Source organism: Mobula birostris, chromosome 25 (assembly GCF_030028105.1).
Source record: "Mobula birostris isolate sMobBir1 chromosome 25, sMobBir1.hap1, whole genome shotgun sequence".
In the NCBI taxonomy this organism is placed as follows: domain Eukaryota; kingdom Metazoa; phylum Chordata; class Chondrichthyes; order Myliobatiformes; family Myliobatidae; genus Mobula; species Mobula birostris.
Window position 1 is genome coordinate 50,425,364 of NC_092394.1, and position 121,896 is coordinate 50,547,259.

General features: G+C 42.4%; 2 protein-coding genes across 4 annotated transcripts; one reads left to right on the plus strand and one right to left on the minus strand.

Moving 5' to 3' along the window:
* Positions 1-34,813: 34,813 nt before the first annotated feature.
* mdh2 (malate dehydrogenase 2, NAD (mitochondrial)) lies at positions 34,814-63,122 on the minus strand. 2 transcript variants are annotated; one of them, XM_072243079.1, is made up of 10 exons: positions 62,984-63,122; positions 49,031-49,199; positions 46,246-46,329; positions 44,956-44,979; positions 44,444-44,553; positions 43,153-43,278; positions 40,574-40,651; positions 38,026-38,125; positions 36,512-36,663; positions 34,814-35,283 (listed from the first exon to the last, which is right to left on the minus strand). In XM_072243079.1, exons 1-10 carry the CDS (start codon positions 63,053-63,055, stop codon positions 35,152-35,154), a joined length of 1,047 nt encoding a protein of 348 aa, XP_072099180.1. In that variant the 5' UTR covers positions 63,056-63,122; the 3' UTR covers positions 34,814-35,151. The 2 variants fall into 2 exon arrangements, with proteins under 2 accessions (XP_072099180.1, XP_072099181.1); XM_072243080.1 differs by lacking the exon at positions 44,956-44,979.
* Positions 63,123-63,434: 312 nt separating this feature from the next.
* On the plus strand, positions 63,435-109,626 carry styxl1 (serine/threonine/tyrosine interacting-like 1). 2 transcript variants are annotated; one of them, XM_072243160.1, is made up of 8 exons: positions 63,435-63,641; positions 74,280-74,341; positions 80,277-80,376; positions 96,014-96,147; positions 105,235-105,380; positions 106,743-106,837; positions 108,132-108,241; positions 109,397-109,626. In XM_072243160.1, exons 1-8 carry the CDS (start codon positions 63,539-63,541, stop codon positions 109,526-109,528), a joined length of 882 nt encoding a protein of 293 aa, XP_072099261.1. In that variant the 5' UTR covers positions 63,435-63,538; the 3' UTR covers positions 109,529-109,626. The 2 variants fall into 2 exon arrangements, with proteins under 2 accessions (XP_072099261.1, XP_072099262.1); XM_072243161.1 differs by lacking the exon at positions 74,280-74,341 and having other exon boundaries at positions 63,553-63,641.
* Positions 109,627-121,896: the final 12,270 nt, after the last annotated feature.

Genomic DNA, 121,896 nt, shown 5'->3' on the forward strand with positions numbered 1-121,896 from the left:
TTGAAAGTATCAAATGTTGCTAGGTAGACTGGATGTGAAGAGAATCTTTCCTTGGGCGGGGGAAGTGTAGGACCACAGGGCACAGCCTCAAAATAGAGGGACGTCCATTTACAGCAGAGATGAGGAAGAATTTTTTTTAGCCATAGGGCGATGAATATTTGGAATTCATTGCCACAAGTGCCTGTGGAAGCCGAGTCACTGGATGCATTTAAGGTGGAGGTTGGTAGGCTCCTGATTAGTCAGGGTGTGAAAGATTATAGGAAGAAGGCAGGAAAATGGGGTTGAGAGGGAAAATAGATCAGCCAGCCATGATGAAATGGTAGAGCAGACTCGATGGGTCCTATGCCTTATTGTCTCTTGTTTTAAAAGCAGTTCTTCCTCATCCTTGTTCTAAATCTCATCTCCGTAATCTTGAGACTATGTCCCCTGGTTCTAGTCTCACCTACCAGTGGAAACAACTTTACTACCTCCAATTTATCTATCCCTTTCATAATATTATGTTTCTTTAAGATCCCCTCTCTATATAACTCGAGCATAACTTACCTACTTTTTTATTTATTTCTCCATATAATAAATGATAACTTCCTGTTAGCTTAGCTGCTATGCTGCATCAAAGCCTTTTGTGGATCACACATCAGGTTCCCCCCCATTCCTCTGCAACTCACAATTCTGCAAATTCTCACCAATTAGATAATTTGCTTCTTTTTTTAAAATTATTCTTAGCCAAGTCAAGGATATTGCCATGTGCACAAGTATGTGTGCCACGGTTAGGTAGCGATTAGCACAACACTATTACGGCTCGGGACATTTCGGAGTTCAATTCCTCAGAGATATTAACACCCACGAACTTGAAATTGCTCACTCTCTCTACTTTTGATCCCTCTGCAAGGACTGGTGCGTGTTCCCACACCTTACGCTTTCTAAGTCCACAATCAGCTGACACTGAGCACAAGGTTCTTGCTGCAATACCACCCAACTAGATGGTATATCTCGCTCCTGTATGCCCTCTTGCCACCCTCTGAGATTCTACCAACAATGGTTGTATCACCACCAGTCTTCTAGATGGCATTTCAGCTGTGCCTAGCCGCACAGTCGTGGCTATAGAGAGAGTAGAGCAGAGGGCTAAGCACACATCCCTGAGGTGCACCAGTGTTGATTGTCAGCGAGGTGCAGATGTTATTTCCACTGCGCACAGACTCTGGCCTTCTGGGTAGTACGAGGAGGATCCAGTTGCAGAGGGAGGTACAGGGGCCCAGGTTCTGTAGCTTTTCAATCTAGACTCTAGGAATGATGGTGTTGAACACTGAGCAGTAGTCAATAAACAGCATTCTAACATAGGTATTTGTTTTGACAAGGTGATCCAAGTCCACGTGCAGAGCCAATGCCATCAGGTTTATGTGCAATAACTAATGTATTTATCAAATGCCTTCTGGAAATCTCGGTATACCACATCTGCCAGTGTATTGATGTATCTGCTCTTTAGCATATGTAACTTATTTAAAGAATCCAAAAAAGTAGTCAAGCATGACTTCTCTATCACAAAAGCATGTTGACATTGCCAATTACCATTAATATTTTGAAGTGCTTTACCATAATAGCATTAGAATAGATTAAAGATGTTAGACTAATGACCTGTAATTTCCTGCTGCATGTCTCCTTGTCTTGGATAATGCTGTGCTTTCGCTTTCCTGAACATCTTTCTGGACTTTCTACAGTACTGACCTCTATTAAAGCTTCTGTGTGTCATTAGTTATCCTGCATGCTCCTTAATATTTAGAGGACTTGAGATTTAATCAACCATCCTTTATCTGAAAATCAAAAAAACCGCGAATGCTGCAAATATGAAATGAAGACAGAAAATGTTGGCAAAACTCAGCAGGTCAGGCAGCATCTGTGTGAAAGTAGAAACAGTTAACATCATAGATCCAGGACCATTTGAACTTTTTTTAAAAATTATCGTTTATTCAGATACAGCATGGAATAGGACCTTCTGGCCTTTTGAGCCACGCAGCCCAGCGATCTCCTGATTTATTCCCAGCCTAATCACAGGACAATTTACAGTGACCAAGTAACCCACAAGCTGGTACTTCTTTGGACTCTGGGTGGAGACCTGCACCAGGGAGAGCGTACCAACTCCTGACAGGCAGTGGCTGTTGCCATGGTTATTGGGTACTGTCCTTGTTGATTTTCTTGTTAAAACACATTTATTTGTATATTGTGAAGGAATCACTCATTGTCTGCCGCTGCTTTTCAGCTAATTCATCCCTCAACTTAATTTGCAAGTTCACCTGAACTCACTGTCTTTCATACCTCAAATCTCACTTTGACTGACGAAACATGGAGACACCTTTGCGAACTTCCACAAACCCCGATGACCCTATGAGGCCGATGTGAGAGCATCCTACAGGAGGGTGAACCCACGGAAAGCACTGGGTCCAAACAGTGTACCTGGTCAAGTACTGAAGACCTGTGTTAATCAACAGGCTCGACTGTTCACTGATATCTTTAACCTCTGAGGTACCCACCTGCTTCAAGTTGGCTTCAATCAAACCCAAGAAGAACACAGTAACCTGTCTCAATGACTATCACCCAATAGCACTTATATGCACTGTGATGAAATGTTTGGAGAGGTTAGTGATCAGCCTCTGCCTAAGGAGCAACTTAGATCCATTCCAATTTGCCTGTCGTCACAACAGATCAACAGCAGATACTATTTCCTTGGCTCTTCACTCAACCACAGATCGGACATCTGGACTGTGAAGATGCATACATCAGGATGCTCTTCATTGACTACAGCTCTGCATTCAACACTATCATACCCTCAAAACTAATCAATAATCTCCAGATATTGGCCTCAATACCTCCTTGTGCAACTGGATATTCAATTGCAGACCCCAGTCATTTCAGATTGGCAACAGGGTCACCACAATCTCCATCAGCACAGTTGCACCACAGGGCTGTGTGCTTAGCCCCTTGCTCTACTCACTTTACACTTATGACTGGGAGGCTAAGTATAGTTCCAATGCCATATTTAAGTTTGCTGACAACACTGTTGTCGCAGGCCAAATCAAAGTTGGTGAGGAATCAGCATATTGGAGGGAGCTTAGACATCTAGCTGAATGTTACTGCAACAACAGCCTGTCACTAAACTTCAGCAAAACCACGGGAGGAGGGAGGAGGAACCCAGAGGTCCACAAGCCAGTCCTTATCAGGGGATCAGAGCTGGAGAAGGTTAGCAACTTTAAATTCTACGAGACTAGATTAGGCATCGCGGTAGCATAGCAGCTATTACAGCTCGGGGCATTCGGAAGTTTAGAGTTCAATTCTGGTGCCATTCCGTAAGGAGTCTCTGTATGTCCTCTCCATGGAATGCAAGGGTTTCTCCCGGGTGCTCTGGTTTCCCCCACACAGTCTAAAGGTGTACCAGGTAGGTTGATTGGTTATTGTAAATTGTCCTGTGATTAGGTGAGGGTTAATTGGGTTTGTCAGGGGTTGCTGGGGTGTCGTGCTCAAAGGGCTGCAAGGGCCTATTCCATGCTGTATTGGTAAATAAATAAATAGATTTGGCTATTCAGCCCATCGCAGCTGCCCCACTCTCCTGCCTTCACCCCGTAACCTTCGACACCCTGCTTAATCAAGAACCTATCACCCCCGGCCCTGAATATACACAGTGACTTGGTCTGCACAGTCATCTGCAGATTCGTCACCCTCTGGCTAAAGAAATTTTTCCTCATCTCTGATTCAAGTGGATGCCCCTCACAATACTCCATATGCAGTGTGACCAATGCTTTATAACGTCTCAGCATTACATCCTTGCTCTTACATTCAAGTGCTCTCAAAATGAATACTAACATTGCATTGCATAACTTCCTTACCACCAACTCAACCTGCAACTTAACCTTTAGGGAAACCTGCCCAAGGACTTCCAAGTCCTCTGCACCTCTGATTTTTTAGGTTTTCTCCCCATTTAGAAAACAGTCCACACCTTTTCCATGGACTACCATGCACTTCCGTTCACTACATTCCATTCTTTGCCCATTCCCCCAAAATGGTCCAAGTCCTTCTGTAGCCAACCTGCTTCCTCAACACTGCCCCTCCACCTATCTTCATATCGTCTGCAAACTTGGCTACAGAGCCATCAATCCCTTCATTGACATATAACATGAAAAGATGTGGTCCCAACACCAACTCCTGCGTACACCACTAGTCACTGGGAGCCACACAGAAGAGGCCCCCTTTATTCCTATTCTTTGCCTCTGTCCAGTCAACAAATCTATCCAGCTAGTACCTTTCCTGTAATACCATGGGCTCCTATCTGCAGAAGGTTGTAAATCTAGTCAACTCCATCCTGAGCACTAGCCCACAAAGTACCCAGGATATCTTCAGGGAGCGGTGTCTCAGAAAGGCAGTTTCCATTATTAAGGACCTCCAGCACCCAGGGCGTGCCCTTTTCTCATTATTACCATCAGATAGGAGGTACAGAAGCCTGAAGGCACACACTCAGTGATTCAGGAACAGCTTCTTCCCCTCTGCCATCCGATTCCTAAATGGACATTGAACCCATGAACACTATCTCACTTTTTTAAAATATACAGTATTTGTTTTTGCACATTTTTAATAATCTATTCAATATACATAATTGATTTACTTGTTTATTATTATGTTTCATTTTATTTATTATTTTTTCTCTCTCTGCTAGATTATGTATTGCATTGAACTGCTGCTGCTAAGTTAACAAATTTCACATCACATGCCAATGATAATCAACCTGATTCTGATTGTTAAGCAGCCTTATGTGCAGCACCTTGTCAAAGACCTTCTGAAAATCCAAATAAACAATATCCGCTCACTCCCCTTTGTCTATCTTCCCTGTTATTTCCTCAAAGAATTCCAACAGATTTGTCAGACAAGATTTCCCCTTTAGAAAACCATGCTGACTTTGGCCTATTTTATCATGTGCCTTCAAGTACCCTGAAACCTCATCTGGATGTCCAACATCTTTCCAATCACTGAAGGTAGGTTAACTGGCCTATAATCTCCTTTCTTCTGCCTCTTCCCCTTCTTGAAGAGTGGAGTTTCATTTGCAAATTTCCAGTCCTCGGGAACCATTCCAGAATCTAGTGATTCTTGCAAGAGCATTACTAATGCCTCTACAATCTCTTCAGCTACTTCTTTCAGAACTTTGGGGTGTAGTCCATCAGGGCCAGGTGACTAATCTACCTTCATACTTTTGCACTTCCCAAGCACCTTTTGCTCAGTAATAGTAACTGCACTCCCTTCTGCCCCCTGACACTTGAATTTCTGGCAAACTGCTAGTGGCTTCCACAGTGAAGACTGAAGCAAAATACTTAGTAAGTTCATCCGCCATTTCTTTGTTCCCATTATCATTTCAGAGGATTTGTCCTGGATCCAGCACATAATTGCCATTACAAAGAAGGCACAGCAGTTCCTTTACTTTCTTATAAGTTTGTGAAGACTAGAAATGTCATCTAAAACTTTGACAAACTTTTATAAATGTATGGTGGAGAGTATACTGACTGCTTGCATTATGGCATGGCATGGAAGCACCAATGTCCTTGAATGGAAAAGCCTACAAAAAGTAGTGGACAATTCATCACAGGTAAAGCCCTCCCTACCATTGAGCACATCTACACGGAGCATTGTTGCAGGAAACCAGCATCCATCGTCAAGGACCCCCACCACCCAGGCCATGCTCTCTTCTCGCTGCGCTGAAAAGAGGTCAGGAGCCTCAGGTCCCACACCACCAAGTTCAGGAGCAGTTATTCCCCATCAACAGTCAGGCTCTTAAACCACAATGGATAATTTCACTCACGCTGAACTGATTCCACAATCCGTGGACTTGCTTTCAAGGACTCTGCAACTTATGTTCGCAATATTTATCTTATATATGATGTGCAAAAGACAACAAAAATTTTAAAAAAAAATATATATATATAGCACATTTCTTGTTTGCCTTTGTTGTATGCAGTTTTTTGGGGGGGATTCTATTGTGTTTCTTTATACTTACTGTGAATGCCTGCACAAAATGAACCTCAAGGTATGATATGGTGCCATATATGTACTTTGATAATAAATTACTTTGAACTTTTGAACTTTGAATTTACCTTCACTTAAGTTTACTAGTCTCAGACAGGTAACTCTCTCCTTGAAACTGAACATAAAACTTAATTATGATTTTTGCTGTTTAATGGGCACTTATACTGTGAGATCATTATTTATAATCCTATCTCTTAGCATAATATCAGATCTAGTCTATTTGCATTCTGATTGACTCTGGGTAGTGCTTTTATCAGAAACTCTCCTGAAAAATCTGTGAGCTCATCAATCAAGATTTCCTTTGTTCATTTGATTTTTCCAATCTACATGTAATTTTAAAATCTCCAATGATTATTGCCATATCTTACATCCACTTTTTCTTCCATTTTTACTGGTTAGTGTCTTATATACCACATCTATTAATGATGTTTTGTCTTTGTTATTCCTTGTCTTCACTCAAAACATTTCTACATCCTGGTTGCCTGAACTTAGTACAGTACGTCCTTCCCCATTGTGTTATAAGAGCATAAGACATAGGAGCCAAATTAGGCCATTTGGCCCATCGAGTCTGTTCTGCCATTTCATCATGGCTGATCTATTTTTCCTCTCAGTCTCAATCTCCTGCCTTCTCCACATATCCTTTCATGCCCTGAGCAATCAACAATCTGTCAACCTCTGCCTTAAACATTCATACAGACTTGGCCTCCACAGCTGCCTGTGCCAACAAATTCCACAGATTCACCACTCTCTGACTAAAGAAATTCCTTCTCACCTCTGTTCTAAAAGAACACCCCGCTATTCTGAGGCTGTGTCCTCTGGTCTTAGACTCTCCCATCATAGGACAATTCCTCTCGACATCCACACTATCAAGGCCTTTTACCATTTGATATGTTTCAATAAGGTCACCCCTCATTCTTCTGAATTCCAGTGAATACAGGCCTAGAATCATCAGATGCTATTCATATACCAAGCCATTCAATCCTGGAATCATCTTTGTGAACCTCCTTTGAACCTTCTCCAGTTTCAGCACGTCCTTTCTAAGTTAAGGGGCCCAAAATTGCTCACAATACTCCAAGTGAGACCTCGCCAGTGCTTTATAAAGTCTCAACATTACCTCCTTACATTTATATTCTGGTGCTCTTGAAATGAATGCTAACATCACATTTGCCTTCCTCACCACAGACTCAACCTGCAAATTAACCTTTTAGGAAATGCTGCACAAGTACTTCCAAGACCCTGTGCACCTCAGTTTTGTTTTGTATTTTCTCTCCATGTAGAAAATAGGCAACCCTTTCAATTTTTCTACCAGTTTGCATGACCATACACTTCTCAACACTGTATTCCATCTGCCATTTCTTTATTCATTCTCCTAATCAGTCCAAATCCTCCTGTAGCCTCTCTACTTTCAAAGCTACCTGCTCCTCCACTTGTCTTCATATTGTCCGCAAACTTTGCAACAAAGCCATCAATTCCGTCATCTAAGTCATTAACATGTAATGTAAAAAGAATCAGTCCCAACACAGACCCCTGTGGAACACCCATTAGTCACCGGCAGCCAACCAGAAAAGGCTCCCTTTATTCCCACTCTTTGCCTCCTGCCAGTCAGCCACTGCTTTATCCATCCTAGAATCTTACCTGTAATACCATGGGGTTGTAGCTTGTTCAGCTGCCTTATGTGTGGCACCTTGTCAAAAGCCTTCTGAAAATCCAAATACACAGCATCAACTGATTCTCCTTTGTCTATCCTGTTTGTTATTTCTTCAAAGAATTCCAACAGATCTGTCAGGCAAGATTTTCCTGAGGAAACCATGCTGACTGCAGCCTATTTTATCATGTGCCTTCAAGTACCCTGAGACCTCATCCTTTATAATCGACTCCAGCATCTGCCCAACCACTCAGGTCAGACTAACTGGCCTATAGTTTGCTTTTTTCAGCCTCTCTCCCTTCTTGAAGTGTGGAGTGACATTTTCAATTTTCCATTCTTCCAGAATCTAGTGATTCTTGAAAGGTTATTGCTCATCATCGTAGCTTGTCACAGCAGACAGCCAGCCACTCTAGTGTTGTTTGGTTGATGCTGAGCAGGTCAGTGTCAGATAAATCAGGTGAGAGTGGGCAGTTGCACAGAACGTGCTCAATGTTCTGCACCCTTTCGCCACACTCACAGGATTCGCTGGTCTTTAAACCCCACTTCACCATATTGTCTCCCGTCCTACAAACTCCCACTCTCGCTCTGTTGAGAGTGCACCACTTTTGTCTGTCAAGCAGTGCCCCGTCTGGCAACATTTCTGTGGGGTCTTGCACTGTGTTGTTTGGTGGGGTTCAGGCTTCTGTTTGTCGCCAGAGGTCAATCCTGTGTGTTTGGGGGGATGTTCCGTGCAGTAGTTCCTCCACTGTAGCAAAGCTTTTCCTCGATTTTCGGCGGTTGGAAACTGGCACATGATGGTGTAGTGGTTGCTGTGGATCTGAGTTCTGTTTACCTTTTTCAATTTTTGTTGTAGTGTGTCTTCGGATCTCTGGGGGTCTGGTGTGACAAGCTATGATGATGATCTAGGGGAGCAGTGCCTGCAAGTCTGTAAATGATGTTAGTGGGTGTGGGGTGCAGTGTGTCCGTGATTATTCGGCAGGCTTCGTTAAGCAACGGGTCTATTTTCTTTGCATGGGTTGATCTGCCCCACACAGGTGCACAGTATTCTGCAGGTGCATAGCAGAGTGCTAGGGCAATTGATCTAAGTGTGTGGGCATTAGCTCCCCGTTTCATGCCTGCTAATTTTTTCAAGAGAGAATTGCGAGAGCCAACTTTCCCTCAGAGTTTTTGGATGTGGGTGGCAAATGAGAGCGTCCTATCCAGTGTCACACCCAGGTAAATTGGAGTCGGATGGTGTTTGAGCTCCCTCCTACACCAGAAGATCTTGAGTTTCCGAGCTGCTTCTCAATTCCTCAGGTGGAATGCACACACTTGAGTTTTTGAAGGATTTGGGTTCAGAGACCATTTTTCATAATACTGCTTCATTGCCTCGAAGACTGCTGTAAGTCGTACTTCAACTTCTTGGAAGGAGTTAGCTTGTATTGCTACACGTAGGTCATCTGCCTGAATAAACCTGCGTGTGTTAGGAAAGGTTGGTTGGTCATTTGTGTAAACATTAAATAGGAGAAGTGCCAGGAGGATAAAAAAATTATTACTAATACCTCCACAATCTCTTCTGCCACCTCTTTCAGAACCCTGGTGCGTACACCATCTGGTGCAGGTGACTTATCTACTTTCAGACCTTTCGGTTTCCCAAGAATCTTCTTTCTAATAATGAGAGAACTTCACACACACTTCATGACCCCTGACACCTAGAACTTTCACCATACTGCTAGTGTCTGCCATTGTGAAGACTGATGCAAAATACATATTCAGTTCATCTGCTGTTTCCTTGTCCCCATTACTACCTTTCCAGTATTGTTTTCCAGCGGTTCAATATCCACTCTCGCCTCTCCTTTATACGTTATGTACGTGAAGAAACTTTTGGTTTCTTCAAATATCCTCTTTAATATAATTGGCTCGTTTTCTTTCATATTCCACCTTTACCGTAATGACTTTTTTAGTTGCCTTCTGCTGGTATATGAAAGCTTCCAATCCTCTAACTTCCCATTAATTTTTGCTCCACTATATGTCCCCTCTTTGGCTTTCATGCTGGCATTGACTTCTCTGTCAGCCACAGTTGTGTCATCTTGCCTTTAGAATATTTCTTCCTCTTAGGGATGTATACATCTTGTGCTTTCTGAACTGCTTCCAGAAATTCCAGCCATTGCTGCTCTACCGTCATCCCTGCCAGTGTTCTTTTCTGTGTCAATTCTGGCCAACTCCTCTCTAGTTATGGCCATCATTAATTAACAGAGTCACTCCTTACCCTTTCCCCAGCTTCCCATTCTCGGACCCATAAGTGATCAGGTCTGAATATATGTCTCTGTAATTGCTATTAGATCAGAGCTATTGATTTCGACTTGCACTCTTAGCCTTATTTCCAAAGGCATGTGTGTTCTGATATTGACCTCGGTTCATCTATTATTATTATTAAGGGATCCAGTCTTAACTCTTCATTTATTCCTTGATTTCTATTCATTACCATTTCCCATGTTAATACCTTTCTCCCCAGCCTCATCTTTGCTCTTTGATTTTGCTGCCTTGCCCCCACTATTTCAGTTTGATTCTGCATTACAAAGGCAGCAAGATACCAAGAGGGGAACTACCCATTATCGAAGTCACTGTGGGGGCCATCATGTGGCACAACTAAAAAGCTGAGGGCAAAACACCAGGCCAGCCCATGATGAAATGTTGATGTTGTGAAGTAAAGGGTAGTCCATTTTAGTCATCATCAGTAAAGCCCAAGGAGTCCTCACCTTCCATTCACACTAATCCCCCCTCCCAACAACCCCCCTTCAGTTTCTGCCACTCACCTACACACTCGGGGAAGTCAAAAGTGGCCAAATAACTTGCCAATCAGCATGCAAATGGGAGGAAGCCAGAGAAAACTCACACGATCACAGGGAGAACGTGCAAACTCCACACAGACAGTACCGGGGGTCAGGATCGAACCTTGATACTGGAGCCATGAGGCAGTTTGCATTCAGACTGATGCATTGAAGGTGAGTTGCCATACTTGGAGGGTGGCAATCCTCTAAAACAGGGGTTCCCAACCTTTTTTTTATGCCGTGGACCCTACCATTAACCAAGGGGTCAGTGGGCCCCAGGTTGGGAGCTGCTGCTCTAAAGCAAGTAGTTCAGAGAGGTGGGGGTGTGGTGGGGGCAGCTAGTTGACTGGAATGTAAACAATGGCTGCAGCATTGCAGGGATTCCCAGATAAAGTGTAAGGTGATAAGCTCAATACTGAGTTAATTTCTTACATCCTTCACGTATGTGAGGAGTAAAAATGCCTCCGTCTGAATGTGCAATGTGCAAATTATAGTAATTTGTAATAAAGAGTATATACAACAGAAGTCAATATAGCATAGAAGTACAATTGTGTCAGTGTGAATTAATCAGTCTGATGGCCTGGCGGAAGAAGCTGTCCCGGAGCCTGTTGGTCCTGGCTTTAAAGCTGTGGTACTGTTTCCCGGATGGTAGTGGCTGGAACAGATTGTGGTTGGGGTGACTGGGGTCCCCAGTGATCCTTCGGGTCCTTTTTACACACCTGTTTCTGTAAATGTCACATTTAATGGAAATTCACATCTACAGATGCACTAGGCTGTCTGCACAGCTCACTGCAGAGTCCTGCGATTGAAGGGAGTACAGTTCCCATACCAGGCAGTGATGCAGCCGGTCAGGATGCTCTCAATTGTGCCCCTATAGAAAGTTCTTAGAATTTAGGGGCCCATACCAAACTTCTTCAACTGTCTGAGGTGAAAGAGGTGCTGTTGTGCCTTTTTCACCACACAGCCAGTATGTATAGACCACGTGACATCCTCAGTGATGTTTATGCCGAAGAACTTGAGCTGATCCTCTCAACCCCAGACCCACTGATGTGAATAGGGCTAGCCTGTCTCCATTCCTCCTGTAGTCCACAACCACTTCCTTTGTTTTTGCAACAGTGAGGGAGATGTTGTTTTCCTGACACCACTGTGTCAGGGTGATTACTTCTCTGTAGGCCACCTCGTATTGTTTGAGATTAGATCAATCAATGTTGTATCGTCAGCAAATTTAATTAGCAGATTGGGCCTGTGGGTGGCGACACAGTCATGGGTGTACAGAGAGTAAAGGAGGGGGCTTAGTACACAGCCCTGAGGGGTAAAGGTGAGGGAGCTCACTCTTACCACCTGCCGGCGATCTGACAGGAAGTCCAGGATCCAGCTACACAGGCAGGGTGTAGGTCGAGGTCTGAGGGCTTCTTGTCAAGCCGGGAAGAAATTATGGTCTTAAGTGCAAACTGTAGTCCAAGAACAACATTCTCACATGAGCATCCCTCTCCTCCAGATGTGTGTGTAGAGCAGTGGCTATTGCAGCGGCTGTCGATCGGTTGTGTCGGTAGGCGAATTGTACAGGGTCCCGTGTGGGTGGTAACGTGCTGCAGATGTAGTCCCTGACCAGCCTCTCAAAGCATTTGCTTATTATCGAGGTGAGTGCGACAGGGCACCAGTCATTCAGACATGTTACCTTGGTCTTTTTAGGCACAGGGATAATGGTGGATGTTTTGAAGCAGGAGGGCACACTACACTGGGAGAGGGAGAGATTAAAAATGTCTGCAAACACTCTGGCCAGTTGTGCCACGCACATCCTGAGTACCCACCCTGGGATGCCGTCCGGTCCCGCAGCCTTGTGACTCTCCGCTCGTTGGAAATACCTGCGTACTTCAGCCTCAGAGATCACCAAGGAGCAGGTCGCATCGGCAGCACTCCTCAGGGGCTCAGTGTTGGCGACATCAAACCGAGTGTAAAAAAGATTTAGCACATCTAGGAGAGAGGCAGCGATGGTGGCAACACCACTGCGCTTAGCTTTGAAGTCTGTGATGGTGTGCGGACCTTGCCATAAGCTGTGTGCGTTGGGTTTCCTGCCACCGTCTTCTTTTGAAGGTAGTCAACATTAAATTCACAAAAAATGCTTTATCCAATGTAATTTTGGTAATGCAAAACAGCAGTTACAATGTAGTGTAATGTAATTGTTGGAAATATACAGAATTCACAACCACTGACATTGGGTTGGGGTTTACTTTAAGAGGCCGGTCTGACATGATAACGCAATTATGTAAAGGACTTTTTACCGCACTGTGTTCAGTAAATGAGTTGCTATGGTTTTTTTTAAACAAAATACCTCCACCATTTTATTTGTGAAAACTTACAACACTGGCCCCCACTGCTTTATTTTCACCATGGATGTCCAGTCCCTATATACCTCCATCCCCCACCAGGAAGGTCTCAAAGCTCTCCACTTCTTTTTGGATTCCGGACCTAACCAGTTCCCCTCTACCACCACTCTGCTCCGTCTAGCGGAATTAGTCCTTACTCTTAATAATTTCTCCTTTGGCTCCTCCCACTTCCTCCAAACTAAAGGTGTAGCCATGGGCACCTGTATGGGTCCCAGCTATACCTGCCTTTTCATTGGCTTTGTGGAACAATCCATGTTCCAAGCCTATACTGCTATCTGACCCCTCTTTTCCTTCGCTACATCGACGACTGCATTGGCGCTGCTTCCTGCACGCATGCTGAGCTCGTTGACTTCATTAACTATACCTCCAACTTTCACCCTGCCCTCAAGTTTACCTGGTCCATTTCCGACACCTCCCTCCCCTTTCTTGATCTTTCTGTCTCTTTCTCTGGAGACAGCTTATCTGCTGGTGTCTACTATAAGCCTACGGACTCTCACAGCTACCTGGTCTATTCCTCTTCCCACCCTGTCTCTTGCAAAAATGCCATCCCCTTCTCGCAATTCCTCCGTCTCCGCCGCATCGGCTCTCAGGTTGAGGCTTTTCATTCCAGGACGAAGGAGATGTCTTCCTTTTTTAAAGAAAGAGGCTTCCCTTCATCCACCATCAACTCTGCTCTCAAACTCATCTCTCCCATTTCACGTACATCTGCTCTCACTCCATCCTCCCGCCACCCCACTAGAAATAGGGTTCCTCTTGTCCTAACCTACCACCCCACCAGCGTCTGGGTCCAACATATAATTCTCTGTAACTTCTGCCACCTCCAACGGGATCTCACCACCAAGCACATCTTTCCCTTCCCCCTCTTTCTGCTTTCCGCAGGGATCGATCCCGATGCGACTCCCTTGTCCATTCGTCCCATTCATTCCCCACGTCCCTCCCCACTGATCTCCCTCCCGGCACTTATCCATGTAAGCGGAACAAGTGCTACACATGCCCTTACACTTCCTGCCTCACCACCATTCAGGGCCCCAGACAGTCCTTCCAGGTGAGGCAACACTTCACCTGTGAGTCGGCTGGGGTGATATACTGCCTCCGGTGCTCCCGATGTGGCCTTCTATATATTGGCAAGACCCGACGCAGACTGGGAGACCGTTCGCTGAACACCTACGCTCTGTCCCCCAGAGAAAGCAGGATCTCCCAGTGGCCACACATTTTAATTCCACATCCCATTCCCATTCTGATATGTCTATCCACAGCCTCCTCTACTGTAAAGATGAAGCCACACTCAGGTTGGAGGAACAACACCTTATATTCCATCTGGGTAGCCTCCAACCTGATGGCATGAACATTGACTTCTCTAACTTCCGTTAATCCCCACCTCCCCTTCACACCCATCCCTTATATATTTATTTAATATATTTTTTATATATTCCCCTCCTTTTTTCTCTCTCTCTTTTTTCTCCCTCTATCCCTCTCAGTATAACTCCTTGCCAGCTCTCCACCCTCCGGGCTCCCCTCCCCACCCTTTCTTTCTCCCCAGGCTTCTTGTTCCATGATCCTCTCCCTTCTCCAGCTCTTAGATCCACCCCTCCCTTCCTGTCTTCTCCTATCATTTTTGGTCTCCCCCGTCCCCTCCCACTGTCAAATCTTTTGCTATCTCTTATTTCAGTTAGCCCTGACGAAGGGTCCCAGCCTGAAACGTCGACTGTACCTCTTCCTAGAGATGCTGCCTGGCCTGCTGCGTTCACCAGCAACTTTGATGTGTGTTGCTTGAATTTCCAGCATCTGCAGATTTCCTCGTGTCTGTCCTACAGACTGTGAGTCTGCTTGTATAAAACTTATTTGAAGAAGTATCTATATACTGCAGGGATATTGAATTTAAGTTATTGGACAGAATTTATAATTAAAATAATTAAATAAGTAAGTAAAGTTAATGCTTAAATTTCTCTATACTATATATTTATAAATGTCTTCCAGTAGATACTGGAACAACTATAGGACCCTGGTCAGACCCCACTTGGAGTACTGTGCTCAGTTCTGGTCACCTCACTACAGGAGGACATAGAAAGGGTGCAGAGGAGATTTACAAGGATGTTGCCTGGATTGGGGAACATGCCTTATGAGAATAGGTTGAGCGAACTCGGCCTTTTCTCCTTGGAGCGACGGAAGATGAGCGGTGACCTGATACAGCTGTACAAGATAATGAGAGGCATCGATCGTGTGGATAGTCAGAGGCTTTTTCCCAGGGCTGAAATGGCTAGCATGAGAGGGCACAGTTTTACGGTGCTTGGAAGTAGGTACAGAGGAGATTTCAGGAGTAGATTTTTTACGCAGAGAGTGGTGAGTGCGTGGAATGGGCTGCCGGCGACGGTGGTGGAGGCGGATACGATAGGATCTTTTCAAAGATTCCTGGATGGATACATGAAGCTTAGAAAAATAGAGGACAGTGGGTAAGCCTAGGTAGTTCTAAGGTAAGGACATGTTCGGCACAGCTTTGTGGTCCGAGGGGCCTGTATTGTGCTGTAGGTTTTCTATGTTTCTAACTACAGTATGGAAATACTGTAGTTAATTGTTGATCTAATGTAATCTATGTAGCTAATTGATGATCTACATGGGTTTGTTATTTCACCTAGAGCTGACATTCTGGGTGTGCCTTTAAGAATTGTGGGTACCAAGTAGTTTAACTTTAGTCATACTGTTGTACTAGTCACTGCTGTTAGTTGAATTTTAATAAAAGTATTTCTTTGGCAGCTATATTCTTCTTACTTTCCTTAGTAAATCAGCAACACAACAGAGCAAGTGGAGACTACAAACATTAAACAGAAATCCAAATAGATGCCCCAGACTAAGGCTGTGGCTCTAAGAGCTGGTCAAAGGCTGGGTATGTTTCAGCAGCGGAGACACCTCCTGACATCCCACACCTGTTTCCTTGTCCGCAAAGATGCATGATGGGAGGGGTACAGAACACTCTTCGCTGTGTGGGTGTAGCTAGAACAAGGATTCCCAACCTGTCTTATGCCTTACCATTAACCGAGGGGTCCATGGAGCCCAGGTTGGGATTTACTACGCTAGAAGCTCGTCAGCCTCCACAAGCATCAACCTATTTCCTCCATCTCTGACGTGCCATGATGGCAGTCTGCATCTTCCATAAGAACCACTGCAGCAGGAGGAGAAGATGGCGGCGCGACGTAGCGCACATAGCCTCTCCGGTGAAATGATGTTGTATATAATAGGGGCCATGCACAATTCTGATTTGATGGAGACAGCCGTGAGAGCACAGAGGAACATCTGGAGTAACTTCTGAAATGCCCGGTTCGCTGCCGCTGCTACCGTGCGATTGAGAATCTCCAGAGGGAAGGCCCCAAAATCCTCGGCTTTGCCTGCTGCTGGCAGCCGGGGCTGGGGTTGAAGCGTTCGGCAGAGATGGTGCTGGGTGCTCGGTGTCGGAGGGCTGGTCGGAGCTCAAAGTTTTCGGACGACTCAGAGTTGGACTGTGGTCGGGTATGGCAAGGAGAGTTTTCTTCCTTCTCCCATCTGTGTGAGATGTGGGGCTTTAGAGAGACTTTGAACTTTTTACTGTTCTAAATGGCCTGTTCTTCATCCAGTTACAGTATTGCTTGCACTGTTGTAACTATATGTTATAGTTATGTGGTTTTTGTCAGTTTTTCAGTCTTGGTCTGTCCTGTGTTTCTGTGATATCACACCGGAGGAATATTGTATCATTTCTTAATGCATGCATTACTAAATGACAATAAAAGAGGACTGCATGTCCTCATAATCTAATCTAATCTAAGCTTCTTGTTCGGGCTCCTCTGACAACACTTGATTGTGATCTCTACAATCAAGAAAGACAAGGACAACAAGCACTCAGCCAACAAGTTCCTCTCCAAATTACTCACTCCTCTACTTGGAAATAAATCACCCTCCCTTCATTAGGGATATACCCTTGAATTAACCTGCAGAATTGGCAAAGCATCTTCAAATAATGCAGTTCACCACCAACTTCTCTAAGCCAATCAGTCATGAAGCAACACATAGATCTTAAAATAATTTCAGTTCTTGTAAACAACTGTTAGAGTGCACTTTGAATTTCTCCTCAAATGAGTGATTTTGTCCCAGCAAAGACTGCACCACAACTAGTCTTCTGTTTCCTTGATATCCTACCATATTTCAGTCTGCAAATGGTAGAATCATACAATTCCATTCAAGATCCTTGCAGGCATGTATTCATTCCTATTTAACTACTTCTTCTAATTTAAAATTCTTAACCTTATGTTTAAGGCTCTGTTGAATTTTTCTCTTCCGTTTTGAGCAAGACATCACCAGCAGCTCTCCAGACTCTGATACAGTCATGTAGCCAGAGAAGATTGAAATATGGTCAGGGTGTTATGATTCTCTTTTTTAATCCATTTTGAAAGATTTTAAAAAGCAGGGCCTCAAGGGTAGTAATCCTTGGATTACTGCCAGTGAGGGGAAGAACATGATAATTTGGCAGATGAATGTGCCGCTGAAGAATTGGTGCAGGGGGCAGGGTTTCAGATTTGTGGATCATTAGGATCTCTTCTGGGGAGGGTATGACCTGTACATAAAGAGATGGTTACACTTGAACTTGAAGGGGAACCAATATCCTTGTGGGCAGGGTTGGAAAGGGTTTAAACTAGTTTGGCTTGGGGATTGAAACCAGAGTGGTAGGTCAGATGATGGAGCAGTGGTGTAAAGGGAGATGCAGCGTATAAAGAAACTAAAGGATAGGCAAGGAATAAGGCATAAATGTAGTCATTTCGATGGTTTGGAATGTGTTAACTTCAATACAAAGAGTGTCAGGTAGAAGGGTGATGAACTTAGAGCATGAGTTAGTACATGGAACTACAACGTTGTGCCCATTAGAGAGACTTGGCTGTCACAAGGGCCAGAATGACTGCTGGATGTTTTGGGGTTTAGATGTTCCAAAAGGGACCAGAAGGGTGGTAAGAGAGGTGGGGAGCAGAATTGCTAATCATGGATAGTATCACAGCTGCAGAAAGGGAGGACTGCATGGAGGGATTGTCTACTCAGTGTGGGTAGAAGTCAAACAGGAAGGGACAGCCACTCCATTGGGAGAATTCTATAAATGCCCAATAGCAGCAGAGATACTAAGGAGCAGATCGAGAGGCATTATTTGAAAATAACGCATTTGTTGCTGTGGGGGACTTCAACTTCACTAATAATTGATTGGCATCTCCATAGTGCAAAAGGTTTAGTTGGGGCAGAATTTATTAGGTATGTCCAGGAAGGATTCCCGACACAATATGTGGACTGGCCGACTAGTTTTGGGAACTGCTCTTTGTGATTTTTATGAATGACTTGGATGAGGAAGTGGAAGGATAAGTAAGTTTGCAGATGACATGAAAGTTGGTGATGGTGTGGATAGGTGACAACGGGACTTTGACAGGATGCAGAGCTCGGCTGGGAAATGGCAAGTGGAGCTCAATCCAGAAAAGCGTGAAGTAATCCACTTTGAAAAGTCAAACTAGAAGGCAGGGTTAATAGCAGGATTCTTAGCAATGTGGGGGAACAGATGGATCTTAAGTTCCATATCCATAGATCTCTCATGGTGGTTAAGAAGACATGCTGGCCTTTATTAGTTGGGTGATTGAGTTCAAGAGCCATGAGGTAATGTTACAGCTTTATAAAGCTCTGGTCAGACCACATTTGTAGTATTGCATTCAGTTCTGGTCACCTCATAGGAAGAATGTAGAAGCTTCAGAGAGGGTGCAAAGGAGATTTACAAGGATGCTGCCTGAATTAGAGAGCACATCTTATGAAGGAAGGTTGAGTGAGCTAGGAATTTTCTCTTTGGAGCGAAGGAGGATGAGAGGTGACTTGATAGAGGTGTATATGATGAGGCATTAATAGAGTGGACAGCCATCGCCATTTTCCCGGGATGGAAGTGGTTAGTACGAGAGGGTGTAATTTTAGGGGGATTGGAAGAAAGTACAGGGAGGATGTCAGATCTAGGTTCTTTTTTCCCCACAGAGAGTGGTGGGTTTTTTGGAACATGCTGCCAGGGGTGGTGGTAGAGGGGGATCTGTTAAACAAATCTCCACAACCTCCCTCTGACTCCTTCAACCAAACCAATTTTGTATGTAGATGGCTAGCTCAACTTAGTTCCCATGTGACCTCACCCTCTCTGCTATCATGTAGGTTGTCAAAAACTAGGTTAATGGTCACATGGACAAATCTTTCTGCCTTGACCTCATCAATTCTCTTAGTCACCTCTTCAACAAAAAGCACAACATTAGCAACCCTCCAGTCTTCCATTACTTCATCGCTAGCTAAGGAAGATACAAAAATCTCTTCCAAGGCACCAGCAATTTCTTCCTTTGTTCCCATATCATCCTAGAATACACTTAAGAATTGATGTTTTTGCACCTCAAGACCATCAACACCTCCACTTTCCTAAGATCAATGTTTCAAAAAGAATGACTGTGATAAGTCTAGTTGAAATGGCATAATGGGGGAGTGGGTAGTTACCAGTACATTAAAATTATTGAAATTAAAATATGTTATTAATGGGAAGCAACCACTTTGCTTTCCTAAGACAAGAGATGAAAGACACTTGTCAATGAGGATGCAGAAGTAAATGGACCTCTGAGTCCCAAGCAAAAAGCAAACAATTCTAAATTGCTCCATTTGTTGTCATTCAGTTTGTAATTTGCATAATTCACTGCAGGTGTTCATTTTAGTGGAGATGTATCATTCGCTCCACAAGTTGAACAGGATAAGGAAGCTGTATACAGTTTGAGGAAGATGTCTTCAGTTCCTCTTGCTACTGTTGCTACTGTGGTGAGAACCATAAGATTAAGTTTAATTTTATTATCTTACCTTAAAATGCTACAGGAATGTTAGGGTGCTTAAAAATTAGGTTAATTGGTCACATGGGTGCAACAGAGAGGCACAGACTCATTGGGCCAGAAGGGTTAGTTACCTTGCTGCATCTCTAAATAGAAAATAACAGTAATAAGCCAATTTACCAAACACAGCAATTGTGGAGGGACAGAAGTGATGACCTTCACTGTCAACTCGTTGTACAAGAACAATTCCAACCTATACCATATAGCCTACTGTATATTATGGGACTACCTTATGTTGTAGTAACACGTCGTTGCATGTGCTATTACGCGCGTATTGATCTGTATGTGTGTGTTCAGTTCGGTTTCAGTCAGTAAAGAACGCTGTTAACTTAGCTCCCATCTCCAGAGTTTTTATTTGTAGCTTTGTTGTGTAAGTCGGCCACATACACAACACAACCAAACTGTTAGCAGACATTTAATGGTGGTGTTACTTGCATTTATTTGAATCTTGGTTCACTTTTTCAATCATTTCAAAAAGAAATCTGAACAGAAAAGTCTACACTTACTTTTCACCAGAATATTACATTCTTTTCCTCATGTTATTTGCTCAGGAGGAGGAGAAGATGGCGATGTGACGCAGCTTGCAGTGGCCACTCCAGTGGTGATGTCTGTTATTTGTCAAGTAGGGTGCCGTGCACAATCCTGATTTGAAGGAGACAGACGTGAGAGCACGGAGGAACATCTGGAGAAACTTCTGAAATGCCCGTGTCACTGCCACTGCTACTGTGTGATCCAGAATCTCCGGTGGGGAAGGCCCCGAGTCCTCGGCTTTGCTTGTTGCTTGGCGGCCAGGGCAGAGCCAAAGCGCGCGGCAGAGATGGTGCTTGGTGCTCGGTGTCGGAGGGCTAGTCGGAGGCTCGAAGCTTTTGGATGGAGTCAGAGTCGGCTGTGGTCGGGTGCTTCCAATGCATCGGCAAGTTTGCGGCGCTTGGAGTTCATGGCAGGGAGAGTTTCTCCCTTCTACCGTCTACGTGAGATGATGGGCTGTCGGGACTTGAGACTTTTTTTTTACCATGCTCATGCTCTGTTCTTTAAAAAATTATGGTATTGCTTTGCACTGTTGTAACTATATGTTATAATTATGTGGTTTTGTCAGTTTTAGTCTTGGTTTGTCCTGTGTTTCTGTGATATCATACTGGAGGAATATTGTATCATTTTTTAATACATGCATTTCTAAATGACAATAAATGAGGACTGAATGTCCTCATAATCTAATCTAATCTGATGTTATATATCTCAAACTACTGTGTTCTTTAAATTCCTCATTATTCATAGGGTGTGAAAATCATTGTCTAGGCCTGGCTTTACTTTAATCACAAATTGTCCCTGAACTAATTATGCATTTAAGAGTCACATTGTTGGATCTGTTATCATTTGAAAACCAATTTGATAAACATGAGATTTTCTCTGAAAGTCTTCAATGGACCAAATGTATTTTAAAATGATAGTCTGGTAGTTTCACGATTTCCCTTTCTGATAATCACTTTTTATTTGTGTAAATTATTTACTTACTTGAATTTACTTAGCCAGCTTGTTGGCATTTGAACTCCAATCACTGGATCAGTGAACCAAGTCTAGAGAAATCATTTTGCAGCCTTGCTCAGATGCAAACTAAATATTTTTGATTTGAAAACTCTTTAGCCAAACTACACAGTTTATTGATAGTCTTCATCTTCATCTTCTATCTTCAGCTTCATAAATCTTCATAAATGAAGATACATCTTCATAAATGAACAGGTGAACATTACAAATGTATGCCACAGGTACTTTAGCACTTAGTTCACTGTGTGAATGTGGATTTTGTTGGAAAAGTTGGGGTTTAAGACCGGTATCTTTGTAGCCCATTAATAGGTTGTGGTGAACCATCCAGAATGAAAAACAGGACTACTGGAAGAACTCAGCATGCCAAGCAGCATCTTGCAGGCAAAATAAGGTCGATCAATGTTTCAAGTTGAGACCCTGCATCAAGTTTGAGAGAGAAGAGGAGAAATTGCAAGTTCATAGCAATACAAGGGAGGGGTATGGACAGTTGAGGGGGATGGTTAATAGAACCAGATGGGGAAGGGTGAGGGGAGGAGAGGGATGGGAAATGAGAGAACAGGTGGATGGGTAAGTGTGTGTGTGGGAGAAGGACACCAGCGGTGTGAGATTGGCCGATTCTGTGTGGACAACATCGGGTATACCCAGGGGAGGTGGAGTTCAGTGACAGAGTTCTCTTGGTGTTCATCTTTCACCCCACCAGACTCTGTGTCCATCAAATCATCCCTTGCAATTTCTGCCAGGTCCAATGTAATTCCACCACGGAATATATTTTCCCCTCTCCCACTCTTTCAGCTTTCTACTGTGATCACTGTTTGTGGCTTCAATCCTACCTACCTTTCCCCTGCCATCGTAAGAGGTATAACACCTGTCCCGGAACCTCGTTCCTCACCACCAACCCACCACCTAAACAGCCTTCCAGGTGAGGCAGAGGTTTACCTGCACCTCTGCCAACCTGGTAGCTGCATTTGGTGCTCACAATGTGGCTTTCTCTACATTTAAGAAACCGAGCACAGTCTGGGTGATCCTTTTGCAGAGCAATGAAACTCTGTGCCCCACAAGCATCTTAAGCTTCAAATTAACTTTCCTTCCCACTCACCTGACCTGTTTGCCCTCAACCTTCTCCATTGCAGTAGAGAAGCCAAATGTAAATTGGAAGAACGATATCTCATATTCAGCTTGGATAACTTACAACACATTGGTATAAAGACTGAACTTCCCAACTTCAGGCTTAGGCAACCCACAGCCCCAGTGTTCTCCTCCCACATACTCAACTGTCTGTCTTTTTTTTCTTCTTTTGTTCACTTTTCCTATCCCCTCCCTTGCATTGCCCATCTTCCTTCTTCCCCCTCAGTCCTGATGCAGGGTCTCAACCCAAAATGTTGACCTACACATACTGCCACCACGGATGCTGGCTGACCTACAGAGTTCTTCCACTGTTCTGATATTTGTTCCAGGTTCCAGCATCTGCAGTCTCTCTTGTCTTAAATCTTCATTGCCACCTTTGTGTTGTAGGGTTTCCCAGTTTGTCGTCGGTCAGAATTTCCAGAAGTATAAACCAACAATGAAAGAACAGCACTATATTTCCAAGACAGCTAGGTGTTTGTTTCTTGGAGTAATAGTAGACTCAAGATCCAGCTGGCCGTCCTTGTCAAGGTGCTGGAGTTTAGATGCTTGGGACCAAAAGTTGAAGGACTCCTGGGGAAGTTGTTCCAGTCTATCATAGTACATAGAACAGTACAGCACAGGAACAAGACCTTCAGCCCATGTCTATGCTGAATACAATGCCATTTTAAACTAAGTGTATTTTGCCTCCACATAGAATCACAAAGTTGTATAGCATGTAAACAGATCCTTTGACCCAAATCATCCTTGCCAACTATGATGTCTATCTACACAAATCCCATTTTCCTGCATTTGACCCAGGTCCCTTTATTCCTTTTCTATCCATTTCCCATCCAAATGCTTTTGTAAACTCTGCAATAGCACCTGCCTCTATCGCCTCTTTTGAAAATTCATTTCATATCTCTTCTACCCTCTGCGTGGCAAATTCTCTTCAGATCACACTTAAGTTTTCTCTTTCACTTTTAACCCTTGACCTCTAGCTTTACGCACCCCTGTCCTTGTAAAAGGGCTGTGACTATCCTATCTCTGCCCTTCATAACTTTATAAACCTCGACAAGTTTACCTTCTCAGCCCATCTGATCTCACTTTGTGAATATGGCTGTCCATTCCAGGCCACATCCTGGTAAATCTCTCCCGCAGGCTTTCTAGCAATATTTCAACCTGTCTTGTGTACATGAACTGTGTACAAGTGTGGCCAAACTAGTAAAGCGGAACTGACTAACTTGATTGACAGCATCCAGTTAACAAACTCATCAAGACCAGTTGAAACAAAGATTCCTCCCTCTGTTTAATGTAAGATCAACAGATAGCAAGGACATTGACATGTTTAACTCATCAGATCTGTATTAAGTTAACAAACCCAATTGAATCTGCCTCTACTGCCTGTATATACATTCACATGTCTATCTACAAGCCTTCAAAATGCCACTATTATGTCTGAGTTTGTGCTCATGTGCTGACAGAAAGATGTCTGATATTCTGAGATTTATGTGATTATTGGACTGTGCTTTATGTTAGTCTCCTTCAGTTTTTTGGTGTTTTCTTTCTTGTGGCCAGTTGGTGGGTGGGTGATCTGATAATTTTTTGTGTGTCAATGTGTTGTGGGCTTTGATGCCAGCATCACTGTCCGTATCCGCAAGTGAGGGGGTCACGGATTATTATTGTCACTTTTTTCCTGTGGGGGAGAGGGCGGGATTTGATGCTATTGTAGGTGTTTTTTCCTGCGGGAATTGGGTGGGACATTTGGTGATATTGTAGCTGTTTTTTCCTGCGGGAATGGGGTGGGGCATTTGATGCTATTGTGGCTGTTTTTTCGGTGGAGGAGGGGACTTTGGGGTTTGTGAGTTTTGTTTTTTTTTCTCTTTTTCATGCCAGAGGTTGGGGAAGAGTTGATGTCCTCTCTTTCAACAACTGCTATGGTCTTTCTGTATTTCATGGCTGGAGTTTCTGGGAGCAATTTTGAAGCTGCAGGGTAGATACATCTTACAGAAGTAGTATTCTAAAGGAAGGATGAGTCAACTGTGACTGAAGGGGAAAGTCAAAGCAGCATATAAGCAGCTGAGCCTCTTATATTTTTCCTCTTATATTTAATTTCTCAAAGTACAATACCTCACACTTCAGATTCTGATTTAATAATCACATGTACATCAAAACAAAGTGTAATGTGTTGTTTGTATTAACAACCAAGATAAATAACAATATGCTGGGGGCAGTCCACAAATAGTGCCACCTTGCCTGCATTAAACCCCATTTGCCATGTGTCTGTTAATATCTGTAACTACGCTGTATTGCATTGTATCTTTTGACAGTTGCTGTGTACATCAGGTCCCAACACTGATCTTTTCAGAAAAGCACATCGCTGGTCAAAGCTTGCAGGCAGAATAACACCTTTCTAGCGCTACCTTCAATCTTCTATGTAGCCAATTCTGAATATACATTACTAAGTTATTGTGAATCTTGTGCATCTTAATCTGAATCAGTTTACCATAAGAGATCTTGCCTATGTAGACTTTAGCAGGCACATCCCAACATCTGCAATACTATCCTCAATAATCATCAACTCAAAAAAAACTTGCCCCAGTCCTCCAGGACCTTGTTTGTCACTAGTGAGGAAACAAAGATCTTCAAAGTGCCAGTAATCTCTTGCCTTGTTCAATAACCTGGATATATTCTAACAGGCCCAAGAGACTCAGCACTACATCATTGTTTAAATTATCCCAGCACACTAGACTGCCCCACTAAACTCTCTGTCCTGCTCCTTGGTAAATACCTCACCTGCATCTTTAGACTCCAAGCATAAATTTCCTCTTATTCTTGACTGGTCCTACCCGCTCCCTAGTTATCTTCTTACTTTTCATCCAACAACAAATACTTTGGGATTTTATTTAACCCTACCTGTCAAGATCATTTCATGGCCCTTTTTAAGCCCCATTGATCTCCTGCTTGAATTCTTTCCTGTTAATCTCTTGCTTGAAGATGAAGTTTTATGGTGAGGTGCAGAGCAAATGGGATACTTTATACTGCTACACTTGAGCATTTTAATTTTTATTTTTTAATTTTAAATTTAAATTTTAATTTTTAAGATTTATTCACACAAAATAATTCTAGGTATATGGCTGGCAATCCATGCAAGGCAGGTTTGAATTTAGTTGCAATGAGTTTACAAACATTTGCTAACAGAACAAAAACATGCCAATTAATTCAGTTCATTTTTGCAAAACTTTTAACTTTTCCTTTCACTTGTGTTTCAGGAAGCTCTTAAAAAAATCACATTTGTGACATGTGCATTAACTCCACACAATAAGAATTTGGAACTCTTAGATAAGAACAGTTTTCCTGAATTCTTTGTGGATTGGTGACCATCTTATTTATGACACCATACTTTGCCATTGCTCACAAACAGAAATATTTCTTATGAACTTAGATAGTCATCTCCCCCAAGGTGATAGGCCAATAGTGGATTCCAGTTAATTGGGACATATCAGGGTCAGTACATTTTGCCCCAATTAAGCAGCTGTCCCGATTAGCTGAAGTTTCCTAGAAATAGTTAAAGGTATAAAAAAAAAGGTAAACTATGTTTAACTGAGTAACAAATTAGGTATTTAAATGAAACAGGAACAAGTTAGACTACTATTACGGTACTATAAAACTGTACTAGTTCCAATAGTCATCAGTCTAGTGTTCACTACCTTTTATACTGAAAAAAAATAATCAGTGCAGGTAATGGACTGCCTTCAGCAGGGGCTTGGACCTGGTGGAAAAGTGTTGAACAATAACATCTATCTTGGAATGTTCTGTGGCAGATGGAACCGCTCCGCATTTCTTTTCTATGCGGAGCAGCGTACGATCTGCTCCCAACACCTGCCAATCTCAGCACCTGGTATGAAGATAAGACAGACAGGTGTGCTGCTTGTGGCGAGAAGGGAACACTTCAGCATATTTTGAGTGCACGCAGAGTCAATCTTTCCAGTGCATGTACACTTGGAGAGATAACAACGTTCTCAAAGTTGTAACAGAAGCGGTTGAGCAGAGAGTACTGCAGCACAACTTATCTCATGCCCCATGCTGCACAGAACATCGCATATCATTTGTGAAAGAAGGCTCCAAGTCAAGGGTGTACAGCACAGGCTCACGATCAAGCATACTTTCTTCAGCCAGTGATTGGTGTGTCAAGGCCGACCTGGACGGGAAAGACCGTTTCCCGGAGCAAATAGCTTTCACCACATTGTGTCCAGATATAATCATATGGTCTGACACCAGTAGAGAAGTGGTTATTGGTGAACTCACAGTCCTCTGGGAAGACAACATCGATGAAGCCCATGAGCACAAGTTAACCAAGTACGCAGAATTAAGATCAGAGTGCAGTGACAGAGGGTGGAAGGTCTCATACTATCCATTCGAAGTAGGCTGTCGTGGGTTTATTGTGTTCACTTTCCAGAAGTGGCTGCCTGACCTTGGCTTCAACAGAAGAGAGATCAAGTCAACCAGCAGGGCTGTAGCTGAGGCAGCAGAGAAAGGATCAGCATGGGTATGGACCAAGTATGTCCAGAGGAGCAGATAGTCGGACAGTGTATACATATCTTGCAAACCCTTCAGTAGTTGCATAGACACCTGAAGAGCAGACTATCTGTTGGATGGAAGTGACCAACAACTCTGATAGAGGCAGATGCCAAGTTTTTAAGCTCACCAGTGGGAGGTGGTGCTTTAGCACTGCTGGCTCACCACCTTGAGGGAGTCTTATACTTTATAGTTCGAGTCTTGATCATAAGTGGGCCGAAACTTCTGGAGACAGGTGGCAGATCAACTGATGATTCCACTGGTGATAGCACAGGGCAGTTAACATCTTAGTCCACATATATTTTTTAACTCATACTGAAAAAAACAATCAGTGCAGGTAATGGACTGCCTTCATAGAATGCTTTCGACAACTGCATCCTCCGTTGTAACATTCCAGATGATTGTCAATACCTTCAAATTCCTTGTAGTTCCTAACTTGAAGTAACAAAGACAAAAGAGCTGATTGTGGACTTCAGGAAGGGTAAGACGAAGGAACACATACCAATCCTCATAGAAGGATCAGAAGTGGAGAGAGTGAGCAGTTTCAAGTTCCTGGGTGTCAGGATCTCTGAGGATCTAACCTGGTCCCAGCATATTGATGTAGTCACAAAGAAGGCAAGGCGGCGGCTATATTCGGAGTTTGAAGCGATATGACATGTCAACAAATACACTCAAAAACTTCTATAGATGTACCATGGAGAGCATGCTGACAGGCTGCGTCACTGTCTGGTATGGAGGAGCTACTGCACAGGACCGAAAGAAGCTGCAGAAGGTTGTAAGTCTAGTCAGCTGTATGTTGGGCACTAGCCTACAAAGTACCCAGGACACCTTTAGGAAGCGATGTCTCAGAAAGGCAGCGTCCATTATTAAAGACCTCCAGCACCCAGGGCATGCTCTTTTCTCACTGTTACTATCAGGTAGGAGGTACAGAAGCCTGAAGGCACACACTCAGTGATTCAGGAACAGCTTCTTCCCCTCTGCCATCCGATTCCTAAATGGACATTGAAGTTTTGAACACTAACTCTTTTTTTTAAACATACAGTATTTCTGTTTTTGCACGTTTTTTAATCTATTCAATATATGTAATTGATTTGTTTATTTATTATGTTTTATTTTATTCATTATTCTTTTCTCTCTCTCTGCTAGATTATGTATTGCATTGAACTGCTGCTACTAAGTTAACAAATTTCACATCACATGCTGTTGATAATAAACCTGATTCTGAACTAGTTTCATTTTCACTCCCAGCCATTTCTGGCATCTCTAAGCCTGAATGCTTGAACCTACAGTGAACAAATTGGTTCTGAATTGTCTTACTGCTCATTTCTCATCAAAGATCAGTTACAAAAAAAAAATCACTACTTTTTGAACACCAATGTATGCAACTGATGTTATTAAAAAACCGTTTGCTGTAAGTGTGGTGTAATGTTGAATGGCCACACAAGTGCACACGACTGACACTGGTTAGAAACTGTCCAGCAACAATCTCCTGTCCCAATTAAGCAGCATAGTGCACCCAAATAAAAAAAATGGAATCTCGGCTATTTTCTTGATTTTTTTTGTTCTTTAAGAGTTACCCCAAATAAGCAGCCATCCTGATTAATTGATGGTCCATTTAACCAGAATCCACTATTAAATTTAGAGATCCTTGTGACAGACAGTAGCAGGACTGCTGGGTTGCTGCCATACAAGCTACCATGCTGTGCCATGTTCAAGGTGACAGGGAAAAAGCCTAAAGGCAGCAACATTTTCCCCCACCCATACAAAATACTAGGTACCAGGGATCCTAGCAGACTGTTAAAACAGATTTAACATTTAAGAGGCATTTAGTCATACATATGAACGGAGGGATACAGACCACAAGCAGGCAGATTCAATTGATATCATCGTCAGACTTGGTTGCAGGACTGGCAGCTTAATGTTCTGGGGTTCTGTTGTTTCAGATGTGATAGAGGGGGAGGAGTGGCATTACTAGTCAGGGAAAATTTCACAGCTGTGTGTAGACAGGACAGCCGGAGGGCTTATCTACAGAGGCTGTATGGGTGGAGCCGAGAAACGGGAAAGGTGTGACCACACTAATAGGGTTGTATTATAGACCACCCAATAGTCAGAGAGAATTGGAGGAGCAAATCTGTAGAGAGATAGCAGACTGATGTAAGAAACAGAAAGTTGTAATAGCAAGGAATTTTAACTTTCCACATATTGACTGGGACTCCCACACTGTGAAAGGGCTAGATGGCTTGAAGCCTGTCAAATGTGTTCAGGGAAGTTTTCTAAATCAATATATAGAGGTACCTACAAGAGAGGATGCAATCCTTGATCTCCTATTAGGGAACCAGACAGGTCAGGTGACCGAAGTATGTGTAGGCAAACATTTTGGGTCCAATGACCATAATTTCATTAGTTTCAAGTTAATTACAGATAAGGATAGGTCTGGTCCCCGAGTTGAGTTTCTAAATTGGAGAAGAGCCAATTTTGTGGAAATGAGAAAGGATCTAGGAAGAGTGGATTGGAATAAGTTGTTTTCTGGCAAGGATGTGTTCAGTAAGTGGAAGGCCTTCAAAGGCAAAATTTTGAGAGTGCAGAGTTTGCATGTTCCTGCCAGGATTAAAGGCAAAGTTAACAGGCATAGGGAACCTTGGTTTTCAAGGGATATTGGCGATCTGGTTAAAAAAAAGAGGTGTATAGCAGGTATAGGCAACAAGGAAAAAATGAGGTACTTGAAGAGTATAGAAAATGTAAGAAAATACTAAAGAAGGAAATCAGTAAGGCAAACAGAAGACATGAGGTTGCTTTGGCAGATAATGTGAAGGTAAACCCGAAGGGTTTCTACAAGTATATTAAGAGTAAAAGGATAGTAAGGGACAAAATTGGTCCCCTAGAAGATCAGATTGGTCGTCCATGTGTGGAGCCTCACGAGATGGGAGAGATCTTAAACAGTTTTTTTGCATCAGTATTTACTAAGGAAACTGACATAGCGTACATGGAAGGAAGGGAAACAAGCAGTAGTGTCATGGAACATATAGAGATTAAAGAGGTGAAGGTGGTTGCTGCCTTACAGCGAATAAAGGTAGATAAATCCCCCAGGCCTGACATGATATTTCCTCGGACCTTGAGAGAGACTGCAAGACAACATCACCTGCCTGTGCTAGTGATGTCTCCCTCCCAGATGCATTGAACAACTTCTATGCTCATTTTGGGATGGAAAATGACATGGCAGCCAGGAAGACCACACCTGCTCCAAATGACCTGGTGCAGTGTCTTACCGTGGCCGATGTGAAGAGAACCCTGTGCAGGATCAACCCACGGAAGGCTGCTGGACCAGACAATATTCCTGGCAGAGTGCTTAGAGGATGTGCAGACCAGCTAGCTGAGATTCTCACTGACATCTTCAACATCTTCGAGCAGCGCCGTCGTTCCTACATGCTTCAAGGCCACCACCAACGTCCCCGTGCCGAAGAAGTCTTCAGTGTCCTGCCTCAATGACTCACATCCATCATCATGAGGTGTTTCGAGAGGCTCGTCATGAGGCACATCAAGACCCTGCTGCTCCCCTCACTGGACCACCTGCAGTTCACGTACTGTCCCAACCATTCAACAGATGATGCCATTACCATCACCCTCCACCTGGACCTAATCCATCTGGACAAAAAAGACACGTACGTTCAAATGCTGTTCATAGACTTCAGTTCAGCATTCAACACAATTATTCCTCAGAAACTGATTGGAAAGCTGAGCCTGCTGGGCCTGAACACCTCCCTCTGCAACTGGATCCTAGACTTCCAGACTGGGAGTCCTCAGTCAGTCCGGATCGGAAGCAGCATCTCCAACACCATCACATTGAGCACGGGGGCCCCCCAGGGCCGTGTGCTCAGTCTACTGCTGTTCACTCTGTTGACCCATGACTGTGCTGCAACACACAGCTCGAACCACATCATCAAGTTCACCGATGACACGACTGTGGTGGGTTTCATCAGCAAGAATGATGAGTCAACATACAGAGAGGAGGTGCAGCGGCTAACAGACTGGTGCAGAGCCAACGACCTGTCTCTGAATGTGAACAAAACAAGAGATGGTTGTTGACTTCAGGAGGACATAGAGCAACCACTCTCCCCTGAACATCGACGACTCCTCCGTAGAGATCATTAAGAACACCAAATTTTTTGGTGTTCACCTGATGGAGAATCTCACCTGGTCCCTCAACACCAGCTCCATAGCAAAGAAAGCCCAGCAGCATCTCTACTTTCTGCGAAGGCTGAGAAAAGTCCATCTCCCACCCTCCATCCTCACCCCATTCTACAGAGGTTGTATCGAGAGCATCCTGAGCAGCTGCATCATTGCCTGGTTCGGAAATTGCACCACCTCAGATTGCAAAACCCTGCAGCGGATAGTGAGGTCAGCTGAGAAGATCATCAGGGTCTCTGTTCTCGCCATTACGTTTACACCGCAAGCTGCATCCGCAAAGCAAACAACATTATAAAGGACCCCACACACCCCTCATACAAACTCTTCTCCCTCCTGCCATCTGGCAAAAGGCACCAAAGCATTCAAGCTCTCACAACCAGACTACGTAAGAGTTTCTTCCCCCAAGCCATCAGACTCTCAATACCCAGAGCCTGGACTGACACCAACCTACTGCCCTCTACTGTGCTTATTGTCTTGTTTATTATTTATTGTAATGCCTGCACTGTTTAGTGCACTTTATGCAGTCCTGGGTAGGTCTGTAGTGTAGTTTCTGTGTTATTTTACATAGTTCAGTGTAGTTTTGTATTGTTTCATGTAGCACCATGGTCCTGAAAAACATTCTCATTTTTACTGTGTACTGTACCAGCAGTTATGGTTGAAATGACAAGAAATTGCAGGGACCCTGGCATAAATATTTAAAATGTCCTTAGCCACAGGTGCGTTGCCGGAGGATTGGAGTGTAGCTCACGTTGTTCCATTGTTTAAAAAAGGCTCCAAAAGTAAACCAGGTAATTACAAGCCAGTGAGCCTGACATCAGTAGTAGGTAAGTTATTGGAAGGTGTTCTGAGAGATCAGATATACAAGTATTTGGACAGCCGAGTGCTGATTAAGGATAGTCAACATGGCTTTGTGCATAGTAGGTTGTGAATAACAAATCTTGTAGTTTTTCGAAGTTACCAAGAAGATGAAGGAAAGGCTGTGGATGTTGTCTACATGGACTTTAGTAAGGCTTTTGACAAGGTCCCACATGGGAGGTTAGTTCAGAAGGTTCAGACACTAGGTATCCATGGGGTGGTTGTAAACTGGATTTGAAATTGGCTGTGTGGGAGAAGACAGAGTGGTAGTGGATGATTCCTTCTCAGACTGGAGGCCTGTGACTAGTGGTGTGCCTCAGGGATCTGTGCTGGGACCATCGTTGTTTGTTGTCTATATTAATGATCTGGATGATAATGTGGTAAATTGGATCAGCAGGTTTGCTGGAAGGCTTTCAAAGCTTGCAGAGGGATCTGGACCAACTGAAAAACTGGGCCAGAAAATGACAGATGGAATTTAATGCAGACAAGTGTGAGGTGTTGCATTTTGAAAGGACAAATCAAGGTTGGACATACACAGTAAATGGTAGGGTACTGAGAAGTGTGGAGGAACAAAGGGATCTGGGAGTTCGGATACATAATTCCCTGAAAGTGGTGTCACAGGTAGACAGGCTTTTGGCAGCCTGGCATTCATAAATCAAAGTATTGAATATAGGAGTTGGGATGTTATGGGGTGGTTGTATAAGACATTGGTGAGGCTAAATTTGGAGTATTATGTGCAGTTCTGGTCACCTAACTATAGGAAGGATATCAGTAAGATTGAAAGAATGCAGAGATTTACTAGGATGTTGCCAGGTCTTCAGTTGTTGAGTTACAGGGAAAGATTGAACAGGTTAGGACTTTATTCCTTGGAGCGTAGAAGAATGAGGGGAGATTTGATAGAGGTTTACAAAATTATGAGGGGTAGGGGACCATGAGGCCTGCGTCAGGCATTTTCATGCCTTACAAGGTGCAAACTGGAAGTCTGTGTAGGGCACCACTCCTCGCACAGACACTAGAGCAATGTGTGGTTAAGTGCCTTGCTCAAAGACACAAATACACTGCCACAGCTGAGGCTCAAACAGCAACAGATAGATCACCAGACGAACGCCTTAACCACTTGGCCACGTGCTCAACACATGTAAGGGGTATAGACACCGAGTAAATGTGAGTAGGCTCTTTCCACTTAGATTAGGAGAGATAGATACGAGAGGACATGGCTTTAGGGTGAAAGGGGAACGGTTTAGGGGGAACTTCTTCACCCAGAGTGGTGAGAGTGTGGAACGAGCTGCCATCTGCCATGGTAAATGTGGGCTCACTTTTATGTTTTAAGAATAAATTGAAAAGATACATGGATAGGAGAGGTCTAGAGGGTTATGGACTGGGTGCTGGTCAATGGGACCAGCAGAATAAAGTTTCGGCACTGACTAGAATGGCCGAATGGCCTGTTTTTCTGTACTGTCATGTTCTATGGTACTACAATCAGGATCAAAGATTTCAAATTATCGAAGGATAGCTGCCCTGGACAGTAAGGGCAAATTTGATAATTTGTTACACAAGGGATTACAACACAAGAACCCACTGGATTATTATAGGTATTTCTATTAACCAATCCAAATATAAAATGGGTTATTTTCACAGCATGCACCTCACCAGAGCAGGGACTCCAACTAGTTACAGTCTATGCTAACACCTTCCATGAAAGGATTGTGGTGCACATCTTTGCTGGCAAGATGACATTTGGACAAAGTAAATTGTAAGGTGGGCGATATCTGCACAATGTTAGTTAGCTTGAGAGTGCAAGAGTACACCAGGAATATAATGTGAAAAAATGAGTGTTATCCACCCATTTAAAATACTTAATTGGCATCAGTAATACTGCACAGAAATAAATCAGATGGCCAACCACATCCATGCAATACTTTTTGACCATCCCCACTAATTCCAATTGCCCACGATGATTCTGTATCCCTCCATGTTACGCCTATGCTTGTTTAAACATTATTATATTGGATTCCGTCATCTCATCCAACAGCAAATTCCAGACATCAACCATAATAAACAGAAATTCTCTTTAAAATATTTTCCTCACCTTAAACCTATGTTATATATAGGAATTGGTTACTGTAAATTGTCCCACAATTAGGCTAGGTTTAAAATTAGGGGTTGCTGGGTGGCACAGTTCAAAGGGCCAGAAGAACCTATTCCACACAGCATCTCTAAATGAAATAAAAATACTGTGTCATCTTCAAACTCAATGATACCTCCTCCATGCACATAAGTAACTAACATGTATCATAAACACGAGTTCCAGCACTGTTCCCTGCAGTATATCGTTGGTCAGATTTCCAAACAAGAACTGCTACAAAAGTGTTTAACTTGTGAGCCGACTACAATGAAGGGACATGGCTGCAGGATAAATAGATTGTCTGTTTAAGATTTAAAAGAAATTTCATCCCAAGATATGAATTTTTGTAATTATGCCCCACAAGGCTGAATGCTAACTCAAGTATATTCAAGGCCTTGTGTTCTCTTGGACTACCAGGGAAATTGATCACAGATCAGATAGGGAAACTGAACAAAAGGTCAGAGGCCAGATCAGCCAAGATATCACTAAATAGCACGACTGTTGCAAACTACACCATGGATTTGACTTTTTTCTTGTATATCAACTTCCCCTTAAACAGGCCTTGCAGCAGGAATTGGGCAGAGAACAGAGACGACACAAAATACTGCATTTTTTTTAATACGAGGATGCAAATAATGGGCCACTTTGCATCAACAGCAATTTAATCCAATAAATCATTTAATACAGAAAACATCAGAATGCAAGTATTTTATATTCCAACTTCAGAAGTTCCCTGCAGGTGTACTTTGTTTTTACTTAAAATGAAAGGTTACTCTTTAGAAGTTTAAAAACCACAATGTTTGAGAAGTGGTGTTTGTATTTTAACCACCTTAGATCTGCTGTGACAAAATAGAGGTTTAAAAATTGATAGCAAACACAGACATAGCAGCAGCCAACACTACGCAGCCACTAGTGTTGGGAGGTTTGCAACACACGTGGAGCATTTCCATTCTGTACATATCAATACAACTGTCTACTTTCTGTTCTTCACAAAGTCCTCTCCTTTCTTTATGGAAGCCTTCAGTTCACTCATAGCTTCTGCGACAAGCTTCTCTTCAAAAGCAGATAGTTTACCTAGCCCAAGATTCTTCTCTATGCCATTTTTCTAGTGGGAGAAAAAGTAAAACACACCAACTTAAAACATTTTCTTACATATAATTTAGAAACAAACAATTACTCTACACTAAAATACAAATGTTTGTATATAAATGAGAGCCCATAGTGAGGTCAAAGTCTATCTTATGTTAGCTGATCTCAGCTACAACAGTTTAGTCACATTATCTCCATGAAAACAAAGGTGGAATTATGAAAATGGAAAAACACAGGCAAGCTTCAAAGTCCACTTACTAATTGGAAGTCTACTGGAACACATGTACCCATAAAGGTATGAGGAGAGATTTAAACACTACCGATTCCTTCCAGAGGAATCACCGATCACATAAGATTAGTCTTTTTGGTAGAGATCAGTGACAACAGAACTGTACATTTGAGAGTCACCACCTTCAGCTTGGCAGAATGCAAGATATTTGCAGGCTTAAAATTAGTCAAAAAGCAACCCTCTTCATACAGAATTGTTACTTTGCTTAGTGCTCAGGATGCATCACTAGGAGCAAGAGCACTAATTGAATCTGTATCGAGAAGTAGTTAGAGCAAGTTTTTTTTTTTGAGTGTTACTAACCAAACCGTTAAACTAGCAACCTGGTGCTAATCCTAACCACTACATTGGAGTGAGCTGCTGTGCTAACAAGGGCAATTGAGGGAGAAAACAGCAGGTTCTATCACACCCAACTGAAAGTGATAAGAGAACAAAGGATCTGGTTGTCTGTTAAGACAAACTGGTGGTATTAGTCCCCAGCAATTACCTTCACTCACTGTGCTGTTCAGATTACCGTCTGAGCCCACATCTTGCTACTGAGGAGCTATCTAACACCAATCCCCACAAGCAACCTTCTCCACACCATCACCTAGTACCAGTGGAAGCAGGAGTTCAGCCCAGGTTCTCAACCCGAGCAGATCCCTTTAAAAAAACAAATTCACTTTAAACAAAGAAGGAAAGGAAGGGTTGTGCGTCAGTGTTCAGACTGGAGTACCATAATGAACTCAGGAGTGTTTATATGGAATAGAGCTCCATCCATGAACAAAGTTAAGTGGAATTGTCTGGCTTGCTCCACTATTACAGATTAAAATAGAGATGGAATTTCAAAAATAAGATCTAATTTTTAGAGTTATTATAACACTCAAGTTCTTAATGTTTTGGCCATTTACAACTTACAACTGGGAGGAAAGGTTTAAATGCTGAACAACCCACCCAGATTGAAAGTATACAAACTCACCCCAAGTAGTAAAGGTGTAGAGAAGTATGGAGATTCAGTTTCTTCAGAGCGGACAAATGCACATTCCACTACACCTTCTTTACCATTCATAGCATCCAAGAGTGAGAAGGCAAATCTGGCACCAGCATAAGCCATGGACAGAGTGGCAGAACCTAGCATCACACAGGAAAAAAAGCAGCACATTGAACATCTACAACGCACAGTTAGTTATCACATAAAACAAATCTGTTTCCCAGTTAAATAAAGAGCAAGAGTGAAAAAAAAAATGGCACACAAACAGTGGCAATTGTAAATCAAATTTCACGAACTTAGTAACCTCCATTGAGAGGGTGCTTCTGTCAGTAACATTACAGGTAGTGATTTAAAGGAAACATGTTTGATGTTAAGTGTCCAATTACCTGGGTTTTAGTTAATGCTGCCATTTGGCATGTACTTCTCATATTCCCAGCTACTAAAGTTTCAAACCTTGATGAACTGAAGCACTCTTAATGCTGACAGATATAATAACGTTCTCAAACCTCACCCCTTCAGGCAACAATTCCAGTAGCATATGCTCACTTGAGAACAGAAAGGTGTCTCCAGAGACCTCAACCTCAGAGAAAGAGGTTTCCAAGAGAAGAGATAAAAAAGGGGCAACTAAAGATCTGGCCAAAAAGACAAGGATTTAAGAGAGCAAATTATGGGGGCAAGGTATTCAAGTCCTCAAAAGCAAAAGGTGTATTACAGATGTGGCCATGTTTTGAATGAAGGTGAAATGAACTGTATCAAAGGAAGCCATTTACAATACAGGTTAAGGAGCATTACAGGCTGCTGAGTAATTTAGTTGGAATAGGGTTGAGGGGAGGATGGGTGGGTCAGCGTAACAAGGATAGATAGAAAAACTAGAAACTCCTTTCCAATTATTATGGGGAAGTAGAGGATGAAAGCAGCAGAGACAGTTCAATAGACAGGCTCAAACTTATTGGCATGTCTCTGGTCTCTGAGGGGTGAAGGCTTAAGGAAATAAATGCAACACCAAATATTACTTTTGATCTCCAGGATTATCTTAATAATTTGTAATGTTTAAAATTGCCATCAATAATACTGAAAATTTAATCACTGTTGTAAACAACACCACATACAATTTAAGCTTTATCTTCAGTGCCCATTATGCGACTGAATGGCTACAAATCTAAACTTGTATGCAATTTAACCATCAGCAAAAGCAGCCCGATCAGCCAAGTACAAAAAGGCAGACTCTTGGCCTCAGTCTAGCTCATTATGATTGTGCATTTTATCGTTAACCTGCCGTGCACTTGTTTGGTAGCTTTTACACTTTATTCTGCATTGTTATTGTTCATGTTCCAGGTCAATGCACTTTGATTTGTATAAAAACTATGCAAAACAAGCCTTTCACTGTATCTTGGTACATGTGACAATAAACTAATATCAAAGTTTAGAACAGGAAACACAGACCAAATTCCACTGTGGATAATAGGACAGGGATTTTTTTTGTACAAATGGCAACAACAAACCTGCTCCAGCCTTGGCTTTGACCACCTCTGTACCAGCCTCTTGGATTCTTTCTGTCAAGGCTTGCAATTTATCCTGGGGGATTTCTACTTTAGGATTGCACTAAAACCAAAGTAGAAATGAAAGATAGCAAATGGAACCAACTGTGAAGAACTTATTAAATACACATTTAACTGTTTAAAAACAGCAAAATCATTGTCTTCAGATGGCCAGAAATATATTTTCTAGTTCCACAATTTAAAGAGAAAACACTTCCTTCAGGGTATAGTAGAATTACTGCTAGAAGTGGCTGACACAATATTGGGCAAGTGCATGGCATCTCTCATATCTTTATATCAGCAAAGGGAAAATGCATATGGTCAAGACACATGTAACTGGAGTGGTATGAAATGTTCTCAGCATTGAGCAGCATGCAACTGCTGCAACACCTCCATCTTCACAGCAAAGCTGTTCTAGATGTATTCACATCACAAATCTTCTAGCTTCCAGTTCAAGATAACATTGGAGGTGTAGTAGATTCAAAAACAAGATCCCTTGGAATTTATGTCAAGCAGAAAGCACATGCACAAAGTAAATAACTCACTTACAGAAACAGGGCTAACCAACACAAATTTGACAACTGATGTTCAAGGATTGATGAGGTGTCAGCAAAACAATGCCTGCTGCTTGCCTAGGAAGGCGCATACTGAGAAACTGGCTCAGAAGAAACAGCAGCAATCCTCAGGTTTTATCCATCTAGCGGTTACTGATCAGCTAGTGATTAGTATGTGGAAGAGTACTAAATTAAATGGAATCAGCAAACAAGTTTTCTGGGCATTAATGCTTTCATGGGTTTTGTCACAAAAGTATGGTTTCTATGAATTAGGAATATTTTTGTAGTTACATCAATTTTTAATACAATGGATTTGATAGCAACATTAAATGTTTGCCTGATTTCTTAAAAATAATAAATGTAAATGTAGGACAGCTTCTCAACAGGAAGATTCTAAAGTAGACATGCACAATGCTGGAACTACAAGTGCCTAAGGAATGCCACAGATAGGAAAAGAACTTAATACAGTAAATGAGTTCCTCAGGGAAATGTCCAAGTCCTAACAATCTTTAGCTGCTTTATCAATAATCAACAAACTCATATCATGGGAAGATCATGAAGGGTGAACAATTAGACTGGGGAGACCAAGCAGTTGTTCAAAATTATGCATGGTCTGGACAGGATGGATCCATTTTCTGTGGAAACCTCATCCACTTAAAAGATACAGCAACAAACACTATATACTGCAAATTAGAAGTCCATGCCAAGTGTTGGGAAGTAAGAGTTTTACATTTGATTGGCAAACAGGATGAAATAATTCCATCCATTCGGAAGGATTTCATCATTCTAAGTGCCAACAGCTAATAACTGTGCAAGTATTCCATTAATATGAAACTGTTCAGATAACATTCAGACATGTGACAAGGTCCTAAGTAGTTTTTGGATCACAGAACTATCAGGCATTAGCTAACTCCAATGAGTCCATTTAAACATCTGTTCTGATGTTCAAATATATTATCAGCATTGAATTCCCACTATCAACATAATACATCAGTAACAAGAAACTTAATGACAGGCACTCAATACTGCGCTTTCAACAATAAACTAGATTAAATAAACTACTACAAGAAACTCAAACTCCTCATTGCTTTCCAGCAGCTGCATGGAAAGCCAAAAGAATGATCAAAGATTCTACACTATAGAAGTGCAATACCTATAATATTTGGAAAGGTCAACATCATCCGGGGCAAAGATGCTCATTTAACTAACACTCCATCCACTTTGAACATTTACTTCTTCCAACAGCACGGCATGATTGCATGGCGTACATCTACAAAATGCTCTGCAGCCATTTGCCAAGACTTCTCTAGTAGCATGTACATAGTTCTAAACCAGATTTCACAATACCCCAATTTCATCACTGGATCAGAATACTGAACTCTAAACATCTGCTCAGTGAAAGCACCTTCACGACAAAGTCTGCAGCAGTTCAAGGCAGCAACACATCACTTCATTCTCAAGGACAATCAGAAATGGCCATTTTGTTAGCCAGCCATGGTCACATCTTATAAGCAAATGGGGGAAAGAAGGCTAATGTCAAGCACCTCCATTCTTATGTCAAGATTCAGTTTTGACTTTTTTTTTTAAAAAAAAGTATTTTTATCCACAATAGTTTGGCAAAGTCACATGGGGAACTGGCTATTTTTAAATTTAATAGCCAGATCAGAAATGCTGATCAAGTCAACTAGTTCCCGAAGAGAACTCTGATAGGCCAATCAGATGGTTCACTGCTCTCAGCGATAGAAACAGGAACAAGGGTCGCTAGCCCTCGTACCCCAGAAACACACCTGAGCAGTGCGGCGGAGGTACAGCTTTCAGAATTAATTTCACTGGTGATTCATGGCAATCCACATAGCTTCCAAACAGTAATAGAAGAAAGATTTAACATTCCCTAAATTAGAGCAATATGTACAAAATAGCTGAGCCATTCACCGTTTTATCATCTCGCGTCTACTTACTTGAGAGATCAGAGGGATGATAGTCTTTCCAGCATGGCCTCCAATCACCGGAACAGATACTCGTGCGGGGTCAAGGCCCTGCAAAACAAACAGAAGCATTTGTGTTTTATCCTTTACTGTTATAATGTGCAGATAGGACCAATTTCATTCAATTATGAAACCTTCAACCAAGAAAGCATTTTTGTAATCCTGGGATCTGGTATTCTGTTATCTAATTTTTACAGGTAACAGGTAATATAACAAAAATAACTAGTTTGCATCACCTATTCAACAGATTTTGTTGCAAATCAGGTCCCCAATACCATTTATTATACCTAAATTTTGCTGCACAATTTTTTGGCATCTTCAATATTATATATTCAATGGATTTGTTTAGCCTGCAAGTGAGAGTTTATCAACATTTTACTTTCAACTTTAAGGGATGATACTGTATATTGCAATTTGAAGTTAATTATTAGACATATTACAATATAGCAAAGAATAAAGAAATGTAAGAACTTGCTCTACTTCTGAACATATAAACATGATGTGAAAATCCAAAATGCTGGCTGGGGTACACATTAAATATTTTATTTGGAGGAAAGGGGGAAAAAACAAGCAGTTGTAAGAAAACTGCTGCCATAAATTAGTCATTTAAAAAATTATTAAACCCAGAATCATCTGAAATTCTTGATTTATGAAATATGTCAATATATTATTTCAAAGACTGGGCAAGAGAGACAAATCTCAACAGCATTTTAAGTTCTCACCTGTGGCTCCCCGTAACAAACAATAGTACACAAGTATAAACACCATGGAACCATGCTGAGGAAGGAGACTTATTCTGTCTCCTAGAGATGAATGTACTTTGGTGTGAGAATTGCAAATCAATCCCAGAACAACAGCAAAGAAACCTTGTGAAGATGCTTGAGGAAACAGGTAGACAAGTATCTATATCCCCAGTAAAACGAGTCCTATATTGACACAACCTGAAAGGCTGCTCAGCAAGGAAGAAGCCACTGCTCCAAAACCACCATAAAAAAGCCAGACTACAGTTTGCAAGTGCACGGGGACAAAGATCTTACTTTGTATCCGCTAAATAGGGGCCGTGGACAATTCTGATTTGTTGGTGACAGACGTGAAAGCACAGAGGAACATCTGGAGAAATTTCTGAATCCCCAGTTCGCTGCCGTTGTTACTGCGCGATCGAGAAATCTTCCAGAGGGGAGTCCCCAAGATCCCCGGTATTGCCTGCTGCTGGCGACCGAGATTGAGGTCGAATTGTTCGGATAGAGATGGTGCTCAGTACTCGGTGTCGGAGGGCTGATCGGAGGCTTGACGTTTTCGGATGACTCAGAGTCGGACTGTGGAGGCCTACAAACCTGACTCAGTTACACCAGTTTTGTCTGGAGGAATGGAACTAAATTCCAGAAACTTACTGTGAGAAGCTTGTGGAGAGCTACCCAAAACATTTGACCCAAGTTAAACAATTTAAACAATTTAAAGGCAATGCTACCAAATACTAACAAAGTGCATGTAAACTTCTGACCCACTGGGGAAGTGATGAAAGAAATAAAAGCTGAAATAAATCATTCTCTCTACTGATATTCTATTCTGATATTTCACATTCTTAAAATAAAGTAGTGATCCTAACTGACCTAAGACAGGGAATGTTTTCTCGATTAAATGTCAGGAATTGTGAAAAACTGAGTTTAAATGTATTTGGCTAAGCTGTATGTAAACTTCTGACTTCAAGTGTGTGTCTGTAGAAAAGGACTAGTTTTGCCATTGTTGTTTTATTCCTTGTTGTTCATTGAGCACGTTATGATGGTGACACTTATAAACTGCCCCCAGCACATCCGTGAGCGTACTGGTTGTTAACACAAACATATTTCACTGTAGACTGATGTACATGCGATAAATAAACTTGATTCTTGATTTTGAAATTGCTTCAAACTTGGTGCACACTTCCTAACAGAAATGGTTCAGTAAATATTTCTATTGTGGATAAATAGCACTTATAGATCCAATTTAGATGGAACTTCATTATTTAGAATACAAGTTCTTTAAATATTACATCAACAACTTGCACTGAAATTAGATTTCAACCTGAAACTATCCCAAACCAAATTAAAATAATTGATAGTGTTATAGCACAGAAACAGGTCCCCTGGCCCATCTAAAAAAAAAAAAAAGGGGGTGGTATATTACAAACTGAAGATTAAACAAGCAGCCAATATTCCTCATTTTGGACAGGGAAAAACAACGGTTGATGTATTCAGTGCTCCCCCAAGACTAGAGCAGAATATTGACACCTGGTTGTTATCAGTTCATTCCCAGTAGCGCATACATTCAAAACATTGTTCAACACCAAGATGGATTAGACAAGATATTTTCAAAGTGCTAGTCTTTTTCAAAAGGAAATGTAGAAGTGAGAGTCATGTAGCACCGATTCACATCAAATGACAAACAATTTAAATAGCCAAAAACAGTCACGTTACCTGGTAGTCATTACGTGTGTGGAACAATAGAATCGTAGGTTTAAACACTAAATTTACATCCATCTAACCCCAAGTATAGATCATCTTTTTGTCGTTTACCTTAAGCTCAGCAACAAAAGTGTTGGCTCTGACTATATCTAATGTGGACACACCAAAGATCTTGTTAGGGTTGTATACTCCAAGTTTCTTGAAAACTTCTGTGGTGATTGGTATTGTGGAGTTTACCTAGAAAAATAATAGGCTACTTAATATAGCAAGGAAAGAGAATGCCAAAGCACAAAATATTCTTTAAAAATTTACAATGTTGTCCTCATTTTGATGATCTACACACTTTCTAGATTGACATCATAGATTAAAAATTAAACTATAATTCAATTAGAATAAAAACTGCAGTTGGTCAAATCATTTACTTGCCTACGTCCAGTCATGCAAACAGTTTAAAGGATACTCAAGGGAGGCATTACTTGCTTGTCCAATAAGAATATGATATATACCAAGCTAATTCCTTTGATGAGAGATTGTCAAATTGCAAAGGGCTAAAGAAAACCAAGCGTATTCTTCGTAATTCAAACTAAAGGGGACCTTATTTAAATTTACAAGATCCAGAGGGGGCACAACAAGGTAGATGTTGAGATATTTCCATGAGAGTGAGAACTTCCATCCAGGAGAAGGCTATTTAGTATTTTTACTTGCAGAGATAATGAATCTCTAGAGCCATTTGCCTGTGGTACACCGCACAGGGCTACAACACTGAAGAGGATTTCCTTAACTGGGGAACAAAAAAAATCCCGTAACCACATTATCTCAGTAAGTTAAATTGTAGCATCTAATATCATCACTTCCACATAAATTTAAGGTATTTACCAAGTATCTGTTCAAGGATCAGACAAGAATTGACACCAGAGTGGGTTCAATGTTTAAATTATAATTGGTTAATGGAAATATTGCAAAAACTGGCCAGGATAATGGAATGCTACTTAATTGGTTGCATTGTGGTCTGAATGTGCATCTTTCCAATAAACTAGAGGGTAGTTCTGTGAACATGTTATTAAAATACTATTCCCAAATTAGCAATATTGCATTCAGCACAAGATAAAACAGAACGTCCTTTGAGCAGCATTTTAGAATATTCCTCATTGAGAGGCTATTGTACAATCAATTTTCCAAGACAAATAGCCCCATATCTACTCCATTTTCAACTGGTAACACCATTTTCCCACCTCATATCCAAGATCCTGTCAACATCTAGAAATCAAATTTAGTTTAATTGCAAACATTACTGCCTTTTATAGTGGATAATTCTGGAGTCTTGTCTCCATATAGATGAAGAGAACTATAATACTTAATTTGCTACTTTTAAAGACATTATCAGCTGAAAGAACACACTCACAGGGTTGGAAATGACACAGATCATTGCCTCTGGACAATGTCGGGCACAAGCCTCAGTTAGATCTGCAACTACTGAAGCATTTGTGGTGAAGAGATCATCTCGTGTCATGCCTGCAAAAGTAATTTTAATGTTTACACTACATCATGAACTGATTAAATATTGCCATGTATTTCTCACAAAGTATTTGTATTCACATTTTTAATGATAATATGTGCAATTTAATGGAATCTTTAAGCTTGAATACAGTAGAAACATTAGTTTAAAATACTAGAAAATAGGAGCACTAACTATATTTTAACTAAGATATCTTTTGAGAAAAGACAGCAATACATTTTTATATGGGTTACCTAATCTTAAAAGTAAGATATAGTACTATTTAACTGGATTTGAAGTGACACACATCCCCTCAGAACCACTCAAAATCCCCAGCAGAAAAATACATCGAGGTGATTCACGTACAATTTGCAAATTATGACAGTGAATTTGAATAAAAATTTAAATATATTACCTACCAAATAAATGTGCTGTGCACAAATCTAGTTAAATGAAATGCAGAGAAAAATATAGAACTGTAAAAACTGATTTAAAATGGGTCAGCAATTCAAGTGCGTTAAATAAAAATAATGTATTCTTTATCAATAGAAAAATAGAAGATTCTTTATCAAAGAATAATAGAAATGGAATAATAACTGAAAATATTCTTATCTTAAAAAAAATCAGTAAAAATTAGAAAAAAAATTAAAATGCAAGGTGGCTGTCATTATGGAAAGATAATGCTAGAGACAAAAATGAGGAATAAGTCACTCCGCCACTCATGTACATGCTGCAATTCATTAAGATCCTGGCTCATTTATCTTGCGATCCACTTTTCTGCACCAACCCTATATTAACTCCAATTCTATTAATACCCAAACATCAATCTCTCAGTAGTAGTTTGAATTATCCACTGTTTACTTGAGTAGAGGATTTTAAAAGATTTTTTCCTTTTGGAGAACACATCCACCCTGGATGTCTAACCACTTGTTCTAAAAACACCAGCCAAAGGGAAGTCAGATCTATTTTGCTTCTAGATAAATATAGTTGGCAGCCATCGATCCCAGGGGATCATGGGTTTGCTCTTTTGGTGGACTGTATCCTCTCCAGGGCACAAGCCTGGGCGGGAAGATTTGAAGAAAAGGCTGTTGCCCATGCAGCAGGTTCCCCCTCTCCACGTCACTGATGTAGTCTAAGGGAAGGGCAAGCGCCGACACAGCTTGGCTCCAGTGTCGCCTCAAAGGTTGCCAAAGTGCAGTGGTAAACAACATCAAACTGCCTAAGGGACCCCTCGCTCTGGATTTCTTCCTTGGAGTTTACGCCTGAAAGCCTTTCCCATGGGTGGACATGGCCGCAAGGTAGCGGTTGTTTAAAAATCAGAGATTTTACACAAAACAATTTAACATATGATCCATCAGCATTGCTTTACAGCAGGAGCTCCCAAACTTTTTTTATGCCATGGACCAATACCATTAAGTAAGGGGTCCATGGACACCAGGCTGGAACCCCTGATTTAAAGCTAATCAGTACTGGTGATTAACCTATTTGCTTCAAATTAGTTCAGTTGCACTGGAGAAATCAAAGATGCATTAAAAGATATATTAAAGCAAAACAAGTTCCTCATAGCAGTATGCTATATATGACCCATTTCATTACACACTTACTTTTTATACATCATTTTGAAGAAACCGTGTTTAGGCTTGAAATTTCTGCCCAGACAGAACTGGAGCTCAATTAACCATGTATTTCTCCAAGATTTAAGTACGTACCAGGTTTCCTCGGCACTCCAGCAGGCATAACCACCATTTCACATCCTTTTAAGGCAGCAGGCAACTGTTCAGCACCCAAATAACCTGGGCGAAAACAATTTCAGTCAGTACTATATCATTTAGAAACAGATTGATAAAATCTAATTACATGCAGTGTTTAATGACCATAAAGCATTAAGAGAACCTCCACAGTTGTCTTGCAAATATAACCAATATTGCAGTATAGCAAACATGCCAAACAATTTGCAACAGACAAGGTCTCACTTATTAGAATGTGTTGTTTTTAAAATGGCAGCTTCAGAACTGGCCATGTCTCAAAAGAGAATTTCTGCTCTTGTAAACTAGCGTATAGGACATTTCATTGCTAATAGAGGGCAGACAGGCTTTTAAGTTAGTACTTCATCTCAAATAAAGCTGCACCAAGATTCCCTGATAAACTGAGGTCTATGAGAAAATTTTAAACTGTTTGGAATCAAATCTTGGCTGCAGGCAGAGGTTAATTAACTCCATCCCAGGGGTTCCTCAAGGCAAGCGCCCTTTTAACTATTTCAATTTTTTCTTCCATTAAATGTATCATAAATGTGAAATTGCAGTACCACATACCTGCATACAAGGACATAAACAACAGTTTCGTATGTAGCTAGCATAATAAGCATTAATAGCTAGTAACACATTACCTGGCACTAGCTGGCATATCATCAACCAAAGGAAGTCTGATCACGTATGCTTACATATCATCACCAATGCCACCACTATCACCATCTACCAGAAGTACTGCACTGTAGGCACTGACTGCAAGAGTTGATCAAGGAGTACATTTCCCATAGTTACTCATCTTCTAACACCACAAAGTCTTTCGACTATCAGCAAGAAAAAAAAGAACAAGCATGAACAATAGACAATTTCACCAAGCCCTTCTGTCATCTACCAGGCACAGTACTGTGATGGAATATTTACCTAATTGCCTGAGTGAGTGCAGATCTAACACCAGGACAAAGCAGCCCAATTGACTAGTACCCACGCATCACACTAAATAAACATTACATCTATCATTGGTACCCATATGGGTAATGTATAGCATTTACAAAATGCACATGCCAAGGCCATTTTGAAATTTCTCATGATCACCACTATAGTAGTACTTCAGGTACACAGGGAACCCACTACCTGCATGTTCCACACTGACTTGGAACAATGTTTCTTCTCCAAAGTTGAAAATAAATTAACTAAGCACATATCTCACCATATACAACTCTGATTCTTTTTTTTTTGTGGGCTTACTCAGCAAATCTAAGAATCATAATAGAATCAGTGCATCCAACAAGGCAGACAAAAGTGTGTTCGTAGATTGTGATAACACTGACAACTTTCTAGAACTGAGATGCAGTTAAAGCTATAGCCAAAAAAAAAAACATACATTAGCAAGTTTCCTCTTCAGAGCTTACACAGGAATAAACTGAAGCTGGATTGGACTATGTGACCCTTCATATCTGCTCTGCCATTCAACAAGATCATGCCTATTTTTTGTGTTGTCACCTCTCTGCTCCGGTTCCCTTAATATCCAAAAGCCTACATTTATTCTTGAACATACACCCAGTGCTGTGACAAGCCTCTAAAGCCCTCTTAGTTGATAATTTCATTGTGCATAGCATGGTGTTTCTTTGGAAATCCCTCTTCAGTCCTGTCAAAAATTGCTTTTAAGACTGGGTCCAGGCAATAAACGTCAGCCCTGCACACAATCGAATTTTTAAAATTTACACAAATTCAGCTTTTGTTCTTAGAGACTGGGCCCAGGCAGCTTGACTTCTCTTCAAGGACATCTGTCAATCTGACGAATTTTCACTGCATTCTTATTCTAGGTACAGAGGCTAGGTCTGTATGCAAATTTAAAGCGCATCCTTACCAAGACCCTATATAAATTATGTTTTTGAAAAAAATGTGAATACAAGAATAAAATTTTTTTAAGAGACCACTTATTTTCCTAATAGTTTTCTGACATACAGTACAAAATAACTTTGTTATGTACAAGGTGACCTCTGAAGATTATCTTTCGATTTGTCACCATTTAAAATATATTCTACTTTTTCTGTCTTTCCCAGCAAAGTGAATAACCACATTAAGTTTCCATCTGCTATATTCTCACCTATTCACTCAGCCTTTCCATCTAACCCAAAGCCTCTCTTCATCCTCAATCCCCACTGTCCCCCAGCTTTTACAATGTACTACATGATTCCCTCAGCCAAATCAAAGATTACGAACAGGAACCCCAGCACTAAACCTTGCAGCACCCTAAATGAAAGCCTTCCAGTCTTAAAGATAACACCTTATTTCCAGATTGTCTGTATTTTAACCAAGTCCCAATACATGCTGGTATATATCCCCAGATTCACACACTGATATTTTGTTTGTTCGCCTTGCATGACACATCAAATGTTTACTGAAATTCCAACATGTCAACAGGCTCCTCCCACTGATGTGAATAGTTACAACCTCAAGTCCAATGGACTTAATCACCATTTGACAAACCCAGAGTCTGCCCAACACTATGACCTCAACCCTATTACCTTAATCTACTAAGGAAATGACCTCCTGCTGTTAATAACAGGCTAAGTGGTCCATATTTTCTGTCCACCTGTTCTTACATCAGATTGGAATAATGGGGTTCGTTTTAAGGCAATCAGCTATAGACCAGTCATATAAGAGTACCGTCTTAGACCATTCTTGTTGGCAAGCTTTTACATACAAAAATACAAATCTATACTTTAAAAAAAAATGTTGTACTCACCAGTTACTTTTGCCCTGGTCTCAATGTGGCTGAGATCTGCTGCAACACCAGGTGTGTGTGCAATATCATACAGTGAGAGCTCACCTACAAGTGGACTGTTCTTTAGTAGCAGAGAGAGGGGCTGCCCAATGCCGCCTGATGCACCCAACACTGCTACCTTGGCATTGCACTGTGCAAAGGAAAAAGTGATATTGTAAAGTGTAGATCACAAAGTTCTAAGTAAACTTATTAGCCAATGTAATTAAAAGAGTTGTATGAGGAACAGTAACCATTTTCTACTACAACTTATTTAATATCACTTCCTGCAATCCTTCATCTTATAAATTAACATGTTACTGTAGAATTCCTGACTCTATCAACCTTCAATTTAACCCTCAAGTCACAACTGCATCTTACTTTGTAAATTAAATTTTTCAAGAGTTATAACTCATTGTCCTTCCTGTCAATTACTAGAAGAGCAAGATTCCATTTCTTTCACTTACTCAATCTTCATTAGTTCACAAAACTATGTCAAAATGTTATTCAAGGCATAGTATTCAGTACATCTGCTGTCCTTAAACTGAGAATGTTGCTCAGACTCTCTACCAGTCTTGCTTGCACCAAGCCATTTCCAAGGCAAACACCTTCAATCACCAGCATCTTATAATTTCAAGTATGCTGCATATGGAATTAGTCTCACCAGATAAGCAATTATTTATCATAATATTTTATACTACTAACTGCAAAAACTACACATTAAAAACTTGTAAACAGAAGGCAGAATGAATATAGAATGTAAAACAAAAGAAATCAAACTTTATAAAACTAATCAACATATCATTAACCTTTTTACATTGAGGCATTAAACTGGAGAACAACAGCTACTCAAGATGTCAGAATCAGATTTATTATCACTGCCGTGTGGCGTGAAATTTGTTAGCTTAGCAGCAGTTCAATGTATTACATAATCTAACAGAGAAAAATAATAATAAATAAAATAAAACATAAAGTAAATCAATTATGTATATTGAATAGATTTTAAAAATGTGCAAAAACAGAAATACTGCATATTAAAAAAAGCTTCAAAGTCCATTTAGGAATTGGATGGCAGAAGGAAAGAAGCTGTTCCTGAATTATTGAGTGTGTGCCTTCAGACTTCTGTATCTCCTACCTGATGGTAACAGTGAGAAAAGGACATGCCCTGGGTGCTGGAGGTCTTTAATAATGGACACTGCCTTTCTGAGAGACCGCTCCCTAAAGATGTCCTGGGTACTTTGTAGGCTAGTTGACTAGATTTACACCATCCTGCGGCTTCTTTCGGTCCTGTGCAGTAGCCCCTCCATACCAGACAGTGATGCAGCCTGTCAGAATGCTCTCCACGGTACATCTATAGAGGTTTTTGACTGTATTTGTTGACATGCCAAATCTCTTCAAACTCCTAATGAAGTACAGCCGCTGTCTTGCCTTCTTTATAACTACATCAATATGTTGGGACCAGGTTAGATCCTCAGAGATCTTGACACCCAGGAACCTGAAGCTGCTCACTCTCTCCACTTTTGATCCCTCTATGAGGATTGGTATGTGTTCCTTTGTCTTACCCTTCCTGAAGTCCACAATCAGCTCTTTCATCTTACTGACGTTCAGTGCCAGGTTGTTGCTGCGGCACCATTCCACTAGTTGGCATATCTCACTCCTGTACGCCCTCTCGACACCACCTGAGATGGTATTTGAGCAATGCCTAGCCACGCAGTCATGTGTATATAGAGAGTAGAGCAGTGGGCTAAGCACACACCCCTGAGGTGCCCCAGAGTTGATCATCAGTGAAGAGGATTTGTTACCACGAATCTGCACAGACTGCTGTCTTCCGGTTAGGAAGCCGAGGATCCAATTACAGAGGGAGGTACAGAGGCCCAGGTTCTGCAACCTCTCAATCAGAATTGTGGGAATGATGGTATTAAATGCTGAGCTATAGTCGATGGAACAGCATCCCGACGTAGGTTTTTGTGTTGCCTAGGTGGTTTTGCTCAATACTTGAATAATATTTAGAAAGCTATTGATGTCTCACTATACTGAGATAAGATCTAGCTCTACTCTACCTCGTCCCAACTGTGAAACGTAGTGCTGGCAATGTCATGGTTTGGGCCCGCTTTGCTGCCTTCGGACTAGACGGCATGCCATCATAGATGGAACAATGAATTCTGAATTGTACCAGCAAATGCTACAGGAGAATGTCAGGGAATCTGTCCGTGAACTGAAGCTCAAGAGAAAGTGGGTCATGCAGTAAGACAACGACCCTAAACACACAAGTCAGTCTACAAAAGAATAGCTAAAGCAGAAACAATTTCATGTTTTGGAATGGCAGAGTCAATGTCCTTAATCTAGACCTTAATCCTATAGAAATGCGTGGAAGGACCTGAAGCAAACAGTTCTTGCAAGGAAGCCCACCAACATCCCAGAGTTGAAGCAGTTTTGTAAGACGGAATGACCTAAAATTCCTCCACGCCGATGTGCAGGATCGATTAACTGTTACTGGGAATGTGTGGTTGAAGTTACTGCTGTACAAGGGGGTCACACCAGTTATTGAAAGCAAAAGTTCACATACTTTTTCCAATAAATACATGTAATACGGGTCGACGATCACTAATCCGGCACCATTGGGACCTGAGGAGTGCCGGAATAGTGAAAATGCCGAAGAACAGGAAGGAACTGGATTACAGGTAGTTGGATTAGTGAAGGTCGACTGTATTGGATCATTTTTCTAAATAAAAGAAAAAGGGTATAGTTTTGTGTTCTTTATTTAATTGGATTCTCTTTATCTAGTTTTAGGACTTGAAGATCTGATCACATTTTAGGTCATATTTATGCAGAAATAGAAAATTCTAAATTGCTCATGAACTTTCTAGCACCACTGTATATACAAAACAGAATTATGTAAGCTAATTAATAGAAAAAGCTGATTCTGTATTGTTTCAATAGAGTACTCGGCAAGGTAAACAATTTTCATTTAGCGACATTCCAGATTGGAAGGTAATTCTGGCATTCAATATTTAGATATTTTGAAATGTGCACTCAAACACACAAGTACAGGCGCCAACGAAAATTGCAACACTAGCATTTCTACATATTGCAACTTGGCATCCTTATAACAAACTGTAGTCATACAGACACATCCAGGAACAAATAATGAAACACTATAGCAAATGAAAACCTAATATTTGGCCAATAGACTGTAAATAAGTAAAAGAAAAAGTGTTGAAAAAAGTTTCAGATTATTTACATAAGCAATTTCTGTATAGCTTAATGTTTATTCTTTGTCAAATATTTAGGCTACAACGCTGCTGCAAGCAAATTTAGCATTGCACCTGTTGTATCCACTGCTTGTATGCCCAGAGAACAGTTTTGGAAGAACTAATCTAGATATCGACATACTGACATGCCGAGACTAATATCTTATGGCAGTTGAGCCCAGGACTTCTAAATCTCAGACTTCTACGTGCTCATTTATATTTCATTCCCCAAGGATTGCCACCATCCCCACCCTCTCTGTAGCTTGGGAGTTTGTCTAATTGCCAATCCTGACTTGCTGAGCATTTCTAGATATTTATTTCCCCTTTTGAAGAAACACTCAGCAACTTGCCTTGCACCCCTCCTTGTTCATGGATGTTCAGCATATTTTGCAGCAAAGGTCAGAGTATCGGATAAATAATCAGCACGATAGCAAATTGAGCAAAAACTGGACAGAGAATAAAAAACAGGCATGATTTCAAAGATGCCATTAAAGACTTATCTTTCATAATTATTAGTAACTAATAAAGAAACCAAACAGCTTACTGGCACAAATGACAAAACTCAAGGGAGGAAAGCATAAGCAACCAAAAGCAAAACAATGATAGCACAAGGCAACCAAGTGTGGAGGCCCAAGGAGAACAAGCCAGAAAGGGCCATTTATTTATTGTGGTTTTTACTATTATTTTTATATCTTTTATTTTTTGTGCGCTGCACTGGATCTGGTGTAACAATTATTTCATCTTCCCTTTACATTTGTGTGCAGGAAATTACATTAAATAGAAACATAGAAAATAGGTGCAGTAGGCCATTCGGCCCTTCGAGCCTGCACCGCCATTTATTATGATCATGGCTGATCATCCAACTCAGAACCCCGCCCCAGCCTTCCCTCCATACCCCCTGATCCCCGTAGCCACAAGGGCCATATCTAACTCCCTCTTAAATATAGCCAATGAACTGGCCTCAACTGTTTCCTGTGGCAGAGAATTCCACAGATTCACCACTCTCTGTGTGAAGAAGTTTTTCCTAATCTCGGTTCTAAAAGGCTTCCCCTCTATCCTCAAACTGTGACCCCTCGTTCTGGACTTCCCCAACATTGGGAACAATCTTCCTGCATCTAGCCTGTCCAATCCCTTTAGGATCTTATACGTTTCAATCAGATCCCCCCTCAATCTTCTAAATTCCAACGAGTACAAGCCCAGTTCATCCAGTCTTTCTTCATATGAAAGTCCTGCCATCCCAGGAATCAATCTGGTGAACCTTCTTTGAACCTTCTATGGCAAGGATGTCTTTCCTCAGATTAGGGGACCAAAACTGCACACAATACTCCAGGTGTGGTCTCACCAAGGCCTTGTACAACTGCAGTAGTACCTCCCTGCTCCTGTACTCAAATTCTCTCGCTATAAATGCCAGCATACCATTCGCCTTTTTCACCGCCTGCTGTACCTGCATGCCCACTTTCAATGACTGGTGTATAATGACACCCAGGTCTCGTTGCACCTCCCCTTTTCCTAATCGGCCACCATTCAGATAATAATCTGTTTTCCTATTTTTGCCACCAAAGTGGATAACTTCACATTTATCCACATTAAATTGCATCTGCCATGAATTTGCCCACTCACTCAACCTATCCAAGTCACCCTGCATCCTCTTAGCATCCTCCTCACAGCTAACACTGCCACCCAGCTTCGTGTCATCCGCAAACTTGGAGATGCTGCATTTAATTCCCTCATCCAAGTCATTAATATATATTGTAAACAAATGGGGTCCCAGCACTGAGCCTTGCGGTACCCCACTAGTCACCGCCTGCCATTCTGAAAAGGTCCCGTTTATTCCCACTCTTTGCTTCCTGTCTGCTAACCAATTCTCCACCCACACCAATACCTTACCTCCAATACCGTGTGCTTTAAGTTTGCACACGAATCTCCTGTGTGGGACCTTGTCAAAAGCCTTTTGAAAATCCAAATATACCACATCCACTGGTTCTCCCCTATCCACTCTACTAGTTACATCCTCAAAAAATTCTATGAGATTCATCAGACATGATTTTCCTTTCACAAATCCATGCTGACTTTGTCCGATCATTTCACCGCTTTCCAAATGTGCTGTTATCACATCCTTGATAACTGACTCCAGCAGTTTCCCCACCACCGACATTAGGCTAACCGGTCTATAATTCCCCGGTTTCTCTCTCCCTCCTTTTTTTTAAAAAGTGGAGTTACATTAGCCACCCTCCAATCCTCAGAAACTAGTCCAAAATCTAACGAGTTTTGAAAAATTATCACTAATGCATCCATTATTTCTTGGGCTACTTCCTTAAGCACTCTAGGATGCAGACCATCTGGCCCTGGGGATTTATCTGCCTTCAATCCCTTCAATTTACCTAACACCACTTCCCTACTAACATGTACTTCGCTCAGTTCCTCCATCTCACTGGACCCTCTGTCCCCTACTATTTCTGGAAGATTATTTATGTCCTCCTTAGTGAAGACAGAACCAAAGTAATTATTCAATTGGTCTGCCATGTCCTTGCTCCCCATAATCAATTCACCTGTTTCTGTCTGCAGGGGACCTATATTTGTCTTTACCAGTCTTTTCCTTTTTACATATCTATAAAAGCTTTTACAGTCCATTTTTATGTTCCCTGCCAGTTTTCTCTCAATCTTTTTTCCCCTTCCTAATTAAGCCCTTTGTCCTCCTCTGCTGAACTCTGAATTTCTCCCAGTCCTCAGGTGAGCCACTTTCTCTGGCTAATTTGTATGCTTCTTCTTTGGAATTGATACTATCCCTAATTTCTCTTGTCAGCCACGGGTGCACTACCTTCCTTGATTTATTCTTTTGCCAAACTGGGATGAACAATTGTTATAGTTCATCCATGCAACCTTTAAATGCTTGCCATTGCATATCCACCGTCAATCCTTTAAGTGTCATTTGCCAGTCTATCTTAGCTAATTCACGTCTCATACCTTCAAAGTTACCCTTCTTTAAGTTCAGAACCTTTGTTTCTGAATTAACTATGTCACTCTCCATCTTAATGAAGAATTCCACCATATTATGGTCACTCTTACCCAAGGGGCCTCTCATGACAAGATTGCTAATTAACCCTTCCTCATTGCTCAAAACCCAGTCCAGAATAGCCTGCTCTCTAGTTGGTTCCTCGACATGTTGGTTCAAAAAACCATCCCGCATACATTCCAAGAAATCCTCTTCCTCAGCACCCTTACCAATTTGGTTCACCCAATCTACATGTGGACTGAAGTCACCCATTATAACTGCTGTTCCTTTATTGCACACATTTCTAATTTCCTGTTTAATACCATCTCCGACCTCACTACTACTGTTAGGTGGCCTGTACACAACTCCCACCAGCGTCTTCTGCCCCTTAGTGTTACGCAGCTCTACCCATATCGATTCCACATCTTCCCGGCTTATGTCCTTCCTTTCTATTGCGTTAATCTCTTCTTTAACCAGCAACGCCACCCCACCTCCCCTTCCTTCATGTCTATCCCTCCTGAATATTGAATATCCCTTAACGTTGAACTCCCATCCCTGGTCACCCTGGAGTCATGTCTCTGTGATCCCAACTATATCATAATCATTAATAACAATCTGCACTTTCAATTCATCCACCTTATTACGAATGCTCCTTGCATTGACACACAAAGCCTCCAGGCACACTTTTAGAACTCTCTTAGCCCTTATACAATTATGCTGAAAAGTGGCCCTTTTTAATGCTTGCCCTGGATTTGTCGGCCTGCCACTTTTACTTTTCTCCTTAGTACTTTTTGCTTCTACCCTCACTTTACACCCCTCTGCCTCTCTGCACTGGTTCCCATCCCCCTGTTGTGAACTAACCTCCTCACGCCTAGCCTCTTTAATTTGATTCCCACCCCCCAACCATTCTAGTTTAAAGTCACCTCAGTAGCCCCCGCTAATCTCCCTGCCAGGATATTGGTCCCCCTAGGATTCAAGTCCTTTTTGTACAGGTCACGCCTGCGCCAAAAGAGTTCCCAATGATCCAAAAACTTGAATCTCTGCCCCCTGCTCCAATCCCTCAGCCACGCATTTATCCTCCACCTCATCACATTCCTACTCTCACTGTCGCGTGGCACAGGCAGTAATCCTGAGATTACTACCTTTGCGGTCCTTTTTCTCAACTCCCTTCCTAGCTCCCTATATTCTCCTTTCAGGACCTCATCCCTTTTCCTACCTATGTCATTGGTACCTATATGTACCACGACCTCTGGCTCCTCACCCTCCCACTTCAGGATATCTTGGACACGATCAGAAATATCCCGGACCCTGGCACCAGGGAGGCAAACTACCATCCGGGTCTCTGGACTGCATCCACAGAATCGCCTATCTGACCCCCTTATTATCGAGTCCCCTATCACAACTGCCCTCCTCTTCCTTGCCCTACCCTTCTTCTGTGCCGGAGGCACGGCCACTGTCGCTTCCCCTGGGTAAGCTGTCCCCCCCAACAGTACTCAAACAGGAGTACCTGTTGTTAAGGGGCACAGCCACCGGGGTACTCCCTATTACCTGACTTTTCCCCTTCCCCCTCCTAACCGTGACCCACTTGTCTGCCTCCCGTGACCCCGGCGTGACCACCTGCCTGCAACTCCTCTCTATCACCTCCTCACTCTCCCTGACCAGACGAAGGTCATCGAGCTGCAACTCCAGTTCCGTAACGCGGTCCATTAGGAGCTGCATCTCGATGCACTTGGCGCAGATGTAGATGTCCGGGAGGCTTGGAGACTCCAGGGCCTCCCGCATCCGACACCGAGAACAGCAAACTGCCCTCACACTCATACTGCCCCTCTCCTCAAATAACAACAGAAAATGAATGCCAAACCTTCCTCGCCTGTTTCCGCCTAAGCCCGTTGAGCCGAAGCCCTTAAGCCTTCACTCTGCTCCCGGCTCACTCCGCAGCCCGCAAACTACGCTGCCCGCTCTATGAGGCTCTGTTCCTTCTAAATCTGCCACACCACACAGCCCGACATCACACGCCTGCACAGTCCCGCCTCTTGATTGATCTTGAATCAACAGACACTAATTTAATGCGATTAGAAACAGAAGCATAGAAAACCTACAGCAAAATACAGGCCTTTCAGCCCACAATGCTGTGCCAAACATGTACTTACTTTAGAAATTACCTCGAGTTACCCATAGCCCTCTATTTTTCTAAGCTCCATGTACCCATCCAGCAGTCTCTTAAAAGATCCTATCATATCTGTCGCCACCACCGTTGCCGGCAGCCCATCCCACGCACTCACTATTCTGTGTAAAAAAAAAACTTATCCCTGACATCTCCTCTGTACCTACTTCCAAGTACCTTAAAACAGTGTCTTCTCATCTCAGGCCCTGGGAAAAAGCCTCTGACTATCCACACAATCAATGCCTCTCATCATCTTATACACCTCTATCAGCTCACCTCTCATCCTCCGTCACTCCAAGGAGAAAAGGCCAAGTTCACTCAACCTAATCTAATAAAACATGCTCCCCAATCCAGGCAACATCCTTGTAAATCTCCTCTGCAATCCTTTCTATGGTTTCCACATCCTTCCTGTAGAGAGGTGACCAGAACTTAGCACAGTACTCCAAGTGGGGTCTGACCAGGGTCCTATATAGCTGCAACATTACTTCTCGGCTCTTAAACTCAATCCCATGATTGATGAATGCCAATGCACCATATGCCTTCTTAACCACACGGTCAACTTGCGCAGCAGCTTTGAGTGGCCTATGGACTCGGACCCCAAGGTCCCTCTGATCCTCCACACTGCCAAGAGTCTTACCATTAATACTATATTCTGCCATCATATTTGACCTATCAAAATGAACCATCTCACACTTACCTGGGTTGAACTCCATCTGCCACTTCTCAGCCCAGTTTTGCATCCTATCAATGTCCTGTTGTAACCTCTGACAGCCCTCCACACTATCCACAACACCCCCAACCTTTGTGTCATCAGCAAATTTACTAACCCATCCCTCCTCTTCCTCATCCAGGTCATTTATAAAGATCACAAAGATTAGGGGTCCCAGAACAGATCCCTGGGGCACACCACTGGTCACCAACTTCCATGCTGAATATGGCCTGTCTACCTGTTCTACCTTCCTCAATGTCTTTAGTCACATCCTCAAAAAAAATTCAATCAGGCTCGTAAGGCACGACCTGCTTTTGACAAAGCCATGCTGACTATCCCTAATCATATTATGCCTCTCCAAATGTTCATAAATCCTGCCTCTCAGGATCTGCTCCATCAACTTACCAACCACTGAAGTAAGACTCACTGGTCTAAGATTTCCTGGGCTATTTCTACTCCCTTTCTTGAATAAGGGAACAACATCTGCAACCGTCCAATTCTCCAAAACTTCTCCCGTCCTCACTGATAATGCAAAGTTCATTGCCAGAGGCTTGCAATCCCATTCCCTCACCATTCCCAGAACCTCCTACAGAACTAAAGGACTAAGCAGAGGTTTTTTCCTAATCCATTTCGAATGGGAAAAAAAAATCAATAGCCTAAAATATTATTGCTTCTGCCCAAGTGGTTGCTGCCTGAGCAGCTGAGTATTCCCAGATTTTCTGGTTTTAGTATCTCAGATTCCAAGCACCGGGGATTTTTGATGTCACATGTCAAGATACATTTTCGAAAAGGGGAAAAAAAGATAACAAAGTTGTTTGCTCCTTTAAGGATAAACAAAGAGTGGGAGGTGGAAAGTTTCTTAAATGCATTTATTTTAATGCTAGGAGCATTGTAAGAAAGGTGGATGAGCTTAGAGCATGGATTGATACCTGGAAGTATGATGTCGTAGCTATTAGTGAAACGTGGTTGCAGGAGGGGTGTGAATGGCAACTAAATATTCCAGGATTTCGTTGCTTCAGGTGTGATAGAATAGGAGGGACAAGAGGGGGAAGTGTTGCATTGCTCGTCACAGAATATATAACAGCGGTGCTCTGGCAGGATAGATTAGTGGATTCATCTAGGGAGGCTATTTGGGTGGAATTGAGGAACGGGAAAGGTGTTGTGACGCTTATAGGAGTGTATTATAGACCACCTAATGGAGACCAAGAACTGGAGGAGCAAATTTGTAAGGAGATAGCAAATATTTGTAGTAAGCACAAGGTTGTGATTGTGGGAGATTTTAATTTTCCAAACAGAATGGAAAGCCCATTCTATAAAAGGGCTGGATGGTTTGGAGTTTGTCAAATGTGTACAAGATAGTTTTTTGGGGGAGCACTTCGAGTCCAGTGATCACAATACCATTAGTTCCAGTGTAATTATGGAGAAGGATAGGACTGGACCTAGGATTGAAATTTTTGATTGGAGAAAGGCTAACTTTGAGGAGATGCGAAAGGATTTAGGAGTGGATTGGGACAATTTGTTTTATGGGAAGGATGTAACAGAGAAATGGAGGTCATTTAAAGGTGAAATTTTGAGGGTTTAGGATCTTTATGTTCCTGTTAGGTTGAAAGGAAAGGTTAAAAGTTTGAGAGAGCCATGGTTTTCAAGAGATATTGGAAATTTGGTTCAGAAAAAGAGGGATCTTCAATAAATATAGGCAGCTTGGAGTTAATGAGGTACTCAAGGAATATAAAGAATGTAAAAAGAATCTTAAGAAAGAAATTAGAAAAGCTAAAAGAAAATACGAGGCTGCTTTGGCAAGTAAGGTGAAAATAAATCCAAAGGGTTTCTACAGTTATGTTAGTGGCAAAAGGATAGTGAGGGATAAAATTGGTCCCTTGGAGAATCAGAGTGGACGGCTATGTGCGGAGCCAAAAGAGATGGGGGAGATTTTGAACAATTTCTTTTCTTCGGTATTCACTAAGGAGAATGATATTGAATTGCCTAAGGTAAAGGAAACAAGAAGGGTAGTTATGGAAAGTATGACAATTAAAGAAGAGAAAGTACTGGCACTTTTAAGGAATATAAAAGTGGATAAGTCTCCAGGTCCAGACAAGATATTCCCTAGGACCTTAAGGGAAGTTAGTGTAGAAATAGCAGGGGCTCTGACAGAAATATTTCAAATCTCATTAGAAATGAGGATGGTGCTGGAGGATTGGCATATTGCTCATGTGATTCCATTGTTTAAAAAGGGTTCTAAGAGTAAACCTGGCAATTATCGGCCTGTGAGTTTGACGTCAGTGGTGGGTAAATTGATGGAAAGTATTCTTACAGATGGTATATATAATTATCTGGATAGACAGGGTCTGATTAGGAACAGTCAACATGGATTTGTGCGTGGAAGGTCATGTTTGATAAATCTTATTGAATTTTTTGTTGAGGTTACTAAGAAAGTTGACGAGGGTAAAGTGGTGGATGTTGTCTATATGGGCTTCAGTAAAGCCTTTGACAAAGTTCCACCCGGAAGGTTAGTTAGGAAGGTTCAATCGTTAGGCATTAATATGGAAGTAGTAAAATGGATTCAGCAGTGGCTGGATGGGAGACGCCAGAGTAGTGGTGGATAACTGTGTGTCAGATTGGAGGACGGTGTGTAGCGGTATGCCTCAGGGATCTGTATTGGGTCCAATGTTGTTTGTCATATATAAATGATCTGGATGATGGGGTGGTAAATTAGATTAGTAAGTATGCAGATGATACTAAGATAGGTGGCGTTGTGGATGATAAGGTAGGTTTTCAAAGCTTGCAGAGAGATTTAGGACAGTTAGAAGAGTGGGCTGAAAGACGGCAGATGGAGTTTAATGCTGAAAAATGTGAGGTGCTACATTTTGGTAGGACTAATCAAAATAGGACATACATGGTAAATGGTAGGGCATTGAAGAATGCAGTAGAACAGAGTGATCTAGGAATAATGGTGTATAGTTCCCTGAAGGTGGAATCTCATGTGGACAGGGTGGTGAAGAAAGCTTTTGGTATGTTGGCCTTTATTAATCAGAGCATTGAGTATAGGAGTTGGGATGTAATGTTGAAATTGTATAAGGCATTGGTAAGGCTAAATTTGGAGTATTGTGTACAGTTCTGGTCACCGAATTATAGGAAAGATCTCAATAAAATTGAGAGAATACAGAGGTTTACTAAAATGTTGCCTGCATTTCATCTCCTAAGTTACAGAGAAAGGTTGAACAAGTTAGGTCTTTATTCTTTGGAGCGTAGAAGGTTGAGGGGGGGGGGGGGAGACTTGATAGAGGTGGTTAAAATTATGAGGGGGGTTGATAGAGTTGACGTGGATTGGTTTTTTCCATTGAGAGTGGGGAAGATTCAAACAAGAGGACATGAGTTGAGTTAAAGGACGAAGGTTTAGAGGTAACATGAGGGGGAACTTCTTTACTCACAGAGAGTGTTAGCTGTGTGGAATGAGCTTCCAGCAGAAGTGGTTGAAGCAGGTATGATGTTGTCGTTTAAATTTAAATTGGATAGATATATGGACAGGAAAGGAATGGAGTGTTATGGGCTGAGTGCAGGTCAGTGGGACTATGTGAGAGTAAGAGTTCAGCACAGACTAGAAGGGCTGAGATGGCCTGTTTCCATGCTGTAATTGTTATATGGTTAAGAGATTATCAATCTTATTGGAGGAGCAAGATTCAGAAATGATACCTTATTCACTAATGCTTGACAAGGATCAGCACCATGAACAAAAATAGGAAAGTTACTGGGGGATTTTTTAAAAAAAATGACAAAATAATGGTACTTCACTTAATAAGCAGGCAATTGGTTTCAGACTACCACACATCAAGCTACACATTAGTCTGCCGGTATCACTGCATCAATGAATCTCCTGCCATGCCTGGAGTTTATGCAGCATTTAAAAAACGATTCCGTATCTCTCCCACTACTGAAGACATCAATAATGACAAGTGCAGTACATGGCTCATATCACAATACCACCAAACAATCAAATATCCCAAAATAAACATCTATTTGCATATTCATTTCATTAACAAGCAAATATTCAAGTTTTCATTGCATCTTTGCAGAGACCACATAGACTACACGCAAAAAGCAATATAAACAATCATTACTCCAAGGCAACTGATTTTGATGAAACAAATTTTGCAATACAATCCAATTTTTCCCTTATAGGATTCTGTTAAAACTGCAGAAGTACATATATCCTGACCCCATGAGGTCAAAACCTAAATTTCTATTTTTTTGTTCACAAACTCACATCAGATCCTAAACCTGAGATCACAAATAGCCCAATGCAATTTGTTATCCACATGAAGTATTTGCCCTTCCTTCTATCAGCAATGGTGTTACTCACTGCCTACTCACATTTGATCCATTCTCAAATTACTAGCGTACATGCTGATAACTATCATTTAGGTGAAACACACAAAAAAGCGAATCATGTTTTATCAGAGGAAGAAGGCAACAAGTGAATGGCATCAAATAAAATCATTATTTGTACATCGTACGATAATGAAACATTTAGCTGAGGAACCCCAGATGCAGATACAAGGCAACAACCAGGCAGGACATAGGCTCTTAAACAGGAACCGCCAACGCCTCAACACTGCCGAGCAAAGCACAGGGATGGAAAAGACGCGGCCCGTGACCCAATTGCCTGCTGGCCCCCAGAAGCGACATCTCCAGCAAAGACTCTTCACGCGAAGTCCCGGTCGCTCAGCCCCCGACCAGTGACCCCAGGCCTGGAGGGAGAGCCGGCCAGGCCAAGAGCTCCATGCGGAGGGAGAACTCAGCCACTGTCACGCCGATTTGCTCGTACCTGGGAGGAGCCGGAGAAACTCCTGCCGAGCCCAGCGGCAGTAGCAACAGGCCTGGCAACACGGGACAACATCTCAGCCGATCTCCCCAATAATGCGACTCGAACGACCTCCAGCAGCTAAAGGACTAAGTGAGGACAGCGACGCACCCTAACTTGCTCCGTCGGCGCCGATTGACCAATCCGCTTCCTCATCTCCCACTTCCGCTCTCACTGATTGGTTAGCTGTCCAATTTATCCACGCCTGACGTTTGGTTGAATTGAAGCGCATGCGCACGCGCGTTTCGCCCTCTTACACAGGTGTCAACCGCGGCCATCCGTGAGGGGTACTGCGCATGCGCACGAGCGTTCGCCCTCTTACACGCGGCTGTCAACGGCGACCATCCGTGAGGGGCACTACGCATGCGCCTAAGGCTCAGTTACTGTGCCCTGATTCTCAGCCCATTGACGTCACTTCATGGATACCGTTCAACAAGAGCTGAAACCAAGGACCCTTGGAGCTGGTAACAGCATTTACCGACCCACCCACAACTTGTTGATACCGTATTAAATCCCGTAATGGCAGGGATTATATTTTGTGATGCAACAGAGCTCTACAACATACTGAATCAAAACACAAAGTATTCCAGGCTGACTGATCCGATTTATCTGTATTTAGTCGGTGAGTATAATGACCAAAGTTTAAATAAGGGGATAACGAAAGAATATTAATGAGGGAAGACCCAAGTTCCTCCCAATAATGACATTAATCCATTTTCTCAGTTTCTTTGGCAACACTGTTTCTCTTCTGACACCACCTTCCACATCAGTGCTTCTGAAATAGCGTTCCTTTCCCCAACCATAGCAATGAATCAGGGAACTGCAATGGTCAGGGTGTCAGCAGTCAATGGCGGCCGTATGCTTGGAAAGTCCTGTGGTGGCGGGAGAGGGGGAAGAGTTAAGAGTTGGGGGAAACAGCATAGAAAAATGAAGAAAGTAGTGATTGATTGAGGAAGGATGGGACAGAGATAGGAATATTGAGAAATAAAGGATAAAAGGAGGGAGGAAATTATGATAGGAGTAAAGTGAAGGAGGAGGCATGAAGGAAATATATATATGTGTGTGTGTGTGTGTGTGTGGGGTCAAAGTGTCTCTGTATCTATGTACTGTGCAACAAAACTATATGGGCTACTTTTCCAGAATCGCCTCCACTTCCTGAGGAGACTGAGCTCCTCTAGAGTATGCAGGCCTCTTAGAAATATAGAAACATAGAAAACATACATCACAATGCAGGCTTTTTGGCCCACAAAGCTGTGCGGAACATGTTCTTACCTTAGAACTACCTAGGCTTCACCCATAGCCCTCTATTTTTCTAAGCTCCATGTAGCCATCCAGCAGTCTCTTAAAAGACCCTATTGTTTCTACCTCCACCACTGTTGCCAGCAGCCCATTCCACTCACTCACCACTCTCTCCATAAAAAAACTTACCCCTGACATCTTCTCTGTACCTACTTCAAAGCACCTTAAAACTATACCCTCTCATGCCAGCCATTTCAGCCTGGGGAAAAGCCTCTGACTATCGACATGATCAATGCCTCTCATTATCTTGCACATCTCTATCAGGTCACCTGTCATCCTCCATTGCTCCAAGGAGAAAAGGCCAAGTTCACTCAACCTATTCTCAGAAGGCATGCTCCCCAATCCAGGTAACATCCTTGTAAATCTCCCCTGCACCCTTTCTATGGTTTCCACATCCTTCCTATAGTGAGGCAACCAGAATTGACCACAGTATTCCAAGTAGGGTCTGACCAGGGTCCTATGTAGCTGCAACATTACCTCTCGGCTCTTAAACTCAATCCCACGATTGATGAAAGCCAATGCACGATATGCCTTCTCAACCACAGAGTCAACCTGCGTAGCAGCTTTGAGTGTCCTATGGACTCAGACCCCAAGATCCCTCTGATCCTCCACACTGCCAAGAGTCCTACCATTAATACTATATTCTGCCATCATACTTGACCTATCAAAATGAACCACCTCACACGTATCTGGGTTGAATTCCATCTGCCACTTCTCAGCCCAGTTTTGCATCCTATCAATGTCCCACTGTAACCTCTGACGGCCTTCCACACTATCCACAACGCACCCAACCTTTGTGTCATCAGCAAATTTACTAACCCATCCCTCCTCTTCCTCACCCAGGTCATTTATAAAGATCACAAAGATTAGGGGTCCCAGAACAGATCCCTGAGGCACACCACTGGTCACCAGCCTCCATGCAGAATATGACCCGTCTACAACCACTCTTTACTTTCTGTGGGCAAGCCAGTTCTGGATCCACAAAGCAATGTCCCCTTGGATTCCATGCCTCCTTACCTTCTCAATAAGCTTTGCATGGGGTACCTTATCAAATGCCTTGCTAAAATCCATATACACTACATCTACGGCTCTACCTTCATCAATGTGTTTAGTCACATCCTCAAAAAATTCATCAAAGTTGCTGGTGAATGCAGCAGGCCAGGCAGCATCTCTAGGAAGAGGTACAGTTGACATTTCGGGCCAAGACCCTTCGTCAGGACTAACTGAAGGAAGAGCTAGTAAGAGATTTGAAAATGGGAGGGGGAGGGGGAGATCCAAAATGATAGGAGAAGACAGGAGGGGGAGGGATGGAGCCAAGAGCTGGACGGGTGATTGGCAAAAGGGATATGAGAGGATCATGGGACAGGAGGCCCAGGGAGAAAGAAAAGGGGGAGGGGGGAAAACCCAGAGGATGGGCAAGGGGTATAGTGAGAGGGGCAGAGGGAGAAAAAGGAGAGAGAGAGAAAGAATGTGTGTATATAAATAAATAACAGATGGTGTACGAGGGGGAGGTGGGGCATTAGCGGAAGTTTGAGAACTCAATGTTCATGCCATCAGGTTGGAAGCTACCCAGACAGAATATAAGGTGTTGTTCCTCCAAACTGAGTGTGGCTTCATCTTTACAGTAGAGGAGGCCGTGGATAGACATATCAGAATGGGAATGGGACATGGAATTAAAATGTGTGGCCACTGGGAGATCCTGCTTTTTCTCAGGTTGGAGGAACAACACCTCATATTCTGTCTGGGTAGCCTCCGACCTGATGGCATGAATATTGACTTATCAAACTTCCGCTAATGCCCCACCTCCCCCTCGTACCCTATCCGTTATTTATTTATATACACACATTCTTTTTCTCTCTCTCCTTTTTCTCCCTCTGCCTCTCTCACTATACCCCTTGCCCATCCTCTGGGTTTTCCCCCCTCTCCCTTTTCTTTCTCCCTGGGCCTCCTGTCCCATGATCCTCTCATATCCCTTTTGCCAATCACCCGTCCAGCTCTTGGCTCTATCCCTCCCCCTCCTGTCTTCTCCTATCATTTTGGATCTCCCCCTCCCCCTCCCACTTTCAAATCTCTTACTAGCTCTTCCTTCAGTTAGTCCTGACGAAGGGTCTGGGCCTGAAACGTCGACTGCACCTCTTCCTAGAGATGCTGCCTAGCCTGCTGCATTCACCAGCAACTTTGATGTGTGTTGCTTGAACTTCCAGCATCTGCAGATTTCCTCGTGTTTGCGCTCAAAAAATTCAATCAGGCTCGTAAGGCACAACCTGCCTTTGACAAAGCCATGCTGACTATTCCTAATCATATTATGCCTCTCCAAATGCTCATAAATCCTGCCTCTCAGGATCTTCTCCATCAACTTACCAACCACTGAAGTAAGACTCACTGGCCTATAATTTCCTGGGATATCCCTACTCCTTCTCTTGAATAACGGAATAAATCTACAACCCTCCAGTCCTCCAGAACCTCTCCTGTCCTCATTGATGATGCAAAGATCATGGCTGTAGGCTCAGCAATCTCCTCCCTTGCTTCCCACAGTAGCCTGGAGTACATCCCGTCTGGTCCCGGTGACTTATCCAACTCGATGCTTTCCGAAAGCTCCAACATATCCCCTTTCTTAATATCTACATTCTCAAGTTCTTCAGTCCACTGCAAGTCATCTCTACAATCGCCAAGATCCTTTTCCGTAGTGAATACTAAAGCAAAGTACTCATTAAGTACCTCCGCTATTTCCTCTGGTTCCATATACACTTTTCCACTGTCGCACTTGATTGGTCCTATTTTCTCATCCTCTTGCTCTTCACATACTTGTAGAATACCTTGGGGTTTTCCTTAATCCTGTCTGCCAAGGCCTTCTCTTGGCCCCTTTTGGCTCTCCTAATTTCATTCTTAAGCTCCTTCCTGCTAGCCTTATAATCTTCTAGATTCATATCATTACCTAGTTTTTTGAACCTCCCGTGCGTTCTTCTTTTCTTCTTGACTAGATTTACAACAGCCTTTGTACACCATGGTTCCTGTACCCTACCATCCTTTCCATGTCTCATTGGAACATACCTACTCAGAACCCCACGCAAATATCTTCTTCACATGTTCTACCAGTATGTTGTCACCAGTACAATCTTCTATGTGCTGGTATGCTGGGGCAATGGCATCAACATGGGTGCTGTCAACAGGCTCAATAAACAGATTAGAAAGGCTGGCTCTGTTTTAGGAGTCAAACTACACACAATGGAGGCTGTGGCAGGACACAGGACCTACAGAAAATCCTGGCAATTTTGGACACTGTTTTTCTCCCTCTGCATGCCACCTTGGCTGAGCACAGGAGCACTTTTAGTAATAGACTAAGACAACTGGGCTGCTTCAAAGAGCGCTATATGAGGTTATTCTTACCCTCAGCCATTAGTCTCTATAATGTGTCGACCTATAGCCGGGGAAGTGATGACCTCCTCCTGTTAGACTGTTTGAGGTAACTTATTTTTTTATTCCTCCTTTCTTTTCTAATATTTGTATATTTTCATATCTGTGCATTTGTAATGCTACTGTAATTTCCTTTGGGATCAATAAGGTATCTATCTGTCCTCCATCAAAACCATGAGGCAACTTTTGAGTATAACAGCCAGCCACCTCGTATTAAAGAATTCATGCACAGGGATCTTCAACTCCTCAGAACTCTAGTGGAAGCAAACTAGCCTCGATGATCAGTCTTTGCCTAAGAAGAACAGAAGACTGTTCAAAATTTATTCATCCTCATGCATTAATAGATAAAAAAAAGCAAAGATCTCCTTAATTTGCAAGATGCACTAATTATTGAATTGTTCGTTGTTATAAATATGTGGGAAGTGTAAGTCTTGCTGGGAACTCCCTGGTGTCACAATTGCATTAAGGCACTGCACTTCAAAGATAACCTTGTAAGATTACATACAACATGCATCTGGTAGCTTAGAATCTACTGAAATAAACATATTTCTTCCCTATACTCGTAATCTGACTGAATTATAAAATACTCTGGAATAGAAGAAGAACCCAATATGATTGATGACTACAACAATCAGTCTCTATTTAAGATCCAGAAATAATGCAAGGGAAGGTTTGAAAGAAAGAAAGGCATCCATCAATAGGGGGCCCTCAGCACCTGGGACATGCCCTCTTTTCTCTATTACCATCGAGGACAAGGTACAAGAACCTGAAGATCCACAGTCAATGTTTTAGGAACAGCTTTTTCCCCTCTGTCACTAGATTTCTGAATGATCCATAAACAGGAATGCTGTCTCGTTATTCCTCTTTTACACTGTTTGTTATTAATTTGTAACTTGCAGTCATTTTTATGTCTTACACTGTACTGCTGCCCTAAAACAACAAATTTCAAGCCATGTTAGTGATTTTGATTCTGGTTTGAGAATGACAAGTACAAGCTCCCCTTTACATACCTTGCTAACATTCCAAGATATTGCATCACGCATGATCTAGAGTGCAGCAGTAATTGGTACCCTTCTCTGTATATCAAAGTGATGGAGAATGTACAGAAGTACTGGAGGTGCCACCAAAGTTATTCCAGCAAAAACATGAAAACACATTGTCGGGCATCTACTCCAGGCTGATATGCTTGGCATCACTGCTCTGACAACACTCAACTGTCAATGGGCAGTCCTCATTATCTGCATGTTTGATAACAGGAACAGTAGTAATCTTTTCAGGAAAATGCTTCAAGAATGCTGAAGCCTTCTTGGAAAAATGCAGCATTTTGACTGAGCTAAGAGAATCTCGGGCTAGTGATCTCTCAAGATCAAGGAGGAACATCCAGAAAGACACTGAGGCCTCTACAACAAAAGCATGAAAAGGCAATGCATGAATAACAGTGAGAGTGTACGACAAACTGCTCCTATTAAAGACTATCTGCCCCTACTCAAGCATAGCCTGCGGATTCTCGTCACCCAGATCAAAACCTACAAAAACAGAATAGAAGCAAATCATGCTGCCCAAGAAGAAGATGAAGATATAGCAACTCACACAAAATGCTGGAGGAACTCAGCAGGCCAGGCAGCATCTATGGAAAAAATATGCTGCCTGGCCTGCTGAGTTCCTCCAGCATTTTGTGTGTATTGCTTGGATTTCCAGCATCTGCAGATTTTCACTTGTTTGTGAAATGAAGATATAATTTGCTTCACTTTAATCAAAAGAGCTGTTCAAGATGGCGCCAGTGAACCACTGTGACATTCTGTGGGCTACGTACAATATTTCTAAATATACTTCTTTTTGAATTACTCTCAGTGCAATCTGCATTTTGTAACTTCCCTTTAAGCAATGTACTTTTAAATTGACTTAATCAATTACGGATTTCATGATCTTCCAAAGGAGTTGGCAGACCTAACCCTCAAGCAAGTAGGTACAGCATCTTTAGGCAGACAAAGATTCATCACCATGGCAAGACGGAAAATGCAGTACTCCAAGCCAAGATGAAACACAGAGGAATGAGACCCCTTGTTAGCAAATGTGCAGTCACTGGAGAACAAAATTGAGGACCTAAGGGCAAGATTGCTGTATTGAAGGGAAATGAGAGATTGTTGTGTCCTGTGTTTAACTGAGACGTGGCTTACTCCCAGCATGCCAGATACAGTGATCAAACCCGAAGGCTTCTTGATTCACAGAATGCACCAAACAACTGATTCCAAAAAGACTAAAGGTCGTGGTATGTGCTTCATGATAAACTCTCGGTGTTGTTTTGGTGTGGTGGTTTTGTCAAATTTGTGTTCTCCTGACTTTGAGCACCTAACAATCAAATGCCATCGATTCTATTTACCTAGGGAAATCTCATCCATGATCCTCATCAGAGTTTACATACCATCACCAGCCGACTAAAATCAAGCATTTGAGATACTGCATAATGCTGTCACCAAACAAGAAATAATCCATCCTGACACATTTCAAATCACAGTCAGCACTTCAACCAAGCTTGTTTGAAGAAATCACTTTCCAGTTATCAGCATGTAACCTGTAGCACCTAATACACAAGACCACTGTTATACTAAGAGAAGGAATGCCTACCTTTCCATGCTTCTTATGAAATCTAATCACTAGGCTGTCTTTCTCCTACCTGTATACAGAGGCTGAAGAACAAGATTCCAGAGATTAGGACAGCAAAAAGGTGGATATAGGAGGCCGAGGAATGGGTATGGATTAGCTTTAGGTTGGCGGACTGGGCAGTGTTCAAGGACTCACCTGTGGATCTGAATGAATACACTATGTTTGTCACAGACTTTATAAAAACAGTCATAGATGAGTGTGCCCCCACAGAAGCATTCAGTCTTCCTCAACCAGAAGCTCTGGATAGACTGTAGAATCTACAATCTGCTGAGGGCCAGAGCAGTGGCTTTCAAGTCTGGTGACCAAGAAAGTTACAAGAGGTCCATGTATGATCTGTGGAAAGCTATCCCAGGGGGAAAAGTGGCAATTCCGGACTATACTTGAATCAATGAAAGTGCTCAATGGCTGTGGCAGGGCTTAAATGTAAAATCAAACAACATAAGTGACAACAGGGCTTCGCTTCCAGATGAGCTCAGTGCCTTTTATGCTTGTTTTGACCATCAAAACATGGAAGAACCATCATGAACTTCCACAGTCCTTGATGATGCTGTTATTTCAGTTTCTGAGGTCAATGTGCGAGCATCCTTCAGGAGGGTGAACCCACGAAAAGCACCTGGCCCAGACAGAGTACCTGGCCAAGTACTAAAGACCTGTGGTGATCAACTGACTGGACTGTTCATTGAGATCTTTAATCTCTCGCTTCAGCAGTCTGAGATACCCAGGAAGAATGCGGCAAATTACCTCAATGACTATTGTCTACTTACATCCACTGTGAATGAAGTGCTTGCAGAGGTTGGTGATGAAATGTATCAACTCCTGCCCGAGAAGCAACTTGGATCTGCTCTAATTTGCCTAATGGCACAACAGGTCCACCGCACATCCCATCACATTGGCTTTTCACTTGGCCCTGGAACATCTGGACAGCAAAGATGCCTACATCAGGATGCTCTTTATTGACCACAGCTCAGCATTCAATACTATCATTCTCTCAAAACTAATCAATAAGTTTCAAGAGCTTGGCCTCAAAACCTCCTTGTGCAATTGGATGCTCAATTCCTCACTTGCAGACCCTAGTCAATTCAGATTGGCAACAACATCTCCTCCACAATCTCCATCAGCACAGTTGATGAAGTGTATAGCCTCTGCTCTACTTGCTTTGCACTTAAGACTGTGGCTAAGCACAGCTGCAATGCCATATTTAAGTTTGCTAACAACATCACTGTTTCTGGCTGAATCAAAGGCTATAGTTCTGAATGATAGGGAGAACTGAAAAAAACATTTTACCTACAGCATGTGTTGATTAGGTGGTGTGTCTGTGTGAAGACTGGTGGAGAACAGTTATGGCGCCTTCTCATTTGTCTGATATCTTTTTCTCAGTCATATCTGATTGGATGAACAGAGAGTCGCTTTCTATTTAGCTGAACTTCTTCTGGTATTTTTGCCCATTTTGTTGGAAACTTGTTGTGTGCTGATAGGATTTGAAATAGGTTTTGTGTAGAGTCATGTACCACTCTGCAACGACTGCAGGACAAATGACTCACTAAATATTGTTCAGCTTGAATTCTAAGTATTATTGAAGAGGTTCTTCTGTGAATGAAAGGAACTGCTTGTTATTAAAGACAATGTGATACAAAATGGTGTCAGAAATCAATTTGGCTAAAATACTGCTATTGATGTAATACTACTATTGAACTCAGCAGGTCAGGCAGCAGATATGGAAATGAATAAACAGTCAGTGTTTCACACTGGGCCCCTTCCTCAGGACTGGAAAAGAAGGGGGAAGATGCCAAAATAAAAAAGTTGGGGTGTGAGAAAAGAGGATAGTTAGAAGGTGAAAGGTGAAGCTAGGTGGGTGGGAAAGGTCAAAGGCTGGAGAAGAGGGAATCTGATAGGAGAGAAGAGTGGACCATAGGAGAAGGGGACCCAAGAGAAGTGATAGGCAGATGAGGTAAGAGGTCAGAGTGAGGAATAGAAGATGAGGGGAGGGGAGGACATTTTTTTTTAACCAGAAAGCGAAATTGATATTCATGCCACCAGGTTGGAGGGTACCTAGACTGAATATGTGTCCCTCCTTTACCCTGAGGTTGGCCTCATCTTGACACAAGAGGAGGCCATGGACCGACATGTCAGAATGGGAATGGGAATTAAAATTTTGGCCACTGAGAAGTTCCACTTTAGGCAGATGGAGTGGAGATGCTCGATGAAGCAGTTCCCCAATTTATAACAGGTCTCACCAACGTAGTGGAGGCTTCACTGGGAGCACCGGACACAATAAGTGACCCCAGCAGATTCGCAGGTGAAGTGTTGCCTTACCTGGAAGGACTGTTTGGGGCCTTGATTGGAGGTGAGGGAGAAAGTGAATGGGGAGGTGTAGCACTTAGGCCCCTTACAGGGATAAGCACTGGGAGGGAGATTAGTGGGCAGGGACGAATGGACAAGGAACAAAGGTAAGCTAAATGCCAGAAAGTAGCTCTAGAGTACATAAAAATCTTACCTCATGATGTTGATTTCCTATTTATAACTACTGTTAATTCCACAAATCTATGCAAAAATGATTTTTTAATGATTTTTTAATCTGGAGAACTCTCTTTTCTGGCATTGTAGAGACATACTTTAAGGCAGTGCACTATTCAGCTCACAATGATTAATCTTCAAGGAAGTTCACTGATAATATGTAAGTGTGTTATACACACTCTCCATTTTAGAACAACTAATATATAATTTTCTGCTGTTATACTTTTTCAAAACATAAGCATCCAGGAACAAAAATAGTAATTTATATTAAGGTTCTACTTCAAATTGATTAACGTGATTTGATAGTGCATTTCTAAACATTAAATATTAGATATAAGACCAGAATTAGAATCAGGTTTGGTATCACTGACATGTTGCAAAATATGTTGTTTTGTGGCAGTAGTACAGTGCAATACATAATAAAAATGAACTATAAATTACAATAAAATGTGTGTATATACAATTAAATAAGTAATGCAAAAGGAGAGCAAAAATATAGTGGGGTGGTTTACAAGTTCATTTTCCATTCAGAAATCTGATGGTGGAGGGGAAGAAGCTGTTTCTAAAATGTTGAGTGTATGTCTTCAAGCTCCTGTACTACCATCTTGACCATAGCAAGAGAAGAGGGCACATCCTGAGTACGAGGGTCCTTAATAATGGATGCTGCCTCTTTGAGTCATCACCTTTCAAAGGTGTCCTCAATGCTGGTGTCCTCAGTGAAACAGAACACAATGCAAGTAAAACAAGCTCTAATCTTTAAGAAAACTAAAGCACATTTGTCATTGCATTTAGAGTCATAGAGCAATACAGCATGGATAATGGCCTATCGGCCCAACCAGCCCATGCTGACACTGACAACAGTGCTCACGCAGCTAATCACAATTTCCTGCATTCAGTCCGTATTCCTCTAAGCTTTGCCCCTTCATCTACCTATCCAAGTGTTGCTTAATGATACTATTGTACCTGCCTTGACTTCTTCCTGTGGTGGTTCATCACCATGGAAAAAGTTGACCCTCAGGTACCTTTAAAATTTTTCCCCTCGCATCCTAAGCCTATGCTCCTTCAGCTATCAACTTCTACTTTAAATATACGCACTGACTTGGCCTCCTCAGCCTTCTGTGGCAATGAATTCCACAAATTCACCATCCTCTGACTGGAGAAATTCCGCCATCTCTGTTCTGAAGGAACATCCTTCTATTCTAACGTTGTGCCCCGTGGCCCTGAACTCTCTTGCACTATTGACATCTTAAGAAGCAAATAAAAGTCTCACCTTTTGTTTAATTGTCTGATGCAACATGAAGTTATCAGTCTTTCCTCATTGCTTTGCAAATTCATTTTCAATACAGATTTTTATAATCTATTACTACAGATGTACGGACCAAATATCAATATGATGAAAGTCATGTGATAACAGCCAAGAGAGCAAAAAGGGTAATGTTTTATATTTCTATTTGATGAATAAGGAAATAAATTTATATAAAGCCTATCCTCAAGAATTCTCAATGTTTTAAAAACAGTAGATAGAGTGTAATAAATTTTATGTTAACAACCATTTGACCCAAAGCAAGATCCTGCCTATTTTTTTAGATTAGATTAGATTATGAGGACACTCAGTCCTCGTTTGTTGTCATTTAGAAATGCATGCATTAAAAAATGATACAATGTTCCTCCAGAATGATATTACAAGAAACACAGGACAAACCAAGACTAAAACTGACAAAACCACATAATTATAACATGTAGTTTCAACAGTGCAACAATACCATAATTTGATAAAGAGCAGACCATGGGCACAGTTTAAAAAAAAGTCTCAAAGTCCTGATAGCCTCATCATCTCACGCAGACGGTAGAAGGGAGAAACTCTCCCTGCCATGAACCTCCAGTGACCCCAGGCCTCAGGGTCTTCATTAAGCATCTCCCAAAGGCTGTTGGGCACAGAGGGGAATGGCCCTTCGGAGATGTGTCCTCCCAATTACCGATTCAAAAGCCCTCCTTGGCACCATTTGCCCAACACCCAAAGGTGCTCTCACCATGAAGAACCCATTAAATGTCAGTGGTGAATGACCACAACTTTCGTGAAAAGGAGTCCCAGACTTCTGGCAGCATTTTTAGGAAGAAGAATCTCCTGCAGTAAAGCTCTTGTGGAAGCTCTCCCACACACTTCCATCAAATTGCCACAAACTTGCCGATGCAGCACCATTGGAAGCACCCGACCGCAACGGACTCTGAGTCCGTCTGAAAACTTCGAGCTTCCGACCAGCCCCTCCGACACAGGCTCTCCGAGCACCATCCTCTGCCGAGCGCTTCGACCCCGCCCCGGCCACCGAGCAACAAGCAAAGCCGAGGACTCGGGGCCTTCCCCTCCAGAGGTTCTGGACCACACAGTAGCAGCAGCAGGCTTTTCAGAAGTTTCACCAGATGTTCCTGCATGCTGTCACGTCCGTCTCCATCAAATCAGAATTGTGCACGGCACCCTACTTGACAAATAACAGACATCACCACCGGAGTGGCCATTGCGAGCTGCGTCACGCCGCCATCTTCTCCTCCCTTTAGATAGTTGATTGTATTGATGAGAGGCGGGAGGAGAAGATAGCAGCTCTACAGTGAAAATGATATCGTATCTGTTAAATAGGGGCCATGGACAATTCTGATTTGATGGAGACAGACGTGAAAGCACAGAGGAACATCTAGAGAAATTTCTGAAACGCCGGTTCGCTGCTGCTATTACTGTGTGATCGAGAATCTTCCGGAGGGAAGGCCTCAAAATCCCCGGCTTTGCCTGCTGCTGGCGACCGAGACTGAGGTCGAATCATTCGGATAGAGACGGTGCTCTGTACTCAATATCGGAGGGCTGATCGGAGGCTCGAAGTTTTCGGACGACTCAGAGTCAGACTGTGGTCGGGCACGGCAGGTAGAGTTTTCTTCCTTCTCCTGTCTGTGTGAGACGTGGGACTTTCGAGAAACTTTGAACTCATTTACTGTGCCATGGACTGTTCTTCATTAAGTTATGGTATTGTTGCACTGTTGTAACTATATGCTATAATTATGTGGTTTTGTTAGTTTTTTTCAATCTTGGTCTGTTCTGTGTTTGTGATATCACACTGGAGGAATATTGTATCGTTTCTTAATGCGTGCATCACTAAATGACAATAAAAGAGGACTGCGTGTCCTCATAATCTAATAATCTAATCTAAACAGAGCCTGAAATTATGGTGTTTTCTGTGACAGAACTCTCTGTACTTAAACTGGTGCACAGAGGACTCCTTTATCCATTTGAGTAGGCAGAGGAGCACCTAGTTTAACATCTCATCCAGCACATTCTCAGTCATTTTTGAAGTGGTAATCACAATAATGTTTTTATTGCCTGTAGTGGGTCTTTAACGGTTAATTTTTGATTTTCTTGACCCCAATTGAACCTTGCTAAATTTAACAAAATTTGACATATTGTCATCAAGGTTCATAATGTATCATAGGACAAAGAAATTTACAGCACATTACAGGTCCTTTGGCCCACAGTATTGTGCCGACCATGTAACCTACTCCAGAAACTCAGAATCAGAATCAGGTTTATTATCACCAGCATGTGATATGAAATTTGTTAACTTAGCAGCAGCAGTTCAATGCAATACATCATCTAGCAGAGAGAAAAATAATAATAATAAATAAAATAAAATAAAACATAATAATAAATAAACAAGTAAATCAGTTACATATATTGAATAGATAAAAAATGTGCAAAAACAGAAATAATGTGCATTAGAAAAAAAGTGAGGTAGTGTCCAAAGCAATGTCCATTTAGGAATCGGATGGCAGAGAGGAAGAAGCTGTTCCTGAATCACTGAATGTGTGCCTTCAGTCTTCTGTACCTCCTACCTGATGGTAACAGTGAGAAAAGGGCATGCCCTGGGTGCTGGAGGTCCTTAATAATGGACGCTGCCTTTCTGAGACACCGCTCCCTAAAGATGTCCTGGGTACTTTGTAGGCTAGTGCCCAAGATGGAGCTGACTAGATTTACAACCTTCTGCAGTTTCTTTCAGTCCTGTGCAGTAGTCCCGCCATACCAGACATGATGCAGCCTGTCGGGATGCTCTCCATGTTACAACTAAAGAAGTTTTTGAGTGCATTTGTCGACATTCCAAACCTCTTCAAATTCCTAATAAAGTATAGCTGCTGTCTTGCCTTCTTTATAACTACACTGATATGTTGAGATCAAGTTAGATCCTCAGAGATCTTGACATCAGGAACTTGAAGCTGCTCACTCTCTCCACTTCTGATCCCTCTATGAGGATTGGTATGTGTTCCTTCATCTTACCCTTCCTGAAGTCCACAATCAGCTCTTTCATTTTACTGACGTTGAGTGTCAGGTTGTTGCTGCGGCACCACTCCACTAGTTGGCATATCTCACTCCTGTACGCCCTCTCAACACCACCTGAGATTCTACCAACAATGGTTGTATTGTCAGCAAATTTATAGATGGTATTTGAGCTATGCCTGACCACACAGTCATGTGTATATAGGGAGTAGAGCAGTGGGCTAAGCACACACCCCTGAGGTGCGCCAATGTTGATCGTCAGTGAGGAGGATATGTAATCGCCTATCCGCACAGACTGTGGTCTTCCGGTTAGGAAGTTGAGGATCCAATTGCAGAAGGAGGTACAGAGGCCTCCCTCTGTCTAGACGGCCTAGAATTTCCCTAGCGCTTAGCCCTCTATTTTTCTAAGCTCCATGTACCTATCTAAGAGGCTCTTAAAGGACCTTATTGTATCCACCTCCACCACCGCCACTGGCAGTACATTCCACGCACCCACCACTCTCTGTGTGAAAAACTTACCCTGACGTCCCCTTGGTAACTATTTCCAAGCACCTTAAATCTATTCCCCCTCATGTTAGCAATTTCAGTCCTGGGAAAAAGCCTCTGGCTATCCACATGATCAATGCCCCTCATCATCTTATACACCTTGATCAGGTCACTTCATCCTCCATTGCTCCAAGGAGAAAAGGCCAAGTACACTCAACCTATTCTCATAAGGTATGCCCTCGAATCCAGGTAACATTCTTGTAAATCTTGGATCATGTAGTAAGTTAAAGCTCCACAGTTCAGCAAAATCATAATGACAATATTGTATCAATGCACAGATGTCCTGTGACTTATTCCTTCGAAGAAGTGAGGAAAAGAGGTTTGCCATTTAGTTCTCAGAGACATTTCTTTACTCATAACAATATTAATCATTGGAAATCTCTGCCCCGATGGATATTTGGTCAATTATTTCCTTCACTATTTGTAATTAATAGATTCCTTTTGGTTATTAAAAGTTTAGCACATCACAGGGATAGGTTGGAAGAGTGGTGTAGATGTACGGTTGGGCCATGATCTTATTGAACTGTAGAGCTCAGGGGCACATATTGCCTCCTCTTGATCCTGTTTCTTTCAGCCAAGTGTTCCAATAAAAGTGCTATAAATGGATTAACTCAAATCATTCTGGTCAGTGAATTGAAAAAAACATATCATTCTCAATAACAAAACCGAACCTCAAGTCTTTAAATCCTTCCTATCTGAGCAAGATCCATGTTTACCGATACTTCAATTTTCGGTGTAGGATTGATCCAATAATCTTTTTAATCGGATGGTCTCTTTCAATATGGTTTCGACTTTAAATGTCCTGAGTGTTTCACGGCAAATCTTAGTAATTATGCATTTAAAGGTAACTATTGCTCTAAACACTTGTATATGATAAGGTATTTGACCGCTAGTCCACGTTACTAAAGGCTCTTTCTACCCTCCCTCCTTCCAGACCCCCCCCCCCCCAAATGCTCACGGTTATGTTTAGGTACTGTACTGTAATTAGAGCTAACTTGGTTTATGACTTTATGGTACAAAATTCAAGTTTACTGATCCAATCATGCTGAAATCCGTGTCTTTTCCAATGATTCCACCCAGCATGGTTAGTCTGGTCTTAGTACAAAAACTTGGGCCTCTATCTCTTTTTAGTTTACCATTATTGGGTTGTGTTGGGCAGCTCTCGGCCTCCTCATCAGCTATTGAAGTCTACAGGAGAGTAAACCCTTCCGTTTACAATTCTACTTGCCCCTTGTACTTTGACTCCGATTCCTAGGTGGACACTGAACCCTTGAGCACTACCTCACTTTTCTCACTTTTAGAATGTATATTATTTCTGTTTTAGTGTTCGATTTTTAATCTATTCAATATACGTATACTGTAATTGATTACTTATTATTTTTTTCTCTCTGCTATATTATGTATTGCATTGAACTGCTGTTGCCAAGTTCACAAATTTCAGGACACACGCCGGTGATAATAAACCTGATTCCGACTCCCATTCCATCTCTCTCCTGTTTTCCAGCTGAGTTACTGGAATTTCCAGAAGGGGGAGGGGTGGGGCAGGGGTAGTGGCGGAGCTCATGGAGCCACTGAGGACCCCTCGCATTTGGATGAGCTTGTGCACGAAGCGAGTCACTCCATAATGTTACTAGAGACATCACAGTGTTGGTGTGTGGTCAGTTAATCAATTAGACTGAATATTTAATCTGCAGTTTGGGTATTTAACATCTGGTTTTTAAACACTTATCTGTAACTTTGGAACTTGAACGCTTGCATCTAGGTTTGCTGGTGTTCCTCTGGGGGTTAATTCTGCTATTAAACATAACACGGGAGGGCACAGTTTTGAGGTGCTTGGAAGCAGGTACAGAAGAGATGTCAGGGGTAAGTTTTTTTTTACGCAGAGAGTGGTGACTTCATGGAATGGGATGCCGGTGGTGGTGGTGGAGGCGGATACAATAGGGTCTTTTAAGAGACTCTTGGATAGGTACATGGAGCTAAGAATATATATGTTATAAGAATATATGGGTAACCCTAGGCAATTTCTAAGGTTCGGCACAGCATTGTGGGCCAATGGGCCTGTATTGTGCTGTAGGTTTTCTACGTTCCAAAACAGAGCTAAGCTCAGAATTTTTGAACAAATCCACTTCAGAAGTTTGCATTCTCATTTAGGAAGTCCAATGTTTGAAAATTGTATCATCTCATTGCAACAAAAATAGCTGAGTATTTATTTGTAAAAAACATTATCTTGCTGGCAAGGCACTGAATCATTCTTGCATATTAGTATAAAATGAATTATATTAAAGATTACCAATCAGCACTAAGAAACAAAAAGCGATGATTTGACAGAACTGTATCCTATATAATTCCTGTCCTCTGGTCTGAAGTAGCCTGCTGCTTATTACTTGAAATATGCCTGTTAGTATGCAAAGTTGGCCATTACCAATACATTCAGTCCATAGAATTGATAAAGGATGTTGATTAAATTCTTTACTTTTCCAATTTTGTTCTTTATTTGTTATTTTGCAGGACATGGAAGGAAATTATTTGATGCCAGAGGATGTGGAACTTGAGTGTGTAAGGTATTGTGTAGTTTATGATGGGCACACAAACTCATCGAATACAGAAGGTAAATATACAATCAGAAATTATTGCTATAAAAATAAAATGGAGATGTACTAATAGTAGTGAGATAAATATTCATTGTGAACATTGGTGAAAAATAGAGTTATAATCTGAATAACTGTAGCCTCTCCACTATAGACTAAATAGCTTCAGTGTAATTAACATCATGGCTGCTTGTCACATTGAGTCCAAATTCAGTTCCATTCCTCCACCGAATGCTCACAGTTTGTGTGTGGATACACGTGTACGTGTGCTCGTGTATTCAAGATTGTTTAATGTCATTTCCTTTACACAAATGTAAAGATGGCAAGATATCACTGGCAAGACACGGAGATATTTTGCAGGAAGCAAACAAAACTGCCAACTATTCTATTAATTGACCCAGCTGGTGGCGTAGTGGCATCAATGTAGTGGCTTCAGGACGAAAGGTCCCGAGTTCAAATCCAGCCGGCTCCCCTGCACACTTTTCATCCGTGCTGGGTTACGAGCTGGTGATCTCTTTGGAAACTCACCCGGCAGAAGGCAATGGCAAACCACTGCTGTAACTTGCCTCGTACGCGGTCCCCCACTACGTCAGAGAGGTGTGGAGGGAAATCGTCTGCTAACCGGAGAAACTCTGGATGCAACGTACCTTTCCTTTCCTATTCTATTAATTACACTTTTTCTGCCCTATGATCATTGCAATCCACGGCCTGTAATTTCTCTTTGGGTGATGCGATTTTGAACTGCCTGTTCCACCTGGCAGCTTTGCAGTATCCTGTAGGATTCAGTGACCTGGACTCTTGAGAATGCAGGCATAACCATGGCAGTCATTGCTGGAGTGGACTTGTGGCCGGATTGAAGCTTTGGGTGGATTGAAGCGGTGGTGCTCAGCCCACTCTGAAAACAAACCAATGTTTAGCTACTTTAAGTACTGAGCCAGATTAAATAGGTCAAGGTGTTGAGGCTGAGGGTGAAGGATAAGTCATGGTTCAGCTCACTACTCCAAGAGGTTTTACTCGTCTCAGCACTGAACTAGCTCCCTGGCTCTGGCCTGCAGCCATCAGGCTCCCGGTCAGGCTGCAGCACTGAACTGGCTCCATGGCTGTGGACTCACTTTTGTGACTCTGCAGTTCATGTTCTGTATTATTTGTTTACCTTTTGTTAATGTTTACACAATTCTTTTTTCACATATGGGGTGTTTGACGGTCTTTGTTGTGTGGGCTTTTTTAGTGGTTTCTATTGTGTTTCTTTGTTTTGAGGTTTCTGCAAGAAGATGAAACTCAGTGTTGTATATGGTATGCATACTTTGATAATAAATGTACTTTGAACTTGAACTTTAAAATAAAAGAGAACAAAATAATTGTTACGCCGGATCCAATGCAGCACAAAAACACAAAAGATAAAGAACACAATAATAATAATAATAAATACAATAAATGTAAAAACATAAGACGGCTTATATAGATAGATTGATTATATGTCCATAAAGTGATATGCATGTAAGTGACATGCATACTTCCACTAATGAAAACAGTTTCTCCATATTTACCCTCTATTTATCCCTTATGATCTTCTACACGTCTATTAAATCTCCTCTCAACCTACTTCAAGGAGGGCAATCTTAGCTTCTCCAGTCTATTCTTGAAGCTAAAATTCTTCATCACTGGTACTACTTTAGGATTTCCATAACCTTCCAATAGTGTGGTGAGCACAACTGTATATTCTAGCAGTGCTCTAAAGTGCTTCATTCAACCAAAAATCCCTTCTGTTGTATTCTATGTTTATATACTACATCTATGAGGCCATGGATGCTGCATACGATACTGACTGTTCTTTCAACAACTCCTGCCCCTTTTATGTATGTATACATCCATGCGACTGTTTCTGAACACACTTTGAGGGGTACTGTTTCATCTCTTTCATGTGTTTGTGAAACAGGCATCATCTGTCAGATATTCTGAGGTTAAAATTGGCAAGGATAGCCAATAGATGTGGTGTACTTTTACTTTCAGAGGTTCTTCAATAAGATGCCTGACAAAATTAAAGCACACAGTACTAGGCCAATATACTGATGTTGACTGATGATGATAAATGCAAAAGGTGCAAATGCTTAGTAGGTCAGTGGAAGGAGGAATTATTGCCTCAAGTTAGACTGAGGGTAGTTAACAGGCAGAAAACAAAGAAGAGGGATAAATAGTTGATACTTTGGCTGTAGTTGCAATGACCATCAATAATTTGATGAAGGATTTGTGCAATATCGTCAAAATCCCTCTCTTTTGAAGAAAGTTACAAAATATTCATCAAGAACCTCATACATTTCTGCATCTTTTTGGTCCCTAATGGTAGCTGTTTTATCCATAGTTAGTCATAAACGTAGTGCTGTTTGTGAGCTTATAAAACATCACTAGATTGGTTTTCCTACAGATGCTGCCTGGCCTGCTGCGTTCACCAGCAACTTTGATGTGTGTTGCTTGAATTTCCAGCATCTGCCGAATTCCTGTTGTTTACTAGATTGGTTTTACTTTATTTGCCAGCCACTTTCTGAATCTACTAACTTTTCTTGCAATTTCACTCCCACACATTTGATACCCTTGTGGTTAATCAAGCTTTTAGTTTCTGATATAAACTCCCCTGTTTTGTCTGATCCTATTGTCTATGAACCTTTTCATTCAAGGAAAACTAGGTTTGGTAATCCTATTCTTTATCTTTACTGGGAAAGTGTTTAACATGAACCCCTTGAAAATCCTTCTTAAAAGCCTTCTATTGTCTGAGACTGGTTTATCTACAAGCAGCTGTTTTCAGTTTATTTTCCAAAATCACTCAATCCAGTAAAGTTGTCCTTGCCTTAATTTAGAACTTTACTACTCTTTTATCTTTATTCCTTTTTCCATATCCTCCCTAAAGTATGATCACTATCACAAAAATTCTCTTTCACTGATACTTCTTCCACTTGGCTTGCTTCACAAGACAAGAAAAGTCCACACATCAATCAGCCCATCAACCCAGTCATTCAATATAATCATAGTTGATCTGCTCCAGACCTTAATCCTCCAATCTTTCAAAAACGTATCTAACTTTTCTTCAAAAATAAAAACTGATCTAACCTCCACAATCTTCCAAGGTAGATAATTCCAGAGATTCACCACACACTGTGTGGGGGGGAGGGGTGGAATCCTGCGCATGTCAGTTTTAAATGGCTGACCTCTGATCTTACAAATATGTTTAAGACTCTCCAACTAGTGGAAATATCTCACATCTACCATGAAATATTTCTTCAGTAGCTTACCATTTTCAATAAGATCACCCCTCATTCTTCTAAGTACCAAAGAAACCCTTATTCCCTAAAACCATTTTTCTTTCAAGATGTATTATTTCCCACTTAAATGTAATAAATTCAATTTTCACTCTTTCAAGGTCTCCTTCCATTCTTTAACAACTGTCCTCTGTGTTTACTATGCTGACATTGTGCATTTTTACATCTTGTCCACTATTCCCTTATCTAAATTGTTAAAGTGTATACAAAAGGCAATATTTCAATTGCTAGCCTTGGGTCTATAACTGTCTCTCATTCTACAGTCTTATCGTACAACTACTTACAATAATTCTCTGCTTGCTTCCTTTTGGCCATTTCCTTTCATGTTGCCAATGTCTTCAGTTTTATGAACTTCCGACTTTCTCCAAACTCAACGTTTAGCCATGGGTACATGCACGAGCCCCAGCTATGCCTTCCTTTTCGTTGGCTACGTGGAACAGTCTATGTTACAAGACTTCCCTGGTGATGCTCCCCAGCTCTTTCTGCGCTGCATTGATGACTACATTGGTGCACTTCTTGCACCTATGCCGAGGCTTATCAATTTCATCAATTTTGCTTCAACTTCCATGCTGCCCTTAAATTCACTTGGTCCATTTCTGACAACTCTGTCCCCTCTCTTGATCTCTTCGTCTCCATCTTTGGAGTCACGCTGTCTACTGATATCGTTTATAAACCCGATTCCCATGGTTATCTTGACTATACCTTTTCCTTCCCTGTCTCCTGTAAAAATGCCATTTCATTTTCTCAATTCCTCCATCTCCACTGCACCTGTTCCCAGGATGAAGCATCCCTTTCCAAGACATCAGAGATGTCCTCCTTCTTCAAAGAAGGGGATTTCTCTTCCTCCGCCACTGATGCTGCCCACACCCGCATCTCCACCATTTCCTCGAAATCCACTATCACCCCATCTTCCTGCCACCTTAACGGGGATAGAGTTCCTCTTGTCCTCACCTACCACTTCATGAGCCTCCACATCCAACACATCATTCTCCACAACCTCTGTCATCTTCAACAGAACCGTAGCACCAACACATCATCAACTCCCTCCCACTGTCTGCTTTTCACAGGGGTCATTCCCTCCATGATTTCATTGTCCATTTGTCCCTCCCCACTAATTACCCTCCTGGCACAAATCCCTCCAATCAGAAGAAATGCTATATCTGCCCGTTCACCTCTTCCCTCACCTCCATTCAGGGCCCAAAACACCCCGTCCAGGTGAGACAACATTTCACCTGTGAATCTGTTGGGGTCACCTACTGTATCTGGTACTCCCAATGTGGCCTTTTCTACATTGTTGAGACCCAACATAAATTGGGAAACCAGCTGTTGAGTACCTTCATTCCATCCTCAAAAAGCAGGATTTCCTGGTAACCAACCATTCCCCATTCCCAGATGTCGGTCCATGGCTTCCTCTTTTGCCCTGGTGACACTGCTCTCAGGTTAGAGGAGCAACGCCTCATATTCCATCTAGGTAGCCTTCAACCTGGTGGCATGATCATCGATTTCTCCAATTTCCGGTAATTGGACCCTCAAATCCTAAGAACTTTCTATAGGGGCACAATTGAGAGCATCCTGACCGGCTGCATCACTGCCTGATATGGGAACTGTACTTCCCTCAATTTCTGGGCTCTGCAGAGAGTGGTGCGGACAACCTAGCGCATCTGTGGATGTGAACTTCCAACTATTCAAGACATTTATAGCAACAGGTGCGTAAAAATGGCCCGAAGGATCATAGGGGACCTGAGTCACTCCAACCACAATCTGTTCCAGCTGCTACCATCTGGGAAGTGGTACCACAGCATTAAAACCAGGACCAAAAGACTCTGGGCCAGTTTCTTCCACCTGGCTATCAGACTGATTAATCCACACTGACACAATTGTATTTCTAAGCTATATTGACTGTTCTGTTGTATATCTTACTGTGCATACGATTTATTACAAATTACTATAATTTGCACTTTGCATATTCAGACAGATGTAATGTAAAGATTTTACTCCTCACATATGTGAAGGATGTAAGAAATAAAGTCAATTCAGTTCAATTAAGCTTGCATGCACCACTTGCACTGGCAGCTCATTCCACAATTTCACAGTTCTCTGAGTGAAGGCATTTCTCCTCATATTCCCCTTAAACTTTTCACCTTTCACCCTTAACCCATGATCTCTAGTTGTAGTCCCACCCAACCTCAATGGAAAAAGCCTGCTTGCATTTACCGTATCTATACCCCTCATGATATTCTTCTCAATCTCCTACATTACAGGGGATAAAGTCCTAACCTATTCAATCTTTCCAGACCCAGCAATATCCTTGTAAATTTTTTCTGTATGCTTTCAAACTTATTCACATCTTTCCTGTAGGTAGGTGATGAAAACTGCATTCAGTACTCCAAATCAGGCCTCACTAATATCTTATACAATTTGTTCTATTGAAATCAGTCTTTAAATGTTCTTGTTTAGATTGTTGCTTTCACTTGTCCATAACCTATCTAAACCTCTATTTTCCAAATACGTGGCTGCATTATTTCTCAAAACCATTTCTGGCATTGCATGCTTCCTCGGTGGGCCATAAACATATCCATCAGGTTTCAGAAATTCCTCCCTTTCTTTGTGTTTTTTTTCTAATGCTGTCCCAATTAATATTGAGATCATTCTGTTGCCCCAGTATCAGCAAGCTAGTGTTCTTGCACATCTCTGAAATTACCTTGCAGAATTTCTTCAATATTTTTCCTACTGTTTGGTCACTCATATAATATTCCCAATAGTTATATGTTGGTATCGTTGTTTCTTAACCCTAACCAAATGAATTCTGTATTTGATCTTCTAAGAGTATTCACTCTGACCAGCACTGTCATACCTTCCATTGTTAGTAGTACCATCCTTCCTCTTTTCTCTGATTCCCTTCTTTTCTGAGCTTCTTTTCCTTATCCTAGAATACAGTGCCCAATCCTGATTTTTGTTTTGGTAAGAAATGTTTCATTTATCACCTCCACTTCATTATCCCACAAGGCCATTTGTGCTGCAACTCACCAATATTTGCTTTTATTATGTTTTGTATAATTTCACAAGTGCATTTAACTCTACAGTATATCTTAGCATGCTTCCTCCCCAAACGGTAATATCTTCTGAAGTTCTGTCTTACAATCTTCACATCTGATGCGTCTTATTTCCTGTTAACTGATGCCTAACCCCATGCCAATGTATCTTAAATGTTTCCCGACAGCAGTAACGAATAGCCATAGAAACATAGAAAACCTACAGCACAATACAGGCCCTTCGGCCCACAAAGCTGTGCCGAACATCTCCCTACCTTAACTACCTAGGCTTACCCATAGCGCTCTATTTTTCTAAGCTCCATGTAGCTATCCAGGAGTCTCGTAAAAGACCCTATCATTTCCATCTCTACCACCACCGCTGGCAGCCCATTCCACTCATTCACCATTCTCTGTGTAAAAAAACTTACCCCTGACATTTCCTCTGTACCTGCTTCCAAGCACCTTAAAACTATACCCTCTCATGCTAGCCATTTCAGCCCTGGGGAAAAGCCTCTGACTATCCACACGACCAATGCCTCTCAGTGTACACCTCGATCAGGTTGCCTCTCATCTTCCGTTGCTCCAAGGAGAAAAGGCCGAGTTCACCCAACCTATTCTCATAAGGCGTGCTTCCCAATCCAGGTAACATCCTTGTAAATCTCCTCTGCACCCTTTCTATGGTTTCCACGTCCTTCCTGTAGTAAGGCGACCAGAACTGAGCACAGTACTCCAAGTAGGGTCTGACCAGGGTTCCTGTATAGCTGCAACGTTACCTCTCGGCTCTTGAGCTCAATCCTACGATTGATGAAGGCCAATGCTCCGTATGCCTTCTTAACCACAGAGTCAACCTGCATAGCAGCTTTGAGTGTCCTATGGACTCGGACCCCAAGATCCCTCTGATCCTCCACACTGCTGAGAGTCTTACCATTAATATTATATTCTGCCATCATATTTGACCTACCAAAATGAACCACCTCACACTTATCTGGGTTGAACTCCATCTGCCACTTCTCAGCCCAGTTTTGCATCCTATCAATGTCCCGTTGTAACCTCTGACAGCCCTCCACACTATCCACAACACCCCCAATATTTGTGTCATCAGCAAATTTACTAACCCATCCCTCCACTTCCTCATCCAGTTCATTTATAAAAATCACAAAGAGTAGGGGTCCCAGAACAGATCCCTGAGGCACACCACTGGTCACCAGCCTCCATGCAGAATATGACCTGCCTACAACCACTCTTTGCCTTCTGTGGGCAAGCCAGTTCTGGATCCACAAAGCAATGTCCCCTTGGATTCCATGCCTCCTTACTTTCTCAATAAGCCTTGCATGGGGTACCTTATCAAATGCCTTGCTAAAATCCATATGCACTACATCTACTACTCTACCTTCATCAGTATGTTTCGTCACATCCTCAAAATTTGATCAGGCTCGTCAGGCACGACCTGCCTTTGACAAAGCCATGCTGACTATTCCTAATCATATTATGTCTCTCCAAATGTTCACAAATCCTGCCTCTCAGGATCTTCTCCATCAACTTACCAGCCATTGAAGTAAAACTCACTGGCCTATGGTTTCCTGGGCAATCCCTACTCCCTTTCTTGAATAAGGGAACAACATCCACAACCCTCCAATCCTCCGAAACCTCTCCTGTCCTCATTGATGATGCAAAGATCATTGCCAGAGGCTCAGCAGTCTCCTCCCTTGCTTCCCACAGTAGCCTGGGGTACATCCTGTCCGGTCCCGGTGACTTGTCAAACTTAATGCTTTCCAAAAGCTCCATCTCATCGTCTTCCTTAATATCTACATGCTCAAGCTTCTCAGTCCACTGCAAGTCATCCCTACAATCGCCAAGATCCTTTTCCGTAGTCGTAGTGAATACTCAAGCATAGTATTCATTAAATACCTCTGCTATTTCCTCCGGTTCCATACGCACTTTTTCACTGTCACACTTGATTGGTCCTATTCTCTCACGTCTTATCCTCTTGCTTTTCACATACTTGTAGAATGCCTTGGAGTTTTCCTTAATCCTGTCCGCCAAGGCCTTCTCATGGCCACTTCTGGCTCTCCTCATTTCATTCTTAAGCTCCTTCCTGCTAGCCTTATAATCTGCAATCCTGGGTAGGTCTGTAGTCTAGTGTGGTCTTTGTGTTGTTTTTACGTAGTTCAGTGTAGTTTTTGTATTGTTTCATGTAGCACCATGGTCCTGAAAAATGTTGTCTCATTTTTATTGTGTACTGTACCAGCAGTTATGGTCGAAATGACAATAAAAAGTGACTTGACTTGACTTGACTTGACTTGACTTTCTAGATTCCTATCATTACCTAGTTTTTTGAACCTTTCGTGAGCTCTTCTTTTCTTCTTGACTAGATTTACAACAGCCTTTTTACACCATGGATCTTGTACCCTACCATCCTTTCCATGTCTCATTGGAACATACCTACTCAAAACCCCACGCAAATATCCCCTGAACATTTGCCACATTTCTTCCGTATATTTCCCTAAGAACATCTGTTTCCAATTTATGCTTCCAAGTTCCTGCCTGATGGCCTCATATTTCCCCTTACTCCAATTAAACGTTTTCCTAACTTGTCTGTTCCTATCCCTCGCCAATGCTATGGTAAAGGAGATAGCATTGTGATCACTATCTCCAAAATGCTCTCCCACTGAGAGACCTGATACCTTGACCGGGTTCATTTCCCAATACCAGATCAAGCCTCGCCTCTTGTAGGCTTATCTACATACTTCCTGAGCACACCTAACAAATTCTACCCCATCTAAGTCAGGGGTCCCCAACCTTTTTTGCACCGCGGACCGGTTTAATATTGACAATATTCTTGCGGACCGGCCGACTGGGGGGTGGGGGGTGTTAATCACGACCGGAACACCGGAATATAGGTGATAAATCACCTATATGTCACTTATCAGTGGCTAATACACTCAATTTCATTTCTGAAAGGGTTTACTTAACGAATTTAATATTAAACACACAGCACATATTTTCCTAGCATGAATATAGTGATAAGTCAATTATAAGTCATAAGGGGGTTCCTTATGTCCAGTCTATTTCATAATTTAGTTTTCATTGCAGAAAACTCCGCTTCGCAGAAATATGATGTTGGAAATGGAAGTAACGTTTTCAGCGCCTTCGTGGCTATCTCAGGGTATTCAGCCTTGACTTTGATCCAGAATGCCGGCAGAGATGTTATGTCAAACATACTTTTCAGCCCGTCGTCATTTGCAAGCTCGAGGAGTTGATCTTCTTCCCGCGCTGACATGGATGATTCACCATGGACATTCACAAATGGGTCACGAATCCATTCGTTTGCACATCTTGGGTCATGTGCGGTTGGGAAGTAACACTTGAATTCTGTCGGTAGCGAAGATAGGTGTTCGCGCACCAGCTGTGAGGCTCATTCTCTCCCAAATTCCCAGCTAATGTCGGGAGCATGTCAAATACGCCCCTGTCCACTCGCCGTCCCTACAGTTCCGGTTTGGTTGTGAAAGCAGGCACTTTATCTGCCAACTTGAAGACAGTTGTCATTCTCCCCTGAAGTGTCAAATTGAGTTCATTGAGCAGGTTGAAGATGTCACACAGATAAGCGAGTTTTGCTATCCACTCCTCAACACTAAAGTGTGCTGCCAGTGGTGACTTTTTTCATGAAAGAAATCTCTGTAGCTGCTCTCTTAAATGAAAAACCCTGGCCAGGGCTCTCCCCCTTGATAGCCACCTGACTTCGGTGTGTAAGAGAAGGCGTTTGTGCTCTGCATCCATTTCCTCGCAAAGCTGCTCAAACAGACGTGAGTTAAGGGCTTTTGCTTTGATGTGATTGATAGCTTCAACAACGTCACTCAATATGCTGTTAAGATCAGGTGACATTTTTCGGCTTGGCAGCATTTCCCTGTGTGTGACACAGTGTGTAGACTGGCATTCAGGAGCAACCTCTTTGACTCGGGTAGTGAAACCAGACCCGTTAAGCCGATCCAACAGCTGTGCTTCGATGTCCTCCGCTATGTCATCAATTCTCTTTGAAACTGTGGTAGCCGAAAGAGAAACCTGTGCCGTCTTGTTAGCTGCAGCTTCTCTGAACAGTTCGCGGCACATGTCTTTGGCAGCAGGCAGAATCAATTCTTCACCAACAGTGAAAGGCTTCTTAGCCTTAGCAATACGGCTAGCCACTAAGCACCCAGAGCAGCAGCATTTGTGGAGGTGGTGGCTCTCAGCACTTGCTTCTGTTCCGCTTGCTCACGTTGTTTTCCACTCAGAAAACTCAACAGGTTTGTCTTTAAGTGCAGGGTGCTTGGACTCAAAGTCTAATGAGGCAATGCAGCTTTGAGGGCGTCATTACCTCATTAGACAGCTTGTCTCCACATATCACACACAGGGGTCTTGGAGCGTGCGAGTCACTGGTCGCAATAAAGCCATATTTTATGTAGGATTCGTCGTATTTTCTGTTGAAGGAAGCTTTCTTTTTTTTTGCAGTCTCGGCCTCAGCTGTCTCTGTGTTATCATCATCGTTAGGCCTTTTATGTCCCCCACCATCTCTTCCAAAGAAACTCTCAAGCGACGTTTGTGTTTTACTCATTGAGTAGTAGTTGCAGATTAACGACCGACTGATGACCTCGAGTGGGTAATGACCTCCCTATCCTTTCTGAAACATCTAAAACCTGGCACTTGAGTCCTGCCCCTGCACCATCCAAGTCTCTGTAATGGCCACAACATCATAGCTCCAAGTCCTGATCCACGCTCTAAGCTCATCCGCTTCATTCATAATACTCCTCACATTAAAATAGACACATCTCAAACCATCGGTCTGAGGGCGTCCCTTCTCTATCACCTGCCTATCCTCTCTTTCGCACTGTCTCCAAGCTTTCTCTATTTGTGAGCCAACCTTCCTTTCCTCTGTCACTTCAGTTCAGTTCCCACCCCCCCAACAATTCTAGTTTAAACTCTCCCCAACAGCCTTAGCAAACCTTCCTGTCAGGATATTGGTCCCAATCGGATTCAAGTGCAACCTTTCCTTTTTGTACAGGTCACACCTGCCCCAGAAGAGGTCACAATGATCCAGAAATCTGAATCCCTGCCCCCTGCTCCAATCTCTCAGCCACTCATTTATCCTCCACCTCATTCTATTCCTATACTCACTGTCACGTGGCACAGGCAGTAATCTCGAGATTACTACCTTTGAGGTCCTGCTTCTCAACTTCTTTCCTAACTCTCTGTAGTCTGTTTTCAGGACCCCCTCCCTTTTCCTACCTATGTCATTGGTACCAATATGTACCACGACCTCTGGCTGTCCTCCTTCCCCGTCCAAGATATTGTGGACGCGATCAGAAACATCCCGGACCCTGGCACCTGGGAGGCAAACTACCATCCGTGTTTCTTTCCTGCATCCACAGAATCGCCTGTCTGACCCCCTAAATATAGAGCCCCCTATCACTGCTGCCATCCTCTTCCTTTCCCTACCCTTTTGAGCCACAGGGCCAGACTCTGTGCCAATATTATCCTGAGCCATAATGAGATGCAACTTTCGCACTTTGAAGAAGTCTCTCTTGCTCTGTGCAGCTATGTTTCAGATTTTTCTATCCAAGAAAAAAAAAAACAACTCTTCCATATTTTCAAGATCTAGATTTACACTTAGTGGCCACTTTATTGGGTACCTCCTGTACCTAAACAAGTGCCATCGAGTGTCTGTTCATTATCTTCTGCTGCTGTAGCCCATCCACTTCAAAGTTGGACTTATTGTATGCTCGGAGATGCTCTTCTACACACCACTTTAGTAACACGGTCGCCTTCCTGTCAGCTTGAACTAGTCTGGCCATTCTCCTCTGACCTCTCTCATTAACAAGGCATTTTCACTGCCATTCACTGCATAATTTTTTTTTTGTTTTTCTTTGCACCATTCACTGCAAAGTCTAGAGACTGCTATGCATAAAAATCCCAGATCAGCAGTTTCTGAGATACTCAAACAACCCTGGTTGATACCAACAATCATTCCATGGTCAAAATCACTTAGATCACATTTCCATCCCATTCTGATGTTTGGTCTGAACAACAACTGAACCTCTTGACCATGTCTGCATGCTTTTATACATTGAGTTGCTGCCACGTGTTTGACTGATTGGATAGGTGTACTGTACCTAATAAAGTGGACACTAAGTGTATGTTCTGCAAGGTGGGAAGTAGATCAATTGTGCAACTACTTCCCTGAAACCATCTGATCTTCAAATTCTGGCAGTTCCCACCAGTTAGGCTGACTGTTTTTATCTTGTAACGTGCCTGTCAAAAGAACAGGCAATAGGCAGAGTGGGGTAGGGAGTCTAGGTTGGTAAAAAATGAAATCAAATCCTTTGAAAGAGGTGAAATAGGATCAGAAAGTGTAAAATCATGATAGGTAGAGCTAAGCAACTACAAGGCTAAAAAGATGCTAATGGGAGTTATATATGGACCTCCAAACAGTAGCAAAGATGTGGTTTACAAATTATGAGAGATAGAAAATGTATGTCCAAGGGGCATTTTTATGATAGTCATGGGGAAATCATATTGGTGCTGGATCCCAAGAGGAGGGATTTGTAGAAAGCCTTCAAGATAAAGGAAAGCTTAGGGGCCAGTGGTCATAATATGATAGAATTCACCCTTCAATTTGAGAAGGAGAAGCTAAAGTCAGATGTATCAGTATTACAGTGAATTAAAGGGAATTGCAGAGGCATAAGAGAGGAGCTGGCCAAAGTTGATTGGAAGGGGACACTGGCAGGGATGATGGCAGAGCAGCCATAACTGAAGTTTCTGGGAGCAATTTGGAAGGCACAGGATAGATACGTCCCAAAGAAGACAAAGTATTCTAAAGGCAGGATGACATAGCTGTGGCTGACAAGGGAAGTCTAAGTCAACATAAAAGCCTAAAAGAGAGAATATAATACAGCAAAAATTAGTAGGAAGTTAGAGGATTGGGAAGCTTTTAAAAACGAACAGAAGGCAACTAAAAAAGACATAAAGAGGGAAAAGATGGAATACAAAGGTAAGCTAGCCAGTAATTTTAAAGAGGATTCAAGAGTTTCTTCAAAAATATAAAGTAAAAGGGAGGCGAAAGTAGATATCAAACCATTGGAAAATGATGAGGAAATGGCAGACGAACCGAATAAATATTTTGCATCAGTCTTCACTGTGGTAGACAATAGCAGTATTCCAGAAGCTTGAGAGTGTCTGAGTGAAGTTACCATTTCTAGGCAGAAGGTGTTTTGGAAACCGAAAGGTCAGAAGGTAGATAAATCGCCTAGACCGGCTGGTGTACACTCTAGGGTTCTGAAAGAGGTGGCTAAAGAGATTGTGGAGGCATTAGTATAATCTTTCAAGAATCAATAGATTCTGGCATGGCTCTGGAGGACTGGAAAAATGCAAATGTCACTCCAGTCTTCAAGAAGGGAGAGAGTCAGAAGAAAGGAAATTATAGACCAGTCAGTTTGACCTCAGTGGTTGGGAAGATGTTGGAGTCAATTGTTTAGGATATGGTTTCAGGGTACTTGGAGGTACACGATAAAATAGGCCAAAGTCAGCATGGTTTCCTAAAGGGAAAATATTGCCAGTTAAATCTGTTGGAATTCTTTGAAGAAATAACAAGCAAGATAGACAAAGGAGAATTGTTGAATGTTGGGTACTTGGATTTTCAGAAGGCCTTTGACAAGGTGCCACGTGTGAGGCTGTTGAACAAGTTAATAGCCCATGGTACAACAGGATACTGGCATGGATAGAGTATTTACTGATTGGCAGGAGGCAAAGTGTGGGAATAAATGGAGCCTTTTCTGGTTGGCTGCCAGTAACTAGTGGTGCTCCACAGTGGTCTATGTGGGAATGCTTCTTTTTATGTTATTTGGATGATGGAATTGAGAACTTTGTGGTTAAGTTTGCAGACAATTTGAAGATAGATGGAGGGGCAGATGGTGTTGAGGAAGCAGAGAGGCTGCAGAAAGACTTAAATTACGAGAATGGGTAAAGAAGTGCCAGGAAGTGTATGGTCATGCACTTTGGTAGAAGAAATAAAAACATTGAGTATTTTCTAAATGAGGAGAAAATTCAAAAGTCTCAGCTACAAAGGGACTTTGGAGTCCTCGTGTGGGATTCCCTAAAGATTAATTTGCAGGTTGAGTTGATAGTGAGGAAGGCAAGTACAACGTTAGAATTCATTTCAAGAGGACTAGAATATAAACACAAGGATATCATTTTGAGGTTTTATAAGGCACTGGAATGGCCTCATTGGAGTATTGTGAGCTGATTTGGGCCCTTTGTCTAAGAAAGGTTGTGCTGACATTGGAGAGATCGAAAGGAGGTTCACAAAAATGATTCTGGGTTTCAAAGGCTTATCATCTGAGGAGCACTTGATGGCTCTGGGCCTGTACTCACTGAAATTCAGAAGAATGAGTGGGAATCTCATTGAAAACTATCAAATGTTGAAAGACCTCAGTAGAGTAGATGTAGAAAGGTGGTTTCCTATGGTGGGGGAGTCTAGGACCAGAGGGAACAGCTTCAGAATAGAGGGACATCTATTTAGAGTGAAGATGATGAGGAATTTCTTAGCCAGAGAGTGGTGTGAATCTGTGGAATTCGTTGCCACAGGCGGCTGTGGTGGCCAAGGTCATTGGGCATAATTAAGACAGAGGTTCTTGATTAGTCAGGGCATGAAGGGTTATAGGAAGAAGGCAGGATATTGGGGCTGAAGGGGAAATGGGTCAGCCATAGAGCAGACTCAATGGGCCAAATGGCTAATTCTGCTCCTATATCTAATGGTCTTATGGTCTGTGAATCTTGCATTTATTCTGTTCACCCAAGATGCTACAAGTCTGGCACTCAAGGGAAATGTGAATAGATTCAGGGAAACCTATATGACTTTATAACACTTGTTAGAGCTGACAAAAGCTGACATCCTTATTTTCAGACTACCAGTTTATCTTCTATTCTTAGGTTGGATTCCCCATACATTTTTCATATAAATAACATACATCTTGAAACTGATCCAGCTCTATTTATGGAACATAACTTCCTTCCACTTCAAACTCAGACTCTTTTCTTGGGTCTGCATCTTTGCCCTAGCTTGATTGGTTGCTAATCCTGGCTTTCAGACTGATCTCTAAGAGAGATCCTGATGTTTTTCTTTAAAGATTACCACCCATGTTATAGAATCCTTACCTTTGAATTTCCAACCTGTCATTCCATCCCATGTTTAGGATTATAATAATTATTTTATATTAAAATTTTATGATAACCCATACTCTTTGTTAAAGTATTTATGTCACTATCTTTATGTTTGTCATTTCTAGGTCCTGCAATCCAATATGCAAAACTCGTAGAAGTTGTTAGCCGGCAGCCAATCAGAGTCCTGAATGGTGGATATGAATATTTTTCTGCTTGTTATCCGTTCTTTAGGACACAGAAAATATTTTACATGCCACGGGTAAGACCAGTGGGTTGTGCGGAGTCGGAATGTTGAACTGGATGATTTTGAAGCATACGGCCTTCCCCAAAACTGTAAATCCAGTTTTCAAAAGTACAGATCACATTTATGCTTCGTAATTTTTGTATAAATATATCATTTTTAAAGGGAGCAATGGCTTGGAAGAAAGGGAAAAATAATATGATCACAGTGCCCTTCCATACCCACTAACAGATATTAGAGAAAACTCTCCCAGAATTCGCCTTTATTTAAGAAAAGGTATAAGGACAAGCCAGCGACTACAGGCTAATGAACTTTTTATCAGAAGTGGTAAAGCTATTGGAGAGGATTTAGAGAGACATGATCCATCTGCATTTGGAAAGGCAAGGGCTGATTAGGGATAGTCCACATGGTTTTTGTGCATGGGAATTCATGTGTCATGAATTTGACTGAGTTCGTTGAAAAGGAAACCAAGGAACCAGTGAGGGCAGAGCAGTAGATGTTGCTTACAGGGGCTTTAGTATGTTTTTCTGACAAGGTCCCAGATTGTAGACTAATTGGGAGAGTGGCAGCACACGGGATCCAGATTGAACTCGCCAGCTAAATGCAAAATTGGCTTGGTGGAAGGAGTCAGAGGTGGTAGTGAAGGGTTGTTTTTCAAATTAGAGGACTGTGACTAGTGGTGTGCTACAGGGATTGGTGAAAGGTACTTATTGGTTGTCAGATATATGAACCATTTAGATGAGAATGTGGATGGCATGATTAGTAAGATTACAATGACATTAAAATTGGTGGTGTGGTGGACAGTGAAGAAGGTTGTCTGAGATTATAATGGATCAAGAACAACTAGGAAAGTGGACTAAGGAATGGCAGACAGATGGAATTTATCTCAGGGAAGTGTGAAGTGATGCATTTTGGCAGGTTAAAGCAGGATAGGATTAATCAGCAAATGATAGAGCACTGGAGAGTATTCATAGCAGTCATAGAGTCCATTCTCACATACGGATGCGAGACGTGGACACTCACCAAGACTATGCGAAAGTCTGTAGATGGTTGCTATACAGGAATACTCCGGATGGCTCTTGACTTGAGTTGGCAACAGCACATGACGAACGTCGAGCTCTATAACAACCTACCGATGCTCACCACTAAAATTGAGGCAAGAAGACTGCAACTAGTGGGGCACTGTCTACGCCACCCCGAGCTACCTGCCAGCCTAGTCATCACATGGGAGCCCAAGTACGGGAGGATGAACCCTGGGCGCCCTCCCAAGACTATGGTCAACACGCTCCTGGAAGACAGCGGCGCGGCTAATGTAGATGAACTGAACACACTGATGAGGGAGAGGGAGAAGTGGAGAGTCCGTCATCATGCCCGACGCCGGCCCCCTAGGCCTGAGTCAATGTAGTAGTAGTAGGAGAGTATTGTAGAACAGAGACCTAGGGATACAAGTTTATAGTTCCCTGAAACTGGCAATTAAGGTAGACAAGGTGATAAAGAAAGGGTTTGGGTTTACCCTTACTGGACAGGGCATTGAATACAACAGTTGGGACATCATGTTGCAACTGTGGAAGTTGTTGGTGAGATCACACTTGGAATTTTTTGTGCAGTTTGGTCTTTATTCTGAAGGAAAGATGTGATTAAGTTGGAGAGGATGCAGGAAAGATTCATATGGTTGTAGTTTTGACTGGAGGGCTGAAGTTATAAGGAGAGGCTAGATAGACTGTGACTGTTTTCCCTGGAGCAAAGAAGGCTAAGGCATGACTTTATAGAGATTTTTAAAAATCATGAGGAGTGTGGATAAAGTAGAAAGTGATAGTCTATTTTTCCCATGTAGGGGAGTCTAAAACTAGAGGACATAGGTTTAATGTGAGAGGGGAAAGATTTAGAGGGAACCTGAGGGGCAAGCTTTGCATGCAGAGGGTGGTGAGTATACCTGAATGGAGTGAGTACCAGAGGAAGTGGTAGAGGTGGATACAATTACAACATTTAGAAGTTATTTAGACAAGTACGTAGAAGAGGTTTAGAGGGATATGGGTCACATGCAGGCAAATTGGACCAGGTCAGGAAGGCTCCTTGATTGGCATGGACAAGCTGGGCTGAAAGGCTTGTTTCTGTGCTGTATAACTCTATGACGAGAGTCCCCAACCTTTTTTGCACTGCGGACCGGTTTAATATTGACAATATTCTTGTGGACCGGCCAACCGCGGGGGGGGGGGGGGGGGGTTCAAGTAGGGTTAAACTCACCTCAACATGTCTTTTACAGTTAGGGTTGCCAACTTTCTCACTCCCAAATAAGGGACAAAAGTAGCAGTCAATTCCTGGGATACTTTACCACAGGAAAGACTACCATGACCATGAAGCCTTGCGCAGGCACCTGTGTGCGCACGCGTGACGGGTGCATATTTGAAGTGCGCATGCGCGTACGTGCCGATTTTTTTCCCGCAAATTGGTTTTGGCTTAATCTTCCTGACTACACTGTACATACATTATTTCTACTTTATATAGGCTGTGTATTTATCATATCATTCCTGCTTTTACTATATGTTAGTGTTATTTTAGGTTTTATGTGTTATTTGGTAGGTTTTTTTTGGGTCTGGGAACGCTCAAAAATTTTTCCCATATAAATTAATGGTAATTGCTTCTTTGCATTACACCATTTCGGCACGAAAGGTTTCATAGGAACACTCTACCTTAGCGGGGGAGATACGGGACAAGGGCGGTCCCATATGGGACAAACCAATTTAGCCCAATATACGGGATGTCCCGGCAAATAGGGGACAGTTGGCAACCCTATGTTCAAATTCAACAGTGCGTGACAGGGAATGAGGAAAAATGCAGCTGACTCATATCGTTTCCTTGCGGCCCGGTAGCACATGCTTTGCGGCCCGGCACCGGTCCATGGCCCGGTGGTTGGGGACCACTGCTCTATGAGAGTAAATCTACATGGAAATCATCATAATCACTGTTTTTGCTGATAAATTAATCAGTCTAGATATAATAGAGGGGTAAGAAGGTGTTGTGTGCCTCCAATATGTATATACATACATTGAAGGATGTAAATATTTAAAATTCTATCTAATGCATCATAAAAATTAATGTTTTATGGACTAAGTTTACAAATTATGGAAAGATAATTATAAAGGTAGATAAATTAACCTTTGGTAGATAAGCTGGTTAAAAAATTAATTATTATTTAAATAGAAATTTGAGGTAATTGAACACATAAAGCAAGATTTGTTAGAAATGGCAAGGTATGTGATGCGTTATAACATTTGGGAGTTAGTAAAGACTTTGGGGTCATTTACCATTATACCTGCAGTAAGTGTCTACATATTAAAATTTCAAACCAAAACAAAAACAATGCTGGAAACGCTCAGCCATGGAAAGAGAAACAAAGACCTTTTGTAAGAACCTAGAATAAGAGAAAACAAGTTGTGTACATACATCTACTGATGCCTCTGGACACATCTTCAGTGATGTTCCTGGAATCATCGGGTGTTTCGTGCCTTTCAACATCATACACCCTCCTCCAGGTGACCCAGCCAGGACTGATCAGACCCCAGCTTGTGTCCAGATGGCTAGCTACTTATGACTCCATGGCTCCCCTCTTTGAGCCACAGCCATCTTGAGGCCCTCTCTGCCGCGTTGGTGGTACTGTGGATGGCTCTCCTCTTCCTCTCTCCCTCGATGCCCAAAATGCTGAAGGCTCTAACTAAAGAACGGGCTACGAATCCCTCACAACCAACCCCCACTGGGAGACACCTCGCTCTCCATCCAGCCTGCTGACAGTTGCTGACCAGTCCTGCATACTTGGAGAACTTCCTTTCAAAGGCCTCTTCCAAGCGATCTTCCCCTGGGACTGTCAGCTCCAGCAGCACCACTTGCTTAGTAGACTCAGACACTGGGTCAATGTCTGGTCGCAGGGTGGTGGCTGCGATATGGTTGGGGAACTTCACAGCCGTTCAAGGTCCACCAACAGCTGCCAGTCCCTTGCAGAGGTCAGGATGCCTGCAAATGTTCTTTTGGTGGGTATTGGCTGCTCCTGAGCTCTGACAAAGGCAATGGTCTGCTTGGAAGGTCGGGACTGCTTCGCCCACTCAACTCCTGCGCTGATGGCTTCAGCGATGGTCTTTAGGACTTGATCATGCCTCCATCGGTACCGTCCCTCACCAAGTGCCCTTGCGCAGCTGCTGAGGATGTGCTCCAGGGTTCCTTGCCTGGAGCACAGTGGGCACGCAGATGGCTCTGCCTTGCCCCATGTGTGCAGGTTTGATGGGCTTGGAAGCACATCGTACACTGCCTGGATGAGAAATTGGATGCGGTGTGGTTCGGCTTTCCAAAGATCAGCCCAGGCCACTTCCCTCTCAACCGCATTCTCCCAACTTGTCCAAGCTCCCTGTTGCTTCATTGCCACCGCCTTGCAGGTTCTCATCTCCTCCACTACTGCTCTCACCTCCTCCTGAAATAGACGACACCTTTCCTTCCCTCTGGTGTGCATTTGGGGAGTTGGAAAGGATCCTAGCCCAGCTCGGCCTCGTGTGACCACTCCCAACAGCCTCCTGTGACGCAGCCTTGCCTCTGCCTCCTGAACAGCTTCCTCTGCCCTCCACTTCCTGCCAGTCCTCACTTGGATCCCTGCTCTAGCCACCTTCGGATTACTTGAGTCTCTATACTGTATCACTTCTCTGGCTCTTGTTACCTTGAATTTTTCCTCCAAGGCAGTGGTCCCCAACCACCGGGCCATGGACCGGTACCGGGCCCCAAAGCATGTGCTACTGGGCTGCAAGGAAACGGTATGAGTCAACTGCATCTTTCCTCATTCCCTGTCACGCACTGTTGAACTTGAACATAGGGTTGCCAACTGTTCTGTATTTGACGGGACATCCCGTATATTGGGCTAAATTGGTTTGACCCTTACGGGACCGCCCTTGTCCCGTATTTCCCCCACTAAGGTAGAGCGTCCCTATGAAACCTTTCGTGTCGAAATGGCGTGAAGCGAAGAAGCAATTACCATTAATTTATATGGGAATAATTTTTGTGCATTCCCAGACCCAAAAAATAACCTAACAAATCATACCAAACAACACATAAAACCGAAAATAAGTAACACTAACATATAGTAAAAGCAGGAATGATATGATAAATACACAGCCTGTATAAAGTAGAAATAATGTATGTACAGTATAGTCAGGAAGATGAAGGCAAAACTGATTTGTGGAAAAAAATTGGCACGTATGCGCATGCGCACACAGGTGCCCACGCAAGGCTTCATGGTCATGGTAGTCTTCCCTGGGGTAAAGTGTCCCGGGATTTGACTGCTACTTCTGTCCCTTATTTGGGAGTGAGAAAGTTGGCAACCCTAACTGTAAAAGACATGTTGAGGTGAGTTTAACCCTACTTGAGCACCCCCCCCCCCACCAACCCCGGTCGGCCGGTCTGCAAGAATATTGTCAATATTAAACCGGTCCGCGGTGCAAAAAAGGTTGGGGACCCCTGCTCCAAGGATTTGAAGGGCAGTTGCAGTTTGTTGTGATGTCCATAGTGTGCGATGCTGCTCAGGCTCTTTGGCAGCCCCAGCCATCTCCTGAGGTGGTTGCTAACCCTCTTCTCTAAGGTTTTGACTGTCGAGATCGGAACTGCATAGACAAGGAGGGGCCGCAGGATTCTGGGAAGAATGCCATGCTGATACACCCAGGCTTTAAACTTCCCAGGTAGGCCAGACTTGTCCACAGATTTCAGCCAGCCATCCAACTCGGTGCAGGTTGCCTGGATGGATGTTGTGTTCCTTAAAAGGAGGAGGAGAAGAAGAAGATGGCAGCACGACGCAGCGCATGCGGCCTCTCCGGTGAATGATATCTGTAATCCGTCAGGTAGGGTACCATGCACAATTCTGATTTGATGGAGACAGACATGAGAGTACAGAGGACCATCTGGACAAACTTCTGAAATGCCCGTTTCGCTGCCGCTGCTACTGTGGTAACCGGAATCTCTGGAGCAGAAGGCCCCAAATCCTCGGCTTTGCTTGTTTCAGCGGCCAGGGAGAAGTCGATGGTACTCGGGAGGCTGTATCGGAGGGACTGGTCAGAGGCTCAAAGTTTTCGGATAGACGGACTCAGTGTCAGCTGTGGTCGGCTGCTTCCAATGCATCGGCAGTTGTCGGTGCCTGGAGGTTTATGGCAGGGAGTTTCTCCTTTCTGCCACCTGCTATCGGGGACTTGGGAGTCGATCGGGACTTGGGACTTTTTTTTTTTACCATGCCCATGGTCTGTTCTTTATCAAATTATGGTACTGCTTTGCACTGCTGTAACTATATGTTATAATTATGTGGTTCTGTCAGTGTTAGTCTTTGGTTTGTCCTGCTTTTCTGTAATATCACTCTGGAGGAACATTGTATCATTTCTTAATGCATGTATGCATTTCTAAATGACAATAAACGAGGACTGAGTGTTCTCATAATCTAATCTAACAAAGAGCTGTCAAAAACCTTGCCTAAGCTCTTGACTGGCTTTTCTGTGATGGTTGGGATGGCTGTGCCTGCGATGCTGAACCAGAACTCGTTCTCCACCTTCCCTTTCCTCAGCACCATCAATCTTGATTTGGCAGGTTTGAAACACATCTGGGCCCACTCCACCAGCTTTTCAAGCCCCTGCAGAATCCACCGGCAGCCTGGGACTGATTCTGTGGTGACTGTGAGGTCACTGATAGGTGGTTGCCGTCGAGCAGTATTCATTCTGGGCCCTCTGCAGTCTGGTTCAGCAGACTTAGTGAGCATGTTCATGACTAGGGAGAACAGTGTCACTGAGATAGTGCACCCTGTGATGATGCCGATCTCCACCTTGTGTCAGGTTGATGTAATTACTGCTGAAGAGACCCTCATCCTGAAGTTGCTGTAATAATCAGCGATAAGGTCTCTGATTGTGCTGGGGATGTGATATTTGGTCAGTGTGAGCTGCACCAACTTGTGCGGAATGGAGCCATATGCATTTGTCAGGTCGAGCCACAACACTGACAGGTAGCCCTTGTTCTCTCTGGCCTCCCTGATGAGCTGTGTCACCACACCGGTATGCTCCAGACAGCCCGGCATCCCTGAAATGCCACCCTTCTAGACTGATGTATCAATATAGGTGTACTTTGCTAAGTAGGTGCATAGCCGGTTAGAAATGGCACTGAAGAAGATCTTCATCTCGACACACAGCAGGGAAATAATGCGAAACTGGTCTATCTGGGTGGCATTTTCCTCCTTTGGGATCCACACCCCTTCAGCTACTCTCCACTGTTCTGGGATCTTCCCCCTTCTCCAGAAGATTCTCAGGATCTTCCACAGATGCAGCAGGAGTTTGGAGCAGTCCTTGTACACTTTGTACAATGTGCTGCTTGGTCCTGGAGCTGAGCTTGCCCTTGCTTTGCGGACGACCTCTCTGACTTCCTTTAGCTACAGCTCTGACATGTCAAACTGCGCATCCGGTTCAGGTGGGTCTACTAGGAGGTTGCACTCTCCTAACTCCTGCTCTCTTTCAGGATCATTATGTATCTTCTTCAGATGTTGGTCTATGTCTTCCTGTGAACAGGCCAGTTTCCCACTGTGCTTCTCCATCACCCCCACCCCCCCCAGCAACTCTCTTGGTGAACTTGAAGGGGTTGGTGATAAAGGCAGCACGTTTTCGGGCCCTTTCACGATGCTGCCTCCATTGCCACTCTGCCCGGCAGAGGACCCTAATCTTCTTTTGTAGTATGCACATCAGCCGGGCCAAGCCAATGCGCTCCTCCTGCCTCCTTTTATTGGGACTTCAGCGCTTTCATCTCCTGCCTGATGTCGTGGATCCTCAACGCTCTTTGGTTCTTCGAGTAAGGTGTTTTGGAGCCTTGCTTCTCCTCTCCTCCAAACCGTTCAGCTTGTAAGTTAATTTTAAGTTACAGAGAAGGTAGGGAGGGGAATATCTCTTATAGGGTGAGTCCAAATTGGGAGATAGGTTGTAGTGGTCATCTGTTTGGTGAATTAATGGGAGTGGTAAGAGACTGAGAATACAAGCAAAGAAACATAGTGAAATGCAGGGCTGTAGGATATGCCCAGTTGGCCTGGCTATGCTAATAAAGAGATACAACCAAGAGTCAATATCACAGAACTGACCATCCTGCATACAGGTAGAGAAAGTGAGATACCTTGTTGGAGAATTTATATCTGGAAAGCTACAACATGCCCCTCCGTGGGATGAGGTGTTGCTTATACTTGAATTGAGCCTTTTTATTACCATACAGGAAGTGGTAGACAGATCAGCTAGAATGGGTGTGGGATAAAACATTAAGATGGCAAATAGCCCAGAATTGCATCAAGAACAGAATGTATCTGATCCATAAAGTAATCACCCAATCTAAATTTAGTTTCTCCAGTTTAGAAGAGACCACATTATGGGCACAATGTAGTACACAAGGTTGGAGAAAGTGCAAGTAAGTCAATGCTTCCACTGGTGTTGTTGCACCTAGATGGTGGGAAGGTCAGGTCTGTATCTTTTGCAGTTGCATGGGTAGATGCAGTAATATGGGGATGAAAAAATGGACCAGACAGTAGAAAAGGGAGCAATTCCTTTGAAGTGCTGAAAGTGGAGGGGGAAGGGAGGGGAGAATGGTGATGGAATCTTGTTGGAGCAGGCAGAAATTGCAAAGGACGATCTGTTGAACGTGGAAACGAGTGGGGCAGAAGATTAAGGGGATCCCTGTCTTGCTTTGTCCAGGAGGAGATGGCTATGAACTGAGGCGTGGGAGACTGATGTGATGGGTTCAAGAACCCTGTCTGCTATTGTAGATTCCACCACACCAACCCTCACATTCAACTGATCTTTTTGCAATTTCCACCAGGTCCAACTAGTTTGTCATGTGCTGATTTGGATTTATGGCCAGCACGTAACAATCATGCTTCATAAAGAAGTGATCAGTAAATTTATGACTTTATGTTCACAGACCCATGGGAGATGTCACTCACATGTGGGAAATCTCTAATCCTAGCAAGAGCTAAGAAAAGCTAGCAGTTCTGCATGGAACCCCTTGCTATTTCCTTGTAAGATCGGTTTATTAACACATGACAATTCTCTTGCAAACTGTTGCCTACAGGAGTTGGATGCCTTTGAGCCGTATCCAGTTGAGATTTTGCCAGCCAAACTTTACATGAGTGACTACAAACAATCCTGTAATGCACAAATTCGGAAAGATTTGAAGATAAAGGCATATGTCAACCTCTGTCATGATAAAGAGATATTGTGAGTAATTGAAAGGTATTCTTTATTTTGAAGATGTTCACACACTGAGGCTGACATATGGAAAGTCTATGATAACAATATGAAATCAATGAGGTTTATGTCTTGTACTGTGGATAAATTGTCACTGTAAAAAGAAACTGAGACAAGGATGCAACGATGCGGATTGAAATGTAGGAACCCTGCAGTATTTTTGAACTCATGAGCCTTCAGCTCGTCCACTACTTACACATGAGAGTCTACAGAAACCTCTTCATCCTTGCATACCTGAAATCCAAGATACAAATTTGCCAGATCCTCATCAGAGAATTGCCCTGTATGCAACATAACATTGAACTCCTCCAGCAGACAATGTGCTATCTATCAGAGTTTAATTTGACCACTGCAAGGACAAACGTCATAGATCAGGATGTTACTGTACCATCATTACGTGGTTATCTGCTGGTTACTTTGATTTATTCCCACATCTTTAAGCTGAGCTGGGAACTTAATTGTTGACTTTAAATTACTGCTGAATGATTAGGGGCAAAAAAAAACACAAAAGAGAATTGCGGGGAATGTGTTAGAGGGTTACCAGGAAGTGAGGAGTGAGATAATAGAATGATACCATTCATCTGCTGAAGACTGGCAATGATCTGATGGGCTGAATAGCCTCCAGTGCTAGAGGTTGCATGTTGCTGCTGCTGCCTCATAGATCCATGGCCCCAGGATTAATCCTGACGCCAGGTGCTGTTTGCATGGAGTGTGACTGTTCTTCCTATGACTAAGTGGGTTTCTCGGGTGCTTTGGTTTCTTCCCACACCTCAGGTAACTAAGTGTTGAAAGAATCAAAACAGGAACTTGAACAGCCACAGGGGAAGAAGATGAAAATTGGACTGATTTGTCTGCCTTAGGGAGCTAGTATGGGCTCAATAGGTTGAATGGCCCCCTTTTGCATTGTAATAAGTTTGTCAATATGACTAACAGAAGTCTGAATGAGAATAACAAGGAACAGATGAACACTAAGAGTACACCCTTTCTTACCCATGATATTGATATTTACTCCCAGGACAAGAATAGATTTGATTCCACAGAACTAACAACGCACTTCTAATAGAATTCTAATAAAAACTTTTTAAATTAAAAATATTTTGATCTAAGTATTTTGTGTAGCCTTCATAAGTATAAACATATGTTGCTTTATCCATGAATCCAATGATGTAATTAATTACAGCCATGATCTGATTAATTAGAATTGTTTTTAGAACAGAATATACTGACTTCCTGTGCATGTATATAGATAATTCTGTGTGTGTGTGTGTGTGTGTGTGTGTTTCACAATTCACAATGAGAAACGGCTGTTTTACTCTGTTTATCTTTCTTTAGCTTTGCAGGAGATCAAAATATTACAGTTTTACACATTTCTTCTTCCGATACCACTGATTTTTTCATCCACTTTCCACTGATTTGTAACTTTCTTGGTAAGTTTAATTAGTAACCCTGTTAATGTTGAATTTCTTTTGCTGCTTGTTAAGGTTATGTGTTAATGCAAAAAATAGTTTGTACCCTTTAACTTAAATCTATTTTTATTCTTTTGATGAATGGTGAGCTCTTGCACTCTGTGTATCATAAAAAATAATAACGAACATTTGGGAAGATGCAACAAAAAAACAGAAAAATGCTGAAAAATTACTCATTAGGTCCTGCAGCATCTCTGCAGAGAAAAAATGAGTTAGTGTTTCAATCTATGACTTTTATCATCACCTCTATTTCTCTATTTCTTTGTAGAGCTGCCTAACCCACCAAGTATATATTTGAGCTCCTGTTTTCATTTTAGATTCGTACCATTTGCTTTGCATTATGGACGATCAATTTGTTCTTAGGCCAGTAAGTTTCACTGAGGCAATTTATCAATTTATGACTCTTTATGCCAATTTTGCACACTGCAGAGTGAGAGTGATCAGGGCCGGGGAATAAAATGTTACCCATTTCATAAATCAAAAAATAGGTAAAGCAATCATGGCTTGGGTGTAGAAAATTCAAACATTGATTAAAATGTGGCAGCTAGTGAGATACTAATTTAATTAAGTATTACTCCAAAGAAAGAGTGTACTCGATTTAGACCCGCCTGCCTATTAGTAATCATTAATTTGAATGACATACCAATTTCAACATGTTTAAACATAGTCACAAATGTGACATCACTCTTTCTCCAATGCCACTAAACCCAACCTTTACAGGCAGAGCTCTATCACAGACTTTGTTAAAGTTCAACAGAGGCTCCTGTAGAGGCTTGCCCTTGGTGACGTAGGCTCTCCTACTAAAGTCATCAAAAGCATTGATATAATATGCCTAAAACCAGTCACTGCCTACAATGGCTGCTTTGTATTTAAAACACAGTTCTTGGGAACTATACCCAAGTTATAAATCTTCCCTTCTATACTGGCCTCTACAAATCTTGTGCATCCCATTAAGTTGAAGAAATCAGAAGCATCCAATGCGTCACTTGCTCCATCTCAGCTGATACTACAAGGTACAGCATAGCAGTTCATGTTTTATCTCTAGATCCCATTGGATTTCTAGATGTTCCGCAATGTGAATAAATGACTTCAGGATCTACAGTCCAGGTACTCCCCTAATTAATGATGTGTGTTAATATTTTTTAAACTCTACAGCAATTGTTTTGATCATTTATAATTAAGAAATCTATGCTGTTACTTAACACCTGACTTTGAGGGGTTCCAGAATCGCACTCTATTACTTTCTTGCACACAGATGAACACTTGGATAAAGGTGCTGTATGCGTAGTCTCCACTCTGGGTATAAGCCGCTGCTGTACTACAGTGATGGCCTACCTCATTCATTCTCAGAAACTTCCACTAAAGGTAAATGAGACCATTATATGAAAAAATATTGTTACGTTAGAACCAACAGCCACCCTGAGCACAATACTGCAGAATCACAGAACAACTGTTCGAATATCTGAATGAACATTTTTATTGCTGTCATTTGATGAGAGCAGTAAAATGAATATTTGCTGATTATTTAAAAAAGATAAAAATAGAAATAAGACTAATCACGTCTTTCCATTCAGTTCTGATGAAGGAATATTGATCTTCCAGTAGTTGTGGTGTTATTTCAGATTTCCGGAATCTGCAGTTTGTTAATTTTCTATCACTAATGATGCCACTCTGTCAGACTGCATCATTGGAAATATTTTTCTTTCACTGACATTGGCCAATGTGAATATAAAATCATTATTGAACCCAACATTTCTGGCCAGCAGTGAAATGGACTGAATTACAATAGAATAGGAAACCAGAAACATCATATTTTCTATGATGAAGTGTAACTCTGCTTTTTATTTTGGAAACATTCATGAGAAATATTTATTCTGGGACAATGCCCTGAATGCTCTTTAAATGGAATCTTTTTTTTCTTTTCCACCATCCCAATGCAGGGAGTAGAAGTTTCTTCTTCCTTCCATAGGTTGAGAGTGGATTTCTATCTTCTTTCTTCTTTTACATTTATAATCCCAAATCTTTAAATGACTAAGATACTTAATATTAGGGACTTGGGACCAGCGAACCTTGATAACCTATTTTGTTTAGCTTGACAACAGCTAGCTGGCAGTGATTACTTGCAATTGTGTCCACCTCACTTCTAGTTGAGTTCTCACAGTTGACATCAGCATCAGAGCTCTTTGCAGAAGTCTGGAATCAAGCAGAACTGATCCGGCCTGAAGAATTGGCAGTTTTAATTGGTAATTAAAGAAAGATCAGAATTCAAATAAATATTTCTAAGTAATAATCAGCAAAAGGTCTGGAAAGGAGGCAGTTGCATGCATTGCTGCATCCTCCACTCTTCCCCATCCCTGAATCTCAACTAAACCCTACCATGTTTGCAAAGAGGAATATTGCACCAATCACAGCTTCCTAAATTATTTTATGAGAAATAGATAGTGTTTTGTTTTGTTTGTATCTTTTTGAAAGCAGCATTTGGAGATGACTTATGTGTACCTCAATGTTCGTCCCCCTCAGGTCATCTGGGCGCACGTACATAAGTGCAAAGAAACCATTCGCCCGCGTCGTGATTTTGTACTTCAGCTTTCTCAGTGGGAGGAACTTGTCCTAAAGCAAAAGATCACAGATGTCTCTGACCCTTATTACTGAACTGCTATGTAATAACTGTCAATGCAAACATTCTCCACCGTCAAAACAAGATTTGGAAATGTTTCTGTTTTTTTAAGAGATTAAATGATTTGATAGCTGGAAAGATACCTATTTATAATAAAACTCATTTAAATTATCTTCATTATTTCTAATTATAATGACATTTATATAAATAAATCAATGCATCTTGAATTATAATTTACATATTTAATGTTATAGTTTAAGTAGTGCTTAACTGTTATATTTCAAAGGTACATTCAATGTCAGCAGAGCATGTTATACTGCAATGGGGCTGGTGGGATCTGTACAGAGTTGGCCAATATGCAAGATTTAGTTCGACCTCTGCTAGATCAATATCTTTTCATCAAAAATGGTCTAAGCTGTTAGAATGAATAAGTTGTCAAAAATACAAGGTTTGTCTACTTTTTCTGGTGCCTTTACCAGCTTTACTCCGATAGATTTTTACACAAGGTTGAGTTATTTACACTTCTTATTATGAAGCACCCAGGAAGTAGAGGTACTCTCCATCGCCTACTCACCCTCTTGATCCCTCTGTGTATTTTGTCATTGAGCATGTTTGCCTTCGCTGTTACAAATTTGATTCATATCCCAAAATGAGTGCATGAATTATGTACTCACCCAATCACAGTAAGGTCATATCTGCGATGCATAAATTCCCTTCAGGCATCTGATGGACCGTACCAGAAATTGATTGAATGCTTTTATATACATTAGTTAACAAAGGCTTAATGACAGTGCTCTGAGGAATGTACCTTCAGCAGTTCCTGTCTTGGTTGAAAGCTCATACCTTTGTGTTCAGCTCAGTGTGATATCCTTAGTCTTTTCTTCTTTATCTCCTTAAATGCATTGCATGGAACCAATGGTGCAACTCACTAATATAGTATTTTGAGAAAAAGCACAATGATGCCTTCTAAAAATCTCATGACCACCCATAGGTATGATGGTATAGAGTATTTATTGATTGATATTCCTCAATACTTTATATTCCCTCCCCTTAATATTTCCTTTATGTTGACAAAGGTTTTGCTCAACCAGCATTTAAAATAAGTTGTAAGGAATAGAAATATAGAAACATAGAAAATAGGTGCAGGAGTAGGCCATTCGGCCCTTCGAGCCTGCACCGCCATTCAGTATGATCATGGCTGATCATCCAACTCAGAAACCTGTACCAGCCTTCCCGCCATATCCCCTGATCCCTTTAGCCACAAGGGCCATATCTAACTGCCTCTTAAATATAGCCAATGAACTGGCCTCAACTGTTTCCTGTGGCAGAGAATTCCACAGATTCACCACTCTCTCTGTGAAGAAGTTTTTCCTAATCTCGGTGCTAAAAGGCTTCCCCTTTATCCTCAAACTGTGACCCCTCGTTCTGGACTTCCCCAACATCGGGAACAATCTTCCTGCATCTAGCCTGTCCAATCCCTTTAGGATTTTATACGTTACAATAAGATCCCCCCTCAATCTTCTAAATTCCAACGAGTATAAGCCTAGTCGGTCCAGTTTTTCATCATATGAAAGTCCTGCCATCCCAGGAATCAATCTGGTGAACCTTCTTTGGATGGCAAGGATGTCTTTCTTCAGATTAGGGGACCAAAACTGCACACAATACTCCAGGTGTGGTCTCACCAAGGCCTTGTACAACTGCAGTAGTACCTCCCTGCTCCTGTACTCGAATCCTCTCGCTATAAATGCCAGCATACCATTCACCTTTTTCACTGCCTGCTGTACCTGCATGCCCACTTTCAATGACTGGTGTATAATGACACCCAGATCTCGTTGCATCTCCCCTTTTCCTAATCGGCCACCATTCAGATAATAATCTGTTTTCCTGTTCTTGCCACCAAAGTGGATAACCTCACATTTATTCACATTAAATTGCATCTGCCATGAATTTACCCACTCACCTAAGTCACCCTACATCCTCTTAGCATCCTCCTCACAGCTAACACTGCCGCCCAGCTTCGTGTCATCCGCAAACTTGGAGATGCTACATTTAATTGCCTCATCTAAGTCATTAATATATATTGTAAACAACTGGGGTCCCAGCACTGAGCCTTGAGGTACCCCACTAATCACTGCCTGCCATTCTGAAAAGGTCCCGTTTATTCCCACTCTTTGCTTCCTGTCTGCCAACCAATTCTCTATCCACATCAATACCTTACCCCCAATACTGTGTGCTTTAAGTTTGCACACTAATCTCCTGTGTGGGACCTTGTCAAAAGCCTTTTGAAACTCCAAATATACCACATCCACTGGTTCTCCCCTATCCACACTACTAGTTACATCCTCAAAAAATTCTATGAGATTCGTCAGACATGATTTTCCTTTCACAAATCCATGCTGACTTTGTCCGATGATTTCACCGCTTTCCAAATGTGCTGTTATCACATCTTTGATAACTGACTCTAGCAGTTTCCCCACCACCGATATTAGGCTAACCGGTCTATAATTCCTTGGTTTCTCTCTCCCTCCTTTTTTAAAAAGTGGGGTTACATTAGCCACCCTCCAATCCTCAGGAACTAATCCAGAATCTAAAGAGTTTTGAAAAATTATCACTAATGCATCCACTATTTCTTGGGCTACTTCCTTAAGCACTCTGGGATGCAGACCATCTGGCCCTGGGGATTTATCTGCCTTTAATTCCTTCAATTTACCTAACACCACTCCCTACTAACATGTATTTCCCTTAGTTCCTCCATCTCACTGGACTTTCTGTCCCCTACTATTTCTGGAAGATTATTTATGTCCTCCGTAGTGAAGATAGAAACAAAGTAGTTATTCAATTGGTCTGCCATGTCCTTGCCCCCCATAATCAATTCACCTGTTTCTGTCTGTAGGGGACCTACATTTATCTTAACCAATCTTTTTCTTTTTCCACATATTATAAAAGCTTTTACAGTCAGTTTTTATGCTCCCTGCCAGTTTTCTCTCATAATCTTTTTTCCCCTTCCTAATTAAGCCCTTTGTCCTCCTCTGCTGGACTCCGAATTTCTCCCAGTCCTCAAGTGAGCCGCTTTTTCTGGCTAATTTGTATGCTTCTTCTTTAGAATTGATACTATCCCTAATTTCCCTTGTCAGCCACGAGTGCACTACCTTCCTTGATTTATGCTTTTGCCAAACTGGGATGAACAATTGTTGTAGTTCATCCATGCGATCTTTAAATGCTTGCCATTGCATATCCACCGTCAACCCTTTAACTGTCATTTGCCAGTCTATCTTAGCTAATTCACATCTCATACCTTCAAAGTTACCCTTCTTTAAGTTCAGAACTTTTGTTTCTGAATTATTTATGTCACTCTCCATCTTAATAAAGAATTCCACCATACTATGGTCACTGTTACCCAAGGGGCCTCTCACGACAAGATTGCTAATTAACCCTTCCTCATTGCTCAAAACCCAGTCTAGAATAGCCTGCTCTCTAGTCGGTTCCTCGACATGTTGGTTCAAAAAACCATCCCGCATACATTCCAAGAAATCCTCTTCCTCAGCACCTTTACCAATTTGGTTCACCCAATCTATATGTAGATTGAAGTCACCCATTATAACTGCTGTTCCTTTATTGCACGCATTTCTAATTTCCTGTTTAATACCATCCCAACCTCACTACTACTGTTAGGTGGCCTGTACACAACTCCCACCAGCGTTTTCTGCCCCTTAGTGTTATGCAGCTCTGCCCATATTGCTTCCACATCCTCCCGGCTAACGTCCTTCCTTTCTGTTGCATTAATCTCCTCTCTAACCAGCAATGCTACCCCACCTCCTTTTCTTTCATGTCTATCCCTCCTGAATATTGAATATCCCTGAATGTTGATCTCCCATCCCTGGTCACCCTGGAGCCATGTCTCTGTGATCCTAACTATATCATAATCATTAATAACAATCTGCACTTTTAATGCATCCACCTTGATTGACACACAAAGCCTTCAGGCTTGCTTTTACAACACTCTTAGCCCTTATACAATTATGTTGAAAAGTGGCCCTTTTTGATTTTTGCCCTGGATTTGCAGGCCTGCCACTTTTACTTTTCACACTACTTTTTGCTTCTACCCTCATTTTACACCCCTCTGTCTCTCTGCACTTGTTCCCATCCCCTTGTTGTGAACTAACCTCCTCTCTCCTAGTCTCTTTAATTTGATTCCCACCCCCCAACCATTCTAGTTTAAAGTCACCTCAGTAGCCCTCGCAAATCCTCCCGCCAGGATATTGGTCCCTTTAGGATTCAAATGTAACCCGTCCTTTTTGTACAGGTCACACCTGCGCCAAAAGAGGTCCCAATGATCCAAAAACTTGAATCCCTGCCCCCTGCTCCAATCCCTCAGCCACGCATTTATCCTCCACTTCATTGCATTCCTACTCTCACTGTCGCGTGGCACAGGCGGTAATCCCGAGATTACTACCTTTGCGGTCCTTTTTCTCAACTCCTTTCCTAATTCCCTATATTCTCCTTTCAGGACCTCTTTCCTTTTCCTACCTATTTCATTGGTACCTATATGTACCATGACCTCTGGCTCCTCACCCTCCCGCTTAAGGATATCTTGGACGCGATCAGAAATATCCCTGATTTCTGTAGGATGTTTCACCCTGAATGCACATATATGTTGTGGACTGAGGTGTGTGAGCAGCGTCAAGTCCAACAATTGCTTCTCAATGATCAATCCTGTACCAATTTCCACATGCACTTCCTTCTTCTGCCCCTCTGACTACAACCCATCAATGCAAATATCTTTCCTGGTTGTTGTCCAGTCTGTATGGATTCCTTCCCCTTATTCCCATACTGCTTCTACTGGATATTCTTGAGGCCGCCCAGGGTAAATGATGTTAGGAGACAGCTTTAATTCATTTGTTTGTTTTTTTTTGCATTTGCACATTGTATTGTACAAGGTACAATGTCCGTCTGGGGTATGCAGTTCCCTATTTATTAATAGCAGAAAGGATGTGTGATTAATTCAGTATCTACACTGGCATTGGATTCTTGCCAGTGAACATAAAACACCACCAATAAATGCCTCTTGTGCATCGTATATCACTTTCTATTTCTGTTAGCACCCAGAATGCATACACGCCTGTTCTCACTTTGTCCTGTCTTGTAATATACTGCATTCAGACTTTAGTCTGACATAGTGACCTGAAGATAAAAGTCCCCTGAACATAGAAGTACAAGTGAACAATCCATTGAAAACAGCGTCACAGGTAAACAAAGTGATGACAAAGACTTTTAGCATTCTGGTTTTCATCAGACAGGACACTTGAGTTTAGAAGAAAAGACATTATGTTGCAGTTGTATAAGACTAGTGAGGCCACACGTGTACAGTTTGGGTCACCTTGTTAAAGGGAAGATGTAGCTAAACTGGAAAGAGTACAGAGAAGATTTATGTGGATGTGGCCAAGACCAGAGTGCCTGAGTTATAGGAGAGGTTGGCCAGGATAGGTTTTATTACATTTGTAGAGTAATAAAGCACGGAAGCAGGCCCTTCAGATGAACTGGTTCACGCAAACAGAGCATCTCCCTTTTAGTTTCAGTTGCCCATGTTTGACCAAAACCCTTTGTGCCCTTCCCTTCAATGTACATATGCAAAACCTCTTAAATGTTGCAATTGTACCCTCCATTCCCTCTAGCAGTTCATTCCAGGTACTCACTGCCCTTTGTGTAGATAAGGGCTTTCAGGTCCCTTTTAAATCTCTGCGCTCTTATTTTGTATCTGGGTCCTCTAGTTTTTGATTCCCAACACTGCGGAAAGGATCCACCTTTTTCATTCCTCTTATGATTTTATAAATCCTGTAAGGTCATCTCTCATTCTCCTATACTCCAAGGAGTTAAGATTCATGGCCAATCTCTCCCTATAACTCAGCCCCTCTAGTCTGGGCATCATCCTCATTAATCTCTTCTGCACCTTCTCCAGCTTGATGATGTCTTTCGTATAACAGAGTGACCAAAACTGTACACAATGCTCCAAGTGTGGTCTCACCAGCAACTTGTATAACTGCAACATGAAGTCCCAGCTCCTAAGTCCAATGCCCTGACTGAAGGCCAGGGTGTGAAGTGCCTTCTTCACCACCCTCTCTACATGTGAGGCTGCTTTCAGGGAACTGTCCAGTTGTATTCCCAGGCCCCTCTCTTCCACAAGACTTATCAGTGTCATGCCATTCCTTGTATAGGTCCTACCCTGCTTTGAATGTGGAAAATGCATTACCTCACACTTAGCTAAGTTGAAATCTGTCTGCCATTCCTCTGCCCATCTCCCTAACTAATCAAGCTCTCTTTGCAGTTCACTGTAGCCTATTTCACTATCAAACAGATCCCCTAATTCCTTGGAACATGGGAGAATGAGGAGAGACCTTATGGAAGTGTTTAATATCATGAGAGGCATACTTCCATTCGTCTTTTCCCTGGGCATAGGTTTAGGGCAAAGAGAAAGATTTAAAACGGGCAATGTTTTCACACAGAGGGTGGTGAGTATATGGAACAAGCTGCCAGTAGAAGTTGAGGTAGATATAATAGTATCATTTAAGGAGCACTTCGATAGATGCATAAAGGGGTGGAAATTGAGGGATTCAGCCAAATGAATGGCCAAGTGATCACAATTCTATCTCCTTTATTGGAGATGGATAGGTACAGACAAGTTAGGAAAGATTTTAATTGGAGTAAGGGGAAATATGAGGCTGTCAGGCAGGAACTTGGAAGCATAAGTTGGGAACAGATGTTCTCAGGGAAATGTACAGCAGAAATGTGGCAAACGTTCAGGGGGTACTTGCGTGGGGTTCTGCATAGGTACGTTCCAGAGAGACAGGGAAAGGATGGTAGGGTACAGGAACCGTGGTGTACAAAGGCTGTTGTAAATCTAGTCAAGAAGAAAAGAAGAGCTTACGAAAGTTTCAAAAAACTAGGCAATGATAGAGATCTAGAAGATTATAAGGCTAGCAGGAATGAGCTTAAGAATGAAATGAGGAGAGCCAGAAGGGGCCATGAGAAGGCCTTGGAGGATAGGATTAAGGAAAACCCCAAGGCATTCTACCAGTATGTGAAGAGCAAGGGGATAAGATGTGAGAGAATAGGACCAATCAAGTGTGACAGTGGAAAAGTGTTTATGGGAACCGGAGGAGATAGCAGAGGTGCTTAATGAGTACTTTGCTTCAGTATTCACTACGGAAAAGGATCTTGGGGATTGTAGGGATGACGTACCGTGGACTGAAAATCATGAGCATGTAGGTATTAAGAAAGAGGATGTACTAGAGCTTTTGGAAAGCATTAAGTCAGATAAGTCACCGGGACTGGATGAGATATACCCCAGTCCTCTGTGGGAGGCGAGGGAGGAGATTGCTGAGCCTCTGGCGATGATTTTTGTATCATCAGTGGGGGCAGGAGAGGTTTCAGAGGATTGGAGGGTTGCAGATGTTGTTCCATTATTCCAGAAAGGGAGCCGAGATAGCCCAGGAAATTATAGACAAGTGAGTCATACTTCAGTGGTTGGTGAGTTGATGGAGAAGATCCTGAGAGGCAGGATTTATGAACATTTGGAGAGGCATAATATGATTAGGAATAATCAGCATGGCTTTGTCAAAGGCAGGTCGTGCCTTATGAGCCTGAATGAATTTTTTGAGGATGTGACTAAACACATTGATGAAGGAAGAGTAGTAGATGTAGTGTATATGGATTTCAGCAAGGCATTTGACAAGGTACCCCATGCAAGGCTTATTGAGAAAGTAAGGAAGCATGGGATCCAAGGGGACATTGCTTTGTGGATCCAGAACTGGCTTGCCCACAGAAGGCAAAGAGTGGTTGTAGACAGGTCATATTCTGCATGGAGGTCGGTCACCAGTGGTGTGCCTCAGGGATCTGTTCTGGGACCCCTACTCTTTGTGATTTTTATAAATGGCCTGAATGAGGAAGTGGAGGGATGGGTTAGTAAATATTCTGATGACACAAAGGTTGGAGGTGTCGTGGATAGTGTGGAGGGTTGTCAGAGGTTACAACGGGACAGTGATAGGATGCAAAACTGTGCTGAGAAGTGGCAGATGGAGTTCAACCCAGATAAGTGTGAGGTGGTTCATTTTGGTAGGTCAAATTTGATGGCAGAATATAGTATTAATGGTAAGACTCTTGACAGTGTGGAGGATCAGAGGGATCTTGGGGTTCGAGCCCACAGGACACACAAAGCTGTTGCGCAGGTTGACTCTGTGGTTAAGAAAGCATACATCAATTCATCAATTGTGGGATTGAGTTTAGGAGACGAGAGGTAATGTTGCAGCTATATCAGACCCTGGTCAGACCCCACTTGGAGTACTTTGCTCAGTTCTGGTCACCTCACTATAGGAAAGATGTGGAAACCATAGAAAAGGTGCAGAGGAGACTTACAGGGTTGTTGGCTGGATTGGGGAGCATACCTTATGAGAATAGGTTGAGTGAACTTGGCCTTTTCTCCTTGGAGCGACAGAGGATGAGAGGTGACCTGATAGAGGTGTTCAAGATAATGAGAGGCATTGATCATGTGGATAGTCAGAGGCTTTTCCCCAGGGCTGAAGTAGCTAGCACGAGAGGGCATAGTTTTAAGGTGCTTGGAAGTAAGTACAGAGGAGATGTCAAGGTTAAATTATTTTACTGAGAGATTGGTGAGCGCATGGTTTGGGCTGCCGGCGACAGTGGTGGAGGTGGATACGGTAGGGTCTTTTAAGAGACTCCTGGACAGTTACATGGAGCTCAGAAAAATAGAGGGCTATGGGTAACCCTAGGTAATTTCTAAGATAGGGACATGTTCGGCACAGCTTTGTGGGCTGAAGGGCCTGTATTGTGCTCACAAAATACCCTACAGATGCTGGGGTCAAAGCAACATGCACAACACGCTGGAGGAACTCAGCAGGTCGGGCAGCATCCGTGGAAACGAACAGTCAATGTTTCGAGCTGAGACCCTTCGTCGTCTCAGCCTGAAACATTGACTGTTCGTTTCCACAGATGCTGCCCGACCTGCTGAGTTCCTCCAGTGTGTTGTGCTGTAGGTTTTCTATGCTTCTATGAAGGAAATTGGGACTAAATGGGTGGTCAGCATGGACCTGGGCTGAAGGGCCTAGATCAGTGTCCTATTACCTTCTGATTCCCTGACTCTGTGAAGTCTCCTTTAGCGCACACACACAGCGTAGGAATGGCACACCAGTGGACAAGGAACCTCCTTCTACTTCTGGCCTTTTTATTTGTGCTTTGTATTAATTTATTCCCCTGAAATGAATCATTCAAATCTTTGTAACCCCAACTGTGAAGCATAGGTGGGAATTAAATCATTATTTAATTAGTATTAATTTGAGCATGATTTTTAAATACAAGTGTGGCACGTGGCCAAGTGTTTAGGGTGTTGGACTAGCAATCTGAAGGTCGTGGGTTCGAGCCTCAACCTTGGCCAAGGCACTTAACCACACAATGCTCCAGTCTACCCATCTGAGAATGGATACCGGCAAAGGTGCTTGTGGTTAACCTCACGATAGACCGGCGACCTATCTGGGGAGGGGGGAGTCTCGTACTCTCAGTCGCTTCACGCCAAGGAAACCGGCATAAGCGCCGGCCTGATGGGCCACAAAGGCTCGTGACAGACTTTAATCTTAAAAAAAAATCTCCTCTCCCTCTGCACAAACTAGTAGAACCCATGTGGATTTATACCAGGATCATAAACTCTGAATCAGCTGACAGTAATTTGTGTAATCAGTTTCATATGATCACCTAATTAGCTCTGAGACAAGCTGCCTAATGCTCCAAATGTAATGATCAGTTAAGATTAGGAAGTTCCAACAGGAAAAGTTAATTTTCTAATAAAATTACTGTTTCACAAATTTCCATTCTCATCAAATTCCTGTTCTATACTTTCCCAGTGGAAAGCTGCAGGCATTCTGTTCTAAGAACAAGTTACTTCATTCAATATACTGTCTTTGGGCTCAGACAAGTAACCTGGGTCCTGTAAGGTGTTTCATAGTGAATGTTAAAAATCCCATGTCATGCACGGAACAGGCAGGAAATCCTTCAGCCTGTTCAACCCCATTACTAATATATTAAAAAATTACCTTGGAATTTCAGGATCAAGTTTAATATCACTGGCATATTTTGTGAAATAGTGAAATTTGTTGTTTTATGGCAGTACAGTGTAATATGTAAAAAACTAAATTACAATATATATTTAAATATAATTAAATTAAATAATTAGTGCAAAAAGACAGCAAACGATATAATGAGGTAGTAGTGTTCATGGATTGGTTCATTGTCCATTCTGAAATCTGATGGCAGAGCAAAAGAAGCTGCCCCTAAAACATTGAGCGTGGGTCTTCAGGCTCCTCTACCTCCTCCCTGATGGGAGCAATGAAAAGTGGGCTTTTCCTGGGTGGTGGGGGTCCCTAATGATAGGCGCTGCCTTTTTGAGGCATCACTTTTTGATGTCCTCGATGCTGGGGAGGCTCGTACCCATGATGGAGCCAGCTGAGTCTGCAACCTTCTGCAACTTTTGCTGGTCCTGTGCAGTGGCCCCTTTGTACCAGACGGTGATGCAGCCAGTTAGAATGCTCTGTATGGTACATCTGTAGTCTTTAGTGACATGCCAAATCTCCTCATACTCCCAATGAAGTATAGCCACTGTTGTGCCTTCTTTGTAACCAGAGACTAGACCTTCAGAGACGTTGACAATCAGAAACTTGAAACTGTTCTGCCTTTCCACTGCTGATCCATCAATGAGGACTGGTGTGTGTTCCCCCAACTTCTCCTTCCTGAAGTCCACAATGAATTCCTTGGTCTTACTGATGTTGCGTGCAAATTGTTGTGACACCACTCAACCAGCTGACCCATCTCACTCTTGTACACCTTGTCACCACCTGGGATTCTGCCAACAGCAGTTGTGTCATCAGCAAATTCATAGATGACATTTGAGGTGTGCCTGGAAAGAATAAAGCAGTGGGCTAAGCACGCATCCTTGATGTGCGCCAGTGTTTGTTGTCAATGAGGAAGACACTATTTCTGAACCGCACCAACTGTGGTCACATGGTGAGGAGGTCAAGGATCCAGTGGCTGAGTGAGGTACAGACGCCCAGGGTTTTGCAGCTTGTTGAATAGGACTGAGGGTATGATTGTGTTGAACGCTGAGTTGTAATCAACAAACGGCAGTATGACATAGGTATAACTGCTGTCCAGGTGATCCAAGGCCGAGTGGAGAGCCACTGAGATTGCATCTGCCGCAGACCTGTTGTGGCGGTGGGCAAATTGCAGTGGGTCGAGCTTCTTACTTAGGCAGGAGGTGACCAACCTCTCAAAGTGCTTAATCATGTAGATATGAGTGCCACTGGGCAATAGTTATTGAGGCAGCACACACACTGCTCTTCTTGGGTGCTGGTATGATTAATGGTCTTTCAAAGCAGGTGGGAACTTCCGACTGTCGCAGTGAGAGATTGATGATATCCTTAGACACTAATGCCTATTGGTTAGCACAGGTTTTCCAGGCATCCGGGCCTGACGCCTTAAGAAGGGTTCATTCTCTTGAAAGATGTTACGACATCAGCTTCTGAGACAAAGATCGCAGGGTTGCCAGATGCTGCAGGGATTTGCACAGGTGTAGTTTTATTCTCTCCTTTTCAAGCGTGCATAAAAGGTGTTGAGCTTATTTGGGAGGGAAGCATCACAGTCATTCATAATGCTGGGTTTTGCCTTGTAGGAAATAATGGCCAGAAATCCCTGCCAAAGCTGACCCCCATCAGCGGTCACTCTTCTGGTTCTACAGGTGGTATGTTGGTGGTAGTTGGTCAGAGATTTCCTCAAGCTGGCCTGGTTGAAATCAATGATTGGGAAAGCATTAGGGTGCAGTGTGTCATGACTGCTGATCACAGGGTTCAGTCCCTCCAGTACCTGCCTGATGTTGGCTAGGGTTGGAACGTACACTGGTACCAGGATGAAGCTGGAAAGCTCCCGCAAGAGATAAACTGGACGACACTTGACCACTAGACATTCCAGGTCGGGTGAGCAGGATTGAGACAGAACTACCACATCTGTGCAAAACTTGTATGATGGTAGGAGGCAGAGGATAGCAATGTTTCCTCTAAGGTGTATACGCATACACATCATGCACTACTGGTGCACAAAAAAATTTAAACTGCACACTAAAAGTTGTGGCCCTCCACCTCATTGGCATGTTAAGTATATTTTACAATCGTACACAATCACATTTCCTTTACCGGTTTCTGATCCAGGCAGTGCTGACAACAAGGAGTTTGCAATAATTTGTCTGTAGATTTTAGAAGTGGCTTATTAATACTATTTTTATTGAAGAAATTATTGATCCACTATGTCGAATTTTAAAGAAGTAAGGGACATGAAGCACAAAAGAACTGCT

Excerpts from the sequence above, each read along its gene's own strand:
- mdh2 (XM_072243079.1), bottom strand. The coding sequence starts at position 63,055 with ATGTTGTCCCGTGTTGCCAGGCCTGTTGCTACTGCCGCTGGGCTCGGC. Across the intron at positions 44,980-46,245 it reads TGGAGTGCCGAGGAAACCTG|ATTTGTGCACAGCACATTTA; the intron begins GTACGTACTTAA and ends TCATTTAACTAG. Across the intron at positions 35,284-36,511 it reads CTACACCTTTACTACTTGGG|AAAAATGGCATAGAGAAGAA; the intron begins GTGAGTTTGTAT and ends TTCTCCCACTAG.
- styxl1 (XM_072243160.1), top strand. The coding sequence starts at position 63,539 with ATGGCAGGGATTATATTTTGTGATGCAACAGAGCTCTACAACATACTG. Across the intron at positions 74,342-80,276 it reads CAGCCAAGAGAGCAAAAAGG|GACATGGAAGGAAATTATTT; the intron begins GTAATGTTTTAT and ends GTTATTTTGCAG. Across the intron at positions 105,381-106,742 it reads TGTCATGATAAAGAGATATT|CTTTGCAGGAGATCAAAATA; the intron begins GTGAGTAATTGA and ends ATCTTTCTTTAG.